At 44.2% G+C, this 112,375-nt stretch overlaps 4 protein-coding genes and 1 pseudogene across 4 annotated transcripts; 2 read left to right on the top strand and 3 right to left on the bottom strand.

Annotated features, from left to right (window-relative positions):
* The first annotated feature begins 24,539 nt into the window (after window positions 1–24,539).
* Window positions 24,540–25,483, top strand: LOC115202655 (extensin-like). Its single transcript, XM_029766732.1, has 2 exons — window positions 24,540–24,543; window positions 24,867–25,483. The coding sequence occupies exons 1-2, from the start codon at window positions 24,540–24,542 to the stop codon at window positions 25,481–25,483; spliced, it is 621 nt and encodes a 206-aa protein (XP_029622592.1).
* Window positions 25,484–32,456: 6,973 nt separating this feature from the next.
* LOC115202656 (cytochrome c oxidase assembly factor 4 homolog, mitochondrial-like) lies at window positions 32,457–32,732 on the top strand. Its single transcript, XM_029766733.1, has one exon. It carries the CDS (start codon window positions 32,457–32,459, stop codon window positions 32,730–32,732), a length of 276 nt encoding a protein of 91 aa, XP_029622593.1.
* Window positions 32,733–40,363: 7,631 nt separating this feature from the next.
* On the bottom strand, window positions 40,364–54,469 carry LOC115202657 (uncharacterized). Its single transcript, XM_029766734.1, has 7 exons — window positions 53,531–54,469; window positions 47,101–47,292; window positions 46,138–46,190; window positions 44,973–45,194; window positions 44,680–44,796; window positions 44,364–44,561; window positions 40,364–40,622 (listed from the first exon to the last, which is right to left on the bottom strand). Exons 1-7 carry the CDS (start codon window positions 54,467–54,469, stop codon window positions 40,364–40,366), a joined length of 1,980 nt encoding a protein of 659 aa, XP_029622594.1.
* A 14,833-nt stretch (window positions 54,470–69,302) lies between these two features.
* Window positions 69,303–70,091, bottom strand: LOC115202658 (olfactory receptor 10G7-like; annotated as a pseudogene).
* An 11,671-nt stretch (window positions 70,092–81,762) lies between these two features.
* LOC115202787 (olfactory receptor 1361-like) lies at window positions 81,763–85,579 on the bottom strand. The gene is made up of 6 exons (XM_029766818.1): window positions 85,433–85,579; window positions 84,991–85,043; window positions 84,325–84,546; window positions 84,036–84,152; window positions 83,713–83,907; window positions 81,763–82,147 (listed from the first exon to the last, which is right to left on the bottom strand). Exons 1-6 carry the CDS (start codon window positions 85,577–85,579, stop codon window positions 81,889–81,891), a joined length of 993 nt encoding a protein of 330 aa, XP_029622678.1. The 3' UTR covers window positions 81,763–81,888.
* Between the last annotated feature and the right edge of the window lie 26,796 nt (window positions 85,580–112,375).

Here is a 112,375-nt window from a genome sequence, read left to right on the forward strand (position 1 = left end):
ATTTAATCTGGTTACTACTCCTGCCCAGAAACCAGAATATGCATATAATTAGTCGATTTGGATAGAAAACACTAAAGTTTCTAAAACTGTTTGAATGGTGTCTGTGAGTATAACAGAACTCATATGGCAGGCCAAAACCTGAGAAGATTCTATGCAGGAAGTGCCCTGTCTGACAATTTGTTCTCCTTCTAGGGCATCTCTATCAAAATACAGCATCTCTGCTGTAACGTGACATTTTCTAAGGCTTTCATTGGCTCTCAGAAGGCGCCAGAAAGTGGAATGAGAGCTCTACAGTCTCTGGGCGAAAAACAGCAGGAGTTTTTGTGAGTGGTCCTGCTGAGAACAATGACACTGGAGCTTGCGTGCACGAGACGACTCCATGTTTTTCTTTCAGTGTTTGAATGAATACAACGTCGCCCGGTTGGAATATTATCTCTATTTTACGAGAAAAATAGCATAAAAATTGATTTTAAACAGCGTTTGACATGCTTCGAAGTACGGTAATGGAATACGAACAAAACGGAGCTATTTCAATATAACTATGGATTATTTCGAACCAAAACAACATTTGTTGTTGAAGTAGAAGTCCTGGGAGTGCATTCTGACGAAGAACAGTAAAGGTAATCCAATTTTTCTTATAGTAAATCTGAGTTTGGTGAGTGCCACACTTGGTGGGTGTCAAAATAGCTAGACGTGATGGCCGGGCTATCTACTCAGAATATTGTAAAATGTGCTTCACCGAAAAAGCTATTTTAAAATCGGACACCGCGATTGCATAAAGGAGTTCTGTATCTATAATTCTTAAAATAATTATGTTTTTTGTGAACGTTCATCGTGAGTAATTTAGTAAATTCACTGGAAGTTTTCAGTGGGTATGCTAGTTCTGAACAAAACATGCTAATGTAAAAAGCTGTTTTTTGATATAAATACAAATACAATATCATGTATTGTATAACATAATGTCCTAGGGGTGTCATCTGATGAAGATCATCAAAGGTTAGTGCTGCATTTAGCTGTGGTTTGGGTTTTTGTGACATATATGCTAGCTTGAAAAATGGGTGTGTGATTATTTCTGGCTGGGTACTCTCCTGACATAATCTAATGTTTTGCTTTCGCTGTAAAGCCTTTTTGAAATTGGACAATGTGGTTAGATAAAGGAGAGTCTTATCTTTCAAATGGTGTAAAATAGTCATATGTTTGAGAAATTGAAATTAAGAGCATTTTTTAAGGTTTTTCGTATTTCGTGCCAGGCGCTACCATTGGATATTGGCTAGCGGAACACCTGTACATAAGAGGTTAAAGTGACTATCCATATATGATGAACAGAGAGAAGCAGCAGTGTAAAAGAGGGGTTGGGGCGGGACAATGCAAATAGTCCAGGAAGCCATTTGATTACTTGTTCAGGAGTCTTATGGCTTGGGGGTAAAAACTGTTGAGAAGCCTTTTGGTCCTAGACTGGTACCGCTTGCCATGCGGTAGTAGAGAGAACATTCTATGACTGGGGTGGCTGGGGGCTTGACAATTTTTAGGGCCTTCCTTTGACACAGTCTGATGTAGAGGTCCTGGATGGCGGAAGATTGGCCCCAGTGACGTACTGTGCTGTATGCACTACCCTCTGTAGTGCCTTGCAGTCGGAGGCCGTGCAGTTGCCATACCAGGCAGTGATGCAACCAGTCAGGATGCTCTCGATGGTGCAGCTGTAGAACCTTTTGAGGATCTGAGGATCCATGCCAAATGTTTTTAGTTTCCTGTGGGGAAATAGGCTTTGTTGTGCCCTCTTCACAACTGTCTTGGTGTGTCTGGACCATTCTATTTTGTTGGTGATGTGGACACCAAGGAACTTGAAGTCTCAAACTGCTTCACTACAGCCCCGTCGATGAGAATGGTGGTGTGCTCGGTCCTCCTTTTCCTGTAGTCCACAATCATCTCCTTTGTCTTGATTATGTTGAGGGATAGGTTGTTATTCTGGCAGCACCCGTCCAGGTCTCTGACCTCCTATAGGTTGTCTCAGCCTACCACTGTTGTGTCGTCTACAAACTCAATGATGGTGTTTGAGTCGTGGGTCAACAGGGAGTACAGGAGGGGACTGAGCACGCACCCCTGAGGTGCTCCAGTGTTGAGGATCAGTGTGCCGGATGTGTTACTACCTACCCTCACCACGTGGGGGCGGCCCGTCAGGAAGTACAGGATCCAGTTGCGGAGGGAGGTATTTAGTCCGAGGATCCTTAGCTTAGTGATGAGCTTTGAGGGTACTATGGTGTTGAACGATGAGCTGTAGTCAATGAATAGCACTCTCACATAGGTGTTCCTTTTGTCAGGGGAGAAAGGGCAGTGTGGAGTGCAATAGAGATTGCATCATCTGTGGATCTGTTTGGGCGGTATGCAAATTAGAGTGGGTCTAGAGTTTCTTGAATAATGATGTTAATGTGAGCCATTACCAGCCTTTCAAAGCACTTCATGGCTATTGACGTGGGTGCTACGGGTCTGTAGTCATTTAGGCAGGTTGTCTTAGTGTTCTTTGGCACAGGGACTATGGTGGTCTGCTTGAAACATGTTGGTATTACAGACTCAATCAGGGACATGTTGAAAATGTCAGTGATGACACCTGCCAGTTGGTCAGCACACGTCCTGAGCACACGTCCTGGTAATCTGTCTGGCCCCGCGGCCTTGTGAATGTTGACCTGTTTAATGGTCTTACTCACGTCGGCTACGGAGAGCGTGATCACACAGTCGTCCGGAACAGCTGATGCTCTCATGCATGCCTCAGTGTTGCTTGCCTCGAAGCTAGCATGGAAGTGATTTAGCTCGTCTGGTAGGCTCGTGTCACTGGGCAGCTGGCGGCTGTGCTTCGCTTTGTGTCTGTAATAGTTTGCAAGCCTTGCCACATAAGACGAGCGTCAGAGCCGGTGTAGTACGATTCAATCTTAGTCCTGTATTGGCGCTTTGCCTATTTGATGGTTCATCGGAGGGCATAGCACGATTTCATATAAGCTTCCGGGTTAGAGTCCCGCACGTTGAAAGCCTCAGCTCTATCTTTTAGCTCAGTGCGAATGTTGCCTGTAATCCATGGCTTCTGGTTGGGGTATGTATGTACAGTCACTGTGGGGACGACGTACTCAATGCACTTATTGATAAAGCTGGTGACTGATTTGGTGTACTCCTCAATGCCATCGAAAGAATCCCAGAACATGTTCCAGTCTGTGATAGCAACACAGTCTTGTAGTTTAACATCTGCTTCATCTGACCACTTTTTTATAGACCAAGTCACTGGTGCTTCCTGCTTTCATTTTTGCTTGTAAGCATGTAAGCACGAATCAGGAGGATAGAATTGTGGTCAGATTTACCAAATGGATGGCGAGGGAGAGCTTTGTATGCACGTCTGTGTGTGGAGTACAGGTGATCTAGAATTATTTTCCCTCTGGTTGAACATTTAACATGTTGATAGAAAACTAGGCAAAGCTGATATAAGTTTCCCTGCATTAAAATTCCCGGGCCCTGCTTATTTCCTTATACAGCTGACTGAGTGTGGTCTTAGTGCCAGCATCCATCTGTGGTGGAAAATAAACAGCCACGAAAGTATGGATGAAAACTCTCTTGGTAAATAGTGTGGTCTACAGTTTATCATAAGTTACTCTACTTCAGGCGAGCAAAATCTAGAGACTTCCTTAGATATCGTGCACCAGCTGTTGTTTACAAAAATGCACAGACCGCCCCCCCTCGTCTTACCAGATTGCTCAGTTCTATCTTGCCGGTGCAGCGTATATCCCGCTAGCTCAATATCCATGTCATCATTCAGCCACGATTCCGTTAAACATAAGATGTTACAGTTTCTGATGTCCCGTTGGTAGGATATTCGTGATCGTACCACGTCTAATTTATTGTCCAATGATTGCATGTTGGCAAGTAATATTGACGGTAATGGCAGCTTTCCCACTCGTCGTCTGCAGATCCTTACAAGGAACCCCGCTCTGTGTCCTCTGTACCTGCATCTCTTTCTCTTGCCAATGACGGGGATCCTGGCTTGTCGGGTGTTCGAAGTACATCCTGTGCGTCCTGCTTGTTGAAGAAAACATCTTAGTCTAATCCGAGGTGAGTGATCGCTGTCCTGATATCCAGAAGCTCTTTTATGTCGTAAGATACGGTGGTAGAAACATTATGTACAAAATAAGTTCCAAATAATGCCAGAAAAGACATAAAGCACAATTGGTTAGGTGCCCGTAAAACTGCTGCAATTTCTTCCGGCGCCATTTTACAGTATTAGCTTTGTTGTTTCTGATTTCCTTTGAGCAGTGTTTTCCAAATGGTGAGTTCAATCTTGGGGCGTTAATGGGGAGAACCGGTTGAAAGTTTCTGTTGGCTGAATGAGCGACACCGGTTGAGCATTCCTACAGCATTTCCTTCCAGAAGCCATGAGAAAGTTGTCCAGCTGCGGGGACTGTGTGAGGGGATTTATATTACTAACTGTACTTATTGGTGGCACAGACGCTGTTTCATCCTTTCCTACACTTAAATTACCCTTGCCTAACGATTGCGACTGAAGATGGGAGTCACACATACGCCCAAACAACAACATGAAGAATTATGTAGAATTATGTATGCGTCTCCATTTTGGATAGATAATTCTTCATGTTGTTGTTTGTTTATCGTTTTCCAATTTTCCCAGAAGTGGTTAGAGTCTATGGATTCTTCAATTACATTGAGCTGAATTCTGACGCGCTGTTCCTTCTTTTTCCACTTCTCCAATCTTTTTGGCTCTATAACAAAGAACAAACAGCAAAAACATATACATGATCAAGTACAAATCTTAGAATCAACTATTAAAGACTACCAGAACCCACTGGATTCTACAATTACATTATATGAACTACAGGCCAAAATAAAAACCCTCCAACCCAAAAAGGCCAGCTTCCACCCCTAAGCCATTAGACTGCTGAACAATTCATAAAAATCTCCTCCAGACAATTTACATTGACACATTGACACCAAATGATGCATGCAGAGCAGAATTAGGCCTATACCCGCTAATTATCAAAATCCAGAAAAGAGACATTAAATTCTACAACCACCTAAAAGGAAGTGATTCCCAAACCTTCCACAACAAAGCCATCACCTACAGAGAGATGAACCTGGAGAGGAGTCCCCTAAGCAAGCTGGTCCTGGGGCTCTGTTCACAAACACAAACAGACCCCACAGAGCCCCAGGACAGCAAAAATAATTAGACCCAATGAAATCATGAGAAAACAAAAAGATAATTACTTGACACATTGGACAAAATTAACAAAAAAACAGAGCAAACTAGAATTCTATTTGGCCCTAAACAGAGAGTACACAGTGGCAGAATACCTGACCAATGTGACTGACCCAAATTTATGGAATGCTTTGACTATGTACAGACTCAGTGAGCATAGCCTTGCTATGAGAAAGGCAGATCTGGCTCTCAAGAGAAGACAGGCTATATGCACAATGCCCACAAAATGAGATGGAAATTGATCTGCACTTCCTATCCTCCTGCCAAATGTATGACCATATTACAGACACATATTTCCCTCAGATTACACAGATCCACAAAGAATTCAAAAACAAACACGATTTTGATAAACTCCCATATCTACTGGGTGAAAGACCACAGTGTGCCATCACAGCAGCAATATTTGTGACCACGTTGCCACAAGAAAGGGCAACCAGTGAAGAACAAACACCATTGTAAATACAACCCATATTTAGGTTTATTTATTATCCCCTTTGCACTTTAATTATTTGAACATCGTTACAACACTGTATATATACATAATGACATTTGTAATGTCTTTATTCTTTTGGAACTTCTGTGAGTGTAATGTTTACTGTTCATTTTATAATTTATTTTGTATATTATCTACTTCACTTGCTTTGGCAATGTTAACATATATTTCCAATGCCAATAAAGCCCCTTAAATTGAATTGAATTAAATTGAATTGAGAGAGAGAGGTGGGGGCAGTGACGCAGGAGAGAAAGAGTAGGTGACCAACTCTGGTCAACAGTCAACTCAACAGCCAACTCAACAGTCAACTCAACAGTCAACTCAACATTACTCATCTCATATGTATACACTGTACTCTATACCATCTACTGCATCTTGCCTATGCCGTTCGGCCATCGCTCATTCATATATATTTATGTACATATTCTTATTCATTCCTTTACACTTGTGTTTATAAGGTAGTTGTTGTGAAATTGTTAGGTTAAATTACTTGTTAGATATTACTGCATGGTCGGAACTAGAAGCACAAGCATTTCGCTACACTTGCATTATCATCTGCTAACCATGTGTATGTGACAAATACAATTTATTTGAACAGCCAACTCAACAGCCAACTCAACAGCCAACTCAATAGTCAACTCAACAGCCAACTCAACAGCCAACTCAATAGTCAACTCAACAGCCAACTCAACAGCCAACTCAATAGTCAACTCAACAGCCAACTCAACAGTCAACTCAACAGCCAATTCTGGTCAACAGTCAACTCAATAGTCAACTCAACAGCCAGCTAAACAGCCAACTCAATAGTCAACTCAACAGCCAACTCAACAGCCAACTCAACAGCCAATTCTGGTCAATAGTCAACTCAACAGCCAACTCAACAGCCAATTCTGGTCAACAGCCAACTCAACAGTGAACTCAATAGTCAACTCAACAGCCAACTCAACAGCCAACTCAACAGCCAACTCAACAGCCAACTCAATAGTCAACTCAACAGCCAACTCAACAGCCAACTCAATAGTCAACTCAACAGTCAACTCAACAGTCAACTCAACAGTCAACTCAATAGCCAACTCAATAGTCAACTCAACAGCCAACTCAATAGCCAACTCAACAGCCAACTCAACAGCCAACTCAACAGTCAACTCAACAGCCAACTCAACAGTCAACTCAACAGCCAACTCAACAGTCAACTCAATAGTCAACTCAACAGCCATATCTGGTCAACAGCCAACTCTGGTCAACAGCCAACTCTGGTCAACAGACAACTCAGGTCAACAGCCAACTCTGGTCAACAGCCAACTGTGGTCAACAGACAACTCAGGTCAACAGCCAACTCTGGTCAACAGCCAAATCTGATCCATTATTTCTAAATCAAGAGAGAATGTTTTGAACATGCGGTGGTGGAGGTGGGGTGAATGAATGCATCTCAATTTGTCCAATGAGAATGATAACTTGTGCCTAACCAAAGGTGATTCTGATATTCTCTTTTTTAGGGTTTATTACTAAAATCTGCCGCCAATGTGTGGAGGTTTGTGTGTGTGTGTGTGTGTGTGTGTGTGTGTGTGTGTGTGTGTGTGTGTGTGTGTGTGTGTGTGTGTGTGTGTGTGTGCGTGTGTGTGTGTGTGTGTGTGTACAGTGAGGGAAAAAAGTATTTGATCCCCTGCTGATTTTGTACGTTTGCCCACTGACAAAGAAATGATCAGTCTATAATTTTAATGGTAGGTTACCCGCCTACCAAAACTTGTGATTTGTTGGGAGAGTTGAGGAGCCTCCATGGAATTTTATTCCCTCCATTTTTTCCAAAATCTCAGAGAGAAGTTTACATTCTCCCCATAGCGGTCAGGGATATCCGAGACAAAAGACCGATGGACCATGGTAAATCTCAGGGAGAAGCTGACATCCCTCCACCAGACCGGTCAGGGATATCCGACAAAAAAAAGACCGATGGACCATGGTAAATCTCAGAGAGAAGTTGACGTTCTCCACCGGACCGGTCAGGGATATCCGAAAAAAAAAGACCGATGGACCGTGGTAAATCTCAGAGAGAAGTTGACGTTCTCCACCAGACCGGTCAATGATATCCGAGACTAAAGGTCAAAAGTCATGCACGATATAGAGAATAGGGTGCCATTTGAATCCTCCAGCTTCCTCCAGTATCCACCATCCATCACCAAGCCCTTACTCATTCTCCTACCCACTCAGGGTGAGCCTCTCTGGGCTAGCAGCTGCTGCTCTTCGCCGTGGGCAGCTCAACCTTGTGGAGATGGATGGCCAGCCGGGCCAATGGACTCTCTGCACACAGAAGGTTATGGATGATGTGTCGGGGTGAAGAGATGTGTGTTGAGAGGCTAGGACTACAAGGTGAAGAGAACTGTGTGTTGAGGGGCTAGGACTACAAGGTGAAGAGAGATGTGTGTTGAGAGGCTTGGACTATACGGTGGAGAAATGTGTGTTGAGAGGTTAGGGCTATAAGGTAGAGAACTGTATGTTGAGAGGCTAGGACTATAAGGTGGAGAGATGTTAGGTTGAGAGGTTAGTACTATAAGGTAGAGAACTGTGTGTTGAGAGGCTAGGACTATTAGGTGGAGAAATGTTAGGTTGAGAGATTAGGGCTATAAGGTGGAGAACTGTGTGTTGAGAGGCTAGGACTATAAGGTGGAGAGATGTTAGGTTGAGAGGCTAGGACTATAAGGTGGAGAGATGTTAGGTTGAGAGGTTAGGACTATAAGGTGGAGAGATGTTAGGTTGAGAGGCTAGTACTATAAGGTGGAGAAATGTTAGGTTGAGAGGTTAGGACTATAAGGTGGAGAGATGTTAGGTTGAGAGGCTAGGACTATTAGGTGGAGAGATGTTAGGTTGAGAGGTTAGGGCTATAAGTTGGAGAACTGTGTGTTGAGAGGCTAGGACTATAAGGTGGAGAGATGTTAGGTTGAGAGGCTAGGACTATAAGGTGGAGAACTGTGTGTTGAGAGGCTAGGACTATAAGGTGGAGAGATGTTAGGTTGAGAGGCTAGGACTATTAGGTGGAGAGATGTTAGGTTGAGAGGTTAGGGCTATAAGGTGGAGAGATGTTAGGTTGAGAGGCTAGGACTATTAGGTGGAGAAATGTTAGGTTGAGAGGCTAGGACTATAAGGTGGAGAACTGTGTGTTGAGAGGCTAGGACTATAAGGTGGAGAGATGTTAGGTTGAGCGGCTAGGACTATAAGGTGGAGAGATGTTAGGTTGAGAGGCTAGGACTAAAAGGTGGAGAGATGTTAGGTTGAGAGGCTAGGACTATAAGGTGGAGCGATGTTAGGTTGAGAGGCTAGGACTATAAGGTGGAGAACTGTGTGTTGAGAGGCTAGGACTATAAGGTGGAGAGATGTTAGGTTGAGAGGCTAGGACTAAAAGGTGGAGAGATGTTAGGTTGAGAGGCTAGGACTATAAGGTGGAGCGATGTTAGGTTGAGAGGCTAGGACTATTAGGTGAAAGGAAGGTCCAACTAAAATTATACTTATCCTAACTCCTCCGAAAGACACATAGAAGAGGAGAGTTTTGAGCAGAGGGCAGCAATACTGAGGTGCCCACAGAGTTGGCAAGTGTTTTCATTAGGGGATATAATGCTGAGAGAGAGAGAGAGAGAGAGAGAGAGAGAGAGAGAGAGAGAGAGAGAGAGAGAGAATATTACCTCCGGGAGTTAGCCAAGACATCCTTGTCCTTTATCAATCTACTCTACATTACAGATGGATGGACAGACAGCGAGAGGAGGAAGAGATGGATAGATAGGGGGGGAGAGATTAACTACATTTATTTCAGGACAGCGAATTAAAATGGGGAAGGTCATTATTTTTATCAGGCGAGGGAGGAGGCGAGGCGAGGGATGAGGCGAGGCCTATTCTTAGCTGTGACCTGTCGGCTTGTAGAGATGACAGATGTAAAGTTTTTAGCACGGCCCGTCTGCATCCCAAATGGTTCCCTATTCCCTATATAGTGCACTACTTTTCACCAGGGTCCATAGGCCAGTCCCAGACAGACACAGATCACTGCTTCATCAAAGATCCTGTCCTGGGAAGAGAGTGATTTAGAATGGCAGATCAGAGGCAGAGATTGGGAGCTGTGCGTGCTGGAAATATGACAATATATATTGTGTAGGAAGAAGTAGTGGACCACGATTTAAACACTTCTGACTTCTTTGTGACATCAATCCTTGATGATGTCGTTTATGCACCTTGTCTTGCTAATTAATTCAAAGTGTCTACTAAGCTAAAAGGAACTAAACTAAACTAAACGTAACTGAACTAAACAGAACTGAACTAAACTAAATGGAACTAATCTGAACTAAGCGGAACTAAACGGAACTAAAGTAAACTGATCTAAACTAATCCCACATCATTATAAGGTTGTCTGAATATTGTTTATTGTATGATAATATCATGTAGTGGATATAATAACATATAGTGTATATAGAGTATATATATATATTATCATATAGTGTATAACCAGTATATTTAATACCATATAGTTTATAACCAGTATATAAAATATAATATAATGTATATACAGTATATGTAATATAGTGTATAACCAGTATATATAATATGATATAGTGTATATTCAGTATATGTAATATCATAGTGTATATATTTTAGTCATTTAGCAGACGCTCTTATCCAGAGCGACTTACAGTAGTGAATGCATACATTTCATTTCATGCATTTATTTATTTTTGTACTGGCCTCCCGTGGGAATCGAACCCACAACCCTGGCGTTGCACACACCATGCTGGCGTTGCAAACACCATGCTCTACCAACTGTACCACAGTGAAGACTGTATATCATATCATAGTGTATATACAGTATACATAATACCATATAGTGTATAACCAGCATATATAAGTTTATATAGTGTATAACCAGTATATATATATAATATCATATAATGTATATAAAGTATATATAACATCATAGAGTGTATATACAGTATCTATAATATCATATAGTGTACATACAGTATCTATAATATCATATAGTGTATAACCAGTATATTTAATATCATAGTGTATGTACAGTATATTTAATATCATAGTGTATGTACAGTATATATAATATCATATAGTGTATAACCAGTATATTTAATATCATAGTGTATGTACAGTATATATAATATCACACAGTGTATAACCAGTACATATAATATCATATAGTGTATAACCAGTATATATAATATCATGTACTATATGTACAGTATATATATAATATCATAGAGTGTGTAACCAGTGTATATAATATGATATAGTGTATTTACAGTATATATAATATCATATAGTGTATATACAGTATATATAATATCACATAGTGTATAAACAGTTTATAAAATATCATAGAGTATATAGTGTATATATAATATCACATAGTGTATAACCAGTATATATAATATCATATAGTGTATATACAGTATATATAGTATCATGTACTTTATATACTGTACATATAATATCATCTAGTGTATTACCAGTGTATATAATATCATATAGTGTATAACCAGTATATGTAATATCATATAGTGTATATAAAATATCCTATAGTGTATAACCAGTATATTAAATATCATATAGTGTATATACAGTATATATAGTATAATGTAGTGTATATACAGTATATATGATAACATATAGTGTATATACTGTACATATAATATCATATATTATATATACAGTATGTATAATATCATATAGTGTATATACTGTACATATAATATATTATATATACAGTATGTATAATATCATATAGTGTATAACCACTATTAATAATATCATATACTATATATACAGTATATATAATATCATAGAGTGTATATACAGTTTATATAACATCATATAGTTTATATACAGTATATCTACTATCATCTTTTTGCTGATGATGTGTTTCAGATATATCTGCCCTGTCCGTGTATTGAATGATACTATATGAAATGGCAAAGAAAACTTGGTTTTTGCTCTGACATGTACTGTCAACTGTAATGGCAAAATAAAATTCTAAATTAATTTTAGAATAAGGCTGTAACGTAACAAAGTGTGGAAAAGTCAAGGGGTCTGAATACTTCCGAATACGCTGTATATAGCGCATGTCAGAGCAAAACCAACCCATGGGATCAAATGAATTGTCCGTAGAGCTCAGAGAAAGCATTGTGCCAAGAAACAGATCCGGGGAAGGGTACCAAAAAATGTCTGCAGCATTGAAGGTCCCCAAGAACACAATGGCCTCCATCATTCTGAAATGGAAAACGTTTGGAACCACCAAGACCCCTCCTAGAGCTGACCCCTCGACCAAACTGAGCAATCGGGGAGAAGGGACTTGGTCAGGGAGGTGACCAAGAACCCGATGGTCACTCTGACAGAGCTCTATAGTTCCTCTGTGGAGATGGGAGAATCTTCCAGAAGGACAACAATCACTGCAGCACTCCACCAATCAGGCCTTTATGGTAAAGTGGCCAGACGGAAGCCACTCCTCAGTAAAAGGCACATGCCAGCCCACTTGGAGTTTGCCAAAAGGCACATAAAGACTCTCAGACCATGAGAAACAAGATTCTCTGGTCTGATAAAAATAAGATAGAACTCTTTGGCCTGAATGCCAAGTGTCACGTCTGGAGGAAACTTGGCACCATCCCTACTATGAAACATGGTGGTGGCAGCATCATGCTGTGGGGATGTTTTTCAGCGGCAGGGACCGAGAGACTAGTCAAGATCAAGGCAAAGATGAACAGAGCAAAGTACAGAGAGATCCTTGATGAAAACCTGCTCCAGAGTGCTCAGGACCTCAGACTGGGGCGAAGGTTCACCTTCCAACAGGACAACAACTCTAAGCACACAGCCAAGACAACGCAAGAGTGGCTTCGGGACAAGTCTCTGAATGTCCTTGAGTGGCCCAGCCAGAGACCGGACATGAACCCGATGGAACATCTCTGGAGAAACGTGAAAATAGCTGTGCAGCGTCGCTCCCCATCCAACCTGACAGAGCTTGAGAGGATCTGCAGAGAAGAAACTCCCCAAATACAGGTGTGTCAAGCTTGTAGCATTTTACCCAAGAAGACTCAAGGCTGTAATCGCTGCCAAAGGTGCTTTAACAACATACTGGTTAAAGGGTCTGAATACTTATGTAAATGTTATATTTCAGTTTTTTTATTATCATAAATTAGCAAAAATGTCTACAAACCGGTTTTGGCTTTGTCATTATGGTGTATTGTGTGTAGATTAATGAAGGGGAAAAAACGATTTAATACATTTTAGATTAAGGCTGTAACGTAACAAAATGTGGAGAAAGTCAAGGGGTCTGAATACTTTCCCAAAAGCTCTGTATGCTCCTTCCTGGCAGGCGGAAAGGCCAGGAAACGTAACACACGCTCTGCCTCCTCTCTATTCCGAGCGGCTATTCCTAGCACCTAGAACCTAACGCCTCAATATAGACTAAATATGTATCACTTAACTTTTAAAATGTGTTACCTTTTATATATGACAGGAACAGAACCAGTCACAATGTTTCAATCTGATTAGGCAAAAGTCTCCTGTAGGCCTGCACACATTCATCCAAAATATAATTCCAGCATCTTCAAAATGCCTCGACCTTAACCAGGTTTCCACCCAACCTTTTATGCCAGTAATAACAAATGGCATGACATCATTGGAAAACATGTCGTTTTTTAGGCTTCAGAAAGTGCATGGTGATGCGCTTGATGCTCCTTTCAATAATTATACAGGGTCTTATTCTGATGACCTGATGATCGATGCTTGGCTGCCGTTTGACAAATAAAAATAATCTCACACTTTTGGCAATAATAACCTCATTATGTTGTAGGCTACTGCGCACGTGGCAATGCCAGAGTGGGTACATTCGCTATAACTGCACACCATTTAATTAATAGTGACAAAACCATCAGTAGGCCTAGAGTTGTAAATGTCCTTGAATACTTTATTCGGCACATGGGAATTTAACTGCAGCATATTCGCATGAATGTCTGTTGCCTATCTGTCACCTGAGCTGAGCAGTGTAGATTTCTCTTCTGGTCCTGACAATATTTTAGTTTTACTGTCAGTGGAGGTTCTCTTTACTGCACTGTTGAACCAATCCCGTAAATACGGAGGAAGATTTAAAATAGAGTGTCGCCTTGTTAAAGTCCAAAAGCGGAAGTCACATCACAAGCTCTCTTTCCATTTCCTGTGATAACCAGATGCTGTAGCCAACCCCGCAGAGGGTGGGGTTCCTGTAAATACAGGTGTGTAGTTACAAAGATCAACACCAACGTAACCAGGTAATATCAACACCAACGTAACCAGGTAATATCAACACCAACGTAACCAGGTAATATCAACACCAACGTAACCAGGTAATATCAACACCAACGTAACCAGGTAATATCAACACCAAAGTAACCAGGTAATATCAACACCAACGTAACCAGGTAATATCAACACCAACGTAACCAGGTAATATCAACACCAACGTAACCAGGTAATATCAACACCAACGTAACCAGGTAATATCAACACCAACGTAACCAGGTAATATCAACACCAACGTAACCAGGTAATATCAACACCAACGTAACCAGGTAATATCAACACCAACGTAACCAGGTAATATCAACACCCAACGTAACCAGGTAATATCAACACCAACGTAACCAGGTAATATCAACACCAACGTAACCAGGTAATATCAACACCAAAGTAACCAGGTAATATCAACACCAACGTAACCAGGTAATATCAACACCAACGTAACCAGGTAATATCAACACCAACGTAACCAGGTAATATCAACACCAACGTAACCAGGTAATATCAACACCAACGTAACCAGACAAGTTCTAATTGTCATGTACTATATAAGATCTGCCTCTGACCCTCACTATGCTTTTACCCATGTCTAACAAGCTCTCTTATGTCTCTCTATTCCTGGCTTACTACATAAAAATATACTGTATTATATCAAACTCTCATTCAAGGCTAAAGTTGCACAGTCACTGTACTGTTAGCTCTGAGCTGTGTGTGTGTGTGTGTGTGTGTGTGTGTGTGTGTGTGTGTGTGTGTGTGTGTGTGTGTGTGTGTGTGTGTGTGTGTGTGTGTGTGTGTGTGTGTGTTTGTGTGTACATGTGTCTGTGTTTTAGCAAGGTGAGAAGGGTTTTTAGGTGATTGATAGCAGGTTTCACTGACCCTGACCTTGCTCCACTACTGTACTGCAGCTCCCTGTCAGTCTCACATGGGCCACATTTAGCCTCTCTCTCTCTCTCTATCTCTGTCTCTCTTTCTCTTCCTCTCTCTTTCTCTCTCTCTCTCTCTCTCTCTCTCTTCCGCTCTCTGTCTCTCTTCCTCTCTCTGTCTCTCTTCCTCTCTCTGTCTCTCTTCCCTCTCTCTCTCTATCAATTCAATTCAATTTAAGGGCTTTATTGGCATGGAAAACATGCATGCCACTGCTGGCTTGCTTCTGAAGCCAAGCAGGGTTGGTCCTGGTTGGTCCCTGGAAGGGAGACCAGATGCTGCTGGAGGTGGTGTTGGAGGGCCAGTAGGAGGCACCCTTTCCTCTGGTATAAGAAAATATCCTAATGCCCCAGGGCAATGATTGCCCTGTGTAGGGTGCCATCTTTCGGATGGGACGTTAAACTGGTGTCCTGATTCTCTGTGGTCATTAAAGATCCCATGGCACTTATCGGAAGAGTAGGGGTGTTAACCCTGGTGTCCTGGCTAAATTCCCAATCTGGCCCTCATACCTCATGGTCCCCATAATCATCCCCAGCTTACAATTGGCTCATTCATCCCCTCTCCTCTCCCCTGTAACTATTCGCCAGGTTGTTGCTGTAAGTGAGAATGTGTTCTCAGTCAACTTACCTGGTAAAATATGTTAACATTGCAAGGCAACTAGATAATTAACAAAAGTGAAATAAACAATAAAAAATGTAACAGGAAACATTACACTCACAAAAGTTCCAAAATAATAAAGACATTACAAATGTCTCTCTCTCTCTCTCTCTCTCAGGTGGCTGAAATTACATCATCCTTCAAACAAATCAAACGTTACACCCATTTTCTCTTGTTTCTCACCTCACCTTCTCTCTCTCTTTTTCTCTTCCCCTCTTTGTTTTTTGCAGATTTACTGTTGTGTTTTTGTGGACTGTACTATAACTGTAGCATTTACTGTAGTGCTTTTTGCTTAGAAATACTAAAAGAGTAAACGTTCCATAACCTGTAGGTAGGTTGGACTGGGGGTCTGAACCAATGATGTATATAAACCCTGGATTGCTGATTCTATGTATTAGCCATTGAGAGGCTTTGAAACCACAAGTCGGCCATATTGTCACTCCCCAGAAGTGTCACTGGCGTCGTAAGGATTGGACCAAGGTGCAGCGGGAACGTGTATACTCATCTTCTTTATTTATTTAAAAGAAGGAAAAACGTATACAAAAAAACAACGAACGACACTCAACAGTCCTGTCCGGTGCACAGACACAAAACAGGAGACAACTACCCACAAACCCCCATAGCATAAACACCCCTATACATAGGACCTTCAATCAGAGGCAACGAGGAACAGCTGCCTCCAATTGAAGGTCAATCAACAAACCCTAAACATAGAAGTAGAAAAACTAGACTGAACATAGAATAACACTAACCTAGAACTTAGACCAAAAACCCCAGAACACTCTAAACAAACACCCCTCTTACATAACAACATAGCCCAACAAACCCCGAAACACTCTAAACAAACACCCCCTGCCACGTCCTGACCAAATTACAATAACAAATAACCCCTTACTGGTCAGGACGTGACAAGAAGGGGCAGTCCTCCATAGGAATGAATGTATTTAAGTTTTTATTGTTATTTTTTGTGTTGTGAGGACAGTAACAGTAGTACTCACAAAAAATACTTTATTGAAAATGTTTTTAGATATTTTTTAATTTTATGTTTAGCTCACATAATATAGGCTAATTTAAAAGTATGCATTATGGTTTCTGTAATAGAATAAACTTGTCAAAAATGAATGTAGACATTCATAAATGGATCTCTATAGCTTCCAGAATATATTTTTACAATTGAGGCGTACCAAGATGGCAGCACAGTGGCTTCAATACAGCGCTCCATGTCAATCCTCCACGGTTTATACACGTAATTCATCTGAATGGATAGTTCTGCGCTTCTGCTCTTTTCTATAACCTGTAGGGAACAGAATATGGTCTTGACATGTATGCTTCACTTATGGGTGGCAGAAATTGCAATATGGTGGTGAGGAATGGTCAGCCTATATGAGTCTTAGTATAAATAATGGGGCCAATGAGTATGCAAAAAGTGTAATAAAAATAGCAGAGTACCACTTTAAGAATAATGCATTTTTTAGACCTTGCCAATGCATTGATATTCAAATATTAATACATTCTAAAATATGTGAGAATAATGTGGCCATTTTGTGACTGTCAAGAGTTGCTAGGAGTGGTGGTAGGAGTCAGGCGCAGAGAGCAGAGGTAAGGAACTTTGTGTTTATTAAATAAAACACAACACAAACGACGCCAACACAACCGGCGTGGAAAAAATGCAAATTGCCCAGAACAGGTGCATAGCATGCATATAAGATAATAGTAGTAGATCGCCAGCACATCCAAATACAAAAACACAACCTGACGCTAAATAATCCCGCACAACACTGGGCGGGCTAACCAGGCTTAAATAACCAAAATCAATAAACCAAATGAGGGACAGGTGCAAACAATAAGACATACCAAACGAAAAGGAAAAAAGGATCAGCGGCGGCTAGTAGGTCGGTGACGACGACCGCCGAGCGCCGCCCGAGCAGGCAGGGGAGCCACCTTCGGTGGGATTCGTGACAGTACCCCCCTCCTGACGCGCGGCTCCCGCAGCGCGCCGCCACCGACCTCGAGGGCGACCCGGAGGACGAGGTGCAGGGCGATCCCCATGAAGGCGGTGGAACTCCCTCAGTAGTGGGGGGTCCAAAATGTCCCTCCTGGGTACCCAGCACCTCTCCTCCGCGCCGTACCCCTCCCAGTCGACGAGGTACTGTAGGCCCCCCCCCCGAAGTCTGGAGTCCAGAATGGCGCGTATCCTATACGCCGGGGACCCCCCAATGTCCAGCGGGGGGGGAGGAACCTCCGGCACCTCACCTTCCTGCATGGGACCAGCCACCACCGGCCTGAGGAGAGACACATGAAACGAGGGGTTAATACGGTAGTAAGATGGAAGTTGTAATCGGTAACACACCTCGTTTATCCTCCTCAGGACTTTAAACGGCCCTACACACTGCGGACCCAGCTTCCGGCAGGGCAAGCGGAGGGGCAGGTTTCTAGCCGAGAGCCAGACTCGATCCCCCGGTGCAAACACAGGGGTCTCACTGCGGTGCTGGTCAGCGCTCTTCTTTTGCCGTCCACTCGCCTTGGTGAGTGCGTCCTTGACGGCTCTCCATGTGTCCTTCGAGCGCTGCACCCAATCCTCCACCGCAGGAGCCTCGGTCTGGCTCTGGTGCCATGGAGCCAGGACCGGCTGGTAGCCCAACACGCACTGGAACGGTGACATGTTGGTAGATGAGTGCCGTAGAGAATTTTGGGCTATTTCTGCCCATGGCACGTATCTCGCCCATTCTCTGGGCCGGTCCTGGCAATACGTCCTTAGAAACCTACCCACCTCTTGGTTCACCCTCTCAACCTGCCCATTACTCTCGGGGTGGAAACCCGAGGTCAGGCTGACCGAGACCCCCAAACGTTCCATGAACGCCCTCCAAACTCTGGACGTGAACTGGGGACCCCGATCAGAAACGATGTCCTCGGGCACCCCGTAGTGCCGGAAGACATGGGTAAACAGTGCCTCCGCAGTCTGCAGAGCCGTAGGGAGACCGGGCAACGGGATGAGACGACAGGACTTCGAGAACCGATCCACAACGACCAGGATAGTGGTGTTCCCCTGAGATACGGGAAGGTCAGTGAGGAAGTCCACTGACAAGTGTGACCACGGCCGCTGTGGAACGGGGAGGGGGTGTAATTTCCCTCTAGGCAGGTGTCGAGGAGCCTTGCTCTGAGCGCACACCGAGCAGGAGGAAACATAGAACCGCACGTCTTTACCCAAGGTGGGCCACCAGTATTTCCCCCTCAGGTTCCGCACTGTCCTCTCAATCCCAGGGTGACCCGAAGAGGGGAGATTATGGGCCCATCGAATCAATCGATCACGGAGACCAAGCGGTACGTACTGAACACCTGCCGGACACTGCGATGGTGCAGGTTCCGACCGTAACGCCCGCTCGATCTCCGCGTCCAGCTCCCATACCACCGGAGCTACCAAACACGACGCCGGAAGAATGGGAGCCGGATCGATGGCCCTCTCCTCGGTGTCATATAGGCGGGACAGTGCGTCGGCCTTCGTGTTCTGTGAACCTGGCCGATAGGAGATCGTGAACCGGAAACGGGTAAAGAACATGGCCCACCTGGCCTGACGCGGATTCAGTCTCCTAGCTGCCCGGATGTACTCGAGATTACGGTGGTCAGTCCAGATGAGGAAAGGGTGCCTAGCCCCCTCAAGCCAATGTCTCCACACCTTCAGAGCCTTGACCACAGCTAACAACTCCCTGTCCCCCACGTCATAGTTCTGCTCCGCCGGCCCCAGCTTCCTAGAAAAGAAAGCGCACGGGCGGAGTTTGGGTGGCGTGCCCGAGCGCTGTGATAGCACGGCCCCCACCCCAGTCTCGGACGCGTCCACCTCCACTATGAATGCCAAAGAGGGATCCGGATGAGCCAGCACTGGAGCAACGGTAAACAGCTCCTTCAAGCGACTGAACGCTCTGTTCGCCTCTGTTGACCAGCGCAAGCGCGCCGGACCCCCCTTCAGCAGTGAGGTAATGGGAGCCGCAACTTGACCAAAGCCCCGGATAAACCTCCGGTAGTAATTGGCAAACCCTAAAAACCGCTGCACCTCCTTTACCGTGGTCGGAGTCGGCCAATTATGCACGGCTTTAACGCGGTCATCCTCCATCACCACCCCCGAGGTGGAAATGCGATACCCCAGGAAGGAAACGGCTCGTTTGAAAAACTCACATTTCTCAGCCTTGACGTACAGGTCATTCTCCAGCAGTCGTCCAAGCACCTTGCGCACCAGGGAGACATGCGCGGCGCGGGTGGCGGAATAAATCAAGATGTCGTCAATATACACCACCACCCCCTGCCCGTGCAGGTCCCTGAGAATCTCGTCAACAAAGGATTGAAAGACGGCTGGAGCATTCTTTAACCCGTACGGCATGACGAGGTACTCATAGTGGCCCGATGTGGTACTGAATGCGGTTTTCCACTCGTCTCCTCCCCGGATACGCACCAGATTGTAAGCGCTCCTGAGGTCCAGTTTCGTGAAAAACCGCGCGCCGTGAAATGATTCCACCGCCGTAGCGATGAGAGGTAGTGGGTAACTGAACCCTACTGTGATGGAATTTAGACCTCTATAATCAATGCACGGGCGCAAACCTCCATCCTTTTTCTTCACGAAAAAGAAACTCGAGGAGACGGGTGACATGGAGGGCCGTATATACCCCTGTCTCAGAGATTCCGTGACATATGTCTCCATAGCCAACGTCTCCTCTTGTGACAATGGGTACACATGACTCCTGGGAAGTGCAGCGTTTACCTGGAGATTTATCACGCAATCCCCTCGTCGATGAGGTGGTAATCGGGTCGCCCTCTTTTTACAGAAGGCGATAGCCAAATCGGCATATTCTGAGGGAATGCGCACTGTGGAAACCTGGTCTGGACTCTCCACCGTCGTCGCACCGATGGAAACTCCCTTACACCTGCCTGAGCACTCCTCTGACCACCCTCTGAGAACCCCCTGTCTCCACGAAATATTGGGATTGTGATTGGCCAGCCAGGGAATCCCCAGCACCACTGGAAACGCAGGAGAATCAATGAGGAAGAGACTAATCCGTTCTCCATGATCCCCCTGCGTTACCATGTCCAGTGGCACCGTGGCCTCCCTGACCAGTCCTGACCCTAATGGTCGGCTATCTAAGGAGTGCACGGGGAAAGGTTGGTCCAACGATACCAGGGGAATCCCTAGCCTTAATGCGAGCCCACGATCCATAAAGTTTCCAGCTGCGCCTGAATCGACTAGCGCCTTATGCTGGAAAGAGGGAGAAAACAAGGGGAAAGTTACTAAAACGAACATGTGACCAACAGGGGGCTCTGGGTGAGGTTGGTGCTTACTCACCTGAGATGGACGAGGAGTGCTCCGCCTGCCATCCCGATTCCCAGAGGAGCTCCCCCAGCACCGGTCGGTAGTGTGTCCTCTCCGACCACACTGGGGACAAGGGGAGCCTCCTCCTCCGGTTCCCCTGGACGCGGCCCCCCCTAGCTCCATAGGAATGGGAGCTGGAGGACCTGGAGGTGGAACCAACAGGACCCCGACTGGACGCCCGCGCGCAGCCAGCAGATTGTCAAGACGAATGGACATGTCGATCAGTTCATCCAGTGACAGGGTAGTGTCCCGACAGGCTAGCTCACGGCGGACGTCCTCCCGGAGGCTACACCTATAGTGGTCCATCAGGGCCCTGTCGTTCCACCCCGCTCCAGCAGCCAAGGTCCGGAACTCCAGAGCAAAGTCCTGTGCGCTCCTCGTCTCCTGACGCAGGTGGAACAGCCGTTCACCCGCCGCCCGGCCTTCAGCTGGGTGGTCGAACACGGCCCGGAAACGGCGGGTGAACTCGGGGTAATGATCCCTTGCCGAGTCTGGACCATACCACACTGCGTTGGCCCACTCCAGGGCACGTCCCGTTAAGCAGGAGACGAGGACGCTTACGCTCTCCTCTCCCGAGGGAGTTGGATGAACGGTAGCCAGGTACAAATCCAATTGTAGCAGGAACCCCTGGCACCCAGCCGCCGCTCCATCGTACTCCCTGGGGAGAGCCAGGCGTAGGGCTCCGGGTCCGGACGTCGGTGGAGGGGTAGATGGTGGAGGGGGATTTGGGGCTGGGGATGCGGTAGGGAGGCCACTCCTCTCCCATCGGTCCATCCTTTCCATCATCTGCTCCATCGCTGAGCCGATTCGGTGGAGGATGGTGGTATGGTGAAGGACCCGTTCCTCCATCGATGGGAGAGGAGGGGAGGCTGCTCCTGCTGACTCCATAGCGGGTGCGGGATTCTGTCAAGAGTTGCTAGGAGTGGTGGTAGGAGTCAGGCGCAGAGAGCAGAGGTAAGGAACTTTGTGTTTATTAAATAAAACACAACACAAACGACGCCAACACAACCGGCGTGGAAAAAATGCAAATTGCCCAGAACAGGTGCATAGCATGCATATAAGATAATAGTAGTAGATCGCCAGCACATCCAAATACAAAAACACAACCTGACGCTAAATAATCCCGCACAACACTGGGCGGGCTAACCAGGCTTAAATAACCAAAATCAATAAACCAAATGAGGGACAGGTGCAAACAATAAGACATACCAAACGAAAAGGAAAAAAGGATCAGCGGCGGCTAGTAGGTCGGTGACGACGACCGCCGAGCGCCGCCCGAGCAGGCAGGGGAGCCACCTTCGGTGGGATTCGTGACAGTGACTAAATAGATTGGATGCATGCATGCCGAACCCTATTATTACTGGAACCCTATTAGAGAAAGACCCATATGCTACTGTAATTAAATACTATAGTGTTTACTATCGTTAAAAAAGTGTCCTGTTTTTGCTGGACATAATTTTATTTAGGGAAGACAGATAAGAACAAATTCTTATGTACAATGACATGCTACCCTGGCCAATTGTGTGCCGCCCTATGGGACTTCCAATCATGGCAGGATGTGATGCAGCCTAGATTAAAACCGGGGACTGCAGTGACACCTCTTGCACTGAGATGCAGTGCCTTAGACCACTGCGCCACTCCGGAGCTCTTAAAATTACTGTAGAAATTACTGTATTACAATGCTTGTTTGGCGGTTAATGCTGTAGTATTTACTGTAGTAAAGAAGGATATTGAAGTGTGTAGTATAGTATTCTACAGTATACTACAGAATTCTATTACTATTCTATAGTAAACTGTAGTATTTTTTCATGTGGGCACCTTCCGGTTTTACTCACTTTCAAAACGTTTTCTTTTGTTTTGAGAATTAGCTGTGGTACCGATCTAGCATGCTCAAACTTTGCCTCCACAAACCCTACTCAAGAACCCGTGTTGTATTCTGAACACCATCTTTATTCTAAACTAGCCTCCATTAAAGGGGTAATCCATTGTTGTACTTTGCTGAAAATTACTGAGCCTGGGACTCATATATCACAGTCTGTCTCTGTCTGACAGAAAGAGAGAGAGAGAAAGAAGGAGAGAGACACAGAGAGAGAACGAGTGAAAGAGAAGGGGAAGAAGAGATAGAGGGGGAGAGGGAGAGAGATGAGGGCTTTCTTTTAACACCCCACCAACACCCTCTCCATCACATATCAAGTGTCATTCAAAGAGAAAAAAATGAGATTTTAATTTAACCTTTATTTTCACAGGGAGTCCCACTGAGACCAAGCCTTATTTCACAAGGGAGCCCTGCATATACACAATTTTTAAAATATACACAATACACACAATTTATACAATACACACAATTTACATTTACACAATTTACACAATATACACAATTTATACAATATACACAATTTACACAATTTACACAATGTACACAATTTAAGCAATATACACAATGTATACAATTTACACAATATTTAAATATACACAATATACAGAATTTATACAATTCACACAATATACATAATACACACATATACAGAATTTATACAATATACACAGTTTACAATATACACAATTTTCACAAAAAACACAATTTACAAACACAACATGATAAAAACAAGATTTACAAGCCATTCAAGTAAACCAATCACATTCCTCTGCAAAACACTTCTTAATCAATAGCGTGAACTGCCCTAGACACACCAGAACATCTAGTTGACCTGCCCTAGAGGCACCAGAACATCCAGTTGAACTGCCCTAGAGGCACCAGAACATCCAGTTGAACTGCCCTAGAGGCACCAGAACATCCAGTTGAACTGCCCTAGAGGCACCAGAACATCCAGTTGAACTGCCCTATAGGTACCAGAACATCTAGTTGACCTGCCCTAGAGGCACCAGAACATCCAGTTGAACTGCCTTAGAGACACCAGAACATCCAGTTGATCTGCCTTAGAGACACCTGAACATCCAGTTGAACTGCCCTTAGAGACACAGGAACATCAAGTTGAACTGCCCTAGAGACACCTGAACATCCAGTTGAACTGCCCTAGAGACACCTGAACATCCAGTTGAACTGCCCTTAGAGACACCAGAACATCCAGTTGAACTGCCTTAGAGATACCAGAACATCCAGTTGAACTGCCTTAGAGACACCAGAACATACAGTTGAACTGCCCTAGAGACACCAGAACATCCAGTTGAACTGCCCTAGAGACACCAGAACATCCAGTTGAACTGCCTTAGAGACACCAGAACATCCAGTTGAACTGCCTTAGAGACACCAGAACATCCAGTTGAACTGCCCTTAGAGACACCAGAACATCAAGTTGAACTGCCCTAGAGGCACCAGAACGTCAAGTTGCAAGGAACTCTGTAGATCATCTCATACATGGGGTGCAAAGAAACTGAAAGCAGATTTAAAGAACTCTGTGGAGATTGAAGGGATCTCCAGAGTTAATCATCCCTGAGTCTGTGTCTGGTAACGTATACATCTGAAGATAAACAATGAGGTAAGGTATGAGAGATGGAGAGATGAAGAGAACGAACGAGTTAGAGAACTTATGAGTGAGTGAACTGTGTGTGGCTGTAGAAGAGCAGGAGGAGGTGTGTGTGTGTTTGTGTATGTGTGTGTGTGTGTGTGTGTGTGTGTGTGTGTGTGTGTGTGTGTGTGTGTGTGTGTGTGTGTGTGTGTGTCAGAGGGGGCTTGATGTTAAAGGGCAGAGGGGCTTTTACAATTATCCGTGGGGGTGTGTGATTACCAAGTGCTCCCCAAAAATTGGTATCCTCCCTCAGGGATGGAAACTAAGCCAGCATTTAGGGGGTAAGACAGGAGAACGGGGCGTATTTCCCCTCCTCATAGATTACCCCAGTATCCCCCTGTCCTCCAGACCCCACCACAACACCCAGACCCCCACCACAACACCCAGACCCCCACCACAACACCCAGACCCCCACCACAACACCCAGACCCCCACACACAGACCCCCACCACAACACCCAGACCTCCACCACAACACCCAGACCCCCACCACAACACCCAGACCCCCACACACAGACCCCCACCACAACACCCAGACCCCCACCACAACACCCAGACCTCCACCACAACACCCAGACCCCCACCACAACACCCAGACCCCCACCACAACACCCAGACCCCCACCACAACACCCAGACCTCCACCACAACACCCAGACCCCCACACACAGACCCCCACCACAACACCCAGACCCACACACCCAGACCCCCACACCCAGACCCCCACACCCAGACCCACACACCCAGACCCCCACACCCAGACCCCCACCACAACACCCAGACCCCCATCACAACACCAAGACCCCCACACACAACACCTAGACCCCCACACCCAGACCCCCACTACGACACCCAGACCCCCACACCCAGACCACCACTACAACACCCAGACCCACACACCCAGACCACCATCACAACACCCAGACCCCCACACACAGACCCCCACCACAACACCCAACCTAAGTGATCATATAGTCCTCACCCAATGACTACATAGTGTGACTAAAAGTCCTAAGTACAGCTTTGCCTCATTGGGTGAATGACAGTCTTATAACCCCCAAAGACCACACATTACCCACTGGGCACAGATGTCAATTCAACGTCTATTCCACGTTGGCTCAGTGTAATGTCATTGAAATGACATGGAAACAACATTGATTCAACCAGTGTGTGCCCAGTGGGAATGCCCTGTACCATCACAACCTTTTGAATAAGACAGGACAGGATTCTTTACAATAATAATTGTGTGGGTGCTTATATTTGTCCTGTTACAAAAAAGTGTGTAATAGAAAATCTATATATTTTTTTGCATATCCCCCACTCCACCCAAGACACTCGCAGGGAGTTGGATCACAGCCAGGGGTCATCATTGTACATCACCCCTGGAGCAACTAGGTTTAAGTGCCTTCCTCAAGGCCTGTGGAGCAACCTTTCAGTTACTGGTCTAACGCTGTAACCTCGAGGTCACCTGCCGCCCCTAACTGTCTCGTCACGTGTATGTGTTAGTCCCAAATGAAACCATATTACTTTTGTCCAGGGCCCATAGTAGTCAGCAGTAGTAGTACTAGTGGTAGTCAGTAACACATTTCAAAATTGCAATTCTACTCTTGCTACTCTCAACAGTAAGTTGACCTCGAATGTATTTATTTTTGGGGGGGTCAGGGGCCCCCTAGCATCCGTGGGGCCCTAAGCATTTGCTTATATCTCTTATGCCTAGGACCTGCACACACAAACTGAATCCCTCCCATCTTGCATACTCTCCTCGCTCCTCCTTCGCTCCACCCTCTCGTTCTTTCCCTCTATCTCTTTCATTTTCTCCATCCCTCTCTCTCTCTCTCTCTCTCTCTCTCCCCCCTTCTCTGTCACACTCTACACCTCTCCAGGTACACCTCTCCTCTACTTGACTGGACCTTTCTATAACACACACACAAACAGAACGTGTGAGAATTCCTCTCTCTCATTTTTTCACTCACTCAGTTTCCCTCTATCTCCTCTTCAGTTGTCTATCTCTCGCTCCCTCTCCTGCCTGGTGTCCTTCTTACAAGCTGCTCTGAGTTTATCTCTGACCTTGACTTCCTGCCTGTGACTTCCTGCCTGTGACATCTCCAGCCCTCTGTTTGGCAGCTAACCACCCTCTTCTAGTCTCTGATTGGCAGGTGCCCGAGGAAACCATGCCTCTCCCTCTCCCATGATTGGCAGGTTGTCTTTCTCTCCTCATTGAATCAGCAGCGTTGCTCACTCTTCCTCTGACAGTTTTGATCATAGACTGAAACACTGACGTCAGCAGAATCCTATACCTTATATTTTAATGAGAGAAAAAAAATGAAGAAAAAAATTTGAAAGATTATGTGTCATAAATCAAAGGAAGATCTTCTTGACACCATAAAAGTTACAAAACTAGAAAGAGGATGATATTTTGACATTAAATAACATTACAGACACAATTATTACAGATATTTACACTGTAATAAATACATTGTAATAGAGGGATTGTGAGGGATTGTAAGGATGGATGCTCCCTCTAAATACAGATGTAGGATCTTCATTTGATCACTCTTTTAAAAATAATCTTCATAAACATATGTCACACTGTTTGATTGATTGACAGGGTCTGATGAATACACTACTTCTAATAAAAATCATATAATTAGTACAAAGAATCAAACATTAAAAATGTATGTTTATAATATAAGAACATAAATTCAGAATCAGATCACAGAACAACAACAACACAGTATCAATAAAATACATTTTCTTTTCAGTTACAGTCCATTTTTGACATTGTTTCTAATCTGAGCTTCTGTACCAGGCTCTGGTATGAATATGACGCTGTGAACGACAGCTGCTTATCCATTCCTTAGTCAGAACATTATATGACTCAGATGACCCAGATAGATAGAGACAAAAGAGGAGGCAGAGAGAGAGAAAAGAGGAGGCATAGAGATAGAGAGAGTGGAAAAGGGAGGCAGAGAGAGAGGAAATAGGTGGCAGAGAGAGAGAGAGGGGGCAGCGAGATAAAGAGAGGGGGCGGAGAGAGAAGACAGAGGAGGCAGAGAGAGAGAGAGAAAGAGAGGAAAGAGGAGGCAGAGAGATAGAGAGGAAAGAGGAGGCGGAGGGATAGACAGAGAGGAAAGAGGGAAGAGGCGGCAGAGAGAGAGGAAAGAAAAGGCAAAGAGAGAGGAAATAGGAGGCAGAGAGATAGAGAGAAAGAGGGGAAAGAGGAGGCAGAGAGATAGAGAGAGAGAAAAGAGGAGGCAGAGAGATAGAGAGAGAGGAAAGAGGAGGAAGAGAGAGAGAGAGGGAGAAAAGAGGAGGCAGAGAGATAGAGAGGGAGAAAAGAGGAGGCAGAGAGATAGAGAGGGAGAAAAGAGGAGGATGAGAGATAGAGAGAGAGGAAAGAGGAGGCAGAGAGATAGACAGAGAGGAAAGAGGAAAGAGGAGGCAGAGAGAGAGGAAATAGAAGGCAAAGAGAGAGGAAAGAGGAGGAAGAGAGAGGGGGAAAAGGAGAAAGAGAGAGAGGGAAGAGGAGGCAGAGAGAGAGAGAGGAAAGAGGAGGCAGAGAGAGAGATGAAAAAGGGGAGGATGGGTTAAGTATAATAAATAGAAGACAACAACTCAGAGAAATATGCAACTCAAAACATGCAAATATGCAAAACACAATATTTAAAGGAGACAATTAAAGGTAATAACAGATTGAGACGAGATATGCAGCGTTTATCGTGGATGTAATATCCGGGAACGTGGGAACATTGCCTTAAAAAGAGGGATTGTCTGCAAGCGCGATTGGATTGAATCCCGGCCTAACTGTCAATATATACACTTAATGATGATGCCTTACCTCTTGTTGACTGGAGTTTCTAAAGAACAGGTACAGCCGTGAAATTAGTGTTGCCTTTTTCACTGCCAGATAAAGTATCATGTCACAGTGTACTTCTACATCCCAAAAATAGGGAAAGTTCAGTGAGAGAGCTGAGAACTTAGGACGGAGATGCTTAACATGGAATCAGGTGATCTCATGCACTTCCTCGAAAGACACTCCATGTTCCTCTTCATGCAGAATCTTCATCTTATTCCTCAGGGAAGGGTTGGTCCATGCAAAACACAATCAATTGGAAAGAATGAAAGAAATATTGTATGATTCATTAAGCACAACCAAGAACAACGTTGAGTGCATTAGTCCAGTGTTCCCCAACCCTGGTCCTTCAGTACCCCCAACAGTACACAGTTCCCCAACCCTGGTCCTCCAGTACCCCCAACAGTACACAGTTTCCCAACCCTGGTCCTCCAGTACCCCCAACACTACACAGTTTCCCAACACTGGTCCTCCAGTTCCCTCAACACTACACAGTTTCGTTTTAGCCCTTGACAAACACACCTAATTTAACTCATTGAGGACTTGATGATCTGTTGACAAGTTGAATCAGTTGTGCTTCTCTAGTTTTACAATATAAATCTGTACTGTTGGGGGTACTCTAGGACCAGGGTTGGGAAACACTGCTTTAGTCAATATGCATACAGTGAACTTGAACTCAAATAGAACAAATATCACCATTATTTTACCTAAACAGATTAAGTGTTGCAGATGTCCCTCCTCCAGTTCACCAAACTCCAAAGTGATGTCCAGCAATGGACCACCTTTTGTGTACTGCATGTGTTTCAGAAGTTGACTGTAGGGTTCCCAGTTCCTGTAGTGGTACTTCAGAATGACATTGCTCTCACACACCCAGCGGAGTCCAGACACACATAGCACCCTTTGGGAGACTTGTGCCTAAGGTAACTAAAAAAGTAAAGCACAAAATTTCAAAGGACGAAGTGGTTGGACCAAAGAACAACTTGGCAGCGATTAAAGTTTCATGTCTTGTTGGGTATGACGCTACATACTTGACACACCTATATTTGGGGAGTTTCTCCCACTCTTCTCTACAGATCCTCTCAAGCTCTGTCAGGTTGGATGGGGAGCGTTGCTGCACAGCTATTTTCAGGTCTTTCCAGAGATGTTCGATCATGTTCAAGGACAATGACATTCCGAGACTTGTCCCGAAGCCACTCTGGCGTTGTCTTGGCTGAGTGCTTAGGGTCGTTGTCCTGTTGAAAGTTGAACTTTCGCCCCACTCTGAGGTCCTGAGCGCACTGGAGCAGGTTTTCATCAAGGATCTCTCTGTACTTTTCTCAGTACATCTTTGCCTTGATCCTGACTAGTCTCCCAGTCCCTGCCACCACCATGCTTCACTGTAGAGATGGTACCATGTTTTTTTCTAGACGTGACGCTTGGCATTCAGGCCAATGAGTTCAATCTGGGTTTCATCAGACCAGAGAATCTTATTTCTCATGGTCTGAGATTAATAAAAAACATTGTTTGACTCGTTTGGACAAACTTTGGTGGTAACTTTTTGGAATGCTTTGTATGCATGTTGAAGGACTGGATTATTGAATTCAATGGCACCAACTAAACAGCGTTTTTGGGATATAAAGAAGGACTTTATCGAACAAAACGACCATTCATTGTGTAGCTGGAACCCTTGGGATTGCAAACAGAGGAAGATCTTCAAAAGTAAGTGATTTATTTTATCGCTATTTGTTATTTTGTGACGGCTGTGCTGGTTAACGTGAGGCGCTGTCCTCAGACAATCGAATGCTATGCTTTCGCCTTAAAGCCTTTTTGAAATCTGACAATGCAGTTAGATTACCATGATTCTAAGCTAAAGAATCATGTATGACACTTGTATTTTCATGAATGTTTAACCTGTTTGGGGTAGGGGGCAGTATTGAGAATTTTGGAAAAAATATGTTCCCATTTTTAACTGCCTCCTACACCAACTCAGAAGCTAGAATATGCATATTATTGTTCAGGTTTGGATAGAAAACACTCTGAATTTTCTAAAACTGTTTGAATGGTGTCTGTGAGTATAACAGAACTCCTATGGCAGGCAAAAACCTGACAAGGTTTCAAGCAGGAAGTACCCTGTCTGACAAGGAGTCGTGCGTCTTGCATCTTTTTATTGAAAAGTAAGGATCTTAGCTGTAACGTGACAATTCCCAGGGCTCCAATAGGGTCTCAGAGCCCGCGAAAACCCTGAAGGTTTACGAGGGAGCCTCAGGTTGAAACATATTATCGCCTTTTGTAAGTGGATGCTGAGAGGACCTTTGAATGATGCGCGTGCATGAGTCGCTTCTGAGGAGAAATTTTATTCGGCTGTTTAGGCTCAATGCATACTCCCGGTCGGAATATTATCACTAATCTACGAGTTGAATGGCATAAAAATTGGTTTTAAACAGCGGTTGACATGCTTCGAAGTACGGTAATGGAATATTTAGACATTTTTGACAAGCCAACGCGCCATGCGCGGGACCGTGAAAAAGCATTCTAGAACTCATGAACAAAACGTCGCTGTTTGGATATAACGATGGATTATTTGGGACCAAACCAACATTTGTTATTGAAGTAGAAGTCCTGGCAGTGTATTCTGATGAAGAACAAGCAAGGTAAGAACATTTTTCTTATAGGAAATGTGATTTTGATGAAGGCTAATCTTGCCGGGTGTCTAAATAGCTAGCCCTGTAATGCCGGGCTATGTACTTAGATTATTGCAAAATGTGCTTCATCCGAAAAGCTATTTTAAAATCGGACATATCGAGTGCATAGAGGGGTAATGTATCTATAATTCTTAAAATAATTGTTATGCTTTTTGTGAACGTTTATCGTGAGTAATTTAGCAAACTGTTAGTAAATTCCCCGGAAGTTTGCGGTGGTTATGCTTTTTCTGAACGTCACATGCTAATGTAAAAAGCTGGTTTTTGATATAAATATGAACTTGATTGAACAGACATGCATGTATTGTATAACACAATGTCCTAGGTGTGTCATCTGATGAAGATCATCAAAGGTTAGTGCTGCATTTAGCTGTGGTTTGGGTTTATGTGACATGATATGCTAGCTTGAAAAATGGGTGTCAGATTTTTTCTGGCTGGGCACTCTACTGACATAATCTAATGTTTTGCTTTCGTTGTAAAGCCTTTTTGAAATCGGACAGTGGGGTTAGATTAACGAGATTCTTGTCTTTAAATAGCTGTGAAATAGTCATATGTTTGAGAAATTGAAGTTATAGTATTTCTAACGATTCAAAAATCGCGCCACTGGAATTCCAGTAGCTGTTACGTAGGTGGGACGAAACATACCCCAGAGAGGTTAATATTATGATTTTGTATTTTGAATTTGGTGCGCTCCGATTTCACCGGATGTTGTCGAATTTGATCCCGCTAGCGGGATCTCCGTACTAAGAGTTGATCAGGTGTTAAATAAGCTGAAAAGGAGATTGGAGATTTTAATACATCCCACTGGGCACCAACGTCATTTCAACATCTAGTTTTGATTCACATTTAGTTGAGTTGTCAACTAACGTGAATTCAACGTGAAAATAACAAACATTTCACCACGTCATTGGATTAAGGTTAAAACACCATATTAATCTTCCCCTTCTGCTCCTGGCCAAGAGCTTATTCTATGATGCAATCCCAGACCACTACTGAACATGGATTTAAAGTCTAACCTGAAGCCAGTTTGTGGAGTCCTGAGTTTAGGGTTAGGTTTTGTAAAGCACTTTGTGACAGAAACATTTGTAAACAAAATAAAACTCTATAAAAGTGTATTGATTGATTGATTGTACTGTGCAGCAGGGTTGGTGTTAATTTAATTCCATTTCAATTCAGGCAATTCAGGGAAACTGAAATTCAATTTAGTTTAACTGAAATTAAAATGGAATTGACCCCAACCCGGCACTGATGCAGTCAGTGGCCCAACATGTACATTATCTCAATGCATATTCTCTTACTCCCTCTAAGCTGTACCCGTGTGCCCAACCTTTTTACGATGGTGGGGGTGTGCCAAGATGGAGGTGTGGTGGCTAGTCTATCTCTCCTCCCAGACAGAGCTGCCTCTCAAAATGGCCTCCCCTCGACCCCAGAACTGGAGCCTTCGGCCCAGCCCCAGGGAGGACCAGGATGAGGAGGGCCCAGTGGACCAGATGATCAGCAGGACAAGCTGTATGGAGCTGCACTATGCCGTCCAGGAGGGCATGGCCGACCACCAGGACTGGATGAAGTTTCAGAGCCAGGTCCAGACCTTCAAAGACTGTGTGATGATCTTCCAGAAAGCCTGGAAGGAACAGCTGATGAGGCAGGCTCAAGCAGCAGCACTGTGGGACACAGAGTATACTTAGAAGAGCAAAGACTGGTTGGTGTTGATCAAATGTCTTTGGGAACAGGATGACGTGTTACCTACTTTCAGACATTTGGCCCCATCCTCAGTTGCTTCATTCTGTGTCTGGACTGATGGAAGATATCAACAGCGGATATCAACAGCATCGCCATCAATCAATGTGTGTGTGTGTGTGTGTGTCTCTGTTTGTTGGTGGAGTTGGATGAGGGCACATTTAATGTGTTTTTATTTATTTGGACATATTAAACTAAATGGTGTTAAACTAAATAGATCACCGTCATTGGATTTCTTTGTCTTATTTCAACTTCTGCCAGTCAAATTCCCCATATTGTGTAGTTCAACACAGGGCCTTCAGTACAGTCCCACATGTTGTTACAGACACTATCCACAAGGTGGCAGTATGACCTCAGTTTTCTCTGAGCACGGAGAAGGAACCCTATCAATCACAGCCACACTCTCACAGCCACATTAAAATGAGAGACTAGGATTGAATGGAGGGGACACACAGTTTTATCTTGAAAAAACATGACAGGTATTTCAGACTCTTTTCCATAGTGAAGTATAAATAGCTGTGTCGTTATTCCACATTTTTATTCTAGGCCTATGGCTTCTTAGTTTACTGGAGTGAAATTTGGAGACCCAAGTTGAGGCTGTAGCCCAGGGGTATCAAACTCATTCCATGGAGGGCCTAGTGTCTGTGTTTTAATTTTTTTTTATTTCAGTGAAGACAGCCAGGCGAGGTGAGTTCCTTACTAACAGTCAAGTAAAAGAGAGGAGCGAAAAAACACTCGTTCCTCTGTGGAATGAGTAACATGCGCTGTAGCTTATGGAAACCTGTGTGCTCTGACAGTAGCCCAAACCTACTGAGTTAATTTAGTTGATTTATGCGCTGTAGATTGTTTTAATTAAATGCCCGGACTTTTACGCTCTTTCTTTTTTTTACCATTTCTAGCGTATTCAATACTATCCCCTGTATCAATATTAGGCCTAATCGCCCAACATCAGTGCCCGACCTCACTAACACTCTTGTGGCTGAATGGAAGCAAGTCCTCGCAGCAATGTTCGAAACATCTAGTGAAAAGCCTTCCCAGAAGAGTGGAGGCTGTTATAGCAGCAAAGGGGTGTGGACCAACTCCATATTAATGGCCATGATTTTGGAATGAGATGTTCGACGAGCAGGTGTCCTTTTGATCATGTAGTGTATATAGAGCGTGTGAGCATGTGTGATGAGAAGACATTTATCAGAAAATAGAAAGCAAAGTACTTCTTTGTGCTTTGAGGCGTTATGCCTTTTTAGGGTTTATAAGATCCAACTTGTCTCCTAATAATCCACAGACTGTTGGTACATGTCATTGTACAGAAGTGACAGTCTTTCTTCAATGTAAGTATTGTGGTGAGTTTGTATTACCTTGTAAATGAAATTAAAATATAATGGCTGGTGGGGTTCCTACTTGGGGAGAGTGGGTCCACCGAGAGACTGAAGAGAGATGAGTGAATGTAGAACTTTCTCTAAGACTTTTCCATAGACAAAGAACATGCTACTGAGACAGACCTGGTTGGAGATGTATTGCTTCTCAAACAGAAAGGTCTCTATGAGCTTAGCGATGAGACACACAGGTCTGTCAGGTTGAAGACTACGACGTCCCTAAGTTGAAGATAAGAGAGGCTTGAACAACGTCGGTAAGCAAACTCTTGCAGTGAACAGTGGCGTAGCAGTCAGACGTCTTTGTCTTTGTCCTGTCGTGTCCCATGTATATATCTTTTAATATATTTTTCTTCGCATTCTTTTAAAAATTATTTTTCCTAAACCTCAATTTCGAAATAGTCTCCTGCAACCCGCTTCACCCAATGTGGTGTGGATCTGTTTTTTTCTAAAGTATTTCTATTTACCTCGGAATTGGAATCCCTCAACTGAAGCTAGCCAGCGAACTAGCTACCAGCTATCAGTCCGCTAACCACTGCTAGTGGTCATCAGCTAACCTTTAGCTCGGAAAGCTCTCGCCAGTTCGCACAACGCGTTTCAAACCAGAGCATACCAGACCTATTTTTCTCTCCATATCCTCGGATTCCTACCGCAAACTCTGAACCTTTTCATCTGGATCATCGCAGCTAGCTAACCGCAACCCGGGTTGACTACTCCTGGCTAACATTTCTGTCCCAGAGCAAGCATCAATGCTATGCTAGACCCAAGCCTATGCTAGACCCATCTCCCGGCTAGGGCTCCTGGGCTACTCCTGAAGCCCACACCTGGGCTACAATATCCGGACCCCTTCTACTGCCGGTACGGGGCACGGAATCCCGCCAATCCTTCACGACTGGAATACCGACATAATCTGCCCGAGGATTCCAACAGGCCCCTCAGGCATGATGTCCCCTGAAGGCCCATTCTGCTAACCGCGGCCTGCTAGCTATCTAGAGCATATTGGACTGTTAGCTGATCGATCGGCCAGTTTCTTGGACAACTATACCCATTTTGCCAATTGGACTTGGACCCCTCTGCTACTTGGAACCCTGCTAGCAAGGAGGAAAAAACAGACTTTCCTCCATCGCGACGTCCCTCTAAGGCCCTTCTGCTAGCTTGCTAGCCCCGGCCTGCTAACTGCTAGCTTGCTAGCCCCGGCCTGCTAACTGTCTGAATGGCCATGTCCCCAGCCAGCCCAACTACTCACTGGACCCGTACGATCACTTGGCTACGCATGCGTCCCCCTAATATCAATATGTCTTGTCCATTACTGTCCTGGTTAGTGATTACTGTCTTATTTCACTGTAGAGCCTCTAGCCCTGCTCAATATGCCTTAACCAACCATGTTGTTCCACCTCTGACATCACCTGGTTTAAACATCGTCAGAGACTATATCTCTCTCTCATCATTACTCAATACCTAGGTTTACCTCCAATACACTCTCTTCCTACCATACCTTTGTCTGTACATTATGCCTTGAATGTATGCTATCGTGCCCAGAAACCTGCTCATTCTACTTTCTGTTCCGAACGTACTAGACGGCCAGATCTTATAGCCTTTAGCCGTACCCTTATCCTACTTCTCCTCTGTTCCTATGGTGATGTAGAGGTTAATCCAGGACCTGCAGTGCCTAGCTCCACTCCTACTCCCCAGGTGCTCTCATTTGTTGACTTCTGTAACCTTAAAAGCCGTTTCATGCATGTTAACATTAGAAGCCTACTCCCTAAGTTTGCTTTATTCACTGCTTTAACACACTCTGCCAACCCAGATGTCTTAGCCGTGTCTGAATCCTGGCTTAGGAAAACCACCAAAAACCCTGAAATTTCCAACCCTAACTATAACATTTTCCGACAAGATAGAACTGCCAAAGGGGGCGGTGTTGCAATCTACTGCAGAGACAGCCTGCAGAGTTCTGTCTTACTATCCAGGTCTGTACCCAAACAATTCGAGCTTCTACTTTTAAAAATCCATCTTTCCAGAAACAAGTCTCTCACCGTTGCCGCTTGCTATAGACCAAACTCTGCCCCCACCTGTGCCCTGGACACCATATGTGAATTGACTGCCCCCATCTATCCTCAGAGCTCGTGCTGCTAGGTGACCTAAACACCCCGGCCATCCTACAAACTAAGCTTGATGCCCTCAATCTCACACAAATTATCAATGAACCCACCAGGTACAACCCCAAATCCATAAACACGGGCACCCTCATAGATATCATCCTAACCAACTTGGCTTCCAAATATACCTCACTGTCAAACGCTCCCTAAAACACTTCAGCGAGCAGGCCTTTCAAATCGACCTGGCCCGAGTAACCTGGAAGGATATTGACCTCATCCCGTCAGTAGAGGATGCCTGGTTATTCTTTAAAAGTGCCTTCCTCACCATCTTAAATAAGCATGCCCCATTCAAAAAATGTAGAACCAGGAACAGATATAGCCCTTGGTTCTCTCCAGACCTGACTGCCCTTGACCAGCACAAAAACATCCTGTGGCATTCTGCATTATGCAACTTTTCAGGGACGTTAGGAACAAATATACACAGGCAGGAAAGCTAAGGCTAGCTATTTCAAGCAGAAATTTGCATCCTGTAGCACAAACTCAAAAATGTTCTGGGACACTGTAAAGTCCATGGAGAATAAGAGCACCTCCTCCCAGCTGCCCACTGCACTGAGGCTAGGAAACACTGTTACACCGATAAATCCACTATAACTGAGAATTTAAATAAGCATTTTTCCACGGCTGACCATGCTTTCCACCTGGCTATCCCTACCCCGGTCAACAGCCCTGCGCTCTGCAAAGCAACTTGCCCAAACCTCCACCAATTCTCCTTCACCCAAATCCAGATAGCTAATGTTCTGAAAGAGCTGCAAAATCTCGACCCCAACAAATCAGCCGGGCTAGACAATCTGGACCATCTCGTTCTAAAATGATCTGCCGAAATTGTTGCAACCCCTATTACTAGCCTGTTCAACCTCTCTTTCGTATCGTCTGAAATTCCCATAGATAGAAAAGCTGCCGCGGTCATCCCCCTCTTCAAAGGGGGTGACACTCTAGACCCAAACTGCTACAGACCTATATCTATTCTACCCTGCCTTTCGAAGGTCTTCGAAAGCCAAGTTTACAAACAGATTACCAACCATTTTGAATCCCACCGTAACTTCTCCGCCATGCAATCTGATTTCAGAGCTGGTCATGGGTGCACCTCAGCCACGCTCAAGGTCCTAAAGGATATCATAACCGCCATCGATAAGAGACATTGTTGTGCAGCCGTATTCATCGACCTGGCCAACGCTTTCGACTCTGTCAATCACCACATTCTTATCGGCAGACTCAACAGCCTTGGTTTCTCAAATGATTGCCTCGCCTGGTTCACCAACTACACTTCTCTGATAGAGTTCAGTGTGTCAAATCAGAGGGCCTGTTGTCCGGACCTCAGGAAGTTTCTATGGGGTGCCACAGGGTTCAATTCTCGGGCCGACTCTTTTCTCTGTATATTCTCAATGATGTCGATTTTGCTTCTGGTGATTCTCTGATCCACCTCTACGCAGACGACACCATTCTGTATACCTCTGGCCCTTCTTCGGACACTTTGTTAACTGACCTCCAGATGAGATTCAATGCCATACAACTCTCCTTCCGTGGCCTCCAACTGCTCTTAAATGCAAGTAAATCTAAATTCATGCTCTTCAACCAATCGCTGCCAGCCTGTCCAGCATTACTACTCTGGACGGTTCGGACTTAGAATATGTAGACAACTACAAATACCTCGGTGTCTGGTTAGACTGTAAATTCTCCTTCCAGACTCACATTAAGCATCTCCAATCCAAAATGTAATCTAGAATCGGCTTCCTATTCTGCAACAAAGCATCCTTCACTCATGCTGCCAAACATACCCTCGTAAAACTGACTATCCTACCGATCCAAGACTTCGGCGATGTCATTTACAAAATAGCCTCCAACACACTACTCAACAAATTGGATGCAGTCTACCACAGTGCCATCCCTTTTGTCACCAAAGCCCCATATACTACTCACCACTGCGACCTGTACGCTCTCGTTGGCTGGCCCTCGCTTCATACTTGTCGCCAAACCCACTGGCTCCAGGTCATCTACAAGCCTCTGCTAGGTAAAGCCCCGCCTTATCTCAGCTCACTGGTCACCCCCATTCTTCCTTCGGCCACCTCTCCTTCCAGTTCTCTGCTGCCAATGACTGGAATGAACTGCAAAAATCACACCCGTTTCACGCAATGACTGGAACGAACTGCAAAAATCACACCCGTTGCACGCACTCCAGCAGGTATATCTCACTGGTCACCCCCAAAGCCAATTCTTCCTTCGGCCGCCTCTCCTTCTAGTTCTCTGCTGCCAATGACTGGAACGAACTGCAAAAATAACTAAATCTCGAGACTCTTACCTCCCTCACTAGCTTTAAGCACCAGCTGTCAGAGCAGCTCACAGATCACTGCACCTGTACATAGCTCATCTGTAAATAGCCCATCCAATCTACCTCATCTCCATACTGTATTTATTTATTTATCTTTCTCCTTTGCAGCCCAGTATCTCTACTTGCACATTCATCTTCTGCACATTCTACAATTCCAGTGTTTAATTGCTATATTGTTATTACTTCGCCACCACGGCCTATTTATTGCCTTACCTCTCTTATCCTACCTTATTTGCACATGCTGTATATAGATGTTTCTACTGTATTATTGATTGAATGTTTGTTTATTCCATGTGTAACTCTGTGTTGTTGTATGTGTTGAACTGCTTTGCTTTATCTTGGCCAGGCTGCAGTTGCAAATGAGAACTTGTTCTCAACAAGCCTACCTGGTTAAATAAAGGTGAAATAAAAAACAGATTCATAGGACCATCACCATTGCTAAAATAGCATCTCTGGTCCCTTTGTTAAGAAATTATTCCGCAATTATAAAAAGAGCTATGTGACATTAGAATACTTGTGTTACTGGAGCTAACAACGTACTTGGCCGTGTGGAGGTTCCTGGCCAGGTAGATAACAGCCATGATGGAGTTAGCCATGATCATCACAGCATAGGCCAGACACCAAAACACATGATAGTATTTGATGGAAACCGTTGATGTAGAAATATCACTGGCGTTTTGAATGTAGCACTGTAAGAGATTAGGACTGACTGCTCGTAAGCCATGGTCCAGGAATCTAGGGGGGTCCGTGGGCATGCTCCTCTGGGTAGTTTTCCTTTGTAAAAGCAGCTGTTAATTGGTCATTGGAATCCTGGGAGGCTTAGGTCTATGACAGAGATGGAATTAAAATAAAATACAAATCTCAAGACAGGTGCAATGAGGTTGCTTTGAACATTGAATTAACTTGACTACTTGATTTGAAGTCTAAAAGCATCATCAGAGATTGCTTAATTTAATCAGGTAAATGTTTTCCCCTTTAAAATCTTAAGCTAACAAGAGGTAGGCTTTTTGCCCTTTTCTTTAACAAGGGTAGGGCATAACCCCACATACCCCCTGAATTCAAGCCCTGGTTATAGGATGTCTATGGTGAAGTCATCATGCAGGGGTTGGCTGACATACAGGTATCTATATGGTAGCCAACAGGGATGGACACTCACCTGGGCGTCAACAGGTCACACAGGTCAACCCTGGTACTAAAATATATATTATAGTAGAATGCATCCCCCTAACAACTACCCCGGGCTTCCCATCCGAGCCTGGTTTCCTCTCTAGGGTGTTTTTTCCTTCTAGGGAGTTTTTCCTTCTAGGTTGTTTTTCATCTATAGGTTATTTTCCTCTCTAGGGTATTTTTCCTTCTAGGGTTTTTCTCCTCTCTAGAGTGTAGGGTGTTTCTCCTCTCTAGAGTGTAGGGTGTTTCTCCTCTCTAGAGTGTAGGTTGTTTTTCCTTCTAGGGTGTTTTTCCTGGTTCTACTGCTTCTAATTCTGCTTGCTAAGAACTTTGTGAAACTGAGATGTATTAGGGGCTTTATACATCGATTCGATTTTTATTTGGGTTTTATCCAGCCTTTTTATTATGACTTTTTCTGTATGGCTTTAAAGGCATAACGCCAAAATAATATAAATATTTCATTTTGAAGAAAAACAATTTAAGTGAAGCAACAGTTTTCACTATGGCAGATACAGTATATCTTACACAGCATATCAAACAAAAACAAGTCAAATAGCACTTCATGTTGATTGGACCGGCGCTACAGCTCTCTGGGCTCCTCTTTTACAAAGCAGCTTCTTGGCCGATTCCTTAAACTCCTCTGTCTTCAGAACATATATGATGGGGTTGAGCATGGGCGGCAGCACCGAGGTCAGGGAGAGGTTGATGATCCGGGCGTTGGTTGGTATGATTGGGTGAAGGAGGAAGGTGAAATTAATAGGCAGGTAGAATATGGCTACGAGTATCAGGTGTGAGGTACACGTCTTCACGGCTCTGACTCTGAGAGAGGGAGAGAGAGACAGCGGGAGAGAGAGTAGAGAGAGAGAGAAGGACAGAGAGGGAGAGACAGAACGAGAGAGGGAGAGAGGAAAAGACATAGGAGAGACAGGGAAAGAGAAGGGGAGAGAGGGAGAGGGAGAGACATGGAAAGAGAAGGAGAAATGACAGAGAGGGAGAGAGAGAAGATAGAGGAAAAGACAGTGTAGGAGGGAGAGAGGAGGAGAGACAGGGAGAGAGGAGAGACAGGGAAAAAGAAGGAGAAAGGACAGAGAGGGAGAGACAGAAAGAGAGAGAAGGAGAGAGAGGAAAAGACAGTGTAGGAGAGAGAGGGAGAGAGGAGGAGAGACAGGGAAAGAGGAGCAGAGACAGGGAGAGAGGGGAGAAAGTGTGTGTGTGAGAGAGGAGAGAATAAAGGATGAAAGTGTCAGTACAGTAAGTCATCATCTATCCAGTTCAATGACATTCTCAATATTTCCCAGCATGTATCACTCTAACAAAATACACCATACAGTTGAAGTCTGAAGTTTACATACACTTAGGTTGGAGTCATTAAAACTCGTTTTTAAACCACTCCACACATTTCATGTTAACAAACTATAGTTTTGGCAAGTCGGTTAGGACATCTACTTTGTGCATGACACAAGTAATTTTTTCAACAATTGTTTACAGACAGATTATTTAACTTATAATTCACTGTATCACAATTCCAGTGGGTCAGAAGTTTACATACACTAAGCTGACTGTAGCCGTTATATCGCTCAGGAAGGAGATGCGTTCTGTCTCCTGGAGATGAACTTAAGTTGGTACGAAAAGTGCAAATCATTCCCAGAAAAACAGCAAAGTACCGTGTGAAGATGCTGGAGGAAACAGGTACAAAAGTACCTATATCTACAGTAAAATGAGTCCTATATCAACATAACCTGAAAGGCCACTCAGCAAGGAAGAAGCCACTGCTCCAAAACGGACATAAAAAAGCCAGACTATAGTTTGCAACTGCACATGGGTACAAAGATCATACTTTTTGGAGAAATGTCCTCTGGTCTGATGAAACAAAAATTGAACTTTTTGGCCATAATGACCATCGTTATGTTTCGAGGAAAAAAGGGGAGGCTTGCAAGCCGAAGAACACCGTCCCAAAAGTGAAGCACGGTGGTGGCAGCATCATGTTGTGGGGGTGCTTTGCTGCAGGAGGGACTGGTGCACTTTACAAAATAGAAGGCATCATGAGGCGGGAAAATTATGTGGATATATTGAAGCAACATCTCAAGACATCAGTCAGGAAGTTAAAGCTTGGTCGCAAATAGGTCTTCCAAATGGACAATGACCCCAAGCATACTTCCAAAGTTGTGGTAAAATGGCTTAAGGACACCAAAGTCAAGGTATTGGAGTGGCCATCACAAAGCCTGACCTCAATCCCATAGAAAATTTGTGGGCAGAACTGAATAAGCATGTACGAGCAAGGAGGCCTACAAACCTGACTCAGTTACACCAGCTCCGTCAGGAGGAATGGGCCAAAATTCACCCAACTTATTGTGGGAAGCTTCTGGAATGCTACCCAAAACGTTTGACCCAAGTTAAACAATTTAAAGGCAATGCTACCAAATACTAATTGAGTGTATGTAAACTTCTGACCCAGTGGGAAGGTGATGAAAGAAATAAAAGCTGAAATAAATCCTTCTCTCTACTATTATTCTGACATTTCACATTCTTAAAATAAAGTGGTGATCCTAACTGACCTGCGACAGGGAATTTTTACTAGGATTAAATGTCAGGAATTGTCAAAAACTGAGTTTAAATATATTTGGCTGAGGTGTATTTAAACTTCCGACTTCAACTATTTATACAAAGGTATGTGGACACACCTTCAAATTAGTGGATTTGGCTATTTCAGCCACACCTATTGCTGACAGGTGCATAAAATCGCACACACAGCCATTCAATCTCCATAGAAAAGCATTGGCAATAGAATGGCCTTAATGAAGTGATCAGTGACTTTCAACGTCATAGGATGGTATCTTTCCAACAAGTCAGTTCATAAAATTTCTGCCCTGCTAGAGCTGCCCCGGTCAACTATAAGTGCTATTATTCTGAAGTGGAAATGACTAGGAGCAACAACGGCTCAGCCGCGAAGTGGTAGGCAACATAAGCTCACAGAATGGGACCACAAAGTGCTGAAGCATGTAGCACGTAGACGATTTGTCTGTCCTCGGTTGTAACACTCACTACAGAGTTTCAAACTGGCCGAGCAACTGTTTGTCGGGAGCTTCATGAAATAGGTTGTAATGGCCGGGCAGCCGCACACAAGCCGAAGATCACCGTGCACAATGCCAAGTGTCGGCTGGAGTGCTGTAAAGCTCGCCGACACTGGACTCTGGAGAAGTGGAAACAGGTTCTCTGGAGTGATGAATCACGCTTCACCTTCTGGAAGTCCGATGGACGAATCTGGGTTTGGTGGATGCCAGGAGAACGCTACCTGCCCCAATACATAGTGCCAACTGTAAAGTTTGGTGGTGGAGGTATAATGGTCTGGGGCTGTTTTTCATGGTTCGAACGAGGCCTCTTAGTTCCAGTGAAGGGAAATCTTAACGCTACAGCATACAATGGCATTCTAGACTCTGTGCTTCCAACTTTGTAGCAACAGTTTGGAGAAGGCCCTTTCCTGTTTCAGCATGACAATGCCCCAGTGCACAAAGCGAGGTCCATACAGAAATGGTTTGTCGAAATCAGTGTGGAAGAACTTGACTAGCTTGCACAGAACACTGACCTCAACCCGATCGAACACCTTTGGGATGAATTGGAACGCCGACTGCAAGCCAGGCCTAATCGCCCAACATCAGTGGCCGACATCACTAATGCTCTTGTGGCTGAATGGAAGCAAGTCCCCACTAGATGTTCGTGGAATGCCTTCCCAGAAGAGTGGAGGCTGTTATAACAGCAAAGGGTGGACCAACTCCATACTCAGGATTGGTGAACCGTACGCGGGGCGGTTGAGCTAATGTAGGCTAATGCGATTAGCATGAGGTTGTAAGAAATAAAATGAATCCCAGGACATAGACATATTTCAGAAAGGCAGAAAGCTTAAATTCTTGTTAATCTAACTGCACTGTCCAATTTACAGTAGCTATTACAGTGAAAGAATACCATGCTATTGTTTGAGAAGAGTGCACAATTATGAACTTGGAAATGTATGAATAAACCAATTAGGCACATTTGGGCAGTCTTGATACAACGTTTTGAATAGATATGCACGATTTCACTGGATCACTCTAAAACTTTGAACATACAGTGCTGCCATCTAGTGGCAAAGTCTAAATTGCGCCTGGGTTTGAAAAATTAATTTAAGCCCTTTCTTTTGCATTTCAAAGATTATGCTTTTTCTTTATATTATCTTTTACCAGATCTAATGTGTTATATTCTCCTACATTCCTCTCACATTTCCACAAACTTCAAAGTGTTTCCTTTCAAATGGTAGGAAGAATATGCACATCCTTGCTTCAGGGCCTGAGCAACAGGCAGTTAGATTTGGGTATGTCATTTAAGGCAAAAAATGAAAAACAGGGGCTGATCCTTATTAATACCCATGATTTTGGAATGAGATGTCTGACGAGCAGGTGTCCACATACTTTTGGTCCTGTAGCGAATATCTGAGACAGCACAACAATCAGTATCAGAGCTATATGTTTAGGTATATAAACAAAATATCTGTCTAAATCTCTGACTCTGATCAGTATGACTTCTCACCTGTCCTGGGGCAGTGTGATGGTGAACAGGGCGTGTGTGATACAGATGTATGATGATATGATGAAGACCATGGGGAAATAGAGGACTATACAGGGGTTGAGATAAGACATCACTATGTTAGGGACCACATCAGAACAGGGGGCCGCCAGACGGAACAGGGGACCGTGGTCACAGAAGTAGCTGTTGATCACCAGAGACCTACAATACAAAACATCTTCATTGTCCATATGTTACAGTGATCGACTGCTAATTTATTTTTCCAGCACCCGGTAACCGGTAACCTTTCGGCAACAGATTCACCTCCTCAGCCACCTACCGACAGAAGGAGAGTCGGGTGATGAGGGACACAGCCAGCAACACCAGGAACACAGCAAACGCCCAGGCAGCACCCGTCAGCTGGAACATGGACCTGTAAGTCACCATCATATGGTACCTATATGGACAGTGGAAAGAAGCTGTTAATTAACAAAGATTTTAGATGCAGTGTATTCATATTTCAGGTTGAACTATCAGTGAAAGTAGATACATTATTATCACACAAGGGGCAATTATGAAGGCCTTTTGAATTGTATTTTATTGAATTATTTGATTTGATGTACTATCTCAAACCTGAGTGGGCAGCAGATGGCCACCAGTCTGTCGTAGGAGAGGATGGTGAGGTTGAAGGACTGCATGGTGAGGAAGAGGAAGATGAAGAAGAGGCTAGCGAGGCACTGGTTGTAGGAGATGAGCTGTCTGCTGAACAGGAACGTATCCAGGAGCTTGGGGACCAGGGCAGTGCTCCCACACACGTCTGCGAAGGCCAGGTTGAACACAGCAATGTACTTGGGGCTGTAAGGTTAAGATCGTGACTTGATTATCTCCATGGGGAAATGTTTGTTTATGCACTAGACACAGGACCTAGACATTTACAGAGAAGGTAAATACAATCAATCAGAGGTCAAAAAGTGCAGATCCTATATATCTGTCCACTGTCATCAGTAATGTGTAAGTTATCAACTATAGACCATCCAGCTGGACCTAATGGTGGTTTTCATTCAGAATCAACTATAGACCATCCAGCTGGACCTAATGGTGGTTTTCATTCAGAATCAACTATAGACCATCCAGCTGGACCTAATGGTGGTTTTCATTCAGAATCAACTATAGTTTTCATTCAGATGCCTTATTGAGAGGCAGGCCGGTAACCAGGAATACAGTTGAAATCCAGAGCTGATGGGGGGAATCTAAAAGGAGTTAACTAGCAGTCAGTGCCCCTGTGATGCTTCAGCTTGTGTTGTGTGTGTTGTGGTTCATCTGGTTGGGTTCTGGGACTGCAAAAATATAGTCCAATAAAGGTAGAATTATGCTGTATTATTACCACTGAGATAAAATCAAGTCAAAATCAAATCAAATTTATTTATAAAGCCCTTCTTACATCAGCTGATATTTCAAAGTGCTGTACAGAAACCCAGCCTAAAACCTCAAACAGCAAGCAATGCAGGTGTAGAAGCACGGTGGCTAGGAAAAACTTTCTAGAAAGGCCAGAACCTAGGAAGAAACCCAGAGAGGAACCAGGCTATGAGGGGTGGCCAGTCCTCTTCTGGCTGTGCCGAGTGGAAATTATAACAGAACATGGCCAAGATGTTCAAATGTTCATAGATGACCAGCAGGGTCAAATAATAATAATCACAGAGGTTGTAGAGGGTGCAACAGGTCAGCACCTCAGGAGTAAATGTCAGTTGGCTTTTCATAGCCAAGCATTCAGAGTATCTCTATAAAGAGGACTGATTACCTGTGGAGACTGCTGTCCATGTAGATAACCATCATGACGAAGGTGTTGCCGACCTAGACCCAATACACACACACACACGATCACACACACACGAGATACCATGACCCAAAATGTAAATACCGGTACATCTATTTGGCCGTTGACTATAGCCCCCCAGCTGTAATAATACTACACCATATTAGGATTTCTTAAGTTCAAAAAACATACATAAGTGTGCTTTCGATAGGAAAGTGAAGCCTTTTCTAGCTTATCAAGTGGATCAACTAGCTGACGCTGGCGGTACGTAACGACCTGGACCAGAGCTAGTAAGTAACAGCCTAGATTACAGCTAGTTACTAACACCCTGGACCAAAGCTAGTTACTAACAGACTGGACAAGAGCTAGTTAGTAATGCCCTGGACCAGAGCAAGTTACTAACATACTGGGGCAGGGCTAGTTAGTAACGCCCTGGACCAGAGCTAGTTAGTAACATCATGGACCAGAGCTAGTTGGTAACAGCATGGACCAGAGCTAGTTTGTATCAGCATGGGACAGAACTCGTTTGTAACAGCCTGAACCAGAGCTAGTTTGTAACAGCCTGGACTAGGGCTAGTTTGTAACAGCCTGGATCACAGCTAGTGTGTAACAGCCTGGACCAGAGCTAGTTTGTAACAGCATGGACCAGAGCTAGTTTGTAACAGCCTGGGTAGAACTCGTTTGTAACAGCCTGGATCACAGCTAGTTTGTAACAGCCTGGATCACAGTTAGTTTGTAACAGCCTGGACCAGAGCTAGTTTGTAACAGCCTGGATCAGAGCTAGTTTGTAACAGCCTGGATCACAGCTAGTTAGTAATAGCATGGACCAGAGATAGTTTGTAACAGCCTGGACCAGAGCTAGTTTGTAACAGCCTGGACCACACCTAGTTTGTAACAGCATGGACCAGAGGTCGTTTGTAACAGCGTAGACCAGAGCTATGGACTGACCAGAGAGATGATGTATACGAAGCAGAGGAAGACATAATAGTACTCCATGTGGGGGATGTCGATGAAACCACTGATGAAGAAGTAAGGGGGTCGGATAAAGGTGTCAATGTTCCCTGTCTGGTTAGGGTCAGAGGTCAGGTAACTCATCCTGACTGGTGGTGTTATCAGTGATTCCTCCTGGCTCGAAATAATCTGTGGAAATATAAAATAAATACATCACTGTTTTTTAATTCACCTGTTGAGACATTGTAATGCGTGAAACATCATCAGTACAAAGGCAAATATCAAAGTTCAATTGTCTATTTTTTATATAATTATATATATTTTTTAAATAAGAATACAATTATTTTAACTGATAAAGTATAAAATAGAATCCATTTTACTTTTACCTCAGACACAGTTAAACAATTCTAATGAATAATCCAAGGAATAGCATTGTAAAACTGATATTGGTTTCACGTTCCCTCCATTAGAATAACACTTACCTGTTGGTCCCACATACTGTATAGTCTAACATGGTACAACTACATACTGCAGAAACGAAGTCTAACCTGGTCTTACCACAGACTGGATCCAACTGTCTCTCTTCAGTAGTCTGGTGATTTGTGTTGGACTGAAGACCCATTTGTGGTGCTGGCTCTGAGTCCACCTCCACTGTTATACCTGCAGTCTCATGGTGAATCTGTAGTAGGGTGTCCCCTGTGGGCCACCGTACTTGTGTATGACATACCTAGATTGAGTGAAGTAGACGTGTCAGAGATGAATACCCTTGCTGTTGTTGTTGTTGTATGGTTGTCATAGGACACATCTCAATGCCCTTCTGGAACTACCAACCACACAGGCTGAGAAGAGAGAGGAGGGAGGCGATAGAAAGAGGAGGAAAGAGAGAGGAAGAAGGAGAAAGAGGAGAAAGCAGAGAGAAAGAAAGGAGAAAGCAGAGAGAAAGAGAGGAGAAAGGAGAGAGAAAGAGAGGCGAGAGAAAGAGAAGAGAGTTGACCATTCAGATCCCATCAGAGTTATATGTTTTGGTAATTGTAGTAATTTGAATAATTTAGCAGACACTCTCATCCAGTTGAGCAAATGAATTGAGCTAATGACAGTGGTGTAAAGTACTTAAGTGAAACTACTTTAAGGTGCTGCTTTTGAGGGTATATGTACTTTACTATTAATAATTTTTGGCTGCTTTTACTTTTACTTCACTACATTCCTTAAGAAAATGTAGTACTTTTTACTCCATACATTTTACTCCAGGATCTGTAGTATCATAGAGGATGATAACTAGACCTCTATCTATCTGTCAACACATGAGTCTCCTACTGAGTACACAGTCAGTCTAATGAGATAACATACAAGGACCGGCTTGTCCACATAGCTTAGAAACGCTCTCTGCAGATGAGAGGAGAGAGAGAGATAGATAGAAGGAGAGAGAGAGCAACTCATGTGTAACCAACAGGCCAAACCCAGCTAACAACAAACGTTCCCACAACGTTAGCGAACGCTCACTTACCCGTTTTATTACGTAATTAAGTAACATTTTCATAGGAATGTTCCCGTGATGTGCAAAGAATTTTTTCAAGATACCAATCCCTTAACTTCCCTGGGCTAGGTGGGACGCTTGCGTCCCACCCAAGTCAACAGTCAGTGGAATCGCATGGCGCGAAATACAAATACCTAAAAAATGCCACAACTTCAATTTCTCAAACATATTACTATTTTACACCATTTTTAAGACAAGACTCTCGTTAATCTAACCACATTGTCCGATTTCAAGCGAAAGCAAAACATTAGATTATGTTATACATAATTTACAGCGAAAGCGAAACATTAGATTATGTTATAAAATACATGCATGTTTTGTTCAATCAAGTTCATATTTATATCAAAAACCAGCTTTTTACATTAGCATGTGATGTTCAGAACTAGCATACCCACCGCAAACTTCCGGTGAATTTACTAAATTACTGATGATTAACGTTCACAAAATACATAACAATTATTTTAAGAATTATAGATACAGACCTCCTTTATGCAATCGCGGTGTCAGATTTTAAAATAGCTTTTCGGCGAAAGCACATTTTGCAATATTCTGAGTACATAGCCCGGCCTTCACGGCTAGCTATTTTGACACCCACCAAGTTTGGCCCTCACCAAACTCAGAATTACTATTAGAAAAATTGGATTACCTTTGCTGTTCTTCGTCAGAATGCACTCCCAGGACTTCTACTTCAACAACAAATGTTGTTTTGGTTCCAAATAATCCATAGTTATATCCAAATACCTCCGTTTTGTTCATGCGTTCAGGTCACTATCCGAAGGGTGATGCGGCAGCGCATTTCGTGACCAAAAAATTCAAAATATTCCATTACCATACTTCGAAGCATGTTAAAATCAATTTTTATGCTATTTTTCTCGTCAAATAGTGATAATATTCCAACCGGGTGACGTTGTATTCATTCAAAGGCTGAAAGAAAAAAATTGAGAATTCTCATGAACGCGCATCTCCAGTGTCACTGTTCCCAGGCTGACCACTCACAAATTCTCCTGCTGTTTTTGCCCAGAGACAGCAGACATCCCATTACACTTTCTGGCGCCTTCTGAGAGCCAATGGAAGCCTTAGACAATGTCACATTACAGCAGAGATGCTGTATTTTCGATAGAGATGCAACTGAAGGACAACAAATTGTCAGATATGGCACTTCCTGTATGGAATCTTCTCAGGTTTTGGCCTGCCATATGAGTTCTGTTATACTCACAGACACCATTCAAACAGTTTTACAAATTTTAGAGTGTTTTCTATCCAAATCTTCTAATTATATGCATATTCTCGTTTCTGGGCAAGAGTAGTAACCAGTTTAAATCAGGTATGTTTTTTATCCGGCCGTGCAAAAACTGCCCCCTAGCCCCAACAGGTTAATGTTAAATAGAACTTACCCAGAACATGATATGAATATTCTAGAAAAGTATCATGAGAATGTTTCAAAATACTTTTATAAAAAAAAATTAAAATGACATTAGACATCATGTCTTGTTACTGTTGCTGAGCCAATTAAGGCCCTGATTGTTGAACCACTGATCCATTCACTGGTCTTTTTCTGTTGACAAAGTTAGGGATACCCACACAGTGCTTTTAAGATAGTGTTTTCAACTTACATATTTGACACACATGATTACATTGTGCGTGTTCAATTAATCAGTCGTTGTTATTCAACATATTCTCATGTGCGATTATGAACTTACAATCTCTTAGTTTACGTTACTCCGATCTTCCTGCTACGCCACCACGTCCATTTAAGGTATCAATTATTCTGACTATTCTCTCATTATTTACTTATTTCAGAAAGAATAATAAACCCCACACTGCTCTTGATAGTATCACTGCTCTTTATTAAGCTTTATGTATCGGCTTATTCAACTGTTACCATGTACCTGCAACAAAGATAGCTCAGATGTGTCTTTTGAATTACTATTTCAGCAAATGTTGGTGGGGCATATGAACCTGTTTTGATGATACTCCTGAATCTCTATGATCAATAAAATATTTTCTTGAGTGTACTTTTAACAGAGCTGGGATTTATTTAATGTGCATTCACCCTATTGCTTCCACCTATAAAGTTGTTTCAGAGTGCCTAGTGAGGAGGGGTTAGGGATTCTTCTGGACAGGACCTAAATGTACTGGCCTAATAACCACATGCCCTAGAGATATGCCTTATATGGACAGTGGTTAGAGCGATCATTGGTGCTGGTGGCCTGGGTTCAAGACCCAGGCAAGCAATATATGTTAACGTCATTATTTGGCAGCAGTTACAACACACTTTTCTGAGATAATTAAATGCAGTTTCTCATTTTACATTTGAGAACTTTACAGTCCAATATCAAACAGCCACGAAGAGGTAGGCTCTCTCTCTCTCAGTTGTCTATGTACATCAACAACTAGCTAATGTTAGCCAGAGTGAGGTGAGCTCAACTCTAACGAGAAAACAGTAGATAAACACATTTTCTGCTTCTAGTTGGCCGTCAACATACCACTGATCAATGATAAACGATGGGGAGTAGTAGCCTGCTCGCCCTCTGCAGCTTGCCTGCCAATGCATGCTTGTCCCAACCAACGTTTTGACAACTGAATGGGAACTTGCCTGCCTGCTCATTTGATCAATGCCAAATCCATTTGATTGACAACTAGAGATATGCTAACTGTTGATAACATGACTAGAATAGCTGGCTAGCAAAGTGATTCACATTTCTTGCTAGTTAAGCAAAGGACACCTACATCTGTAGCTGTAGCCACCGAAATACGATATGGGGGAAAAAGTCACTCATCCACTGATCCAAGGACAGGACATCCTCCCTAGCTAACATTAGCCCTTGTGTATTTAGCTTGCTAAATAAATAGCTACATAAATAGATAAGCTAGCCTATTAGCCAAATTACTCTATGTCATGGAATTTTGAGTCAAATATAACCTACTGTTAAAACCTCATATGAATGTTCGTTTTGTAGTTTAAACTGGGACTTCTCTATATTTTTTACTGATATTATGATTGTCTATTGGATTCCAATCGGCAAAGTAGTTAAAATGCTGTACGTTCGACTTTAAATTGTTGAAATAAGTAAGTTCCCATGAAACATGTCTGGAACATTAATATCTTATATTATGAGGACATGGCAACCATGTCCTGTATATGTTCGGTAAACATGGTAACCATGTTCACACACACAACAGTCAAGTATTATCAGTACTGTAATGGCTTACAGATTGCAGTGACACTGATGACGCTATGACACTTACAATGGCTTGTTTTTATTGTCACTAAGCTTCAAATAAAATAAATATAGCTATTTCATTAACAACAATGCACAGTGACGTAGTGGTCTTCTCTCATATAAACATTACCCATATTTTATATTTCTCTTGTGTCTGTAACTTTAAATGAATTTTGTAAAAGGTTCCTTTAAATGAGACCAAACTCTTTGGTCCTGAGTGGCTCAGACTGACTTCCCAGGATGCATCCCAAATGGCACCCTATTCCCAATATAGTGCACTGCCTTTGGGTCCAGGCCTAAAGTAGTGCACTATAAAGGGAATAGGGTGCCATTTAGGACAGAGACCCAGTCTCCTCTTGTCTTCCAGCTTCTCCACTGCATCCCCGTAGGCCTCAATAACCAGGTCCTAATTGAATGAATGCAACCATTTATTAATAATTGTAAATATGGGTGATGATGATGACACAATGGAAATAAACATTAACTGCTATGCTGGTGGGGATTGTGACCTACCAAAGCTGTGTAGCATATTATAGCTATAATTTCCTTGACTTCATTATTATATCTCTTTATTCAAAGGGACTGTGGATTCATTGATAAAGAGTCAGGTTACAATCAAGCTCCTTTCTATAGATTAATCCTTTCCATCTAGCAGCAGCACAAACTTTAGTTGCACAACAACAGGTCATCTCCATCACTTCACTTCTCTGTCATTTACACATCTCTCACGTGAATCTCTGGGAAGGGTACTTTCAGAATAAAGCCCCGAAATAAAAGTATTGATAGACCTTACATACAGTCGTTCTGATGACTAAACTATCGCTGAATACCATGGCTACACTAGTACTATTGACAGTCTCTTCATGGTGTGCTTGGGGCTATGATCCTGGCCTAGTAGGCATAAGAAAGAACAAGATCCAGATCAATCTTTGCCGTGAAAAAAGAAAAGTAAAACGTATTCCGAGAGGGCTTCAACCTTGTCCAATTTTCATCCTCGTTCAATCTTAATCAGTGTTTAGACAATTGGGTGTTTGTTCTGCTCTGTATCGGGTGGTTGTGGTGTGGATCGGGTCGTTGTGGTGTGCATCGGGTCGTTGCGGTGTGCATCGGCAATAGGGCCCAAAACAATTGGCCCTTCGTTGTCCGGGTTTGGCCGGGGTAGGCCGTCATTGTAAATAAGAATTTGTTCTTAATAACAGACATCCCTAGTTAAATAAAGGTTCAATAAAAAAAAAAGATTTATTGGGGTTATACAATCAAATCAAGATTATTTTTCTTTTGAACAGGACACATGTTGTGTACACAGTACAATCAATTTTTAACTTGCAGGTATAACTCTCGACATTGTAACAACAAAATAATGAAGTAGAATATCCAATGTAATAAAACCCTTTAGATACAGTAGATACAGGACAATATACAGGTGTAGTAATGTAAAGTGCTAACAGAAGAAGCCGGAACTATTTAAACCTTGGACTGTGGTTATTCAACAGAAATCCAGTCTGATCTTGCTTGTAGACAAAGCAACTCTTAAAGGCAACGTAAACTCTGCTGATGTGAGTTGAATTGGAAATTATTTTAAAACCTTTAAACGCACATTAGTGCAGTTTCTGACTGAATCCTGGGCCAAGTCACAAAAATAATACTTTTCAAGACCTCATTTCATCACTGCAGTTCTTTTTCTAGACAGTATCTGAACCAATCTCTTTCTAATCTCCTTGGTCTTCAGACAGTAGACTGTAGGGTTGATCAGAGAAGGTAACAGCGTGGCCAAAATCAGTAAAGCATTACGCTCTGTCAGATTCAGCCTCAGCCCTATCCTCGTCAACAACACAGAGACTAACTTGGGAGCGTAGTAACAGGACACCACAATGATGTGACAAATACAGGTATTAAACACCTGCACTCTGCTCTCGTTGTTAGGCAGTCTCAGTACTGTGTAGATCAGATTCACGTATGACAGCAGAATGAATGTGAGCTGTGCACCAACCAACCACAGACCCAGGATTGTGGGAAGCATCCAATAGGGTTCAGGGTTGACACAGGCGGCTCTGACCATAGCAGGATAGTCACAGAACACATATCTAATGATGGGCTGGCAGTATGGAAGGCTGTCTGCCTGAGCTGCTACTACCCCCATGACCCCTAACCCTATCAGCCAGGTAGCTGTGATCAACAGGAAGAGCCGCGGGTTAGTTAGGATGATGTGGTACCTAAGAGGAGTGCTGATAGCGATGGTTCGGTCCAAAGCCATCAGGGACAGGGCCAGACACTCTTCGATGTCACCCAGGTGGTAGATGTACATGTTTGATAAGCAGGAGTAGTAGGAGATGGTTTTGACCTCGGCCAGCAGGACAGAGATCATGGTGGTGCTGGTGCTGGTGGTGAACATGATGTCCACCACGGCCAGGTTACAGATAAGGAGGTACATGGGCGTGTGCAGCCGTCTGTCCGTCGCGATGATGCAGATGTTGGTGCCGCTTCCCAGAAGCACAAGGAAATAGGTGATGAAGATGAGGAAGCCCAGGAGCTTCTGGTGAGAGAGGTGGTCGAAGCCTGTGATGATAAACTCCTCCACATTCTTCCCCGTGAAATTCACTGAAGACATCCTACACAAGCATCAGCCTAGACAGACATAAAGATGATATATAAAGACAACAACTCAACAGTTAAACTAAGACACTAACAAGTGTTGACACAAGTCGCACAATCAAAGCCCCCCATTGAAGCTAGCTGAGTAGACAGAACTGTGAAACCACTAGGCTGTGTACTGTGACACTGTGACTCTGTCAGCACTTATACATTAGGTGACCAACCCACGTGGTGAAAAGGAGGGGGAGGTGTTTCCAAAATAATAGGTCAGGACCCACTGGGAGGAGACAGCCAATTGGTTTTGAATCATGGCCTAAGTTTTGGTCTTGGATATCATTATTTGGAAACCTTGTCACAACTGTCGTGGAAGAGAGAAGGGGACCAAGACGCAGCGGGTTGTGTGCTCAACATATTTATTATAAAAAATGCGAACACCACGGAAAAACAATAAACAAACTAACGACAGGAACAGAGAAGCAGACTCAACAAAAGCAGTGCTCTCAAACAACTACCCACAAGTGACAAACAAAAACACACACCTATTTATAGGTCTCCCAATCAGAGGCAACTAGAAACACCTGCCTCCAATTGAGAGTCCATCACCCAACCTACACATAGAAAACTAACCTAGAACATACACAACACAAACCCTCTGCCACGTCCTGACCAAAACTAATACAATTACTCCCTCTGCTGGTCAGGACGTGACAGTACCCCCCCCCCCCCTAAAGGTGCAGACCCTGAATGCACCTCAAAAGAAAAAACACAGAAAACCCCCCAAAACAAACAGAAAAATCCCCCCTAAACTAAAGGGAGGGAAGGGAGGGTGGCTGCCGTCAATGACGGCACAGTGCTACACCCCCCCCTCCCCAACACACCTACATCGGAGGTGGCTCATGTGCGGGACGTGGACCCCACTCCACCCTTGGCGTCGCCCACTTAGGTGGTGCCCCTGGCCGCGCCGGAGGACTGGTGGGTGACCCTGACCTCGCCCGGCTGGCGGGCGATTCTTGCTGCGCCCGGCTGGCGGGTGTCTCTTGCTGCGCCCGGCTGGCGGACGACCCTGGCTGCGCCCGGCTGGCGGGTGGTGATGGCTGCGCCCGGCTAGCGAGTGGCGATGGCAGCTCCGGAACGGCGGGCCACTCAGGCAGATCCGGACAGGCGGACACTCTGGCAGATCCGGACAGGCGGGCCACTCTGGCAGATCCGGACAGGCGGGCCACTCTGGCAGATCCGGACAGGCAGCCACTCTGGCAGATCCGGACTGGCGGGCCACTCTGGCAGATCCGGACAGGCGGGACAATCTGGCAGATCCGGACAGGCGGGACTATCTGGCAAATCCGGACAGACGGGCCGCTCTGGCAGCTCCGGACAGGCGGGCCGCTCTGGCAGATCCGGACAGGCGGACACTCTGGCAGATCCGGACAGGCGGGCCACTCTGGCAGATCCGGACAGGCGGGCCACTCTGGCAGATCCGGACAGGCGGGACAATCTGGCAGATCCGGACAGGCGGGACTATCTGGCAGATCCGGACAGACGGGCCGCTCTGGCAGCTCCGGACAGGCGGGCCGCTCTGGCAGCTCCGGACAGGCGGGCCGCTCTGGCAGCTCCTGATTGGCGGGCGGCTCTGGCAGCTCCTGACTGGCAGGCGGCTCTGGCAGCTCCTGACTGGCTGGCTGCTCTAGACTGGCTTGCGGCTCTGGCGGCTCCAGACTGGTTGGCGGCTCCAGACTGGCGTGGCTGGGCTGACGCAATAGAAGCCTGATGCGTGGGGCTGGTACTGGACGTGCCAGTCTGGGCACACGCACCTCAGAGCTAGTGTGGGGAGCGGGAACAGGCCGAGTCGGACTGGGTTGACGCACTAGAAGCCTGATGCGTGGGGCTGGTACTGGACGTGCCAGCCTGGAGACAAGCACCTCAAGGCTAGTGCGTGTAGCGGGAAACACTGGACCGTAGAGGTGCACTGGCGGTCTCGAGCGCAGGGCTGGCATCACCCCTACTGGCTGGATGCCCACTTTCCCCTGGCACATGCGGGGCGCTGGTACTGCGCGTACCGGCCTGAAAATACCCGGCCTCGCCACAGCACCCATCACCCCAAAGCACGGGACCTGTCCAGTTTGTCTCTGCCCAAAAAGGGTACAGGAAGCTGGCCTGGGGCTCCATCCTCGCCGCGCCAAACAGCCCTTAAGCCCCCCCAAAAAAATTATTGGGGCTGCCTCTCAGGCTCCCTTACCAGCCGTGTTCCTCGGTCCTCGCCAGATTTCCTCCGCTGCTTGGTCTTGTTGTGGTGGGTAGTTCTGTCACAGCTGTCGTGGAAGAGAGAATGGGACTAAGACGCAGCGGGTTGCGTGCTCAACATATTTATTATAAAAAATGCGAACACCACGGAAAAACAATAAACAAACTAACGACAGGAACAGAGAAGCAGAGTCAACAAAAGCAGTGCTCTCAAACAACTACCCACAAGTGACAAACAAAAACACACACCTATTTATAGGACTCCCAATCAGAGGCAACTAGAAACACCTGCCTCCAATTGAGAGTCCAGCACCCAACCTACACATAGAAAACTAATCTAGAACATACACAACACAAACCCTCTGCCACGTCCTGACAAAAAATAATACAATTACTCCCTCTGCTGGTCAGGACGTGACAAACCTATATAGTTTGACATAAGAAAACTAACTAAACCATCACACTTCATAGTCAAAGCCCAGATTGTCACGTCCTGACCAGTATAAGGTGTTATTGGTTATTGTAGTTTGGTCAGGACGTTGCAGGGGGTATTTGTTTTAGGTGGTTCGGGGTTTAATGGGATGTGTATTTATGTAAGAGGGGTGTTTGATTTATGTGTTCTGGGGGTTTTGGGTAATGTTCTTGTTTTGTATTTCTTAAGTTTTCTATGTTGTGTATTTCTTTGTGTTGGCCTGGAATGGCTCTCAATCAGGAACAGCTGTACATCGTTGTTGCTGATTGAGAGTCATACTTAGGTAGCCCTGTTTCACCTGTCCCTTTGTGGGAAGTTGTTGTTTGGATAGCTGTGTGTAGCCTGCAATCCTGTTCGTTCGATCAGTTTCTTGTTTTGTAATTTTTTGTTCAATAAAAGTCACCATGAGCACTCAACCCGCTGCACCTTGGTCCACTACATACGACGACCATTACACAGATCCAAAAGTCATCAGCCAATATGACCACAGAGTGCAACACTGCTGGCTTTCATCTCTCCTCTCTGACCGGGGAATGACTGTCTATAACCCATCAGTGAATTACCAATAAGAAACAGGCCAGCTGTACTGAGGACCTAGACGCCTGGATCTGAGTACCCCTCAGGATATAGCATCTCCTTAAAAGTGAGTGGTATCTTACCTCTTGGGAGTAAACACCTACAGACCACAGGTTTAATCATTAGACGCTATGCTATGCTATGCTACGCTACACTATGCTATGGAGCTATATTTTCTCTGAGGAGTAAACACCTACAGACCACAGGTTTAATAATTAGACGGTATGCTATGCTATGCCATGCTACACTATGCTATGGAGCTATATTTTCTCTGAGGAGTAAACACCTACAGACCACATTTTTAATCATTAGACACTATGCTATGCTACGCTTTCTCTGGGGCTCAACACCTACAGTCCCCAGGTGCAGAGGTCTAATCATTAGACTAATGGTTTCCCTGAATCCCTACCTCTCTTATTAAGGTTAATAAACATCATCAGGGAGCAGTATTACCACTTTCTCATTGAATTGATAGTCCCACTGATCCATCCAAGTGGCTTCATGTCGACAAAGATACAGTAGATGATATGTAATGTATACGCTATCTCTAGATATACCCAGGCAATTCACACAAGAAGGTAAACTTCGACGGCCCCACCTGCTTCATACTGCAAGACTAAACTACAACTATCAGATTATAATGTATCTCAAGGTAGTGGTAAAAGTGAAAACATACATTTGGGCCTAACATCGTGGCCTAAAGACATAGGCCCCCAAATCATCTGTAGCATGATGTAACCAACAACAGTTCCATCGTCACCTGCATGGCTACCTGTAAACAGGTGAGGAGATGACTCGGCCATCCCAGGTCTACCAACACTCTAATTAGGTCTCTGATGACCACCTGACTGTTGAGCCTGAATCTGAGGAGAGTGACAGGGACACCACACCTGGTGGGAATACTGTTCTGCCATCACACATCTTGTTACTGTACACTCATTAGGAGAGAGCGAGAGAGAGAGTAAGGCCAAAGCTATGGGTGTAGGCAAGCTAATTGTAAGTTACTGTAAAATGTCCATTTGCTGAATCTTGCCAAAATACTATATATCTATCTTTCTACATTGTCACTAAAAGACCCAACAGTTAGTGGGTTGGTAATATGTTCAACAGTGTGATATCAATCTTCTCATAGGATCTGATGTCACTCTGTACACAGTGAACAAGTAGGCAGTCATCAGAGAGCCAATTATAATGTTGATACATCTGAGAAGAGTGTTTACAGGTAGACAGCTTAGGCTGGGGAGAGTTAGGATGTTTTAGGGTCAAAGGGCTAAAGAACAAGGTTCTTCCAGGTCAAAAAGTGCAAGTCTGCACTTTTGTTCCTACCTTGCATGCTGTCTACTGCAAAGCACTTGAAAATAAACTACTGGAAATGTAGGACTAGACAAAGCTGTCCCTTCTCCCGCTTTTATTCACTATTGTGAAAAGTCACTGGTCATCTTTGTGGACTATATTCGGCCTTGTCTCAGGATGGTAAGTTGGTGGTTGACGATATCCCTCCAGTGAAGTGGGGGCTGTGCTTTGGCTAAGTGGGTGGGGTTATATCCTGCCTGTTTGGCCCTGTCCGGGGGTACCATCGGATGGGGCCACAGTGTCTCCTGACCCCTCCTGTCTCAGCCTCCAGTATTTATGCTGCAGTAGTTTATGTGTCAGGGGGGCTAGGGTCAGTCTGTTATATCTGGAGTATTTCTCCTGTCTTATCCGGTGTCCTGTGTGAATTTAAATATAAAGCATCTCTAATTCTTTCTTTCTCTCCCTAGGAGGACCTTAGCCCTAGGAACATGCCTCAGAACTACCTGGCATGATGACTCCTTGTTGTTCCCAGTCCACCTGGCCGTGCTGCTGCTCCAGTTTCAACTGTTCTGCCTGCAGTTATGGAACCCTGACCTGTTCACTGTGATGACTATTACAGTCCCTGTGGCTCAGTTGGTAGAGCATGGTGTGTGCAATGCCAGGGTTGTGGGTTCGATTCCCACTGGGTCCTAGTACAAAAGCAAAATCGGAAATGTATGCATTCACTACTGTAAGTAGCTCTGGATAAGAGCGTCTGCTAAATGCCTAAAAAAAAAATTAAAAAATGTAAAAAGATATTTGACAATGCTAGTAACTTATGAACATTTGAACATCTTGGCCATGTTCTGTTATAATCTCCACCCAGCACAGCCAGAAGAGGCTGGCCACCTCTCATAGCCTGGTTCCTCTCTAGGTTTCTCCCTAGGTTTGGCCTTTCTAGGGAGTTTATCCTAGCCACCATGCTTCTACACCTGCATTGCTTGCTGTTTGGGGTTGGGTTAGGCTTGTTTGGGGTTAGGCTGGGTTTCTGTACAGCACTTTGAAATATCAGCTGATGTAAGAAGGGCTATATAAATAAATTTGGTTTGGTCATCTCAGTCCAGGACAATGAGAACATATGGGAAGTGAAACAGAAGGACATCCAGGTCAATTAGAACATAATGGAAGTGAAACAGAAGGACATCCAGGTCAATGACAACATATCAGGTGCTGTGCCAGAAGGCTGAGGCAGTGGTCAGACAACTGTCCCACTTCAGAGTAATGGAGGACTCTGGAATCAGGTTGGTCACATTGGATCTGGTCAATAGTCAAAATACTGTCCTGGAATTCACCTAACCACCATTGATAATGTAATCAGTGCTGTGTCTGTGTGTATAGTGTATGTTGAAAGGAGGTGCCCCCTTCTACTGTGCCAATGGACTACTCCTGGCCCGAGTGAGTGATGCCAACCAGTCACTGCCATGCTGGCACGTGTCCAGTGGCGGATTTAAGCATAGGCGACATGGGCAGTCGCCCAGGGCGGCTTCTTGCCGGGGGCGGCATGGGGTACCCGCACAATATATATATGAAAATAATATTCTGAATGGTGACATTTGTGCAATCGGTTTTCTATCGCTCATTTGCACTTCATGTCAATGATATCATGTCAACATGTGGGACTGTGGGGCAATTAAACTTGTTGGAGTGTGCGTCCCGATTCTAGTTTGTGAGCTAAGCAGGCTACTGCCTGGGAAGGTCCCGCACTCAGAAGTATGAGATGGGGAGTGGCCTCAGGTCTCCATACTGACCTCAGGTCTCCCCACAGGAAGCCCGAGGTAGGGGGAGCGGGGGAATCTATCAAATAGCGCACCTCTAAGTTTGTACAGTACTAATGCAATTAGTTGTGCAATTTAGTTTGTCTGTTTCTTGTTTGAAGTGTAATAATCAGGTGCTCTTCTTTATAAGTGTGTAATCTATTTGTGTGATATAAGATTTGTGCAATTTAGTTTTATTTGTGTTTTTTGTTAGTAATGGTGTAATAATTCGATTCTCTTTATTATTTGTATTTATATACTACAATTTGTTTCTATTTGTTTTTGTTACTTCTTTTTTATATTTATGAGTCTTATTTTTATATATATATTTATATAGTTTTAAATGTAATGATTATTTATTTGGGGTGTTCCAAATGTCAGCTGATGGAGGACTGAAGAGATGCTGTCACAACCGTCTTCAAAAATATACCAAGGCGCAGCGGATATGTGGATACTCATATTTTAATTTAAAAAAAAAGAGTAAAGCATCCACCGGAAAAACACTAAGCAAGACAGCAACAGTTTTGCAGGCTAACTAATGCAGTGCAAAAACAATTCCCCACAAACACACAGACAAACACAGCCAACTAATATAGGACTCCCAATCAAAGGCAACACCACACACCTGCCTTCAATTGGAAGTCCACCCCAATTAACTATACATAGAACAACAAACCTAGAACCTATACCCATAACTAACTAACTAAACCTAGAAATACATAAACACAGAGCAGTGCCCAAAACCCCCGGAATACATAAATAAAACAACCTACTACCTACACCACCACCCCGAACCATATAAAACAAATACCCTCTGCCACATCCTGACCAAACTAAAACAACACATAACCCTTAACTGGTCAGGACGTGACAGATGCTTTTGAAATGGAGTCCTCTGATGTCTGAACTGGGAGAGACGTATCCCTCAGTATTAAATTGATACAAGACACATCTATTACATTTTATCGTCTTTGTTATTATTGAATCCAATGGTTCATCAATAGAGGGAGGAGGCTGTGTATTCTTCAAACATCTCAGGGAACTCCTGTCTTATACAGGGCACCATACAGGAAGGTAGAATATTTACACATTGTTTTATTAGCAGAACACTGCTTCTACAGTATTATGTGAAAGATGGTTTATTCTACATGAAACTGTTACACCTGAAAGTTAGCAAATTGTATTTGTCATATGCGCCGAATACAACAATGAAATGCTTACAGTGAACTGCTCACTTACAAGCCTTTAACCAATAATGCAGCTTAAGAAAATAAAAAAGTAAGAGAAGAAAAACAAATAATTAAAGAGCAACAGTAAATAACAATAGCAGGGCTATACACAGGGGTTACTGGTACAGAATCAATGTGCGAGGGCACCAGTGTCGAGGTAATTGAGGTAGAGTAGGTAGAGGTAGAGTAATGTAGGTAGAGTTATTAAAGTGACTATGCATAGATAATGACAGAGAGTAGCAGCAGAGTAGAAGAGGGGTAGGGGCGGGCAATACAAACAGTCTGGGTAGCCATTTGATTAGCTGATCAGGAGTCTCATGGATTGGGGGTAGAAGCTGTTTCGAAGCCTCTTGGACCTAGACTTGGCGCTCCGGTACTGCTTATTGTGCGGTAGCAGAGTGAAGTCTATGACTAGGGCGGCTGGGGTCTTTGACAATTTTTAGGGCCTTCCTGTCACACTGCCTGGTATAGAGGTCCTGGATGGCGGAAGATTGGCCCCGGTGATGTACTGTGCTGTACGCACTACCCTCTTTAGTACCTTGCGGTCGAATGCCGAGCAGTTACCATACCAGGCGGTGATGCAACCAGGTCAGGATGCTTTTGATGGTGCAGCTGTAAAATCTTTTGAGGATCTGAGGACCCATGCCAAATATTTTCAGTCTCCCGAGGGGGAATAGGTTTTGTCGTGCCCTCTTCATGGCTGTCTTGGTGTGCTTGGACCATGTTTTTTGTTGGTGATATGGACGCCAAGGAACTTGAAGCTCTCAACCAGCTCCACTACAGCCACGTCGATGAGAATGGGTGCATGTTCGGTCCTCATTTTTCTGTAGTCCACAATCATCTCCTTTGTCTTAATCAAGTTGAGGGAGAGGTTGTTGTCCTTGCACCCCACGGTCAGGTCTCTGACCTCCTCCCTATAGGCTGTCTTATCGTTGTCGGTGATCAGCCCTACCACTGTTGTGTCATCTGCAAACTTAATGATGGTGTTGGGGTCGTGCCTGGCCGTGCAGTCATGACTGAAAAAGCGGTACAGGAGGGGGCTGAGCACCACCCCTGAGGGGCCCCCGTGTTGAGGATCAGCGTGGTGGATGTGTTGTTACCTATCTTTACCACCTGGGGCCAGCCCGTCAGGAAGTCCAGGATCCAGTTGCAGAGGGAGGTGTTTTATCCCAGGGTCCTTAGCTTATTGATGAGCTTGGAGGTCACTACGGTGTTGAACACTGAGCTGTAGTTAATGAATAGCATTCTCATATAGGTGTTCCTTTTGTCCAGGTGTGAAAGGGCAGTGTGGAGTGTAGTAGAGATGGGTCTAGAGTTTCTGGGATAATGGTGTTGATCTGAGCCATGACCAGCCTTTCAAAGCATTTCATGGTTATGGACGTGAGTGCTAAAGGTCGGTAGTCATTTAGGAAGGTTACATTAGTGTTCTTGGGTACAGCAACTATGGTGGTCTGCTTGAGATATGTTATTACAGACTCGGAGTACACGTCCTGGTAATCCATCTGGGCTTGTGGCCTTTTGAATGTTGACCTGTTTAAAGGTCTTACTCAGATGGCTGCGGCGAGTGTGATCACACAGTCATCCAGAACAGCTGATGCTCTCATGCATGTTTCAGTGTTACCTGCCTCGAAGAGAGCATAGAACTTATTTAGCTTGTCTGGTAGGCTCAGGTCACTGGGCAGCTCTCGGCTGTGCTTCCCTTTTTTTGTCTGTAATATTTTGCAAGCCTTGCAATATCCAACGAGTGTCAGAGCCGGTGTAGTACGATTAAATCTTAGTCCTGTATTTACGCTTAGCCTGTTAGATGGTTCGTCGGAGGGCATAGTGGGATATCTTATAAGCTTCCGGGTTAGAGTCCCGCTCCTTGAAAGCGGCAGCTCTACCTTTTAGATTAGTGTGAATGTTTCCTATAATCCATGGCTTCTGGTTGGGGTATGTACGTACAGTCACTTTGGGGACGACGTCATTGATGCACATATTGATGAAGCCAGTGACTGATGTGGTGTACTCCTCAAAGCCATCGGAAGAATCCTGGAACATATTCCAGTCTGTGCTAGCAAAACAGTCATGTAGTTTAGCATCTGCTTCATCTGACCACTTCATCTGAACATCAAAACACTTTGTTTAGATTATTTACATAATTTCAGCAATTGCGCTCTTCTCATATTAGTTTGTAGGCTACTGACCTATTCCTATCCTTTAATCTTTCAATTGGTCAGTAGCCTACAGAGTGGTATGAGAAGAGTACCATCCTGCATCTCACATCTGCCTGTAGTTATGGTACTCTGCCTGTTGGACCCATGGGTTGTTGCAAACACTGTCATATCCAGGATGGAGTGTCAAGATCTCCTCCCATCTTGTAACTTGACTGTATCTGTCCATAACCTTTAAGACATTACATAGATGGAAGGAACTTCATCCCCCACTGGAGTCTTGAAGACAAAACCTCACCCAGAGAGCTTTGCATGTCAGTGTGTGGTTAGACAGACAAACAGGGATGGACTGGGAAAGAAAAATGGCCCTGCACTTTTTGATCGGACTGGCCCACCAAAACCCCCCCAGCGATACACCACCACCAACACAACCCACACCACACTTTATGTAAACAAGATTACTGAACAATATAACAATAACTTTAGCAAAATAGATGTAAACAGAACAAGGGGAATGTTTTGCTCTTAGAAGGAGGCTGGCACAATGGTACTGGCAGCAAGGTGGCAAGAATCTCTGGAACCATCTGACCAGTAATTAAATAATACAGGAAGAAATTTGATTGTGAAAAGACTGGTGACTAGGCAAGTCATAGAATAAAATTTAAATAAACATTTCCTACCTCCTTAAACTTGTTAGAGCTAGGGTCCTTTTTTCTCAATTTCCGCCTGACTGACGTGCCCAAAGTAAGCTGCCTGTTGCTCAGGCCCTGAAGCCAGGATATGCATATAATTGGTACCATTGGAAAGAACATGTTAATGTAGGAGAATATAACACAATAGATATGGTAGGAGAAAATCCAAAGAAAAACCAACTGGTATTTTTTTTATGAGAGCCTATGCTCTTCCAATGGAAAGTATAGGGAAATAATGAAATCTAGCTCCCAGTATGCAATTCCTATGGCTTCCCCTGGGTTCCAGTAGTCTTTGTTCAAGGTTTCAGGCTTGTTTCTTCCAAAACGAGTAAGAAATATGAGGTTTACTACAGGGACACAGACTTGTAAATTCGTGCATGCGTCGAAGAGGACACGCAACTGCTAATATCATTCTCCTATTGAACATACTTCTTTCAGTATGAAATATTATAGTTTAATTACATTTTAGGGTATCTGAGGAGTAAATAGAAACATATTTTTACTTGAAAGTTTATGGGTAGATTTTCGGATTCTCATCTTGGCATGTTGAATGAGTGGATTATTCAAATCGATGACGCCAACTAATCAGACTTTTTGGGATATAAAGAAGGATTTTATCTAACAAAACGACACTACATGATATAGCTGGGACCCTTTGGATGACAAATCAGAGGAAGATTTTCAAAAAGTAAGTGAATTTTTAATCGTTATTTGTGAATTTATGAAACCTGTGCCGGTGGAAAAATATTTTAATGTGGGGCGCCGTCCTCAAACCATCGCATGGCATGCTTTCACTGTAAAGCCTACTGTAAATCAGGCAGTGCAGTTAGATTAACAAGACTTTAAGCTTTCAACCGATATAAGACATAAATGTTTAATATCCATCATTTTTATGATTATTTATTTGAATTGCGCGCCCTCAAGTTTCACAGGATGTTGTCCCGCTAGCGGGACGCCTAGCCCAGAGAGGATTATTAATTTCTGCAGCATCTCACTTCTCTCAGCAATGCCATCTATAACCAGGTCACTATCCAGGGCTATTAAAACATCTCGCTCAGTAGCCATGAGCATAAAAGCCTCCAGGTGCTGTTGAGAGAGTGCTCCTGAGCCTACTCTTGATGAATTTCAGAGTAGCTACCTGGGTAACTGACAGGGTAAGTAGGAACTTGTAAGCAAGGCCCAGGATGTGGTATACGTTGGTCAATAGGTTGTACTGACTAAGAATATGGTAGCAACACATTGGACAGTCCTTGCAACATGAACAGCTGTTGTTCACCATCTCCACCTCGTCTTAATTTCCTTGATCCTCCATAGTCCTGGTTGTGTATTCTTCAAATCCTGATTGTTTTAGTCCACTGTTCTGCCAGACTCATGAGCTCACTCTGTAAATTGGCCACTATTTCTCTGTCAAATTTGATCAAACCTTTGATTAGTTCTTGAAGGGCTGTCTGGAAGGCCACTGGCACTGGATGTTAGCTGACTAAAGTTTTTAGGTTCCAGAAAAATCTGTGTCGGCATACACAGTGCCATTACTCAGAAATTGCCATTGGATGCTATCTATACCTGTATCCAGAATTGAATTTGATTATGGACACCAATCCTGTATGCACTCTCTGCCCCAGTAAATGTCTCATTTTTTGCCATCTCTCCAGACATGGTTTTCTTCTTTCGAGCCCTTTTCGTTGGCAGAGTGGTTCGGGGTTTAACCTCTTATGGCTAGGGGGCAGTATTTTCACGGCTGGATAAAAAACGTACCCGATTTAATCTGATTATTAGTCCTGCCCAGAAACTAGAATATGCATATAATTATTAGCTTTGGAGAGAAAACACTCCACAGTTTCTGAAACTGTTTGAATGGTGTCTGTGAGTATAACAGAACTCCTATGGCAGGCAAAAACCTGAGATGCTTCTGTTCAGGAAGTACCCTGTTTGAACATTTCTTGCCCTTGTTGATTCTCTCTATCTATTACAAGGGATCTCTGCTGTTACTTCACACGTCTCCAATGAAGTCTCAGAGCCCGGGAAAAACAGGAATGACGTAATTCAAAGCCCTGGCTGAAGCACACGAGAGCAAAAGCTAAGTGGTCACTCAGTGGACTAAGCCTTACGCTCGCGACCCGCCCCGCCCCTGGCTTTCGGTTTTTCCCTCAGTATACAGACAGGCAGATTCCCGGTCGGAATATTATCGCTTTTCTACGAGATAAATTGCATAAAAATTGGTTTTAAACAGCGGTTGACATGCTTCGAAGTACGGTAATGGAATATTTAGAATTTTTTGGTCAAATTCTGCGTCATGCTCGTGGCCGAGATTTAGCGTTGGGATAGTGTCTAGAACGCACGAACAAAACGTCTTGATGGAACATAACGATGGATTATTTGGGACCAAACCTACATTTGTTATTGAAGTAGAAGTCCTGGCAGTGTATTCTGACGAAGAACAAGCAAGGTAAGAACATTTTTCTTATAGGAAATGTGATTTTGGTGAAGGCTAAACTGTTTGGGTGTCTAAATAGCTAGCCCTGTGATGCCGGGCTATGTACTTAGATTATTGCAAAATGTGCTTCATCCGAAAAGCTATTTTAAAATCGGACATATCGAGTGCATAGAGGAGTTCTGTATCTATAATTCTTAAAATAATTGTTATGCTTTTTGTGAACGTTTATCGTGAGTAATTTAGTAAAATCACCGGAAGTGTTCGGTGGGAATGCTAGTTCTGAACGTCACATGCTAATGTAAAAAGCTGGTTTTTGATATAAATATGAACTTGATTGAACAGACATGCATGTATTGTATAACATAATGTCCTAGGTGTGTCATCTGATGAAGATCATAAAAGGTTAGTGCTGCATTTAGCTATGGTTTGGGTTTATGTGACATGATATGCTAGCTTGAAAAATGGGTGTCTGATTATTTCTGGCTGGGTACTCTGCTGACATAATCTAATGTTTTGCTTTCGCTGTAAAGCCTTTTTGAAATCAGACAGTGTGGTTAGATAAAGGAGAGTCTTGTCTTTAAATAGCTGTAAAATAGTCATATGTTTGAAAAATGGAAGTTTTCGGATTTTAGAGGAGTTTGTATTTCATGCCCCGCCCATCATTGGATATTGGAGCAGACGTTCCGCTAGCGGAACGTGTAGATGTAAGAGGCTAACTCAAGCTCTGTTTCCGCATCCCGTTCCTGCAACTTCCTGTTGACCCACTGAACAAATGTGTCTACAGCTGCCTTGACTTTTTCTAAATCTCTTTCCATTCCTTTGAGCTGCTCCTCTGTAGACACAACCATACGATGCGCAGACAGAATGTCAATTCCACTTGTTTGAAGATATTTTGTGACTGCTGAGGTGACCTGAAATATTCTGAGGAATATCTGAGCTTTAAGTATTGTTCCATACTGCAGCAACCCCTCAATGTATCCTTGTGCCTTGACCCGTGCAGTAGTGTTGATGGTTTTCTGATCTTGTAAGGTTGAAAGAGTGAGAAGGACATAAACATACAGACCCTCGTCTGGATTTCTAAAAGCTCCAAAGACCTTCTTTAAGGCACTGTCTTTAGCCCACCAGCGTGTCTTTCCAATTGGAGCAAGACGTATGCGTCTTGGGTCCTTGCTCTCCTTCTACAGTACGATTCACGGAAGAACACAGCTCCGTTGTTAGTGAGAGAAAAAAGTGACCCACTTGCCAAGACACTGTTGTGTCTGCTAAAACAAGGATCAAAATGTGTGCATAGCACCACACATGCACTTGACCAGTGGACTTTACAGAGAGCAGGGAAGAGAAGCCTTTACATTGGCTTGCAAAAGTATTCACCCACCCTGGCATTTTTCCTATTTTGTTGCCTTACAATCTGTAATTAAAATGTATTTTTGGGGGGTTTGTATCGTTTGATTTAAACAACATGCCTACCACTTTGAAGATACAAACAAGAAATAAGACAAAAAGTCAATACTTGGCAGAGCCACCTTTTGCAGCAATTACAGCTGCAAGTCTCCTGGGGTATGTCTCTATAAGCTTGGCATATCTAGCCACTGGGATTTTTGCTCATTCTTCAAGGCAAAACTGCTCCAGCTCGTTCAAGTTGGATGGGTTCCGCTGATGTACAGCAATCTTTAAGTCAGACCACAGATTCTCAATTGGATTGAGGTCTGGGCTTTGACAAGGCCATTCCAAGACATTTAAATGTTTCCCCTTAAACCACTCGAGTGTTGAACAGGTGGACATCCTTTTCATCACCAGCATCAGCACCACCATGATCTCTGTCCTGCAGAGCGTAATGCTTTACTGATTATGGCCACGCTGTTACCTTCGCTGCTGATGTGAGCTGAATTGGAAATTATATTTAAAATCTTTAAACGTACATTAGTGCAGTTTCTGATTTGAAGTCCCAAAAATAATTATTTTCACTACCTCATTTCATGACTGCAATTCTTTTTCTAGACAGTATCTGAACCAATCTCTTCCTAATCTCCATGGTCTTCAGACAGTAGACTACTGGGTTGATCAGAGAAGGTAACAGCGTTGCTATAATCAGTAAAGCATTACGCTCTGTCAGATTCAGCCTCACCCCTATCCTCGTCAACAACACAGAGACTAACTTGGGAGCGTAGTAACAGGACACCACAATGATGTGACAAATACACGTATTAAACACCTGCACTCTGCTCTCGTTGTTAGGCAGTCTCAGTACTGTGTAGATCAGATTCACGTATGACAGCAGAATGAATGTGAGCTGTGCACCAACCAACCACAGACCCAGGATTGTGGGAAGCATCCAATAGGGTTCAGGGTTGACACAGGCGGCTCTGACCATAGCAGGATAGTCACAGAACACATATCTAATGATGGGCTGGCAGTATGGAAGGCTGTCTGCCTGAGCTGCTACTACCCCCATGACCCCTAACCCTATCAGCCAGGTAGCTGTGATCAACAGGAAGAGCCGCGGGTTAGTTAGGATGATGTGGTACCTAAGAGGAGTGCTGATAGCGATGGTTCGGTCCAAAGCCATCAGAGACAGGGCCAGACACTCTTCGATGTCACCCAGGTGGTAGATGTACATGCTTGATATGCAGGAGTAGTAGGAGATGGTTTAGACCTCGGCCAGCAGGACAGAGATCATGGAGGTGCTGGTGCTGGTGGTGAACAGGATGTGGACAAAGATACAGTAGATGATATGCAATGTATATGCTATCTCTAGATATACCCAGGCAATTCACACTAGAAGGTACAACTTCGATGGCCCCACCTGCTTCATACTGCAAGAAAAAAATGACAACTATCAGATTGTAATGTATCTCAAGGTAGTGGTAAAAGTGAAAACATACAGTTGAAGTCAGAAGTTTACGTACACCTTTGCTAAATACATTTAAACTCAGTTTTTCACAATTCCTGACATTTAATCCTAGTAAAAATTCCCTTTCGTAGGTCAGTTAGGATCACTTCTTCATTAGGGACAGACGTTCCGCTAGCGTGGCGCGAAATACAAATATCTAAAAAATGCTATACCTTCAATTTGTCAAACATATGACTATTTTACAGCATTTTAAAGAAAAGACTCTCGTTAATCTAACCACATTGTCCGATTTCAAAAAGGCTTTACAGCAAAAGCAAAACATTAGATTATGTCAGTAGAGTACCCTGCCAAAAATAATCACACAGCCATTTTCAAAGCAAGCATATATGTCACAAAAACCAAAACCACAGCTATATGCAGCACTAACCTTTGATGATCTTCATCAGATGACACTCCTAGGACATTATGTTATACAATACATGCATGTTTTGTTCAATCAAGTTCATATTTATATCAAAAACCAGCTTTTTACATTAGCATGTGATGTTCAGAACTAGCATACCCACTGCAAATTTCTGGTGAATTTACTAAATTACTCACGATAAACCTTGAAAAAAAACATAAGAATTATTTTAAGAATTATAGATACAGAACTCCTTTATGCAATCGCGGTGTCCGATTTTAAAATAGCTTTTCGGCAAAAGCACATTTTGCAATATTCTGAGTACATAGCCCGGCCATCATGGCTAGCTAATTTGACACCCACCAAGTTTGGCCCTCACCAAACTCAGATTTCCTATAAGAAAAATTGGATTACCTTTGCTGTTCTTCGTCAGAATGCACTCCCAGGACTTCTACTTCAACAACAAATGTTGTTTTGGTTCGAAATAATCCATAGTTATATCCAAATAGCTCCGTTTTGTTCGTGCGTTTAGGTCACAATCTGAAGGGTGACGCACGAGCGCATTTTGTGACAAAAAAGGTCAAAATATTCCATTAACGTACTTCGAAGCATGTCAAACGCTGTTTAAAATCAATTTTTATGCTATTTTTCCCGTAAAATAGCGATAATATTCCAACCGGGCAACGTTGTATTCATTCAAAGGCTGAAAGAAAAAAATTGAGTCGTCTCATGGACATGCATCTCCAGTGTCACTGTTCCCAGCCTGACCACTCACAAAAACTCCTGCTGTTTTTTGCCCAGAGACTGCAGACACCCCATTACACTTTCGGCCGCTTTCTGAGAGCCATTGGAAGCCTTAGAAAATGTCATGTTACAACACAGATGCTGTATTTTCGATAGAGATGCCACAGAAGGAGAACAAATTGTCAGACAGGGCACTTCCTGTATGGAATCTTCTCAGGTTTTGGCCTGCCATATGAGTTCTGTTATACTCACAGACACCATTCAAACAGTTTTAGAAACTTTAGAGTGTTTTCTATCCAAATCTACTAATTATATGCATATTCTCGTTTCTGGGCAGGAGTAGTAACCAGATTAAATCGGGTAAGTTTTTTATCCGGACGTGAAAATACTGCCCCCTATCCCAAACAGGATTTATTAAGAGTGAAATGTTAGACGAATAGTAAAGAGAATGATTTATTTCAGTTTTTTTTCTTTCATCACATTCCCAGTGGGGCAGAAGTTTACATACGCTCAATTAGTATTTGGTAGCATTGCCTTTAAATTATTTAACTTGGGTCAAACGTTTTGGGTAGCCTTCCACAAGCTTCCTACAATAAGTTGGGTGAATTTTGTCTAATTCCACCAGACAGAGGTGGTGTAACTGAGTCAGGTTTGTAGGCCTCCTTGCTCGCACATGCTTTTTCAGTTCTGCCCACAAATTTTCTATTTGGAAGACCCATTTTTGACCGAGCTTTAACTTCTTGACTTTTGTCTTGAGATGTTGCTTCAATATATCCACATAATTTTCCTTCCTCATAATGCCATCTATTTTGTGACATGCACCAGTCACTCCTGCAGCAAAGCACCCCCACAACATGATGCTGCCACCCCCGTGCTTCATGGTTGTGATGGTGTTCTTCGGCTTGCAAGCCTCCCCCTTTTTCCTCCAAACATAACGATGGTCATTATGGCCAAACAGTTGTATTTTTGTTTCATCAGACCAGAGGACATTTCTCCAAAAAGTACAATCTTTGTTCCCATGTGCAGTTGCAAACCAGTCTGGCTTTTTTATGTCGGTTTTGGAGCAGAGGCTTCTTCCTTGCTGAGCGGCCTATCAGGTTATGTCGATATAGGACTTGTTTTACTGTGGATATAGAGACTTTTGTTCCTGTTTCCTCCAGCATCTTCACAAGGTCGTTTTACTGTGCTGTTGTTCTGGGATTGGTTTGCAATTTTCGCACCAATGTACGTTCATCTCCAGGAGACAGAACGCATCTCTTTCCTGAGCAGTATGACGACTGCATGGTCCCACAGTGTTTATACTTGCGTACTATTGTTTTTACAGATGAACATGGTACCTTCAGGCGTTTCGAAATTGCTCCCAAGGATGAAATAGACTTGTGGAGGTCTACAATTTTTTACCTGAGGTCTTGGCTGATTTCTTTTGATTTTCCCATGATGTCAAGCAAAGAGGCACTGAGTTTGAAGGTAGGCCTTGAAATACATCCACAGGTACACCTCCAATTGGCTCAAATTATGTCAATTAGCCTATCAGAAGCTTCTAAAGCCATGACATCATTTTCTGGAATTTTCCAAACTGTTTAAAGGCACAGTCAAATTAGTGTATGTTAACTTCTGACCAACTGGAATTGTGATACAGTGAATTATAAGTGAAATAATCTGTCCGTAAACAATTGTTGGAAAAATGACTTGTGTCATGCACAAAGTAGATGTCCTAACCGACTTGCCAAAACTATAGTTTGTTAACATGAAATGTGTGGAGTGGTTGAAAAACGAGTTTTAATGAAGCCAACCTAAGTGTATGTAAACTTCCGACTTCAACTGTACATTTGGGCGTAACATCGTGGCCTAAAGACATAGGCCCCCACTTCATCTGAAGCATGATATAGCTAACAACAGTTCCATCCTCACCTGCATGGTTACCTGTAAACAGGCGAGGTGATGACTCAGCCTCCCAGGTCTACCAACACTCTAATTAGGTCTCTGATGACCACCTGTTTGTTGAGCCTGAGTCTGAGGAGAGTTACAGGGACACTACACCTGGTGGGAATACTGCTCTGCCAACATACAGCTTGTTACTGTTCACTCATTAGGAGAGAGAGGGAGGGACAGAGAGAGAGACTCGTGTAAGCAACAAGCCAAAGCTATGGGTTTAGGCAAGCTAATGAAATATTACTGCTAATTGTACATTTGCTGGATCTTGCCAAAAGACTGTTATCCATCTCTCTACATTGTCCCTAAAAAACCCAACAGTTAGTGGGTTTGTAATATGTTCAACACTGTGATATCAATCTTCTCATAGGATCTGATGTCACTCTGTACAGAGTGAACAAATAGGGAGTCATCAGAGAGCCAATTATAATGTTGATACACCTGAGAAGGGTGTTTACAGGTAGACAGCTTAGGCTGGGGAGAGTTATGACGTTTTAGGGTCAAATGGCTAAAGAACAAGGTCAATGCAAGTCAGCACTTTTGTTCCTACCTTGCATGCTGTCTACTGCAAAGCACTTGAAAATAAACTACTGGAAATGTAGGACTAGACAAGGCTGTCTCTTCTCCCCCCCTTTTATTCACTAGTGTGAAAAGCCACTGGTCATCTCAGTCCAGGTCAATGAGAACATAAGGGAAGTGAAACAGAAGGACATCCAGGTCATTAAGAACATATCAGGAGCTGTTCCAGAAGGCTCAGGCAGTGGTCAGACGACACTCCCACTTCAGAGTAATGAGTGAGTGATGCCAACCAGTCAGTGCCATGCTGGCACGTATCCAGGGGCTGATTTAGGCATAGGCGACAAGGGCATCCACCCAGGGCGGCATCTTGACGGGGGGCAGCATGGGATGCACAAGCAATTTTTTTTTAGTATATATATATATATATATATATATATATATATATATATATATATATATATATATATATATATCATTATTACATGTATTAAACTGGTTGGCATCACTCACTCATTACTCTGAAGTGGGACTGTCGTCTGACCACTGCCTGAGCCTTCTGGAACAGCTCCTGATATGTTCTTACAAATAATTTATACAAATAATTTTCTGAATGGTGACATTTGCTCGATCGGTTGTCTACCGCTCATTTGCACGTCACGTCAATGATATCATGTCACCGTGTGGGACTGTGGATCAATTAAACTTGTCGGAGTGGGCGTCCTGATTCCAGTTTGTGAGCTAAGCAGGCTACTGCCTGGGAAGGTCCCCCACTCAGAAGTATGAGATGGGGATTGGGCGGGGTAAGTTGACCTCAGGTCACTGGAAGCCCGAGGTAGGGGGGGAGCAGGGGAATCTGTCAAATAGAGCACCTCAAACTTTGTACAGGACTAATGCAATTAGGTGTGTAATTTAGTTTGTGAGTTTTGTGTTTGAAGTGCAATAGTGTAATAATCTTCTTTATAAGTGTGTAATCTATTTGTGTATTTATGTGATATAGGATTTGTGCAATTTAGTTTTATTTGTGTTTTTTGTTAGCAATAGGGTAATAGTGTAATAATTCGATACTCTTTAACATTTTGTATTTATATTCTACAATTTGTTTCTATTTGTCTTTGTTACTTCTTTTTGATATTTATGAGTCTTATTTTTGTATATATATTTATATTTACATAGTTTTAAACGTTATGATTATTTATTTGTGTTGTTCCAAATGTCAACAGATGGAGGACTGAAGAGATGCTTTTGAAATGGAGTCCTCTGATGTCTGAACTGGGAGGGACATTTCCCTCAGTATTAAATTGATTCAAGACACATCTATTACTTTTTATCGTCTTTGTTATTATTGAATCCAATGGTTCATCAATAGAGGGAGGAGGCTGTGTGTTCTTCAAACATCTCAGGGAACTCCTGTCTTATACAGGGCACCATACAGGAAGGTAGAATATTTGTACATTGTTATATTAGCAGAACACTGCTTCTACAGTATTATGTGAAAGATGGTTTATTCTACATTAAACATTGCTTCTACAGTATTACATGAAGAATGGTTTATTCTACATGAAACTGTTACACCTGATAGTTATCAAATCAAATTGTACTTGTCACATGCGCCAAATACAACAGGTGTAGATCTTACAGTGAAATGCTTACTTACAAGCCTTTAACCAATAATGCAGCTTAACCTCTCTGGGGTATGTGGGACGATTTCGTCCCACCTACGTAACAGCTACTGGAATTCCAGTGGCGCGATTTTTGAATCGTTAGAAATACTATAACTTCAATTTCTCAAACATATGACTATTTCACAGCTATTTAAAGACAAGAATCTCGTTAATCTAACCCCACTGTCCGATTTCAAAAAGGCTTTACAACGAAAGCAAAACATTAGATTATGTCAGTAGAGTGCCCAGCCAGAAAAAATCTGACACCCATTTTTCAAGCTAGCATATCATGTCACATAAACCCAAACCACAGCTAAATGCAGCACTAACCTTTGATGATCTTCATCAGATGACACACCTAGGACATTGTGTTATACAATACATGCATGTCTGTTCAATCAAGTTCATATTTATATCAAAAACCAGCTTTTTACATTAGCATGTGACGTTCAGAAAAAGCATAACCACCGCAAACTTCCGGGGAATTTACTAACAGTTTGCTAAATTACTCACGATAAACGTTCACAAAAAGCATAACAATTATTTTAAGAATTATAGATACATTACCCCTCTATGCACTCGATATGTCCGATTTTAAAATAGCTTTTCGGATGAAGCACATTTTGCAATAATCTAAGTACATAGCCCGGCATTACAGGGCTAGCTATTTAGACACCCGGCAAGATTAGCCTTCATCAAAATCACATTTCCTATAAGAAAAATGTTCTTACCTTGCTTGTTCTTCATCAGAATACACTGCCAGGACTTCTACTTCAATAACAAATGTTGGTTTGGTCCCAAATAATCCATCGTTATATCCAAACAGCGACGTTTTGTTCGTGAGTTCTAGAATGCTTTTTCACGGTCCCGCGCATGGCGCGTTGGCTTGTCAAAAATGTCTAAATATTCCATTACCGTACTTCGAAGCATGTCAACCGCTGTTTAAAACCAATTTTTATGCCATTCAACTCGTAGATTAGTGATAATATTCCGACCGGGAGTATGCATTGAGCCTAAACAGCCGAATAAAATTTCTCCTCAGAAGCGACTCATGCACGCGCATCATTCAAAGGTCCTCTCAGCATCCACTTACAAAAGGCGATAATATGTTTCAACCTGAGGCTCCCTCGTAAACCTTCAGGGTTTTCGCGGGCTCTGAGAGCCTATTGGAGCCCTGGGAATTGTCACGTTACAGCTAAGATCCTTACTTTTCAATAAAAAGATGCAAGACGCACGACTCCTTGTCAGACAGGGTACTTCCTGCTTGAAACCTTGTCAGGTTTTTGCCTGCCATAGGAGTTCTGTTATACTCACAGACACCATTCAAACAGTTTTAGAAAATTCAGAGTGTTTTCTATCCAAACCTGAACAATAATATGCATATTCTAGCTTCTGAGTTGGTGTAGGAGGCAGTTAAAAATGGGAACATATTTTTTCCAAAATTCTCAATACTGCCCCCTACCCCAAACAGGTTTTAAGAAAATAAAAACATAAAAAAGTAAGAGATAAGAAAAACAAATAATTAAAGAGCAGAAGTAAATAACATTAGCGGGGCTATATACAGGGGTTACAGGTACAGAATCATTGTGTGAGGGCACCGGTGTTGAGGTAATTGAGGTAATATGTACATGTAGATATAGTTAGAGTTATTAAAGTGGCTATGCATAGATATTAACAGAGAGTAGCAGCAGCGTTGAAGAGAGGTAGGTGGAGGGCAATACAAATAGTCTGGGTAGCCATTTGATTAGCTATTCAGGAGTTTTATGGCTTGGGGGTAGAAGCTGTTTAGAAGCTTCTTGGACCTAGACTTGGCGCTCCGCTACCGCTTACCGTGCGGTAGCAGAGAGAACAGTTTATCACTAGGATGGCTGGAGTCTTTGACAATTTTTAGGGCCTTCCTCGAACACAGCCTGGTATAGAGGTCCTGGATGGCAGGAAGATTGGCCCCGGTGATGTATTGGGCTGTACGCACTACCCTCTGTAGTGCCTTGCGGTCGGATGCCGAGCAGTTGCCATACCAGGCAGTGATGCAACCCGTCAGGATGCTCTCAATGGTGCAGCTGTAAAACCTTTTGAGGATCTGAGGACCCATGCCAAATCTTTTCAGTCTCCTGAGGGGGAATAGGTTTTATCGTGCCCTCTTCACGACTGTCTTGGTGTGCTTGGACTATGTTAGTTTGTTGGTGATGTGGATGCCAAGGAGCTCGAAGGTCTCAACCTGCTTCATTACAGCCTCGTCGATGAGAATGGGTGCATGCTTAGTCCTTTTCCTCTAGTCCACAATCATCTCTTTTGTCTTGATCACGTTGAGGGAGAGGTTGTGCCAGGCCGTGCAGTCATGTGCCAGGCCGTGCAGTTGGAGAGGTCGTGCCAGGCCGTGCAGTCATGATTGAACAGGGATTAAAGGCAGGGGCTGAGCACCACCCCCGAGGGGCCCCCATGTTGAGGATCAGCGTGGCGGATGTGTCGTTACCTACCCTTACCACCTGCGGTAGCGAGGAGGTCATAGAGAGTATGATCACACAGTCGTCCGGAACAGCTGATGCTCTCATGAATGTTTCAGTGTTACTTGCCTTCAAGCGAGAAGTTATTTAGCTTGTCTGATAGGTTCATGTCACGGGGCAGCTCTCGGCGGTGCTTCCCTTTTTAGTCTGTAATAGTTTGCAAGCTCTGCCATATTGGACGAGAATCAAAGCCGGTGTAGTACAATTCGATCTTGGTCTTGTATTGATGCTTTGCCTGTTTGATGGTTCGTTGGAGGGCATAGCAGGATTTCTTATAAGCTTCCGGGTTAGAGTCCCGCTCCTTGAAAGCGGCAGCTCTACCTTTTAGCTCAGTGCAAATGTTGCCTATAATCCATGGCTTCTGGTTCGATAAATTCCTTCTTTATATCCCCAAAATGTCAATTTTTTTGGCGCGTTTGATTCAGAAATACACCGGTTCCAACTCGCCCAAAATCACTACAAGGTATCTAATAAGTTACCTGTAAACTTGGTAAAAAATTTAAAACAACGTTCCTAATCCAACCTTAAGTATCCTAAAACATATATAATCGATACAATTTAAGACGGAATATATTGTGTTCAATAGCGGATAAAAACAACATGAAGCGCGCTCCAGGTTGTGCGCAACAAACTAGAGTCCACTTGGCTTGATACTTAGAAAGAACAGACGTACTTCTTAATTTCTCAAAAGAAAAACATCAACCATTTTATAAAGACTGTTGACATCTAGTGGAAGCCATAGGAACTGCAACCAGGTTCTTCATAAATATAGTTTTCCATAGAAACCGAATTGAAAACACAGTGACCTCAATTTGTTTTTCCTGGATGGTTTGTCCTCGGGGTTTCGCCTGCCAAAAAATTTCTGCTATACTCACACACATCATTTTAACAGTTTTAGAAACTAGAGTGTTTTCTATCCACATCTACCAATTATATGCATATCCTAGCTTCTGGGCCTGAGTAACAGGCAGTTTATTTTGGGCACGCATTTCATCCGGACGTGAAAATAGTGCCCCCTAGCCCAAAGATATTTTAACAAACAGATTACCGACCATTTCGAATCCCACCGTACCTTCTCCGCTATGCAATCTGGTTTCCGAGCTGGTCATGGGTGCTCAAGGTCCTAAATGATATCATAACCGCCATCGATAAGAGACAATACTGTGCAGTTGTATTCATCGACCTGGCCAAGGCTTTCAACTCTGTCAATCACCACATTCTTATTGACAGACTCAATAGCGTTGGTTTCTCAAATGACTGCCTCGAATGGTTCACCAACTACTTCTCTGATAGAGTTCAGCGTGTCAAATCGGAGGGCCTGTGTCCAGACCTCTGGCAGTCTCTATGGGGGTGCCACAGGGTTCAATTCTTGGGCCGACTGTCTTCTCTGTATACATCAATGATGTTGCTCTTGCTGCTGGTGTTTCTCTGATCCACCTCTACACAGACGACACCATTCTGTATACTTCTGGCCCTTCTTTGGACACTGTGTTAACTAACCTCCAGACGAGCTTCAATGCCATACAACTCTCCTTCTGTGGCCTCCAACTGCTCTTAAATGCAAGTAAAACTAACTACATGCTCTTCAACCAATCGCTGCCTGCACCTGCCCGCGCGTCCAGCGTCACTACTCTGGACGGTTCTGATTTGAATAAGTGGACAACTACAAATACCTAGGTGTCTGTTAGACTGTAAACTCTCCTTCCAGACTCACATCTCCAATCCAAAATTAAATCTAGAATCGGCATCCTATTTCGCAACAAAGCATCCTTCACACATGCTGCCAAACATACCCTCGTAATACTGACAATCCTACAGATCCTCGATTTCGGTGATGTCATTTACAAAATAGCCTCCAACACTCTACTCAACAAACTGGATGCAGTCTATCACAGTGCCATCCGTTTTGTCACCAAAGCCCCATATACAACCCACCGCTGTGATCTGTACGCTCTCATTGGCTGGCCCTCGCTTCACACTTGTCTCCAAACCCACTGGCTCCAGGTCTTTCCTAGGTAAAGCCCCGCCTTATCTCAGCTCACTGGTCACCATAGCAGCACCCACCCTTAGCACGCGCTACAGCAGGTATATTTCACTGGTCACCCCCAAAGCAAATTCCTCCTTTGGCCGCCTTTCCTTCCAGATCTCTGCTGCCAATGACTGGAACGAACTGCAAAAATCACTGAAGCTGGAGACTCACAGATAACTGCACCTGTACATAGCCCATCTGTAAATAGCCCATCTAACTACCTCATCCCCATGCTGTATTTATTTATCTTGTTACGTTGCACCCCGTATCTCTACTCGCACATTCATCTTTTGCACATCACTCCAGTGTTTAGTTGGTATATTGTAATTACTTCGCCACCATGGCCTATTTATTGCCTTACCTCCCTTATCTTACCTCATTTGCACACACTGTATATATTATTTTTCTACTGTATTATTGACTGTATGTTTGTTTATTCCATGTGTAACTCTGTGTTGTTGTATGTGTCAAACTGCTTTGCTTAATCTTTGCCAGGTCGCAGTTGTAAATGAGAACTTGTTCTCAACAAGCCTACCTGGTTAAATAAAGGTGAAATATTTTTTTATAATAAAATAAATATGAGCTTAGGGATGAGACACACAGGTATGTCAGGGTGAAAACTACGACGTCCCTAAGTTGAAGATAACAGAGGTTATAACAACGTCGGTAAGAAAACTGTTGAAAGTGAACAGATTCATAGGACCAGCGCTATTGCTAAAACAGTATATCCAGGCCGTTTGTTAAGAAATTATACCGCATTTATGCAAAGAGTTATGTGACATTAGAATACTTGTGTTACTGGAGCTAACAACGTACTTGGTCGTGTGGAGGTTCCTGGCCAGGTAGATAACAGCCATGATGGAGTTAGCCATGATCATCACAGCATAGGCCAGACACCAAAACACATGATAGTATTTGATGGAAACCGTTGATGTAGAAATATCACTGGCGTTTTGAATGTAGCACTGTAAGAGATTAGGACTGACTGCTCGTAAGCCATGGTCCAGGAATCTAGGGGGGTCCGTGGGCATGCTCCTCTGGGTAGTTTTCCTTTGTAAAAGCAGCTGTTAATTGGTCATTGGAATCCTGGGAGGCTTAGGTCTATGACCAAGATGGAATTAAAATAAAATACAAATCTCAAGTCAGGTGTAATGAGGATGCTTTGACTGTTGAATTAACTTGACTACTTGATTTGAAGTCCAAGATCATTGTCATATATCGCTTAATATAATCAGGTAAATGTTTTCACCTTCACAATCTTAAGCTAACAAGAGGTATGTTTTTGCCCTTTTCTTTAACGAGGGTAGGGCATAACCCCACATACCCCCTGAATTCAAGCCCTGGTTATAGGATGTCTATGGTGAAGTCATCATGCAGGGGTTGGCTGACATACAGGTATCTATATGGTAGCTTCTCTAGCCAACAGGGATGGACACTCACCTGGGCCAAACACTCACCTGGGTGTCAACAGGTCACACAGGTCAACCCTAATACTGTAAGAGATATTATAGTAGAATGCATCCCCCAAACAACTACCACGGGGTTCCCAGTCGAGCCTGGTTACTCTCTAGGGTCTTTTTCCTTCTAGGGTGTTTTTCCTTCTAGGGTGTTTTTACTGGTTCTAATGTACTGCTTCTCCTTCTGCTTGCTAAGCACTTTGTGAAATTGAGATGTAGAAGGGACTTTATAAATAGATTTGATTTGTATTAGAGTTTTCTCCAGCCTTTTTATTATGACATTTTCTGTATGGCTTTAAAGGCGTATAGACAATAATATAAATGTTTAATTTAAGAAAAACATACTTTTTTATTTAGTTGAAACAACAATTATTCACTATGGCAGATACAGTATATCTTACACAGCATATCGTTTGAAAACAAGTCAAATAGAGATATAAATAAATAGTAACACTTCATGTTGATTGGTTCGGCACCACAGCTCTCTGTGCTCCTCTTTTACCAAGCAGCTTCTTGGCCGATTCCTTAAACTCCTCTGTCTTCAGAACATATATGATGGGGTTGAGCATAGGCGGCAGCACCGAGGTCAGAGAGAGGTTGATGATCCGGGCGTTGGTTGGTATGATTGAGTAAAGGAAGTATGTGAAATTAATAGGCAGGTAGAATATGGCTACGAGTATCAGGTGTGAGGTACATGTCTTCAAGGCTCTGACTCTGAGAGAGGGAGAAAGAGAGAGAGGGAGAGAGAAAATTAGAGAGGGAGAAAGAGGGAGAGAAGTAGAGAGAGGGAAAGTGAGGGAGGGAGAGAGGAGTAGAGAGAGTGAAAGTGAGAGAGAGAGAGAGAGAGACAGAGACAAAGAGAAACAGAGAGAAACACAGAGACAGAGAGACAAAGAGAGAGAGACAGACAGAGAGAAAAGGACAAAAGTGTCAGTACAGAAAGTGATTATCTATCCAGTTCAATGGGATTCTCAGTATTTCCAGCATTTATCACTATAACAACATAGACTATATATACAAAGGTATGTGGATTCCCCTTCAAATTAGTGGATTTGGCTATTTCAGCCACACCCAGGTGTATAAAATTGCATGGCTGTGTGCTCGATTTTATACAATCTCCATACACAAGCATTGGCGATAGAACGGCCTTAATGAAGAGATCAGTGACTTTCAATGTGGCACTGTCATAGGATGCTTCCTTCCAACAAGTCAGTTCGTAAAATTTCTGCCCTGCTAGAGCTGCCCCGGTCAACTGTAGGTGTTGTTATTGGTAATTGGAAATGTCTAGGAGCAACAACGGCTCAGCCAAAAAGTGGTAGGCAATACAAGCTCACAGAACGGGACCGCTGAGTGCTGAAGTGTGTAGTGTGTAAAAATCTTCTGTCCTCACTACTTAGTTTCAATCTGCCTCTGGAAGCAATTAACTGTTCTTCGGGAGCTTCATGAATTGGGTTTCCATGGCTGATCAAGTGCAAACAAGCCTAAAATCACTGTGCGCAATGCCAAGTGTCTCCTGGAGTGCTGTAAAATTCGCAGACATTGGACTCTGGAGCAGTGGAAACACGTTCTCTGGAGTGATGAATCACATGTCACCATCTGGCAGTCCGACGGACAAATCTTGGTTTGGCAGATGCCAGGAGTACACTATCTACCCCAATGCCAAGTGGCAACTGTAAAGTTTGGTGAAGGACGAATAATGGTCTGGGGCTGTTTTTCATGGTTCGTGATAGGCCTCTTAGTTCCAGTGAAGGGAAATGTTAACGCTACAGCATACAATGACATTCTGGATTCTGTGCTTCCAACTTTGTGACAACAGTTTGGAGAAGGCCCTTTCCTGTTTCAGCAACAATACCCCAGTGCACAAAGCGAGGTCCATACAGAAATGGTTTGTCAAAATCAGTGTGGAAGAACTTGACTTGCTTGCACAGAGCACCTTTAGGAGGAATTGAAACACCAACTGCAAGCCAGGCCTAATCGCCCAACATTAGAGTCCGACATGACTAAAGCTACTGTGGCTGAATGGAAGCAAGTCCCCGCAGCAATGTTCCAACATCTAGTGGAAAGCACTCCCAAACGAGTGGTGGCAGCAAAGAGGGGACCAACTCCATATTAATGCCCATAATTTTGCAATGAGATGTCTGACGAGCAGGTGTCCACATACTTTTGGTTCTATAGTGCATATCTGAGACAGCACAACAATCAGTATCAGAGCTATATGTTTAGGTATATAAACAAAATATCTGTCTAAATCTCTGACTCTGATCAGTATGACTTCTCACCTGTCCTGGGGCAGTGTGATGGTGAACAGGGCGTGTGTGATACAGATGTATGATGATATGATGAAGACCATAGGGGAAAAGAGGACTATAGAGATGAGATATGCCATCACTCTGTTAGGGACCACATCGGAACAGGGGGCCGCCAGACGGAACAGGGGACCGTGGTCACAGAAGTAGCTGTTGATCACCAGAGACCTACAATACAATAAATCTTCATTGTCCATATATTACAGTGATCACCTGCTAATTTATTTTTCCAGCACCCGGCCCGTGATTCAAACCGGTAACCTTTCAGCAACAGGTTCACCTCCTCAGCCACCTACCGACAGAAGGAGAGTCGGGTGATGAGGGACACAGCCAGCAACACCAGGAACACAGCAAACCCCCAGGCAGCACCCGTCAGCTGGAACATGGACCTGTGAGTCACCATCATATGGTACCTATATGGACAGTGGAAAGAAGCTGTTAACAAGGATTTTAGATGCAGTGTATTAATATATCAGGTTGAATTGTCAGTGAAAGCAGATATATTATTATCACACAAGGGGCAATTATGAAGGCCTTTTGAATTGTATTTTATTGAATTATTTGATTTGATGTACTATCTCAAACCTGAGTGGGCAGCAGATGGCCACCAGTCTGTCGTAGGAGAGGATGGTGAGGTTGAAGGACTGCATGTTGAGGAAGAGGAAGATGAAGAAGAGGCTAGCGAGGCACTGGTTGTAGGAGATGAGCTGTCTGCTGAACAGGAACGTATCCAGGAGCTTGGGGACCAGGGCAGTGCTCCCACACACGTCTACGAAGGCCAGGTTGAACACAGCAATGTACTTGGGGCTGTAAGGTTAAGATCGTGACTTGATTATCTCCATGGAAAAATCTTTGTTTGTGCACTAGACACAGGACATAGACAATTACAGAGAAGGTAAATACAATCCATCAGTGAAGAAGTAGACAAAAAGTGCAGATCCTAAATATCTGTCCACTGTCATCTGTAATGTGTAAGTTATCAACTATAGACCATCCAGCTGGACCTAATGGTGGTTTTCATTCAGATGCCTTATTGAGAGGCAGGCCGGTAACCAGGAATACAGTTGAAATCCAGAGCTGATGGGGGGAATCTAAAAGGAGTTAACTAGCAGTCAGTGCCCCTGTGATGCTTCAGCTTGTGTTGTGTGTGTTGTGGTTCATCTGGTTGGGTTCTGGGACTGCAAAAATATAGTCCAATGAAGGTAGAATTATGCTGTATTATTACCACTGAGATAAAAGAGGACTGATTACCTGTGGAGACTGCTGTCCATGTAGATAACCATCATGACGAAGATGTTGCCCACCTAGACCCAATACACACACACACACACACACACACACGAGATACCATGACCCAAAATGTAAATACAGGTAAGCTCATTTTTCACTCTTCATTTGTCACTCGTTGACAATGGGTGGCGCTATAGGCCCCCCAGCTGAAAGGATACTACACCATATCAGGTTCTTAATTTCAAAAAACATATAAGTGTGCTTTCGATAGGAAAGTGAACCCTTTTCTAGCTTATCAAGTGGATCAACTAGCTGACGATGGCGATACTTAATGACCTGGACCAGAGCTAGTTTGTAACAGCCTGGATCACAGCTAGTTTGTAACAGCCTGGACCACAGCTAGTTAGTAACAGCATGGACCAGAGTTAGTTTGTAACAGCGTAGACCAGAGCTATGGACTAACCAGGGAGATGATAAAAACGAAACAGAGGAAGACATAATAGTACTCCATGTGGGGGATGTCGATGAAACCACTGATGAAAAAGTAAGGGGGTCGGATAAAGGTGTCAATGTTCTCTGTCTGGTTAGGGTCAGAGGTCAGGTAACTCATCCTGACTGGTGGTGTTATCAGTGATTCCTCCTGGCTCAAAATAATCTGTGGAAATATAAAATAAATACATCACTGTTTTTTAATTCACCTGTTGAGACATTGTAATGCGTGAAACATCATCAGTTCAAAGGTAAATATCCAAGTTCAATTGTCTATTTTTTTACGCAATTACATTAAAAACACTAAGAATACAATTCTTTTAACTGACAACAAAGTGTAAAATAGAATCCATTTGACTTTTACCTCGGATACAGTTAAACAATTCTAATGAATAATCCAAGGAATAGCACTGTAAAGCTGATATTGGTTTCACGTTCCCTCCATTAGAATAACACTTACCTGTTGGTCCCACATACTGTATAGTCTAACATGGTACAACTACATACTGCAGAAACTAAGTCTTACCTGGTCTTATCACAGACTGGATCCAACTGGTGATGTGTGTTGGACTGAAGACCAATTTGTGGTGCTGGCTCTGAGTCCACCTCCACTGTTATACCGGCAGTCTCATGGTGAATCTATAGTAGGGTGTCCCCTGTGGGCCACCGTACTTGTGTATGACATGCCTAGATTGAGTGAAGTAGACGTGTCAGAGATGAATACCCTTGCTGTTGTTGTATGATTGTCATAGGACACATCTCAATGCCCTTCTGGAACTACCAACCACACAGGCTGCGAAGAGAGAGCAAGGAGGAGAGAGAACGAGGAGGAAAGAGAGAGGAAGGAGGAGAGAGAAAGAGGAGGAAGCAGAGAGGAAAATAGGAGAAAGCAGAGAGAAAGCAGAGAGAAAGAGGAAAGAGAGAGGACTTTACTTTTACTACATTCCTTAAGAATTTTTTTTACTTTTTACTCTATACATTTTACTCCAGGATGATTAATAGATCTCTATTTATCTGTAGTATCATAGAGGATGATAACTAGACCTCTATCTGTAGTATCATAGAGGATGATAACTAGACCTCTATCTATCTGTCAACACATGAGTCTCCTACTGAGTACACAGTCAGTCTAATGAGAACTTATGAGGACCGGCTTGTCCACATAGCTTAAAAACGTTCTCTGCAGATGAGAGAAGGAGAGAGAGAGCAACTCATGTGTAAGCAACAGGCCAAACCCAGCTAACAACAAACGTTCCCACAATTTTAGAGAACGTTCCCTTAAGAGTCTCATTATGTAATTAAGTAACATTTTCATAGGAATGTTCCCGTGATGTGCAAGGATTTTTTTCAAGAGACCAATCCCTTAATGTCAAGTAGAACTTACCCAGAACATGATATGAATATTCTAGAAAAGTATCATGAGTTCTTTTCAAAAAACGTTCGTATTGTTTTTGTTGAAAATAACATTACACATCACGTCTTGTTGCTGTTGCTGAGCCAAAGTTCTGTTGACAAAGTTAGGGATACCCACACAGTGCTTTTAAGATAGTGTTTTCAGATTACATATGACACACATGATTACATTGTGCATGTTTAGTTAATCAGTCATTATTATTCAACATGTCCTCACAATCTCTTAGTTTACGTTACTCTGACCTTCCTGCTACGCCACCATATCTGTTTATGGTATCAATTATTTGGACTATTCTCTCATTATTGATTTTCTTTACTTATTTCAGAAAGAAGAAGAAACCCCCTGTCGTGTCTTTGGCTATGCCGGATTAAGTAATATGACATGTTATTCTATAAAATCCTTTCTCTGTAATTTATATTACCTGATTAAGCTAATCATGTAAATGTAATTAACTAGAAAGTCGGGGCACCACGGAAGAATGTTTATAGAGCCGTTATCTTCCGAATAAACTCTTAAAATACTTTGTAAAATATTACATCGATAGCCGTCCTCTTAATCATCTTATTTTCAGTCTCATAATGAAAGTTGTAAATTCTTGGCTAACAAGTTGAATCAGCAATACAAAATTGGGTTTAATTATTTATTTACTAAATACCTAAACTAATCACACAGAATTACATATACACAGAATACAAATGATGTCATATAGAAAACGTCCCTGGTGGACGGAGCCGACATTTGTTACACATAGGAAGGGGGTTGGCTTAAATGAAAGAGCGGGAAGACTTAGGAACAAAGAAACAGCAGCTATGCTATCGTAAATACATTATCTTATGCATTCTAAATTACCGCCCATTTGGAAAAGGAAAATGCAATAAATATTTACTCTGAACTGCGCTTCGGTAGATTGGTCGTAGATGCTGGCCGGGTTGGCCAACAGATCTTCCTATCCTCGGAAGAATGTCAACGGTGGTAAAGTGGATACGTGGTGGTATCTTCGTCTGTGGTTGTTAGACTGGATCCGTCGTCCGTCCTTTCCTAGTCCACATCTACAGCGGCCGCTGCTAACTCAACGGCTAGGAAGTATCACTTCTGTAGTGAATAAGCTCAAAGTTCATACCATTCGCCACCAAAGCTCACGCTTAGTTCTGTACTTGACATGTGTGTCCTTATAACGCAGAGGCTGCAGACCTCACGTAGTGGAACAATGGTTATCTTTTCGTCAAAGGCTTATATAGTGGAGAGGGGGAAGGATGTGTTTCATCGTTTATAACCCCTGTCTCTTCACAGGGGCGGGCCACTGATCAAGCAGGGCACTTTCCCTATGAAAACCCAATTCTCTCATTTGGAAGCTAAAATTACATTTAATCTCCTAACAAACAATTTCAATATCAAACATTTCAATTGCATAACAATTCCATGTTACTCTGATAACTAGAGGGTGTATACTTTCCCAGGTACAGTTTATGTCGTCCTGTCATCAGTCATAATGTCTCAGATGACAACCGAACTGACATCCATACTCATTACGTTCCAAAGCATATTTCCAACTGGTTTTATTACCAAAATATGGTTCCTTTTCCCCATTTGTTTGATGTTCCCTGACTCTCTATATTTAACACAGGCTATTCAACAGTCCTTCAGTAGGGTCAGAAAGAGAGGGGAAGGGAGAAAGGTATTTATGGGGGGGTCATAAACCTTACCCACAGGCCAACGTCATGACACCCCACACTGCTCTTACTAGTATCACTGCTCTTTATTAAGCTTTATGTATCGGCAAGGCCTTCGTCAGAGCTTTTTGAGTGTTTTTAATTTGGGGTTCATCTTTTTTCTCAACTTATTCAACTGTCACCATGTACCTGCAAAAAATATAGCTCAGATGTGTCTTTTAAATGACTTATTTCAGCAAATGTTGGTGGGGAATATGAACCTGTTTTAATGATCCTCCCGAATATCTATGATCAATAAAATATTTTCTTGAGTGTACTTTTAACAGAGTTGGGATTTATTCAATGTGCATTCACCCTTTTACTTCCACCTATCAAGTTGTTTCAGAGTGCCTAGTGAGGAGGGGTTAGGGATTCTTCTGGACAGGACCTAAATGTACTGGCCTAATAACCACATGCCCTAGAGATATGCCTTATACGGACAGTGGTCAGAGCGATCATTGGTGCTGGTGGCCTGGGTACGCGACACGCTAGGGGAGTCACCCTACTATCACATATGTTAAAAAGATTGGACCCTTTTTTTCAATTTTCACCTAAAATGACATACCTCAATCTAACTGCCTGTAGCTCAGGACCTGAAGCAAGGATATGCATATTCTTGACACCATTTGAAAGGAAAAGCTTTGAATTTTGTGGAAATTTGAAATTAATGTAGGAGAATGAAACACATTAGATCTGGTAAAAGATAAACAATACAAAAAAACATGCATTTTTATGTTCCATGATCTTTGAAATGCAAGAGAAAGGCCATAAAGTCACATAGGAGTTTAGGCCACCAGATGGCAGCAGTTTGTGTGCAAAGATTCAGAACATAGAACCCAATTCCTACATTTGAATATAAAAATTGATTTTACTAAACAAAACTATGCTACATTAAATCTCTGGGACCCTCAGGATGACAAATCAGAGCAAGATTACTGAACGTAAGTAAATTGTTTACCTTCAGAGGTAGAGGTTAATGTTATAATATGGCAGCAGTTACACCACACTTATCTGAGCTAATTAAAATTAATTTCTCTTTTTACATTTGGGAACTTTACTGTCCAATATCAAACAACCAAGAGGTAGGCTCTCTCTCCCTCAGTTGTCTATGTACATCAATCTAGACGTTCCGCTAGCGGAACACATGTTCCAATATCCAATGATGGGCGTGGCGCGAAATACAAACTCCTCTAAAATCCGAAAACTTCCATTTTTCAAATATATGACTATTTTACACCATTTTAAAGACAAGACTCTCGTTAATCTAACCACACTGTCCGATTTCAAAAAGGCTTTACAGCGAAAGCAAAACATTAGATTATGTCAGCAGAGTACCCAGCCAGAAATAATCAGACACCCATTTTTCAAGCTAGCATATAATGTCACAAAAACAAAACCACAGATAAATGCAGCACTAACCTTTGATGATCTTCATCAGATGACAACCCTAGGACATTATGTTATACAATGCATGCATGTTTTGTTCAATCAAGTTCATATTTATATCAAAAAACAGCTTTTTTACATTAGCATGTGACGTTCAGAACTAGCATACCCCCCGCAAACCTCCGGTGAATTTACTAAATTACTCACGATAAACGTTCACAAAAAAACATAATTATTTTAAGAATTATAGATACACAACTCCTCTATGCACTCGATATGTCCGATTTTAAAATAGCTTTTCGGTGAAAGCACATTTTACAATATTCTCAGTAGATAGCCCGGCATCACAGGGCTAGCTATTTAGACACCCAGCAAGTTTAGCCTTTACCAAACTCCGATTTACTATTAGAAAAGTTTGATTACCTTTGCTATTCTTCGTCAGAATGCACACCCAGGACTTCTACTTCAATAACAAATGTTGGTTTAGTCCAAAATAATCCATAGTTATGTTCCAACAGCGGCGTTTTGTTCGTGCGTTCAAGACACTATCCCAATGGTAAATAAGGGTCATGCGCATGGCGCATTTCGTGACAAAAGATTTCTAAATATTTCATTACCGTACTTCGAAGCATGTCAACCGCTGTTTAAAATTGTAAAAAAGCGATAATATTCCGACCGGGAGTCGTTGAATCCGTTCAGAGAAGATAGAATAAAATCATGGTGTGGTATCGTGCACGAGCATGAATCCCTTTGTCCGCTGATAGACCACTTAGCAAAAGCGCTCGTGTGTTTCAGCCAGGACTTTGAATTACGTCATTCATAATTATATGCATATTTTAGTTTCTGGGCAGGAGTAATAATCAGATTAAATCGGGTACGTTTTTTATCCAGCCGTGAAAATACTGCCCCCTATCCATAACAGGTTAATGTTATCCAGAGTTAGGTGAGCTCAATAGATAAACACTCTCAAACTTCTTCAGCTAGTTGGCTGTCAACATACCACTGATGAATGATAAATGATGGGGAGTAGTAGCCTGCTCGCCCTCTGCAGCTTGCCTGCCAATGCATGCTTGTCCCAACCAACGTTTTGACAACTGAATGGGAACTTGCCTGCCTGCTCATTTGATCAATGCTAAATCCATTTGATTGACAACTAGAGATATGCTAACTGTTGATAACATGACTAGAATAGCTAGCTAGCAAAGTGATTCACATTTCTTGCTAGTTAACCAAATGACACCTGCATCTGTAGCTGTAGCCACCGAAAAACGATATGGGGGGATAAAGTCGGTCACTCACCCACTCGTTCACGGACATGACATCCTCCCTAGCTAACATTAGCCCTTGTGTATTTAGCTTGCTAAATAAATAGATAAGCTAGCCTATTAGCCACATTACTCTGTCATGGAATTTTGAGTCAAATATAACCTACTGTTAAAACCTCATATGAAGGTTCGTTTTGAAGTTTAAACTGGGAATTTATATATTGTTTACTGATATTATGATTGTCTGTTTGATTCATATCTGCAAAGTAGTTAAAATGCTCGAATTTAAATTGTTTAAATAAGTAAATCAAATCAATGACGAGAGAATAGTCAAATGATGTAAGTTATAAGTTGAAAACACATCTTAAAAGCACTGTGTGTGAGTATATCAAACCTTGTCAAAAAACCAAGGTGCTATGAATGGACCAGGGCCTTCATGTGCATGGCAACAGTAACAAGGTGTAATGGGAAGAAAAACGTTTCTTTGTGCTGACAACTGATACATAGAAATGTTCTTGCAAAGTTCCCATGAAACGTGTCTTTGTATATGTTCGGTAAACATGGAACCATGTTCACACACACAACAATCAGGTATTATCAGTACTGTAATGTCTTACAGATTGCAGTGACACTGATGACGCTATCACACTTACAATGGCTTGTTTTTATTGTCACTAAGCTTCAAATAAAATAAATATAGCCATTTCATTAACAACAATGCACAGTGACGTAGTGCTCTTCTCTCATATAAATATTACCCATATTTTATATTTCTTTTTGTCTGTAACTTTACATGGATTTTGTAAAAGGATCCTTTAACTTCTTATGGGCAGGTGGGACGGTAGCGTCCCACCTGGCCAACATCCGGTGAAATTGCAGAGCGCGAAATTCAAACAAGAGAATTATAAATATTTAACTTTCATAAAATCACAAGTGTAATACATCAAAATAAAGATTAACTTCTTGTTTATTCAGCCGCTGTGTCAAATTTCAAAAAGGCTTTATGGCGAAAGCACACCTTGCGATTATCTGAGGACAGCGACCCGCATACAAAACCATGAAAAACATTTTTCAACCAGGAAGGTGCGACACGAAAGTCAGAAATAGCGATATAATAAATGCCTTACCTTTGATTATATCTTCTTCTGTTGGCACTCCAAAAGGTCCCAGTTACATCACAAATGGTCATTTTGTTCGATAATGTCCTTTATATCCATAAAAACTCAGTTTAGCTGGCGCGCTTCAGTCAATAATCTACCCAGTTTCCTTCCATCAAAATGCATACAAAATGAATCCCAAACGTTACTAATAAACTTTTCCAAATAAGTCAAACAATGTTTATAATCAAACCTTAGGTACCCTAATACGTAAATAAACAATAAAATTTAAGACGGAGAATCGTTATTGTCTTTACCAGTCACGGTTGTCGTAGGAAGGAGCGGACCAAAGTGCAGCGCGTGTGTCGATCCACATTTTATTTTCACTGTGAAACGATGCAATACATATAAATAACTGAATAACAAAACAACAAACCATGACGCAGAGGTGAAACATACACTAACTCAAAGACAAATCTCCCACAAACCCAGGTGGGAAAAACCCCTACTTAAGTATGATCTCCAATTACGGACAACGAGGACCAGCTGCCTCTAATTGAAGATCATCCCAAACATAACCCAACATAGAAATACAAAACTAGAGCATAACAACATAGAAAACTAGACTAGAAAACCCTCCTGTCACGCCCTGACCTACTCTACCATAGAAAATAACAGCTTTCTATGGTCAGGACGTGACATTACCAGAGAAAAATACCAAAGAGCGCGCTCTCATTCACGCGCTTGGAAAGACTACAGCCAAAATGGGAGCCACCTATAAAAACTACAATTTCTGGCTCATTTTTCCAAAAACCAGCCTTAAACTCTTTCTAAAGACTGTTGATATGTAGTGGAAGCCCTAGGAAGCACGTGGAGGCCACACACACTACTGAGCCTCATTTGCACTTGTTTTAAGGACATTGCATCAAAGTTGGATCAGCCTGTAGTGTGGTTTTCCACTTTAATTTTGAGTGTGACTCCAAATCCAGACCTCCATGGGTTGATAAATTGGATTTCTATTGATTATTTTTGTGTGATTTTGTTGTCAGCACATTCAACTATGTAAGATCATGATCATTAGAAAGCAAATTACGGACTCCTCTTTAAATCTGCGTATTCCTCCAAAGCTCCGTTGTCCTGAGTCTGCACAACCCTGCCAGGACCTAGGATCAAGGGAGATACTAAAGTGTTTTAGTACTATATCTCTTGACACAATGATGAAAATAATCCTGGCCTCTAAACCTTCAAGCTGCATACTGGACCCTATTCCAACTAAACTACTGAAAGAGCTGCTTTCTGTGCTTGGCCCTCCTATGTTGAACATAATAAATGGCTCTCTATCCACCGGATGTGTACCAAACTCACTAAAAGTGGCAGTAATAAAGCCTCTCTTGAAAAAGCCAAATCTTGAACCAGAAATTATAAAAAAAGCTCATCGGCCTATATCGAATCTTCCATTCCTCTCAAAAATTTTAGAAAAAGTTGTTGCGCAGCAACTCACTGTCTTCCTGAAGACAAACAATGTATACGAAACGCTTCAGTCTGGTTTTAGACCCCTTCATAGCACTGAGACTGCACTTGTGAAGGTGGTAAATGACCTTTTAATGACGTCAGACCGAGGCTCTGCGTCTGTCCTCTTGCTCCTAGATCTTAGTGCTGCTTTTGATACCATCGATCACCACATTCTTTTGGAGAGATTGGAAACCCAAATTGGTCTACATGGACAAGTTCTGGCCTGGTTTAGGTCTTATCTGTCGGAAAGATATAAGTTTGTCTCTGTGAATGGTTTGTCCTCTGACAACTGTAAATTTCGGTGTTCCTCAAGGTTCCGTTCTAGGACCACTATTGTTTTCACTATATTTTTTACCTCTTGGAGATGTCATTCGAAAACATAATGTTACATTTCACTGCTATGCGGATGACACACAGCTGTACATTTCAATGAAACATGGTGAAGCCCCAAAATTGCCCTCGCTAGAAGCCTGTGTCTCAGACATAAGAAAGTGGATGGCTGCAAACTTTCTACTCTTAAACTCGGAAAAACAGAGATGCTTGTTCTAGGTCCCAAGAAACAAAAAGATCTTCTGTTGAATCTGACAATTAATCTGGATGTTTGTACAGTCGTATCAAATAAACTGTGAAGGACCTCGGCGTTACTCTGGAACCTGATCTCTCTTTTGAAGAACATATCAAGACTGTTTCAAGGACAGCTTTTTTCCATCTACGTAACATTGCAAAAATCAGAAACTTTCTGTCCAAAAATGACGCAGAAAAATGTATCCATGCCTTTGTTACTTCTAGGTTGGACTACTGCAATGCTCTACTTTCCGGCTACCCAGATAAAGAACTAAATATACTTCAGTTAGTGCTAAATACGGCTGCTAGAATCCTGACTAAAACCAAAAAATGTGATCATATTACTCCAGTGCTAGCCTCCCTACACTGGCTTCCTGTTAAGGCAAGGGCTGATTTCAAGGTTTTACTGCTAACCTACAAAGCATTACATGGGCTTGCTCCTACCTATCTTTCCGATTTGGTCCTGCAGTACATACCTACACGTACGCTACGGTCACAAGATGCGGGCCTCCTAATTGTTCCTAGAATTTCTAAGCAAACAGCTGGAGGCAGGGCTTTCTCCTATAGAGCTCAATTTTTATGGAATAGTCTGCCTAACCATGTGAGAGACGCAGACTCAGTCTCAACCTTTAAGTCTTTGTTGAAGACATATCTCTTCAGTAGGTCCTATGATTAAGTGTATTCTGGCCCAGGGGTGTGAAGGTGAACGGAAAGGCTGGAGCAACGAACCACCCTTCCTGTCTCTGCCTGGCCGGTTTCCCCTCTTTCCACTTGGATTCTCTGCCTCTACCCCTATTACGGGGGCTGAGTCACTGGCTTGCTGGTGTTCTTCCATGCCGTCCCTGGGAGGGGTGCGTCACTTGAGTGGGTTGAGTCACTGACGTGGTCTTCCTGTCTGGGTTGGCGCCCCCCCTTGGGCTGTGCCGTGGCGGAGATCTTTGTGGGCTATACTCGGCCTTGTCCCGGGATGGTATGTTGGTGGTTGGAGATATCCCTCCAGTGGTGTGGAGGCTGTGCTTTGGCAAAGTGGGTGGGGTTATATCCTACCTGTTTGGCCCTTTCCGGGGGTTTCATCGGATGGGGCCACAGTGTCTCCTGACCCCTCCTGTCTCAGCATCCAGTATTTATGCTGCAGTAGTTTATGTGTCGAGGGGCTAGGCTCAGTCTGTCACATCTGGAGTATTTCTCTTGTCTTTTCCGGTGTCCTGTGTGAATTTAAATATGCTCTCTCTAATTCTCTCTTTCTTTCTTTCTCTCTCTCGGAGGACCTGAGTCCTAGGACCATGCCTCAGGACTACCTGGCTTGATGACTCCTTGCTGTCCCCAGTTCACCTGGCTGTGCTGCTGCTCCAGTTCCAACTGTTCTGCCTGCAGCTATGGAACCCTGACCTGTTCACCGGACGTGCTACCTGTCCCAGACCTGCTGTTTTCAGCTCTCTAGAGACAGCAGGAGCGGTAGAGATACTCTCAAAGATCGGCTATGAAAAAGCCAACTGACACTTACTCTTGTGTTACTGACTTGTTGCACCCTCGACAACTACTATGATTATTATTATTTGACCATGCTGGTCATTTATGAACATTTGGACATCTAGGCCATGTGTTGTTATAATCTCCACCCGGCACAGCCAGAAGAGGACTGGCCACCCCTCATAGACTGGTTCCTCTCTAGGTTTCTTCCTAGGTTTTGGACTTTCTAGGGAGTTTTTCCTAGCCACCGTGCTTCTACACCTGCATTGCTTGCTGTTTGGGGTTTTAGGCTGGGTTTCTGTACAGCACTTTGATATATCAGCTGATGTAAGAAGGGCTATATAAATACATTTGATTTGATTTGATGTTATGCTACGCTATGCTATGGAGCTATGTTTTCTCTGTGTCTAATCACCTACAGTCCCTAGGTCCAGAGGTCTAATCATTAGACTAATGGTTTCCCTGAATCCCCACCTCTCTTATTAAGGTTAAAAAACATCATCAGGGAGCAGTATTACCACTTTCTCATTGAATTGATAGTCCCACTGATCCATCCAACTGGCTCCATTTGGACAAAGATACAGTAGATGATTTGCAATGTATACTCTATCTCTAGATATACCCAGGCAATTCACACAAGAAGGTACAACTTCGATGGCCCCACCTGCTTCATACTGCAAGACTAAACTATGACTATCAAATTGTAATGTATCTCAAGTTTATGGTAAAAGTAAAAACATACATTTGGGCCTAAAATCATGACCTAAAGACATAGGCCCCCACTTCATCTGAAGCATGATGTAGCTAACAACAGTTCCATCATCACCTGCATGGCTACCTGTAAACAGGTGAGGTGATGACTTGGCCATCCCAGGTCTACCAACACTCTAATTAGGTCTCTGATGAACACCTGTTTGTTGAGTCTGAGGAGAGTGACAATGACACTAGACCTCTTGGGAATACTGCTTTGCTGTCATACAGCTTGTTACTGTACACTCATTAGGAGAGAGAGAGCAAAAGAGAGAGCGAGAGAGAGAGAAAGCGAGTGAGAGAGATAGACTAACTCATGTGTAAGCGACAGGCCAAAGCTATGGGTTTAGGCAAGCTAATTAAATATTACTGCTAAATGTAAATTTGCTGAATCTTGCCAAAAGACTGTCTATCTATCTATCTATCTATCTATCTATCTATCTATCTACATTGTCCCATCAAGACCCAACAGTTAGTGGGTTGGTAATATGTTCAACACTGTGACATCAACCTTCTCATAGGATCTGATGTCACTCTGTACAGAGTTAACAAATAGGCAGTCATCAGAGAGCCAATTATAATGTTAATACACCTGAGAAGAGTGTTTACAAGTAGACAGCTTAGGCTGGGGAGAGTTAGGACGTTTTAGGGTCAAAGGGCTAAAGAACAAGGTCAATGCAAGTCAGCACTTTTGTTACTACCTTGCATGCTGTCTACTGCAAAGCACTTGAAAATAAACTACTGAAAATGTAGGACTAGACAAGGCTGTCCCTTATCCCCCCTTTTATTCACTATTGTGAAAAGCCACTGGTCATCTCAGTCCAGGTCAATGAGAACATAAGGGAAGTGGGAACATAAGGGAAGTGAAAACAAAGGACATCCAGGTCAATGAGAATATATCAGGAGCTGTGCCAGAAGGCTGGGGCAGTGGTCAAACAACAGTCCCACTTCAGAGTAATGGAGGACACTGGACTTAGGTTGGTCACATTGGATCTGGTCAATAGTCAAAATACTGTCCGGGAATTCACCTAACCACCATTGATAATGTAATCAGTGTTGTTTCTATATGTGTATAGTGTATGTTGTAAGGAGGTGCCCCCTTCTACTGTGCCAATGGACAACTCCTGGGCCGAGTAAGTGATGCCAACCAGTCAGTGCCAAGCTGGCACGTGTCCAGTGGCAGATTAAGGCATAGACAACATGGGCGGTCGCCCAGGGCGGCATCTTGCCAGGGGAGGCATGGGGTACCTGCACAACAACAACAAAAAATATAGATATAAATGAACATAATATTCCGAATGGTGACATTTGCGCAATCGGTTTTCTAATGCTCATTTGCACGTCATGTCAATGATATAATGTCACCTTGTGGGACTGTGGGTCAATTAAACTTGTCGGTCAATTAAACTTGTCAGAGTGGTAATCCTGATTCTAATTTGTGAGCTAAGCAGGCTACTGCCTGGGAAGGTCTCCCACTCAGAAGTACAAGATGGGGAGTGGCCCCCTCAGGTCTCCATACTGACCTCAGGTCTCCATACTGGAAGCCCGAGGAAGTGGGAGCAGGAGAATCTATCAAATAGCGCATCTCTGACTTTGTACAGTACTAATGCAATTAGTAATGCAATTATTTGTGCAATTTAGTTTGTGTGTTTCTTGTTTGAAGTGTAATAATGTAATAATCAGGTTCTCTTCTTTATAAGTGTGTTATCTATTTGTGTATTTCTGTGATATAGGATTTGTGCAATTTAGTTTTTTGTTAGCAATAGGGTAATAGTGTAATAATTTGATTCTCTTTATTATTTGTATTTATATTCTACAATTTGTTTCTATTTGTTTTTGTTACTTCTTTTTTATATTTGAGTCTTATTTTTGTATATATACTGCTCAAAAAAATAAAGGGAACACTTAAACAACACATCCTTGTCACAATTCCTACCGACGGTGGCGCCCCCTCCTGCTCGGGTGGCGCTCGGCGGTCGTCGTCACCGGCCTATTAGCTACCACCGATTCCCTTTTTGTTTTTCCCTTTTTTTATGTTTTCTCACCTGCCCTGAGTTAGTCAATTAAGAGGGCTATTTAGTTCAGCTGGCCCGCTCCCTATTGTGCGGGATTGTCCTTCTGTGTGTCGACTGCGTTTTGTTCGACTGTGCTTGTCGATTGTATTTTCCCTGTTGTTGGGAGACCTTTTATTTTGTACATGTGGTTTATTAAAATTACCACACAGTGTTCGCTGCTTCCTGCGCTTCTTTCCGCCACACCACAGACAAGCCGTTACAGAATCTCGCACCACAAAGAGCTTGGAATCAGCGGGAGCAGCGGACACTCCACTACCCTCGATGGAGGAACGTGTCCTGCATAATACATCGGTTATGCATCGCATCGGATCCGCCATGGACCAGATGATGGAGAGGATGGACCGATGGGAGAGGAGTGGTATCCTCTCTCCACCTACACCCCCCCCCGATACAACCATCTCCTCCTCCTACGACGTCTGGCTCTGGCGCGCTTCACCTGGCACTCCCGAGGGAGTACGATGGGACGGCAGCTGGGTGCAAGGGGTTTCTTCTCCAGTTAGAGTTGTACCTGGCCACCGTCAGACCTGCTCCTACAGGAGAGGAGAGCGTGAGTGCCCTCATTTCCTGCCTGACGGGCCGAGCTCTGGAGTGGGCTAATGCGGTCTGGAACGCTCCGGACTCGGCGAGGGACCACTACTCAGAGTTCACCCGCCGCTTTCGGGCTGTTTTCGACCACCCCCCCGAAGGTAGAGCAGCGGGTGAACGGCTGTTCCACCTCAGGCAGGAGACGAGGAGCGCTCAAGACTTCGCGCTGGAGTTTAGGACCTTGGCTGCAGGAGCGGGGTGGAATGACAGGGCCCTCATAGACCACTACCGGTGTAGTCTCCGGGCGGACGTCCGCAGGGAGCTGGCCTGTAAGGACACCAATCTATCCCTGGACGAACTCATTGATATGTCCATACGGTTGGACAATTTGCTGGCGCCCGCGGGCGTTCGGAGAGGGTCCTGCCCGTTCCACCCCCGTGCACCCCCGCCCCTACCCCTATGGAGGTAGGGGGGGCCGTGCCAAGGGGCACCGGAGGAGGTGGCTCCTCCTGCACCAGCTGTGGTCGGAGAGGACACACGGCCGACCGGTGCTGGAGGAGCCAGTCTGGGAGTCGAGAAGGCAGGCAGAACACTTCTCAGTCACCTCAGGTGAGTCAGCACCAGATTCACCCAGAACCCCCTGTTGGTCATGTGTTTTTGCCTGTTTCATTTTCTAAATTTTTTCCCTCTTCCCAGCATAGGGCGCTAGTTGATTCAGGCGCAGCTGGGAACTTTATGGACCGTGGACTTGCCATTAAGCTGGGCATTCCACGGGTGCCAATAGATTCCCCCTTCCCCGTGCACTCCTTAGATAGCCGACCATTAGGGTCAGGGCTAGTCAGGGAGTCTACGGTGCCGCTGGACATGGTAACGCTGGGCAATCATAAGGAAAGCATTAACTTTTTTCTTATTGATTCACCTGCGTTTCCGGTGGTGCTGGGGGTCCCCTGGCTGGCTGGTCACAATCCCCTCATTTCATGGAAACAGGGGGTTCTCCAGGGGTGGTCGGAGGAGTGTTCAGGGAGGTGTCTAGGAGTTTCCATAGGTGCCACGTCGGTGGAGAGTCCAGACCAGGTGTCCACCGTGCGCATTCCCCCTGAATACGCCGATTTGGCGATCGCTTTTTGTAAAAAGAGAGCGACTAAATTACCACCTCATCGACAAGGGGATTGTGCGATAGATCTCCAGGTTAACGCTGCGCTTCCCAGGAGTCACGTGTACCCCTTGTCACAAGAGGAGACGGGGGCTATGGAGACATACGTCACGGAATCCTTTGGACAGAGGTACATTCGGCCCTCCATCTCACCCGCTTCCTCGAGTTTCTTTTTTGTGAAGAAAAAGGAGCGAGGTCTGCGTCCGTGCATTGATTATAGAGGTCTAAACGCGATCACGGTGGGGTTTAGTTACCCACTACCTCTTATCGCTACGGCGGTGGAATCATTTCACGGAGCACAGTTCTTCACAAAATTGGATCTCAGGAGCGCGTATAACCTGGTGCGTATCAAGAAGGGAGATGAGTGGAAAACCGCCTTTAGTACCACATCAGGCCATTATGAGTACCTCGTCATGCCGTATGGGTTGAAAAATGCTCCAGCCGTCTTTCAATCCTTTGTTGACGAGATTCTCAGGGACCTGCACGGGCAGGGCGTGATTGTCTATATCGATGACATTCTGATATATTCCGCCACCCGCTCCGCGCATGTGTCCCTGGTGCGCAAGGTGCTTGGTAGACTGCTGGAGCATGACCTATATGTTAAGGCTGAGAAGTGTGAGTTTTTCAAATGAGCCGTCTCCTTTCTGGGTTATCGCATTTCCACCACGGGGGTGGTGATGGAGTGTGACCGCGTTAAGGCCGTGCGTAATTGGCCGACTCCAACCACGGTGAAGGAAGTGCAGCGGTTCTTGGGCTTTGCCAACTACTACCGGAGGTTTATCCGGGGGTTTGGCCAGGTAGCGGCTCCCATTACCTCACTGCTGAAGGGGGGGCCGGCGCGTTTGAGATGGTCGACGGAGGCGGACGGAGCCTTCAAGAAGTTGAAGACACTGTTCACCGACGCGCCCGTGTTGGCGCACCCGGACCCGTCTTTAGCGTTCGTAGTAGAGGTGGACGCATCTGAGGCTGGGGTGGGTGCCGTGCTATCACAGCGCTCGGGTGCGCCACCGAAACTCCGCCCCTGCGCTTTCTTCTCAGGGAAGCTCAGTTCGGCGGAGCGTAATTACGATGTGGGGGACAGGGAGTTGCTAGCGGTAGTCAAAGCCTTGAGGGTGTGGCGACACCGGCTTGAGGGGGCTAAGCACCCCTTTCTCATCTGGACCGACCACCGAAACCTGGAGTACATCCGGGCAGCGAGGAGACTGAATCCACGTCAGGCAAGGTGGGCCATGTTCTTCGCCCAGTTTAGGTTCACCATCTCATATAGACCGGGTTCCCTTAATACTAAAGCCGACGCGCTGTCCCGTCTGTATGACACAGATGACCGACCCATCGATCCAACTCCCATCATTCCAGCGTCTAGGCTGGTGGCACCAGTGGTGTGGGAGGTGGACGCGGACATCGAGCGGGCACTGGTGTTGGAACCTGCGCAGGTGCCCGTGGGGCGCATGTATGTGCCGTCCGATGTTCGCAATCGGTTGATTCAGTGGGCGCACACGCTACCTGCGGCGGGTCATCCTGGTGTAGAGAGGACAGTGCGGAGTCTAAGGGGGAAGTATTGGTGGCCCACCTTGGCTAAGGACGTGAGGTCATATGTCTCTTCCTGTTCGGTGTGTGCCCAGAGTAAGGCTCCTAGGCATTTACCGAGAGGGAAGTTACAGCCCCTCCCCGTTCTGCAACGGCCATTGTCGCACCTGTCTATCGACTTCCAGACAGATCTTCCCCCCTCTCAGGGGAACACTGCGATTCTGGTGGTTGTGGATCGGTTTTCTAAGTCCTGCCGTCTCCTCCCCTTGCCCGGTCTCCCTACGGCCCTGCAGACTGCGGAGGCCCTATTTACCCACGTCTTCCGGCACTACGGGGTGCCAGAGGATATTGTCACTGATCGGGGTTCCCAGTTCACATCCAGGGTCTGGAAGGTGTTTATGGAGCGGCTGGGGGTCTCGGTCAGTTTAACCTCCGGTTATCACCCCGAGAGCAATGGGCAGGCGGAGAGGGTGAACCAGGAGGTGGGCAGGTTCCTGAGGTCGTATTGCCGGGACCGGCCAGGGGAGTGGGCGAGGTATATACCCTGGGCAGAGTTAGCCCAGAACTCACTTCGCCACTCCTCTACTAACATGTCACCCTTCCAGTGTGTGTTAGGATACCAGCCGGTCCTGGCCCCATGGCACCAGAGCCAGACCGAGGCTCCTGCGGTGGAGGACTGGGTTCAGCACTCCAAGGAGACCTGGAAAGCAGTACAGGACTCACTGAAGGAGGCCAGTGCTAGGCAGAAAAGGAGTGCTGACCGCCACCGCAGTGAGGCGCCGGTGTTCGCACCGGGTGACAGGGTCTGGCTCTCGACCCGGAACCTGTCCCTCCGTGTGCCCTGCCGGAAGCTGGGGCCGCAGTGTGTGGGGCCCTTCAAAGTCCTGAGGAGGATAAACGAGGTGTGTTATCGGTTGCAACTCCCTTCCTATTACCGTATTAACCCCTCGTTTCATGTGTCTCTCCTCAGACCGGTGGTGGCTGGTCCCCTACAAGAAGATGAGGTGCCGGAGGTCCCTCCACCCCCCCTGGACATCGGGGGGTCCCCGGCGTACAGCGTAAGGGCCATTCTGGACTCGAGACGCCGGGCGGGGGGCCTGCAGTACCTCGTGGACTGGGAGGGGTACGGTCCGGAGGAGAGGTGCTGGGTGCCGGCGGAGGACGTCTTGGACCCATCCATGTTGAAGGAGTTCCACCGCCTCCGTCCGGATCGCCCTGCGCCTCATCCTCCGGGTCGGCCTCGAGGCCGGTGTCGGCGCGCTGCAGGAGCCGCGCGTCAGGAGGGGGGTACTGTCACGATTCCTACCGGCGGTGGCGCCCCCTCCTGCTCGGGTGGCGCTCGGCGGTCGTCGTCACCGGCCTACTAGCTACCACCGATTCCTTTTTTGTTTTTCCCTTTTTTTATGTTTTCTCACCTGCCCTGAGTTAGTCAATTAAGAGGGCTATTTAGTTCAGCTGGCCTGCTCCCTATTGTGCGGGATTGTCCTTCTGTGTGTCGACTGCGTTTTGTTCGACTGTGCTTGTCGATTGTATTTTCCCTGTTGTTGGGAGACCTTTTATTTTGTACATGTGGTTTATTAAAATTACCACACAGTGTTCGCTGCTTCCTGCGCTTCTTTCCGCTTTTCATCTGTGAAGAGCACAGGGCGCCAGTGGCAAATTTGCCAATCTTGGTGTTCTCTGGCAAATGCCAAACGTCCTGCACGGTGTTGGGCTGTAAGCACAACCCCCACCTGTGGATGTCGGGCCCTCATACCACCCTCATGGAGTCTGTTTCTGACCGTTTGAGCAGACACATGCACATTTGTGGCCTGCTGGAGGTCATTTTGCAGGGCTCTGGCAGTGCTCCTCCTGCTCCTCCTTGCACAAAGACGGAGGTAGTGGGCCTGCTGCTGGGTTGTTGCCCTCCTACGGCCTCCTCCACGTCTCCTGATGTACTGGCCTGTCTCCTGGTAGCGCCTCCATGCTCTGGACACTACGCTGACAGACACAGCAAACCTTCTTGCCACAGCTCGCATTGATGTGCCATCCTGGATGAGCTGCACTACCTGAGCCACTTGTGTGGGTTGTAGACTCCGTCTCATGCTACCACTAGAGTGAAAGCACCGCCAGCATTCAAAAGTGACCAAATCATCAGCCAGGAAGCATAGGAACTGAGAAGTGGTCTGTGGTCCCCACCTTCAGAACCACTCTTTTATTGGGGGTGTCTTGCTAATTGCCTATAATTTCCACCTGTTGTCTATTCCATTTGCACAACAGCATGTGAAATTTGTCAATCAGTGTTGCTTCCTAATTGGACAGTTTGATTTCACAGAAGTGTGATTGACTTGGAGTTACATTGTGTTGTTTAAGTGTTCCCTTTATTTTTTTGAGCAGTGTATATTTAAATTTATATAGTTTTAAATGTTATGATTATTTGTTTGTGTTGTTCCAAATGTCAACAGATGGAGGACTGAAGAGATGCTTTTGAAATAGAGTCCTCTGATGTCTGAACTGGGAGGGACGTTTCCCTCAGTATTAAATTGATACAAGACACATCTTTTACTTTTTATTGTCTTTGTTATTATTGAATCCAATGGTTCATCAATAGAGGGAGGTGGCTGTGTATTCGTCAAACATCTCAGGGAACTCCTGTCTTATACAGAGCACCATACAGGAAGGTAGAATATTTGTACATTGTTATATTATCAGAACACTGCTTCTACAGTATAATGTAAAGGATGGTTTATTCTACATGAAACTGTTACACCTGAAAGTTAGCAAATCAAATTGTATTTGTCACATAATACAACAGGTGTAGACCTTACAATGAAATGCTTACTTACAAGCCCTTAACCAACAATGCAGCTTAAGAAAATACAACAAAAAATGTAAGAGATAAGAAAAACAAATTATAAAGAGCATAAGTAAATAACAATAGCGGGACTATATCCAGGGGTAACAGGTACAGAATCAATGTGTGAGGGCACCGGTGTAGAGGTAATTTAGGTAATACGTACATGTAGGTAGAGTTATTAAAGTGACTATGCATAGACAATAACAGAGAGTAGCAGCAGCGTAGAAGAGGGGTAGGGGCGGGCAATACAAACAGTGTGGGTAGCCATATCAAATCAAGGTTTATTTGTCATGTGCGCCGAATACAACAGGTGTAGGGCTTACAGTGAAATGCTTACTTACAGGCTCTAAACAATAGTGCAAAAAAGGTGTTAGTTGAACAATATGAACAATATGAACAAAATGATTTGCTGTTCAGTAGTCTTATGGGTTGGGGATAGAAGCTGTTTAGAAGCTTCTTGGACCTAGACTTGGTGCTCCGGTACCGCTTACCATACGGTAGCAGAGAGAACAGTCTATCACTAGGGTGGCTAGAGTCATTGACAATTTTTAGGGCCTTCCTCTGACAACGCCTGGTATAGAGGTCCTGGATGGCAGGAAGATTGGCCCCGGTGATGTACTGGGCTGTACGCACGCCGAGCAGTTGCCATACCAGGCAGTGATGCATCCCATAAGGATGCTCTCGATGGTGCAGATGTAAAACCTTTTGTGGATCTGAGGACCCATGCCAAATCTTTTCAGTCTCCTGAGGGGGAAAATGTTTCTTTGTGCCCTCTTCACGACTGTCTTGGTGTGCTTAGACCATGTTAGTTTGTTTGTGATGTGGACGCCAAGGAACTTGAAACAATCAACCTGCTCCACTACAGCCTCATCGATGAGAATGGATGCATGCTCGGTCCTCCTTTTCCTGAAGTCCACAATCATCTATTTTGTGTTAATCACGTTGAGGGAGAGGTTGTTGTCCTTGCAACCACACGGTCAGGTCTCTGACCTCCTCCCTATATGCTGTCTTATCATTGTCGGTAATCAGGCCTACCACTGTTGTGTCATCAGCAAACCTAATGACGGTGTTGGGGTCGTGTCTGGCCTTGCAGTTATGAGTGAAAAGGGAGTACATAAGGAGGCTGAGCACCACCCCTGAGGGGCCACCGTGTTGAGGATCAGCGTAGCGGATGTGCTGTTACCTACCCTTACCACCTAGGGGCAGCCCGTCGGGAAGTCCAGGATCCAGTTGCAGAGGGAGGTTTTTAATCCCAGGGTCCTTAGCTTTGTGATGAGCTTGGAGGGCACTATGGTGTTGAACGCTGAGTTGAAGTTAATGAATAGCATTCTCACATAGGTGTTCCCTTTGTCCAGGTGTGAAAGGGCAGAGTGGAGTGATAATAGAGATTGCATCATCTGTAGATCTGTTAGTGCAGTATGTAAATTAGAGTGGGTCTTGAGTTTCTGGGATAATGGTGTTGATCTGAGCCATGACCAGCCTTTCAAAGCATTTCATGGTTACAGACATGAGTGCTAAAGGTCGGTAGTCATTTAGGCAGGTTACCTTAGTGTTCTTGGGTACAGCAACTATGGTGGTCTGCTTGAGACATGTTGGTATTACACACTCAGACAGGGAGAGATTGACAATGTCAGTGAAGACACTTGCCAGTTGGTCAGCGCATGCTCGGAGTACACTCCCTGGTAATCCGTCTGGCCCTGTGGCCTTGTGAATGTTGACCTGTTTTAAGGTCTTTCTCACATTGGCTGCGGAGAGTGTGATCACACAGTCGTCCGGAATAGCTGATGCTCTCATGCATGTTTCAGTGTTACCTGCCTCGAAGAGAGCATATAAGCTATTTAGCTATTCTGGTTGGCTCATGTCACTGGGCAGCTCTCGGCTGTGCTTCCCTTTTTAGACTGTAATAGTTTGCAAGCCCTCAACATCCGACGGGTGTATGAGCCGGTGTAGTACGATTCAATCTTAGTCCTGTATTGAAGCTTTGCCTGTTTGATGGTTCGTCGGAGGGCATAGCGGGATTTCTTATAAGCTTCCGGGTTAGAGTCCTGCTCCTTGAAAGCGGCAGCTCTACCCAGTAGCTCAGTGCGAATGTTGCCTGTAATCCATGGCTTCTGGTTGGGGAATGTACGTACAGTCACTTAGGGGACGATGTCATCGATGCACTTATTTATAAAGCCAGTAACTGATGTGGTGTACATTACATGGATGGAACTTCATCCCCCACTGGAGACTTGAAGACAGAACCTCACCCAGAGAGCTGTGCATGTCAGTGTGTGGTTAGACAGACAAACAGGGATGGACTGGGAATGAAAAATGGCCCTGGACTTTTTGACTCGGACCGGCCCACCAACCACCCCCCCCGCCCCCCCAGCGATACACCACCACCACCCACACAACCCATGCCACATTTTATGTAAACAAGATTACTGAACAATATAACAATAACTTTAGCATAATAGTTGTAAAATAGAACAAGGGGAACGTGTTGCTCTTAGAAGGAGGCTGTCATAATGGTACTGGCAGCAAGAATCTCTGGAACCATCTGACTAGTAATTAAATAATACAAGAAGAAATTTGATTGTGAAAAGACTGGTGAGTAGGCAAGTCATAGAATAAAATTAAAATAAACATTTCCTACCTCTTAAACTTGTTATAGCTAGGGTCCTTTTTTCTCAATTTCCACCTGACTGACGTGCCCAAAGTAAACTGCCTGTTGCTCAGGCCCTGAAGCCAGGATATGCATATAATTGGTACCATTGGAAAGAAAACACTTTGAAGTTTGTAGAAATGTTAATGTAGGAGAATTTAACACAATAGATATGGTTGGAGAAAATCCAAAGAAAATCCAACTGGAATTATTTTTTTTGGAGAGCCCATGCTCTTCCAATGGAACGTATAGGGAAATAATTCAATCTAGCTCCCAGTATGCAATTCCTATGGCTTCCACTGGGTTCCAGTAGTCTTTGTTCAAGGTTTCAGGCTTGTTTCTTCCAAAACGAGTAAGAAATATGAGTTTTACTATGGGGACACAGACTTGGAAATTCGTGTATGCTCGTGCGACGAAGAGGACACGCAACTGATAATATCGTTTTCCTATTGAACATAATTTTTTCTGTATGAAATATTATTGTTTAATTGCATTTTAGGGTATCTGAGGATTAAGTAGAAACATATTTTGACTTGAAAGTTTATGGGTAGATTTTTGTATTCCTATCTTGGCATGTTGAACAAGTGGATTATTCAAATCGATGACACCAACTAAACAGACTTTTTGGGATATAAAGAAGGATTTTATCTAACAAAACGACACTACATGTTATAGCTGGGACCCTTTGGATGACAAATCAGAGGAAGATTTTCAAAAAGTAAGTGAATCTTTAATCGTTATTTGTGAATTTATGAAACCTGTGCCGGTGGAAAAATATTTTGATGTGGGGCGCCGTCCTCAAACAATCGCATGGCATGGTTTCACTGCAAAGCCTACTGTAAATCAGACAGTGCAGTTAGATTAACAAGACTTTAAGCCTTCAACCGATATAAGACACTTGTATGTACATAAATGTTTAATATCCATAATTTTTATGATTATTTATTTGAATTGCGCGCCCTCAAGTTTCACCGGATGGTGTCCCGCTAGCGGGATGCCTAGCCAAAGGGGATAATTAATTTCTGTAGCAGCTCACTTCTCTCAGCAATGCCATCTATAACCAGGTCACTATCCAGGGCTATTAAAACATCTCGCTCAGTAGCCATGAGCATAAAAGCCTCCAGGTGCTGTTGAGAGAGTGCTCCTGAGCCTACTCTTGATGAATTTCAGAGTAGCTACCTGGGTAACTGACAGGGTAAGTAGGAACTTGTAAGCAAGGCCCAGGATGTGGTATATGTCGGTCAATAGTGTCACGGTTGTCGTCGGTGAATGAGGACCAAAATGCAGCAGGTACGTATATGCTCATCTTGAATGATTATTTATTTTCAAAAACAACTGAATACAAAAATAACAAAACCACGAGAACTAACGAACGAACAACAAACAGTCTGGCAAAGCCTAGGGCTGAACACAGAACAATCACCCACAAATCACAAACACAAACACACCCTTATATATGGGACTCTCAATCAAAGGCAGATAGACAACACCTGCCTTCAACTGAGAGTCCCAACCCCAATTAACCAACATAGAAACACACTCACCAGACTAGTCATAGAAATACATAAACATAGACTATAAACCAAAACCCCGGAAATACTAAATCAAACACCCCCTTTGAACAAACACACCACCCTGAACCACATAAAACAAATACCCTCTGTCACGCCCTGACCAAACTACAAAACAATTAACCTTATATACTGGCCAGGACGTGACAGTACCCCCCCCTTAAAGGTGCTACCCCGGAAGCACCTTAACAAAAAAAAATACCCCCAAACAATACCCAAAAGAAAAATTCCCCCTTACTAAAGGGAGGGAAGGGAGGGTGGCTGCCGTCAACGACGGCACTGTGCTACACCCCCCCTCCCCAACCCACCTATTTTTTGGAGGTGGCTCCGGCTCAGGCCGTTCCAGGCTGTCTGGGCAGTCTGGCCGCTCGGGACAGTCTGGGCAGTCTGGCCGCTCGGGACAGTCTGGGCAGTCTGGCCACTCGGGACAGTCTGGGCAGTCTGGCCACTCGGGACAGTCTGGGCAGTCTGGCCACTCGGGACAGTCTGGCCACTCGGGACAGTCTGGCCACTCGGGACGTTCAGGGCAGTCTGGCCACTTGGGACGTTCAGGGCAGTCTGGCCACTCGGGACGTTCAGGGCAGTCTGGCCACTCCGGCAGGTCAGGGCAGTCTGGCCACTCCGGCAGGTCAGGGCAGTCTGGCCACTCCGGCAGGTCAGGGCAGTCTGGCCACTCCGGCAGGTCAGGGCAGTCTGGCCACTCCGGCAGGTCAGGGCAGTCTGGCCACTCCGGCAGGTCAGGGCAGTCTGGCCACTCCGGCAGGTCAGCGCAGTCTGGCCACTCCGGCAGGTCAGCGCAGTCTGGCCACTCCGGCAGGTCAGCGCAGTCTGGCCACTCCGGCAGTTCAGCGCAGTCTGGCCACTCCGGCAGTTCAGCGCAGTCTGGCCACTCCGGCAGTTCAGCGCAGTCTGGCCACTCCGGCAGTTCAGCGCAGTCTGGCCACTCCGGCAGTTCAGCGCAGTCTGGCCACTCCGGCAGTTCAGCGCAGTCTGGCCACTCCGGCAGTTCAGCGCAGTCTGGCCACTCCGGCAGTTCAGCGCAGTCTGGCCACTCCGGCGACTGTTGACTGGCGGGCAGCTCCGGCGACTGTTGACTGGCGGGCAGCTCCGACGACTGTTGACTGGCGGGCAGCTCCGACGACTGTTGACTGGCGGGCAGCTCCGACGACTGTTGACTGACGGGCAGCTCCGACGACTGTTGACTGACGGGCAGCTCCGACGACTGTTGACTGGCGGGCAGCTCCGACGACTGTTGACTGGCGGGCAGCTCCGACGACTGTTGACTGGCGGGCAGCTCCGACGACTGTTGACTGGCGGGCAGCTCCGACGACTGTTGACTGGCGGGCAGCTCCGACGACTGTTGACTGGCGGGCAGCTCCGACGACTGTTGACTGGCGAGGCTGGGTTTACGCACTTGCCGTTTAGTGCGGGGAGCGGGAACAGGACGAGTCGGACTGGGTGGACGCACTTCCGGGTCCGCACGAGAGACAGGAGCTGGAAACCCAGGGCTATGGAGGCGCACAGCCGGTCTAGATCTTACCTCCTGCACAACCCGCCTTGGCTGGATGGAACTAGTAGCCCTGTACGAGCGGAGTGCTCGTACAGGGCAGACTGGGCTGTGCAGGGGCCTGATGGTAGCCGTGCGTAGAGCGGGAGTTGGGTAGCCTGGTCCTCGGAGGCATACCGGCGACCAGATGCGCTGCGCAGGCATCCTCCTACCAGGCTGGATGCCCGCTCTAGCACGGCACCTGCGAGGGGCTGGAATAATTCGCACCGGACTGTGCGTGCGTATGGGTGAGATAGTGCGCTTCTCAGCAAAACATGGCGCTCCCCACCTCATACGCTCCTCCATATAACCACGGGTACCTGGCTTCCGGCTCTTCCTTCGCCTAGCCAAACTACCCGTGTGCCCCCCCCAAAAAATTATTGGGGGTGCCTCTCGTGCTTCTCCCTCAGCGCGTCTCTGGCCTCGTACCATCGCCTCTCCGCCTTGGCTGCCTCAATTTCCCACTGCGGGCGCTGATAATCCCCAGCCTGATGCCAAGGTCCGGCCCCGTCCAGAATTTCTTCCCAAGTCCACTTCTCCCGCCAGTCCAACTCGAACGCCGTCTGCTCCTTCCTCTGCTGCTTGGTCCTTGAGTGGTGGGTGATTCTGTCACGGTTGTCGTCGGTGAATGAGGACCAAAATGCAGCAGGTACGTATATGCTCATCTTGAATGATTATTTATTTTCAAAAACAACTGAATACAAAAATAACAAAACCACGAGAACTAACGAACGAACAACAAACAGTCTGGCAAAGCCTAGGGCTGAACACAGAACAATCACCCACAAATCACAAACACAAACACACCCTTATATATGGGACTCTCAATCAAAGGCAGATAGACAACACCTGCCTTCAACTTAGAGTCCCAACCCCAATTAACCAACATAGAAACACACTCACCAGACTAGACATAGAAATACATAAACATAGACTATAAACCAAAACCCCGGAAATACTAAATCAAACACCCCCTTTGAACAAACACACCACCCTGAACCACATAAAACAGTTACCCTCTGTCACGCCCTGACCAAACTACAAAACAATTAACCTTATATACTGGCCAGGACGTGACAAATAGGTTGTACTGACTAAGAATATGGTAGCAACACACTGGACAGTCCTCGCAAGATGAACAGCTGTTGTTCACCATCTCCACCTTGTCTTCATTTCCTTGATCCTCCATAGTCCTGGTTGTGTATTCTTCAAATCCTGATTGTTTTAACCTAGTCCACTGTTCTGCCAGACTCATGAACTCACTCTGTAAATTGGCCACTGTTTCTCTGTCAAATTTGATCAAACATTTGCTTAGATCTTGAAGGGCTGTCTGGAAGGCCACTGGCACTGGATGTTAGCTGACTAAAGTTCTTAGGGTCCAGAAAAGCCATGTCGGCATACACAGTGCCATTACTCAGAAATCGCCATTGGATGCTATGTATACCAGTATCCAGAATTTGATTATGGACACCAATCCTGTATGCACTCTCTGCCCCAGTAAATGTCTCATAAGTGCCATCTCTCCAGACATGTTTTCTTCTTTCGAGCCCTTTTCGTTGGCAAAGTGGTCTCTAACTCAAGCTCTGTTTCCTCATCCTGTTCCTGTAACTTCCTGTTGGCCCACTGAACAAATGTGTCTACAGCTGCCTTGACTTTTTCTAAATCTCTTTCCATTCCTTTCAGCTGCTCCTCTGTAGACACAACCATACGATGCGCAGACAGAATGTCCATTCCACTTGTTTGATAGATATTTTGTGACTGCTGAGGTGACCTGAAATATTCTGAGGAATATCTGAGCTGTAAGTATTGTTTCATTCTGCAGCAACTCCTCAATGTATCCTTGTGCCTTGACCCGTACAATAGTGTTGAT

Source organism: Salmo trutta, chromosome 12, assembly GCF_901001165.1.
Source record: "Salmo trutta chromosome 12, fSalTru1.1, whole genome shotgun sequence".
Classification (NCBI taxonomy): Eukaryota; Metazoa; Chordata; class Actinopteri; order Salmoniformes; family Salmonidae; genus Salmo; species Salmo trutta.

Bases quoted from the DNA above. Each gene is read 5' to 3' on its own strand.
- LOC115202787 (XM_029766818.1), bottom strand. From the start codon at position 85,579: ATGAGTTACCTGACCTCTGACCCTAACCAGACAGAGAACATTGACACC. The intron at 84,153-84,324 runs GTTTGAGATAGT...CTGTCCATATAG, and splicing joins GCCATCTGCTGCCCACTCAG to GTACCATATGATGGTGACTC. The intron at 83,908-84,035 runs GTAGGTGGCTGA...ATTGTATTGTAG, and splicing joins ACCCGACTCTCCTTCTGTCG to GTCTCTGGTGATCAACAGCT.
- LOC115202657 (XM_029766734.1), bottom strand. From the start codon at position 54,469: ATGTCTTCAGTGAATTTCACGGGGAAGAATGTGGAGGAGTTTATCATC. The intron at 47,293-53,530 runs GTGATGAAATGA...ATATTTCCACAG, and splicing joins TGTCTAGAAAAAGAACTGCA to ATTATTTCGAGCCAGGAGGA. The intron at 44,562-44,679 runs GTAGGTGGCTGA...TTTGTATTGTAG, and splicing joins ACCCGACTCTCCTTCTGTCG to GTCTCTGGTGATCAACAGCT.
- LOC115202656 (XM_029766733.1), top strand. From the start codon at position 32,457: ATGGCCTCCCCTCGACCCCAGAACTGGAGCCTTCGGCCCAGCCCCAGG.